At 48.9% G+C, this 111021-nt stretch overlaps 4 protein-coding genes across 7 annotated transcripts; 2 read left to right on the top strand and 2 right to left on the bottom strand.

Annotated features, from left to right (window-relative positions):
- The first annotated feature begins 8368 nt into the window (after nt 1–8368).
- On the top strand, nt 8369–18184 carry EEF2 (eukaryotic translation elongation factor 2). The gene is made up of 15 exons (XM_080674185.1): nt 8369–8513; nt 9454–9668; nt 10472–10653; nt 10738–10949; nt 11481–11659; nt 11821–11926; nt 12563–12676; nt 12910–13048; nt 13211–13406; nt 14086–14344; nt 15015–15122; nt 15840–16193; nt 16534–16716; nt 16797–16929; nt 17477–18184. Exons 1-15 carry the CDS (start codon nt 8511–8513, stop codon nt 17668–17670), a joined length of 2577 nt encoding a protein of 858 aa, XP_080530311.1. The 5' UTR covers nt 8369–8510; the 3' UTR covers nt 17671–18184.
- Nucleotides 18185–23279: 5095 nt separating this feature from the next.
- On the top strand, nt 23280–38615 carry DAPK3 (death associated protein kinase 3). 3 transcript variants are annotated; one of them, XM_080674874.1, is made up of 9 exons: nt 23280–23447; nt 24379–24536; nt 29437–29797; nt 30103–30232; nt 30852–30900; nt 34053–34079; nt 34695–34847; nt 35616–35661; nt 36120–38615. In XM_080674874.1, the coding sequence occupies exons 2-9, from the start codon at nt 24475–24477 to the stop codon at nt 36654–36656; spliced, it is 1365 nt and encodes a 454-aa protein (XP_080531000.1). In that variant the 5' UTR covers nt 23280–23447; nt 24379–24474; the 3' UTR covers nt 36657–38615. The 3 variants fall into 3 exon arrangements, with proteins under 3 accessions (XP_080531000.1, XP_080530998.1, XP_080530999.1); XM_080674872.1 differs by having other exon boundaries at nt 23366–23478; XM_080674873.1 differs by having other exon boundaries at nt 23376–23470.
- Nucleotides 38616–53933: 15318 nt separating this feature from the next.
- On the bottom strand, nt 53934–59774 carry NMRK2 (nicotinamide riboside kinase 2). 2 transcript variants are annotated; one of them, XM_080674876.1, is made up of 7 exons: nt 59046–59774; nt 56801–56891; nt 56163–56211; nt 55920–56076; nt 55424–55495; nt 54969–55075; nt 53934–54689 (listed from the first exon to the last, which is right to left on the bottom strand). In XM_080674876.1, the coding sequence occupies exons 1-7, from the start codon at nt 59165–59167 to the stop codon at nt 54604–54606; spliced, it is 684 nt and encodes a 227-aa protein (XP_080531002.1). In that variant the 5' UTR covers nt 59168–59774; the 3' UTR covers nt 53934–54603. The 2 variants fall into 2 exon arrangements, with proteins under 2 accessions (XP_080531002.1, XP_080531003.1); XM_080674877.1 differs by lacking the exon at nt 59046–59774 and adding an exon at nt 58711–58831 and having other exon boundaries at nt 54360–54689.
- A 2052-nt stretch (nt 59775–61826) lies between these two features.
- On the bottom strand, nt 61827–95403 carry ATCAY (ATCAY kinesin light chain interacting caytaxin). The gene is made up of 13 exons (XM_080674875.1): nt 94687–95403; nt 92149–92258; nt 78546–78604; nt 77963–78184; nt 76560–76745; nt 76150–76252; nt 75007–75138; nt 74325–74411; nt 70464–70562; nt 69666–69701; nt 67425–67496; nt 65963–65995; nt 61827–64279 (listed from the first exon to the last, which is right to left on the bottom strand). The coding sequence occupies exons 2-13, from the start codon at nt 92223–92225 to the stop codon at nt 64270–64272; spliced, it is 1116 nt and encodes a 371-aa protein (XP_080531001.1). The 5' UTR covers nt 92226–92258; nt 94687–95403; the 3' UTR covers nt 61827–64269.
- Between the last annotated feature and the right edge of the window lie 15618 nt (nt 95404–111021).

The following is a 111021-nucleotide window of genomic DNA, read 5'->3' as shown; positions in this document are numbered from 1 at the left end:
ACTGGACCAGCACAGTCCCCTCTGCCCTTGCCCCCAACAGACTATCTATAAATGGCCAATAGAGGGCGTCCATGAGCACATGAGTCAGGTCCCACCCCTTCTCTAACCAGAGCCAGGGCTCCCACCTCCCTGGGGCAAAAGCCCAAGTCCTTCCAGAGGCCCACAAGTGCTCATTTACTCTCCACTACCCCAACTCTTGCAGCCACAGGGGCTTCCTACCTGTTCCTCTAATACTCCAGGACGGACACTGAGGGCAGGATCATTCTGAGTGGCGGGGGTGAGGTGGCGGGCACCATGGACTATTGTACAGCATCCTTGGTCTCCACAAACTCCATGCCAGGAGTACCCCCATTGTGGCAACCACAGATTTCCCCAGATATCACCTCGTGTCTCCTGGTGCTAGAATCATTCCCAGGTGTAATTCACTGATATAGGGCAAGGTTTACAGCAGGGTGTACCAGGGTTTTTTTTAATCTACTCATAAGTTCCCCTATGCACAGGGGAAAGTATTGTTCAATGTTTTTGTTTAAAAAGTAAAATTCAGCCCTAGCTGGTTTGGCTCAACAGATAGAGTGTCTGGGGACCAAAGGGTCCTGGGTTTGATTCTGGCCAAGGGCAGGTACCTTGGTTGCAGGCTCCTCCCGGGCCGGGGTCCTCCTGGGCGCTTGTGCAGGAGGCAACAAATTGATGTGTTTCTCTCACATGGATGCTTCTCTCTGTCTTTCCCTCTCTCTTCTACTCTCCCTAAAATAATCAATGAAAAAATATCCTTGGGTGAGGATTAACAATAAATAAATAAATAAATAAAGTAAAATTCAAAAATAAATGAATAAAAAGTAAAATTCAACTGAGTAAATTTGAAGATTTAATTGGCTCTATTAAGTGATTCATTAATAAGGTAGCATCCCATTTAGCAAGTAAAAGAGTGCTCCAAGGGTGATGTACAAAATAGATTCTATAGCAAGAAGGGTGGAGCAAGGGATATTGACAAAAGAAAAGGGGGGATTGTTTTGGGACTGGGACATCTTTTCTTTGGGGAAGAGAAGGGGAAGCATTTTTATCATGCAGATATTGCCTTTACTTTCTATGGGGGATGGAGAGGGCCAGACTACAGGAAATTCCACACTGGTTGATTAAGATTACATTTCTGGGAGAATCTGAAACTCTATTAGATCAGGTTTGGCATCATGGGCTTTTAATTATTTACTAGTGCCCCGGTGCATGAATTCGTGCACATTGAAAGGAAATTAATTAGAAGGTGGCTGGAGGGTAGGACTTGGTGAGAAGGGCTGGACATGCCCTGGAGCCAACCTCCCATGGTCCCTCCTGGCCAGCCGCACCTGGGGCAGCACAGCAGCTCGAAGAACGTCCCCCGGTGGGGAGTGAATGGGGTCCCTCCAGCAGGTGGGGTCCCTTGGCCTGGTCTGCGGGGATCGGGCCAAAACCGGCTCTCTAATATTCCTAGGGGGGTCCTGGATTGCGAGAGGGTGGTTATTGGGTTACGCACCCTGGAATTGGGCTCCTTCCTCTCTGGTTCCGGGGTGCATCACCCAAGAACCACCACTGCCAAGTCACTGCAGCTTGGCAGCTCCTGCATTGAGGTCTGCCCCCATGGTGGTCAGTGCGCATCATAGCTATGGTTGGATGGTCAGACAGTCGCTTTAGCCCAGGGGTGGGCAAACTTTTTGACTCGAGGGCCACAATGGGTTCTTAAACTGGACTGGAGGGCCGGAACAAAAGCATGGATGGAGTGTTTGTGTGAACTAATATAAATTCAAAGTAAAGGAGCGGAGGGGAGAGGAAGAGAACCGGATAGAACAGCCGGATCCGGCCCGCGTGCCGTAGTTTGCCCACGGCTGCTTTAGCCTTTTATATATATAGATTTTTTACTGTAAGAGATAATTTATTGGGTACATTACAGAGGTAGAAAAAGTAATTCCTAGAAGAAATGGGCTTAGGAAACAAGTTATAGAGGTAAAGGAAGGGCCCATGGATCTTGGGAGTGAGGAAATTGATAGTAACATGCCTGGGGGCTTGTAGGAGGTAGAGTGGAAGGGAAGGGAAAGGCACAGGGCGTCATGGGTTTTTAGTGTGAGTGACACCATTTTGGGCCTGTGATTTTCTCTTGAATATTTTACATGCAGAATCTGAGGTTCAGAAAGGTTATGTAATTTGCCCATTGTCACACAGCTAGTGAGGGCAGAACTAGAATTTAAATTCAGGATGTCTGGCTTGGCTCAACCAAATCAGAAATACATCTGGAAAATAGTAATGAGGCAGAGCTGCTCCCTGATTAAACCAAACCTTTTTTATTGTTTTCAGAGAGGAAGGGAGAGGGAGAGAGAGAGAGAGAGAGAGAGATATTAGAGCCGAAACCGGTTTGGCTTAGTGGATAGAGCGTCGGCCTGCGGACTGAAGGGTCCTGGGTTCGATTCTGGTCAAGGGCATGTACCTTGGTTGTGGACACATCCCCAGTGGGAGGTGTGCAGGAGGCAGCTGATCGATGTTTCTCTCTCATCGATGTTTCTAGCTCTCTATCCCTCTCCCTTCCTCTCTGTAAAATATCAATAAAATGTATTTTTTTTTTAAAAAGAAATATTAGAAACATCAATGATGAGAGAGAATCACTGATTGGTTGCCTCCTCACACCCCCCGCTGGGGATCGAGCCTGCAACCCTGCCATGTGCTCTTGACCGGAATCGAATCCAGGACCTTTCAGTCCACAGGCCAACACTTTATCCACTGAGCCAAACCAGTGGATTTTATTGTGGCAAAATATATGTAATGTACAATTTACCTTTTATTTTACTTTATTTTATTTTTTAATTTAAATTTTTTATTGTTTAAAGTATTACCTATGTCTCCTTTTTCCCCCATTGACCTCTCTCCAGCCGTTCCCACCTCCGAGCACATGCACAGACAGTAGGAGGGTGAGGGCATGTATAATTTACCATTTTAATTGTACAGTTTTAGTTTATTAAGCACATACACATTTTTGTGCAACCATCTGCAGAAGTTTCTCATCTTACCAAACTAAAACTTGTCCCCATTAAAGACTAACTTGCCCATTTCTCTTCCCCCAGTCCCTGGCACCCACCATTCTACTTTCTGTCTCTGAATTTGACTCCCCTAGGGACCTCTTATAGGTGGGATCACACAGTATTTGTCCTTCTGTTGTTACTGGAGAAAAGCGTGGATGGTCTTTTTCTGTTGCTGGTGGGAGTGGGGCTCTAGGGGTACCACTAGAATAAGCATTTCCGGAGGCCCCCAAGAGAGCATATGTGGTGGAAAGCTTTATTTGCATGGAATTACATCCTTGGGTTTCCAAAGTCCCATTTCCCTTAATCCAGTCCTGGAAGATGTGCAGCTGGGGATTCAGTAGAGCTAAATGCAAAGCCAGTATCCAAAGTTTCTGTTCCATGGTGGAGCTAGGTCCAGTTTAGTATCAGGCTAGGTGCAGTCCATTAGTCCATTGTGTGTGGGCCATGTGGGGAAATGCAGGCAAGCAGGAGCATGAGAGTCCCACAGCCAGGAGTGCAAGTGGCGAGAACAAACCAAGAGAGTAAACTCCTTTGTTTAGGACAGCGGTCGGCAAACTGCGGCTCATGAGCCACATGCGGCTCTTTGGCCCCTTGAGTGTGGCTCTTCCACAAAATACCACGTGCGGGCCCGCACATACAGTGTGATTGAAACTTCGTGGCCCATGCGCAGAAGTTGGTTTCCAGCTCTCAAAAGAAATTTCAATCGTTGTACTGTTGATATTTGGCTCTGTTGACTAATGAGTTTGCCGACCACTGGTTTAGGAGATTAATTATCTTTTTTTTATTTTATATTTTATTGATTTTTTACAGAGAGGAAGAAAGAGTGATAGATAGTCAGAAACATCGATGAGAGAGAAACATCGATCAGCTGCCTCCTGCACACCTCCCACTGGGGATGTGCCCGCAACCAAGCCACATGCCCTTGACCGGAATCGAACCTGGGACCCTTCAGTCCGCAGGCTGACGCTCTATCCACTGAGCCAAACCGGTTTTGGCTAATTATCTTTTTATGTTTTATTTTTATGTTTATTTTTATTGATTTCAGAGAGGACGGGAGAGGGAGAGAGAGAAACATCAGTGATGGGAGAGGATCATTGATCGGCTGCCTCCTGCATGCCCCCCACTGGGGATGGATCCTGCAACCTGGACATGTGCCCTTGACTGGAATTGAACCCAAGACCCTTCTGTCCGCAGGCCGGCACTCTATCCACTGAGTCAAACTGGCTAGGGCAGTGGTCGGCAAACTGCGGCTCGCGAGCCAAATGTGGCTCTTTGGCCCCTTGAGTGTGGCTCTTCCACAAAATACTACAGCCTGGGCGAGTCTATTTTGAAGAAGTGGCGTTAGAAGTTTAAGTTTAAAAAATTTGGCTCTCAAAAGAAATTTCAGTCGTTGCACTGTTGATATTTGGCTCTGTTGACTAATGAGTTTGCCGACCACTGGTAGGGCAAAGATTAAATATCTTAAATCTGCCCATGCTTGCAGTGGCCATGCCTACTCTGGTCAATGACCTGTTCTCAGGTGTGACTGACAGGAAAGTACCTTTCCTATTTTATCCAGGCTTTCCTGGGCATGCATCTAAACTGTAACTTCCTAGCAAAGCTGCACAAATGGCATGCCTATACTATTTGGTTTTCCCTTTGCTCTTTCCGTTATTCATAACTAGGTTAAATTACAACACTATCACTGTGACTGACTTATTTCATTGAGCATCATGTCAAAGTTTATCCATGTTGTATTTCGGAATTTCTCCTTTTCAAGGTTGAATATTCCATTATGTGTACCAGTATATACCTCTAAACCATGCCTTTTTGAGTCACTGGTTTCTAGCTCTTACTAGCTGGGTGGCCTTGAGCAGATAACTAAACTTCTCTGAGCCCCAGTTTGCTCCTGCATAAATAACCCCTCCAAAGCCCCACTGTGTGGGTGGGAAGGATTAAGCGAATTAACTGATTTAAAGGGTGGGGGCAGCATCCAAGGGGTTGCAGTAACTGCCTCCGGTCAGCAGGGGCCACTATGGCCACTTCTGCGCCCTCCCTGCACCGGCAGGAAGCACATGCGTAGTGAAGTCTCCCTGCAGAGGTCACTTCTTTCGCGTGGTTATTCTTCCCTCGGCGCTTCCCCCCTCCTTCCACCCCGCCCCCCCCACCGCGTCCCCTCCTTGTATTTATTACTGCAGACCCTGAAGGAGGCTATGGTTGCTTTTGCTCACTCCTGAAGCCCCGTGCCTCCTCAGGCTTTTGCTAAATGTGGGTCTGAGGATGGCGGTGGGGAGAGAGGTCCCCAGCCAACATTAGGCCCCTTCTTTCAGCTGTGGGCCTGAACACCTCTCCATGAAGGTTAACAGTGTTTGGGTGGGGGCGGGGAGAGACTTACATTTACCTATTCCCCCGATTCTGCAACTTATATTAATTAAATTTTCTCAATAAGCTATCTATTCATTCAAGAGCAAATTCCACGTCCTCTTAATGGAAACTTTTTCTTCTCTGAAATGCCCCAATTTGCAAGGAAGTGCTGCGAAATGCCTAATATGGAGCCTAGCACACACAGTAGGTGCTCAGTGCATTTAAAGATATAAAAAATTTTTTTAAGATTAAACATAAATTTATTGAGAATGGGAAACTGGACACCTACTGCTGAAAACTGGTCAAATGGCACATGCACTTGCCTTGTAAAATTAACATAAAACCTGTCAGGAACACATGTGTAGGTGTTTAAAGACCCCAGCTTGAGCAGATGGAATTGACATTTGCTGCCTGCCATTCCCTCTGCAGCTTTGAGCCTCAAAAAATAGATATTTATTGAGCAGCTCCTGCCTGCCTCAGTTTCACCCTGGGTTAAATGCAGGATGGTGATAGCAATCTTTGCTTAAACGAAATCAGGGTTGGGACATCACTTTACCAAGCAAAATGTGCAATGCATTTGCAGAGCGTGGGGGAGTAGGAGTGCATAGGTTTTTTTTTTTATAGAGTCCAGACTCGCTTTTACATCTCTTTTTGCTGACGCATGTCTTCCCTTTTTCCCAGCTCTGGAAAACCACTGCAGTCCCTCTCCTTTTGACACAGTGCATTTAAAGGAAGATTCACTGAAAGAGGTTTACTTGCGCTAATGAAAATATCATTCATTGATGTTAAAAATACTGAGTGCCTACTGTGTACCAGGCATTGAGCTGGGCTCTTTACAAAGAATAAAGATAACAAAATTGAATGCCAATTTGTTCCTTGGAGCCAATGATCTAAAATACAACCATTCCTTAGAGTTAGATTAGGACAAATGCAAAAAGTTTTCTTGCACCTCCCCCTGGAAAGGAAGTGAAATGGAGAGTGAGGTTGCCCAGGAAAGGAAGCGCTTAGCCCTGGTCCTGAGACTTTGTAAAACAGTCCCTGAATTAAATGTCTTGTTTTAAAATTTTCTTTATTGATTTTTCAGAGAGAGAGGAAGGGGGAGAGAAAAACATTGATTTATTGTTCCACTTACTTATGTATTCATTGGTCACTTTTTGCATATGCCTTGACCAGAGATCAAACACAAAACTTTCGAGTATCAGGACTGTACTCCAACCAACTGAACTACCTGGCCAGGACCTTAAATGTCTTTTTTTTTTTTTTTTTTTTACTTGTTTGTTTTAAATATATTTTATTAATTTTTTACAAAGAAGGGAGAGGGATAGAGAGTTGGAAACATCGATGAGAGAGAAACATCGATCAGCTGCCTCCTGCACACCTCCTACTAGGGATGTGCCCACAACCAAGGTACATGCCCTTGACTGGAATCGAACCCGGGACCTTTCAGTCCGCAGGCTGACGCTCTATCCACTGAGCCAAACCGGTTAGGGCATTTTTTTAAAATATATTTTTATTGATTTCAGAGAGGAAGGAAGAGGGAGAGAGAGATAGAAACATCAATGATGAGAGAGAATCATTGATTGGCTGCCTCCTGCAAGCCCCACACGGGATTGAGCCTGCAACCAGGCATGTGCCCTTGGCCGGAATCCAGCCCAGGACCCTTTAGTCCATAGGCCGATGCTCTACTCACTGAGCAAAACCGGCTACGCTAGGGCATTAAATGTCTTAATAGCAATGCTAGCTAATTAAAATAGCAGATATGTATTGAGAACTGAGTCAGGCATGGTGTTAATCCCTTTATGTGTATTTAGTTAATCCCTTTATGTGTATTTATTCTCCCCAAACTGGGAGCACTGCTTCCTGTTTGTACCCCCGTTGTGCAGATGAGGAACTGAGGCACAGAGAAATTCAAGTAACTAGTGTAAGAACACATACTAGTAAAGTGGTGTTTTTTTCACTGGTATATCTATATATAGTATAGATATATATGCACCAATAGCAATGCCTGGTACATGGTGGACACTCAATCTGTCTTTGTGGAAATGAGTGATGAGCACCTGATTAAAAAAAAACACAACACTTTTATTTGAAATAATTATAGACAGGTAGTTTCAAAAGTAGTACAGAGAGATTCTAAGTACCCTTTCCCCAGCCTCTCCCAGTGGTATCATTTTACATAATATCAAAAGCAAAAAATTGACTTTGGTACAATCTATTGTAATGTGCTTTCTTTTTTCTTTTTTCTGTTTTTTTTTGCCCTACCCCTAGCGGCCGACCCTGCGTCCCCTCCACCCTGGTGGTGACCATGCGACCTGTCCTTCTGTAATGTGCTTTCTTTTTTAAAATATATTTTATTGATATTTTACAGAGAGGAAGGGAGAGGGATAGAGAGTTAGAAACATCAATGAGAGAGAAACATCGATCAGCTGCCTCCTGCACACCTCCCACTGGGGATGTGCCCTTGACCGAAATCGAACCTGGGACCTTTCAGTCGCAGGCTGACTGACGCTCTCCACTGAGCCAAACCGGTTTTGGCTGTAATGTGCTTTCTTAATTTTAAATTTTTATTGATTGATTTTAGAGAGAGAGAGAGAAACATTGATTTGTTGTTGCACTTATTTATGCATTCGTTGGTTGCTTCTTGTATGTGTGCTGACCAGAGATGGAACCTGCAACCTTGGTGATCCCCCTCCATGCTCTAACCAACTGAGATACCCAGCCAGGACTGTACTGTGCTTTTTAATATGTTTGGCATTTTGCAACCTATGATTAATATTCTCAGCTAAAACGGCACTTTTTACTTTATGAACCCGAGTATGGCATCTCAGAGGTGTGCCTCCAGCTAAGGGGCCGACCCCAGGGAAATCCAGATGCAGAACGCAGATGCATTATTCCATAACAGCTCCATCCGCACCTAAAGGGTTACCTGAGAGCACGTCCACACGCCTGCGCATGACGTCTCTTCGCCCCGCCCCCGCAGCGCAGTCAGATGATCAGCCCAACCGGCGTTGGCCTATAAAAGGTCGAGTGTTGACGTCAGCGTTCTCTTCCGCCCGCGTCGCCGCATCTTCGGCGCGATTCCCTTCTCTCGGATCTACCTGGGAGAATCCACCGCCATCCGCCACCATGGTAAGCAATACCGTCTGGCTGGGGGCCTAGAACCGTGGCGGGGCCTCTGCGGGGTCGGCGCTGCCGGGTCTGGAGTGCTGGGTTGGACAGGAAGGAGACATGGCGGTGGCTGGGCTGGCGGGCCTGGGGTTGGGAAAGCGGCGGCCGCCATGTCTGCGCCGTGCTGCTCGCTTCCGAGGGCGCCGCCGTCTCACGGGACTCCGGGCCCGGCTAGAGCCGGGGCGGAGGCGGGGTTGGGTGTTGATGTGGCAGATGCTGTAATGGCGGGCGCCGCCAAGGCAGCGGGGAGAGGGGGAGCCGCCTTATGTAACCCACCGATCGGGAGTTTAAGTTCGACTTTCTGTCGGGAACAGGGAAACGGCAAAACCAAGAAAGCCAACCCCCAAAAGCCTTTTTCTAATGTTGGCTGGCTCCTTAACTGTGTTTGTATCGCCCAATTGTGAAGCCGACTACGGAGCCACGAGGTGGAGGCTTGCAGTGCGCAAGCTTCTCACCAGATGGAGGGTGGCATATTTAGGAATCTTAAGGGGTGGATGGCCCTGTCTTAACCCAGGCGGAAGGGTGACCTTGGGTTTTAAAGAACATGTTTAGTTGGGTAAAGCATGAGAAATCCCAGTGGCAATAGGGGGGAGGGTTTGGGGGGAGCTTTATACCGTCCATGTTTATTTAATTGCACACAACGTCACCCCATCTACAGGAAATTGGTTGTCATTAGTCCCAGCCCCAGATTCTGGGTTGTCACTTCTAAGTGACAACTAGAAATCTGGGTTTTCAGAAATGGGACAAGTGGCATTTTTAAAGGGTATCAGCAGAGACGTGGGAGTTTGTTGTCCCAGGATCAGCCCACTCCTGGCCATGGTGCTGGCAGTATATCGATTGTAGTCTTGGTGCCAAGCCTGGTTCCTGGACCCGCCTGAGCCTCCCCTTTCCCCTGGCCTAGGTGAACTTCACAGTAGATCAGATCCGGGCCATCATGGACAAGAAGGCCAATATACGGAACATGTCCGTGATCGCTCACGTGGACCATGGCAAGTCCACGCTGACGGACTCCCTGGTGTGTAAGGCCGGTATCATCGCCTCTGCCCGGGCTGGGGAGACCCGCTTCACTGACACCCGGAAGGATGAGCAGGAGCGTTGCATCACCATCAAGTCGACGTGAGCAAGCGCGCTGGTGTTCTTTGGACTGGGGAGGGGAGGTACTCAACTGGAGCCTGGTGTGGAGACAGACCTCAGACACAATCACTTTCCTGAGAGGCTTCTGGGAAGGAGTCTGGATTTTTGAATTATGAGAGACAATGAGGTTCAACATAGTGAGATAGTGCAGCTAGGGAGAGACAGTGATGGGAGTGGTATTGGGACTTACAGAGGAAGAGGGGCTTAACCCAGTGATTCCCCATTCCAGGGGGGAAGGACCTTTTGGTGTCTGGGAGTGCCCCCTCCAATGTCAGATTCCTGATCCCAGATGTCAGTGGGGTGAGAACCCAAAGCAAAGTGACTGAAATTGCTGTTTTCAGTTGGGAGTTTGCGAGCTTCTCTTTATCTGCTCTGAGACCATTTCAGCTGGGGCTGAAGGGCACAGGGATGGGTGAAAGGTGGTCTTCCCCAGTCATGTAGTTGCTATTTTGGAATCAGGTGTGTTGAGCTTGGGAGGACCCATGCTGGGGACTGGACAGGTGGGCTCTTCCCTTTGTAGCTGATATTAGGGAGGTGGGCAAAGGCTCTTTCGTGGGAAATATGAAGTCTGTCTCTAGGGAAGAGTAATGCAGTGGAGAAAGTGGTGCAGTGTCCACTCAGGGCTGTGGGTCTGGCTTACTACCACATACTGTCTTGCTTAGGGGTTATTTGTCCTGACTGCCCTTGAGCAGGAACCCCAGGCTGACCTCTGCGGGAGGACGTGAAGAGCTATAGAATGGGACAGGTGTGCCTTTTGTTCATCCAACCTGTCCCAATCTCCTTAGGGCCATCTCCCTCTTCTACGAGCTCTCAGAGAATGACTTGAACTTCATCAAGCAGAGCAAGGATGGTTCTGGTTTCCTTATCAATCTCATTGACTCTCCTGGGCACGTGGACTTTTCCTCAGAGGTGACAGCTGCCCTCCGTGTCACCGATGGTGCCTTGGTGGTCGTGGACTGTGTGTCTGGTAAGCAGCAGGTTTCCTCATCCCTGGCTGGGAACCTGGGGGTGTCCCCTCTCTGGCTGACGAAAAATCTCTGTCCACCCGCAGGCGTGTGTGTGCAGACAGAGACAGTGCTGAGGCAGGCCATTGCAGAGCGCATCAAGCCTGTGCTGATGATGAACAAGATGGACCGGGCTCTGCTTGAGCTGCAGCTGGAGCCTGAGGAGCTCTATCAGACTTTCCAGCGCATTGTGGAGAACGTCAATGTCATCATCTCCACCTATGGGGAGGGCGAGAGCGGCCCCATGGGCAACATCATGGTAAGTGTCCTGCCAGCTGAAGTCGGGATCCCTCGACAAGCTCCCGCCTACCCCATTGCATTCCTCCCATCCTTCCCATTGGGTGGGCTGTGTTCTCCCACAGACTGGAAAGGGCTATGACCTCCCTCTCCCTCTGTGGGGACTGTCCTGGGGGAACCACAAGTCTGGTCCCTTGGGTCTTGGAGGATCTGAAAGTTGGTTTTTCTAGGAATGTTGGGGTGACAAAGAAGGGGGCTGGAATGCTTTTAGTATCGACTTCATCTAACACTTGAATTTTTGGGGAGGCTTTGGGGTAGGGGGTACCCTGCCTGCTGAAGCAGGCTCGGGGCAGTCCCCTCTGTATTAATGCTAACCCTTGCTGGTGGAGGAGATGAAGGCAAAGTTGGGCATCCTGTACATGATGACTAAAATTTCTTCACTTTGACCTGATGGCAATTGATGAAATCTGATGTCTGAAGCCCATGGCACCCGGGGACTTGGTAGCTGGGGTTTCTGTTTGTCTCCATTCACAGCTTTCTCTTGTTCTCTTAGATTGACCCTGTCCTGGGGACTGTTGGCTTCGGGTCTGGTCTCCATGGTTGGGCCTTCACTCTGAAGCAGTTTGCAGAGATGTATGTGGCCAAATTTGCCGCCAAGGGTGAGGGCCAGCTGGGGCCTGCTGAGCGGGCCAAGAAAGTAGAGGACATGATGAAGAAGCTGTGGGGTGACCGGTGAGTGCTGCAGGGAGGAGCAGGGCATTCTGCAACAAATCTGCGAGGTGGGCAGGGACTTGTAGGTGATGATGTGGTTTAGGAACACCTCATGTCTGTGGGGTCATTTTGTCTAACCTTGATTTAGGCCCCCTAGCCTAATTGGGTTGGGCCTTCACCAGGTACTTTGATCCAGCCAATGGTAAATTCAGCAAGTCCGCCACAAGCCCTGAAGGCAAGAAGCTGCCACGGACATTCTGCCAGCTTATCCTGGACCCCATCTTCAAGGTGAGCTGCTGCATGTGCTTGATGGATGTGCATTCCCTAGGCTGCTCTTGGGTCTAGAGCAGCTGTGGGCAAACTACGGTCTGCGGGCCGGATCCGGCTCTTCTATCCGGTTCTCTTGCTCTCCCCTACGCTCCTTTACTTTGAATTTAATATTAGTTCACACAAACACTCCATCCATGCTTTTGTTCCGGCCCTCCAGTCCAGTTTAAGAACCCATTGTGGCCCTCGAGTCAAAAAGTTTGCCCACCCCTGGTCTAGAGGCTCCTGGCAGGGTCAGGTTCAAGATGGCTACTGGGATATTGGTGAGACAGCACCACAGTAAGGGTGAAATCCCCAGGGCCATCAGCATCTCTGGCTGGGGTTGGTTAGTTGAGCTGAGACAGGAAGGTCTGGGTATTGCTCTGCCAGCCACTGGGATTTAAGTGCTTGCTAGTTAAAATGTTTTCATGGTCTGTAAGTCAAACTTTTTTCTATCTATTGGGAGATGTCCCCAAGACTTGCCCTGTCTGGGTCAAGTCCTTTGTGGTAAGGTGAGGATTTTTGTAACCTTGCCTCTCTTTGCTCTGTGCATGGCCTTAGGCTTCTCAGTAGGAAGCAGCTGCAGGCTTCCTAATATGTTCCCAAACCCCCAATTAGGTATTTGATGCTATCATGAATTTCAAGAAAGAGGAGACAGCAAAATTGATTGAAAAACTGGACATCAAGTTGGACAGTGAAGATAAGGACAAAGAAGGCAAACCACTTCTGAAGGTGAGCATGAGGGGTTGTCTAAGAGTCTCCATCAGGGCTCCCTGCCAGTGGTGGGCTCTGGCTTTGCTGTTGGAAGCATTCCCAGCTGCAGCATGGCTACCAGCAGGGGTGGACAGAAGACCTCAGGTGTTTGCATGGCTCTTCTAGAGGGAACCATGCATTTGAGTAACCTTGGTGAGCACGTGATGCTGAAGGTTTTCCTCAGAATTGCCTCTCCTGACCCTTCTGTATAGGCTGTGATGCGCCGCTGGTTGCCCGCTGGCGATGCCCTGCTGCAGATGATCACCATCCATCTGCCCTCCCCCGTGACAGCTCAGAAGTACCGCTGTGAGCTCCTGTATGAGGGCCCCCCCGACGATGAGGCAGCCATGGGTATGTGGGGTTCACCTGAAGGCTGGGGGGCCCCCAGAGCAGCCCATGGTTAGAAGGCTGCTCATTGCCAAGCTTAAGGGTCTCAGGATTCTGGAAGGCTGAACCCTAAGGGAATCATGCTTTCTTTGGTGTTTTTTTTTTTTGTTTTTTTTTTTTTCCCAGGCATTAAAAGCTGTGACCCCAAAGGACCCCTTATGATGTACATTTCCAAAATGGTGCCGACCTCTGACAAAGGCCGGTTCTATGCCTTTGGTCGAGTCTTCTCAGGGCTGGTGTCCACCGGCCTGAAGGTCAGGATCATGGGTCCTAACTACACACCAGGGAAGAAGGAGGACCTGTACCTGAAGCCGATCCAGAGGTGAAGTGCTAGGCTAGTCATTTGTGACCCAAGGCTGGTCCCAGCCCTCCCTCCCTGCTCCAAGCTGCAGGAGGAGTAGGAGTTCAGAGGGGTTTTACATGAAGTGCCCAGCAGGATGTAGTGCTGAGCCCTGTGGTCACCTTTTGTCCTCAACCTGGAGAGGCTTGTGTGGATGAGGTACAACAGGAAGCAGGGGGCTCGCTCCCCCTAATAATCGGGGTAGAATCCCTTCCCTGAGTTAGAGGCAGATGTTCCTGATATCCCAGCAGTGGCAACACAGTTTATTGTCACCTACCCAGAGAGCAGGTGCTGACTTCAGAAATGCCAGTCTTCCGTCAGCCCTACCCCTAAACCTACTCCAGGCATTGGTGGTGGGAAGTTAGAACTTGGATCCCCTCCTCACGGGTTGCCCACACCACACTGCCTTTTCTCATCCCTGCGTCAGGTGTATGGAGCCCTGCATGGGGGGTGTAGGAATGGCAGGTAGTGCTCTGTCTTGGTACACAGGAGCCAGCACTTTGCTGAGACAGTCACGTGGGTTAGAGTGGAGAGCCAAGGCACCACCACTCGATGTAGGAGGGATGACCACAGGCTCCAGAAGGAAGGGCTTTGTCTTCCAGCCATTCTGGGACCTGGCACCACAGTGGTGGTGCATTGATACCTTTTGTCTCTCCCCCAGAACAATCTTGATGATGGGCCGTTATGTGGAGCCCATTGAGGACGTGCCTTGCGGGAACATTGTGGGCTTGGTGGGTGTGGACCAGTTCCTTGTGAAAACAGGCACCATCACCACCTTTGAGCACGCTCACAACATGCGGGTGATGAAGTTCAGCGTGAGCCCCGTCGTCAGGGTTGCTGTGGAGGCCAAAAACCCGGCTGACCTGCCCAAGCTGGTGGAAGGCTTAAAGCGGCTGGCCAAGTCAGACCCTATGGTGCAGGTGGGCAGGTACCCTGGCAGGAGGCACCACCACCACCTGCAGGGTCAATTTGTTGGTGTCTGAGCTGAAAAGATTGGGTGGTTTCTCATATAAGGAGGGACTTCCAATTGGAACTGTTTGGAAATTCAGGTGTGTGTTAAACGCACAACTTCCCCAAAAGAGCTGTTGCCCTTTTTAAAAAAAAGTTTTTATTTTTGTTGATTTCAGAAAGGGAGAGTGGGAAACATCAATGATGAGAGAGAATCATTGATTGGCTGCCTCCTATACACCCACACTGGGGCTTGAACGCGCAACTTGGGCATGTGCCCAGGCTGGGAATCGAACCGTGACCTCTCTGTTCATAGGTCGATACTCAACCACTGAGCCATGCTGGTAGGGCACTGCTGCTCTTTTTAATGTCAGTTTACTGTCCAGGAACCCAGGCCTTGGATCTCTATAGACTGGCCATAGATGATGGGTCTTTTTTTAGGCTAACACAGAACCAGCAAATAAAGGCTCACATGACCCCTTGCTTCCCCGCCCCCGCCCCCTCCCATGGGCCTGAAAATGTCTCTAAAAACCTCCAACTAGAAGGGATGCTTTGAGCCTGCCATTCTCCACCCCCAATTCCTTGGGTTTTCCAAGTAGTTCCTTGGGTTTGATTCTTGGATTAACATATGGCTTCCTTCAGTGCATCATTGAGGAGTCGGGGGAGCACATCATAGCTGGGGCTGGTGAGCTGCACCTGGAGATCTGCCTGAAAGACCTGGAGGAGGACCATGCCTGCATTCCCATCAAGGTGAAGCATGCTGTCTCTAGTAGGGGTAGGGATGGATGGCATGTAGGGATGGCAGAGACTTTGTCCAGGCTGGGCTCTGATGATTCCCTCCTTTCCACCCACGCCTAGGAGATATGGTGACTTCCCCATGTAAAACCAGCTGTTCATACATATCCTCAACAGCTTTGAGGTTAGAGTGTGGGGAGTCTGCTTTCCAAAATGTCCAAATACAAGCTTCTAAAGAGCATAGACATTTAGTAGCCAACCTTAGGCCCAGTTGCTGGCCCTGTTTTTCATTCTCTACTTTTTCAAATAACTGAGTTCGGATATGTGTTCATTAAGTCCCTTAAACTGCATTCCGCTCATAGAAATACAAATATCTCCCCCCCACACCCCAGTTAACTGCTTTTTCATCTTGTCTTACATGTGTCAAAATAGGATCAGGCTAATGCCTACATTTTGCATATTGTTTCTTTTCAAGTAATAACTGCATAGAATTTCACTAGATAAATTATTCTTTAGCCAGTCCTGTTGGCAGTGGGTAGCCCCCTGCGAGAGAAGAGCTGCATACTATGTATTTATGCAGACGTGAGATGGGCATGGCTCTGTGCTACTAAATTTAACTAGTCATTCTGATTTTTGTGCCCATTGCCAGTCTGTTTCCTGAGTCTCATTAGGAGACCCCTCTCCTTGGCGGTCACTTCTCCTGCAGGCCTGACTTCTGTGCTCCTTTTGCAGAAATCCGATCCTGTTGTCTCCTATCGTGAGACAGTTAGCGAGGAGTCAAATGTGCTCTGTCTGTCCAAGTCTCCCAATAAGCACAATCGACTGTACATGAAGGCGCGGCCCTTTCCTGATGGCTTGGCTGAGGACATTGACAAGGGTGAAGTGTCTGCCCGCCAGGAGCTCAAGCAGCGGGCCCGATACCTGGCTGAGAAGTATGAGTGGGATGTGGCTGAGGCACGCAAGATCTGGTGCTTTGGGCCTGATGGCACTGGGCCCAATATCCTTACTGACATCACCAAGGGTGTGCAGTATCTCAACGAGATCAAGGACAGTGTAGTGGCTGGCTTCCAGTGGGCCACAAAAGAGGTGAGGGGCCACTTGGTCATCCAGCTGGAAAATCATTAGCATCAGAGTCCATCAGTGGGACTTTGGCACAGGCCCAGTCTCACCTGTGCAGACTTTCGGTGGGGATGGGATCCTTGGGGTTACCTGTTTTCATTTCTGTTAGTGAAGTGGGACCAGTGGTCCTACCTCCTGAAAGGGTACGCTAGGGAGGAGGGTGAGCAAGGCAAGAGATGTAAAGATATAAGGTCTCTGATTGCAGACCTGGAGGCTGGCAAGGGCAGAGCTGTGTGACTTGGCCTTACCCTCTCAGGCTGCAGTAGAGGCAGGAGCTTGATGGTGATTTTGGCCACTTTCTCTGTAGGGGGCACTGTGTGAGGAGAACATGCGCGGTGTACGCTTTGATGTCCATGATGTAACACTGCATGCTGATGCTATCCACCGAGGGGGTGGCCAGATCATCCCTACAGCCCGGCGCTGCCTCTACGCCAGCGTGCTAACTGCCCAGCCCCGACTCATGGAGCCCATCTACCTTGTGGAAATCCAGGTAGGGAGTCCTGAGTGTCCTGCTGCTACTGGTCCCCATCCTACCTAGCAACTGCTAAATAGCCTTTTATTGCCTGACAGTGTCCAGAGCAAGTGGTTGGTGGTATCTACGGAGTCCTGAACAGGAAGCGGGGCCATGTCTTTGAGGAGACCCAGGTGGCTGGCACCCCCATGTTTGTTGTGAAGGCCTACCTGCCTGTCAATGAGTCCTTTGGTAAGTGCTTGCTGGGGTGGCTCTCAAATGCCTGCAGTCCACTGTCTTCCAGCCAGACTGATTTAGGATAGACTCATTTCTTGCTTCTTACGTAAGGCCCAGAGTGAGCCAGCCTAATGGGAACCATGGATATAATCTGCAAACTGCTCCCCACTCCCCTGTCCATTTGGGACGTAAAAGCAGCATGGTTATGTAGGAGTAGAAGGTGGCCCACTTGTGGAACTCTGAATTGAATTGGGGGTGGGGAGAGTGGTCACTCAGGTGTGTAAATTGTGAGATCTTAAGATAGATTCTGGTAGAGAAGTAGCTCAGGCTCACCCTCAGGATGAACAGCTGGAGATTGAGGTGGGTCAGCATTACTTTGCTTGTTCAGCAGTGGTCTCTGAGCAAGCCTGGGGTAAGGAGCAGTGTTAAGGGTTTTAATGTCTGACTCTATCCGAGTTGTCTAGTTTCTGATCTCTCTGGTGTAAGTATTCCTACCTCCAGGGGTTGGCCAGGGTACCAAGTCTGGACTGCCCAGCGAGCTCTGTACCTGCTTCTCCCACAGGCTTCACCGCCGATCTGAGATCCAACACAGGTGGCCAGGCTTTTCCGCAGTGTGTGTTTGACCACTGGCAGATCCTGCCTGGAGACCCCTTTGACAACACCAGCCGCCCCAGCCAGGTGGTGGCCGAGACACGTAAGCGCAAAGGCCTAAAGGAAGGCATCCCAGCTCTGGACAACTTCCTGGACAAATTGTAGGTTGCCCTTCCTGCAGCCACCCAGGTGCCACCCCCCTCACCGGCTCATGACCAACCACAACAAGCCCTCATTCTCCACAACATCTTGAGACTGTCCAGACACAGTGCCGCTCGCCTGGCTGGTTCTGGGGCCACTCTGTGCCATCGCTCAACATGAACACTTGATGCCGTTTCTTTCTATATTTATTTCAAGATTTCAGAGGCAACAGAAATGCCCTGGCTACAGGGACTTATTTGGCTGGTGGGGGAGGTGGAATGGGACACCCAACACTTCTTTCCATTTCTGAGGAAAACTCAAAAATGTCCAAAAAAAAAAAAGAATTAAAACGCATTAAGAGGTTTATTTGGGTAAATGGTCCACAGTGGATTTTCCCCCAGAAAGGGGGAAAGAACAAACAGGTAGACATTTCTGTTTGGACAGACGCTAGAAGGCAGGAAATTTTGTGCAATGTCACCATGAGCACCTCAAAGCTGTATTAGTGCCATTGGAATAATAAATTTGATTATGGTGGTGATTGCCTCTGTCTGTTGACTTCCTTCTCAGTTCATTCAGGCTGGAATGGACTTACTTATGCCAGTATGTGTGGCCGTGGGTTATACTGTCATACAAAAAGTTAAATGTAAGTAACATTGAAGTGTCAGTTCAAATGTAAGACAACCAGGGCCATCTAATGGAATTTGCTGTGATGGTGAACCAGTCTTAACTATGCAAAGGGGCAGCTACTATCTCCACGTGGCTAGACAGCTGTGGAAATGGGGTCAGTGTAGCCAAGGAACTGATATATATATATATATATTTTAAAGATTTCTTAAAATTGATTTTTAGATAGCAAGGTGGGGAGAGAAACATCGGTCAGCTGTGCCCCTCCTTGCCACATCCCATGACCAATCTGGCAACCTGGTGCAAGGCAGGAAATCCAACCACCTGAGCTACACTAGCCAGGGCAAGGAAATATTAAAGTTTAACATTACATTTTCATGGTCTGGTGGTGTTGGGGCTGCCATAATGCTTAGTGCAGGTATGGACAACTAAATTGTCCCTGCTCGTGGAGTCCATGGTCCAATGGGGGAAAGCCACAAATAACCACACTTACCACACAAGTTCTCTTGTCCAGCTAGACTCTGGACCCTTGGCATCAAGAAGTCCCACCAGATCATTCGTGTTGCTGAGAATTTTTTGATAATTTTTTGCCATTATCTCAATCATTGCTTCACTATAAAATATACTTGAGTAATTTCATACCTACAAAGATGTTAGATAACCTCTTACATAACTATTGTACATTTGTCAAACCGAAAACATTGGACTAATGTCCTTTTCTGTTTCAGGATCCAATCCAGGATACCACATTGTATTTCACTTTGCACATTTTTTTTGAAGCTTTTTATTAATCTTCACCCGAGGATATTTTCCCATTGATCTTTTAGAGGGACTGGAATAGAGAAGTAAAGATGGAAACATCAATGTGAGAGAAACACATTGATTAGTTGCCTCTTGCACACCCCCAACCAGGGCCGGGGCTGGGGAGGAGCCTGCAACCAAGGTATGTGACCCTAACCAGAATTGAACCCGGGACCCTTTGGTCTGCAGGCCAATGCTCTATCCACTGAGCCAAGCCAGCTAGGGCCATTTTGCAAATTTTTAGTACCTAGTAGGTTTGCCAGGGATATGACTACAAATTGAGAAGTTGGAACTGCATTGGTTTAACTTAAAAAAATTAAAAAAATATATATAGATTAATTTCAGAGAGGAAGGGAGAGGGAGAGCTAGAAACATCAATGATAAGAGAATCATTGATTGGTTGCCACACACCCTCCACTGGGGATTGAGCCCGCAATCCAGGCATGTGCCCTTGGCCGGAATCTAACCTGGGACCCTTCAGTCCACAGGCTGATTCTCTATCCAATGAGCCAAACCAGCTAGGGCTAACTTTAAAAATTTTTAACCAATTCTAAATTAACTGATGGCAGTGCCACTTATAAATGCCTTGCTAATAGAGCCCCATCATATTGATGTGTTTTTATAGCTGTTAAATTCACAGTGATTCCCTTTATAGGGGCCGATGCCTGATTACTTCATTATATCTGTAATGACACCTGAGTATTGATCTGTTACAAGTGTTTATGTGTGTGTGTGTATTGCTCTATATTTTCATTTTATTAGCTGATTTTAATAGTGTTATTTTTTGTGGTTACGTTAGGCCAGCAGTTCCCAACCTTTTTTGACGTCAAGACCCCTGTATACTCAAACATTGAGGACTCCAAAGAGCTTTTGTTAAATGGGTATATTTACTGATATTTACCATATTTAGAAATTAAAACTGAGAAACTTTAATAATTGATTTAAAAATGATAAACCCATTACGTTAACCTATTTTTTTTGGGGGGAAACCTATTTTCCAAGCAAAATATAGTAACATTTTTTGCAAGTCTTTGCAATCTATGGCTTAATAGAAGACAGCTGGAGTCCCATCTGCTTCTGCATTAAATCTGTTTCAATACATTGTTTTGGTTGAATTTTAAGGAGATACCTAGCCTCAGTCATCACATACGTGAAAAAGAGAGGAGCATCTTAATCAGGGGTCCTCAAACTATGGCCCGCGGACCACACGCGGCCCGCCGAGGACATTTATCCGGCCTGCCGGGTGCCGCTGCCTGTCCTGCTTAGCAGCCGACTCATCCCGGGCCCGCAGTGCGCATAGGAATTTGTTCATAGTTTTTTTTTAAAACTATAGTCTGGCCCTCCAACGGTCTGAGGGACAGTGAACTGGCCCCCTGTTTAAAAAGTTTGAGAGCCCTAACGGGTTTGGCTCAGTGGATAGAGCATCGGCCTGCGGGCTCAAGGGTCCCAGGTTCGATTCTGGTCAAGGGGGCATGTACATTGGTTGCAGACACATCCCCAGTAGGGGGTGTGCAGGAGGCAGCTGATAGATGTTTCTCTCTCATCGATGTTTCTAGCTCTCTATCCCTCTCCGCTCTGTAAAAAATAAATAAAATATATTAAAAAAAAAAAAAAAGTTTGAGGACCCCTGATCTTAATACTTGTTTTCAGATAATTGTGGGTATTCTTTGATGCAACACCAAAACTCAACAAGTAGTAGTTTCTTTTTTTTTTTTTTTTTTACAAGTAGTAGTTTCTTAAAGATTAATTACAATGTGATATCTGAAATCATATTAATGGGCTTTTCATACTGTTACATTAAAATCCATTGGTCTCTCTTACACTTTGGGTCTTTTCCCCATGCATGATTTTGTAACATCAAGTGTTGACTATTTGAAAACACTGGTCAACCAAGTTTGGAGCTTTGAGGTGTTGACACATTTCATAAAACACTTGAAAAATCATATTTATTGCCGAAACCGGTTTGGCTCAGTGGATAGAGCGTCGGCCTGCGGACTGAAGGGCCCCGGGTTCGATTCTGGTCAAGGGCATGTACCTTGGCTGCGGGCACATCCCCAGTGGGGGGTGTGCAGGAGGCAGCTGATCGGTGTTTCTCTCTCATCGATGTTTCTAGCTTTCTATCCCTCTCCCTTCCTCTCTGTAAAAATATCAATAAAATATATTTTTAAAAAAATCATATTTATTAATTTCATCAGGAAAGTGTTAAAGTGAAACTCAAGCAGATACTGAAAATTTTCATTTTTTTGCTTGAAACCTCAAATTTTGTCATTGGCAACTAATACTGTCAATTGTTATCTTTGAAGTGACAGGCTTGATCATTTTTTTGAGAAAATGCCTGCCGAACACAAGTCTTAATTACTAGTTTGTCAGTTTTCTTCAAGTAAAAATGATGTTCCAACTCATTAAGTGTGGGTTATGCATCAGTAGCTTCCCAAAGAATACAGTGTAGAAGTGGAGAAAAAAAATGTAACTTTAAGAGAAACCTGACATCTAGTGCCAGGTGACCAAGCTTAACATCAACAGTGATAAGTCATGTTGATAGTATGGACCCTGAATATGATGTGATGAGAATGGCACTTTACATCTGGTCTTAAAACCGATCACTCCACTCTACTGAGAAAAACATCAGATTGTAATTGAGGAAAAGGCTACAAAATACCTGACAAATCCTCAAAACTCAGTAATCAAAAACGGAAGTGAGTCCTAGCTGTTCTGGCTCAAGGGTTAGAATGTCTGCCCACCCACCAAAGGGTCTCAGGTTTGATTCCCAGTCAAGAGCATATACCTGGGTTGCAGGTTCCATCCCGGCCTCAGTCAAGGGGGAGTTCAGGAGGTAACCAATTGATATGTCTCATATTGATTTCTCTCCCCCCGCCCCTTTACCTCCTTCCCTCCCACTCTTAAAAAAAAAATCCATGGAAAGATTATCCTTGGGTGAGGATTAACAAATATCAGGGAAGTGAGAAAACTCATAGCCAAGAGCCTAAGGAGACGTGCCAACTAAATCATGTGGGATCATGGGACAGAAAAAGGACAGGGAAAACCAGGAATCTGAACTAAGTGTGGACTTTGCTTAATAAAAATGTATCAAGATTGGTTCATTAGTTGTAAGAAAAGTATTATATGCATGGAAGATGTAATAGGGGGAAACGGTATGGGAGAAGGTGCGGCTTTTGCTGTGTGCTGAAGTGTGCATAGGAGTTAGACAAGAATGGAGGAAGGCAATCTCCGGGCAGAAGCAGCAGCTCATGCCAATATCTAGGGTAGGAATGAGATGTTTGAGGTCAGAAGGAAGGCAAATGGGGTTGGGGAGAATGGCAAGAGGTTAGGGCAGTCAGCAAGGGCCAAAAGATAAAGGGGCTTGTGTTTGATGGCATCTGAGGTGGATCAGCACTGATTGTGGGTTAAGGTCTATCTGGGAATGAATTTCATCTATGCCATTTACTACTGCCTTTTGGTTGGGTTACCTAACTTCTCGGTGTCAGTTTCCCTGACTGTAGAAAGGAAGAAATTTTAATATATTTTAACTCAGTTTGCTGATTGGTACATACTAAGGCTCAGTAAATGCTAGCTTTATATTTTAAAAATATATTTTTATTGATTTCAGAGAGGAATGAAGAGGGAGAGAGAGATAGAAACATCAATGATGAGAGAGAATCATTGATTGGCTGCCTCCTGCACGACCCCCACTGGGGATCGAGCCGGCAACCCGGGCATGTGCCCTTGACCAGAATCTAACTTGGGACCCTTCAGTCCGCAGGTCGTGGCTCTATCCACGAAGCCAAACCAGCTAGGGCGCTAGCCTTTTTTTATCATGTATCTTGAGACAGACAGGAGTCACAGAAGGATCCTCAAGCATAAGTGGCAACATTTGACTGACCTCCTCATATGCATTTTTATTTATGCATTTGGAATGTGGGTAACATTTTACTGCCACTCAGGGACTAAAGCAGCCCCGGAGTCCACCCCAGGAGCTGTCATTGTCGGAACTAGGCCTTGGATTCCCGTATCTTGTGGCCCAGGAAAGGCAGGAAGCGGGATGCAGGACTTCAGCATCCCGCCTCCCAGCTTCAGAACCCCCGTCAAAGGAGAGCATAAGTTTGACCGGCGTTCATTACGGCCAATCAGCTGCATGAAGGTAAGCCTGTAGGCCAATGGCGAGGCGGCATCCGGGTGTGGCTAGCCGGACGCCTGAGGGCCTCGGCCTGGAAGGCAGCAGAAGGCGGGGCGTCACTAGTGGCGGGCGCGCTGACCAATGGGCGGTGGATTCCTCTTCCCAGGGCCGGGCACTGGCAGACGCGGTGACGTCGGCGCGGGTCAGCGCGTTACGAGGATCAGCGCGGCGAAGGGAACGGCGGGGCTCCGAGCTTTGGGAGGTGAAGAGCGGATTCTATTCGAGGTCTGCGGGTATGGAGAACAGTTGGGGAGGTCTGGATGAGGCGTTTGGAGAGCGGTAAAGGGTCTGGGTCCAGGCCTGCGAGGGGCGTGGCGGCCTCGGGGTAGCTTGAGCAGAGACATTACGGGTTGGGACCCTTGGAGCTATCTATGAAGGGGGCTATCAGGGTCTACCTAGGAGCTTACGCGTAGGTTGGGGGCGAAGGACAATGGAGAAGACAGATTGATCCTTTGCGGGTCCCGTTTGGGGTGAAGGAGACAGGGGTGGAGGCCTTTAATACCAGGAGGGGTGCCTTTGAGGAGAGGGAGGAGGTTAGTCTTGCTAGGACGGTGAAAGTCAGGGGTAGGCAAGAATGGGTAGGAGGCTTGCAAGAGTTTGGAAGCCATTGCCCATTTCCTGGAATTCAAGACTTGGGGAGCACACCGCTGAGGAGGGTCTTAAGAGACTAGCTGAGGTGTGGGGGAAGTGGGTAAGGACGAAGAGGAGTTGAGATTGCTGATAGGCAGGAAGGATTTGAGCGTGTTGAGGCTAGAACTAGGAAGTTGGGCAGGGAGTGAGGGAGTTCACGGTTTGGGGCTGTGACGTATGTGGGGGAACTTTTAGGAATGTGTGGGGGCTCTGGGAGAAGCCTAGGAATGTGAGGCAGAGAAAGGCTAGGGCAGTGTGTAAGGAGGTATATGGCTGATGCGAGTGATGGGAGCAAGGTGGCACAGGGGGGCTGACTGACTCCGCGACCTTTTGGGTTGTTTGGTGTCAAAATGAGATGACACATGCAAGTGCCCTTCCTAGAAACGGTGGAACTTCAGCTTGGAGTGATGTGAAACCTATGGTTGGTGAGCAGGTTGCTCTGTTTGCCAGGAATTATGGCTAGCATCTCACTCTTTCTTCCCTTATTACCCTGTCTCCTCCAGGGTCACTTGGTAGGGGACTTCCCGAGTTCCTGTCCTCAGGCTGCAGTGACTGGGCTTTCACTGGAGCGGAAGGTGCTGGAAGGCAGACCGGCTACCATGTCCACATTCAGGCAGGAAGATGTGGAAGACCATTATGAGATGGGGGAGGAGCTGGGCAGGTGAGCAGGCCCCTCTGAGAAGGCTCCGGGGTAGGAGAAAGGCACTCCGGGGTTTTCTGGATAGTATGTCCCCTTACGTCCTGTATCCTACCCTCCAATAAGTGAGTCAAGTTCATGTGCTGGTGGAATGAGTTTGGGCTTTGGAATCAGACATCCTGGCTGAGAGTCCTTGCTCTGACATCCTTTGTGCGTTTCCTTTGGGAAGAAACATAATTGAGTACATATAGCACCGAACACAATGCCTGGCATATGTAGCTATTAGCAGGTATAGTTGGTAGAGGTCTGCCCCTCTCTTTAATCCTCTCTTATGGGGAGTACTTGAGTCTCTCAGCTCTTGGCGTTTCCAGGGAAGGCCTCCTGCCTGGGCCCAATCTCCTGCCAATTGTGTAGCATTCTTATGGGAGAGAGAGGAGGTTTCCCTTGCCAGCCAGGCAGCTGATTTCCTGCCTGGCTGGGCCTTGGAGCCTCCCTTGGGAGCTTGCTCCCCCACTTGCCCCAGACCAGCCAGGCACCATCCCTCCCCCAACCCCCCCCATCACCAGCCTGAAACCTTATTTGGTGAGTTTGCTGCTGGCCAAGGCCCCATGATGTCACCAGAAGGGAATGTAAATAACTGAGCCCTGCATCAGGCCTTTGCAGGCTCCTTTGGGATTCTGAAGTCTCTCCTTTAGGAATTTCCTCTGTTTTGAGTGGTAGCGAATGAAGTCTCTCCCTCCCCCTGCCTCCCAATCTCAAACTTTATTGTTGAAAATGTGTGAGGATCTCCTGCTGAGGGTAGTTTGGCAAAAATCAGCAAAATGTCATATGTATATTCCCTTTAACTCACCGATTCCACTGAATTAATTCAGTGGGAATATATACATACATGGCCCAATGACCTGGAAACAGGAATAGTTGCTATAAAAATTTTATATGAGCAAAAGATGGGAAGCCTCTTTAGTGGTCATCACGGCCCCTTCATCGGTGGGTGGAATATTGTGCAGCCATTAAAAGAGCCAGGCAGCCCTGGTTAGTGTGGCTCAGTTGGTTGGAGCATCATCCCGTACACCAAAAGGTCCCGCAGTCAGTTCCCAGTCAGGGCACATACCTAGGTTTCAGGTTCATTCCTTGGCCTCGGTTGGGTTGTGTGTAGGAGGCAAATGATTGATTTTTCTTTCTCACATTGATGTCTCCCCAATTTATTGAAATTTAATCAAAAATTTTAAAGCTGTGTCAATTTTATTTTATTTTTTAAAAATACATTTTATTGATTTTTTACAGAGAGGAAGGGAGAGGGATAGAGAGATGGAAACATCGATGAGAGAGAAGCATCGATAGCTGCCTCCTGCACGCCCCCTACTGGGGATGTGCCCGCAACCAAGGTACATGCCCTTGATCGGAATCGAACCTGGGACCCTTCAGTCCGCAGGCTGACGCTCTATCCACTGAGCCAAACCGGCTAGGGCAAGCTGTGTCAATTTTAATAATTTTATGCCCTAGCCTGTTTGGCTCAGTAGATAGAGTGTTGGCCTGTGGACTGAAGGGTCCCGGTTCGATTCCAGCCAAGGGCACATGCCCAGGTTGTGGGCTCGATCCCCAGTAGTGGTGTGCAGGAGGCAGCCGATCAATGATTCTCTCTCATCATTGATGTTTTTGTTTTTTTTACTTTTTTTTTTTATTGTTTAAAATATTACGTTCATCATTGATGTTTTTATCTCTCTTCCTTTCCCTTCCTCTCTGAAATCAATAAAGAAATACATAAAAAATTTATTTTAATAATTTTAATGACATACTTTATTTAACCTGGTTGATCATTTTGCTTGTAATCGCTATAAAATCATTAGTGAAAACTTTTATCACTTTAAAAAATATATATTTTTATTGATTTCAGAGAGGAAGGGAGAGGGAGAGAGATAGAAACATCAGTGATGAGAGAGAGTCATTGATTGGCTGCCTCCTGCATACCCCCCACATTGCATGTGCCCTGACCGGGAATTGAACCATGACCTCCTGGTTCATAGGTTGACACTCAACCACTAAGCCATACCAGCTGGGCTCACTTTTTTTTTTATATGAAGCCTTTGAAATCTAGTGTGTATTGTATGCTCACAGCACATTTCAATTTGTACGGGCCTGACAGCTGCGGTGTGGCCAGTGGCTGCTACCTTGGACAGCACCACTGTATGTAATGGTCCAGAACATTCTCAGCGATAAATGAAGTGAAGGATTAATGACACATATCACTGCATACCACGTTGCAACTTGTATAAATTGTAGATGTCCTTTGGACATCTGAGTTCTTTTTTTAAAAAAAAATTGATTTCAGAGAGGAAGGGAGAGGGAGAGAGCGATAGAAACATCAATAATGAGAGAGAATCATTGATTGGCAGCCTCTTTCATGCCCCCCACTAGGGAACAAGCCCACAACCTGGAATCGTGCCCTGACCAGGAATCGAACCCTGACCTCCTGGTTCATAGGTAGATGCTCAACCACTGAGCCACGCCAGCTGGGCTCCATTGATTTTTAGAGAGAGTAGGAAGGAGGGAGGGAGGGAGAGAGAGAAACATCAATGTGAGTGAGACACATTGACTGTTTGCCTCCTGCACACGCCCTAACAATGTAACTACTGAGCAGCAGTAAGAACACAGAAAGATTGTGACAGACCACAATTGTGTATGTGGCCCATACAGCTTAATATATTTACTGTTTGGCCTTTTTCAGTCAACTTCTGAGTTAAAGCAAGTTAATGTAACTAAATTCCTAGGTAGCAAAATAGTTTGGACATTGACCCTCGCTGGTTTGGCTTAGTGGATAGAGCATCAGTCTGAGCAGGAGGCAGCTGAGCAATGATTCTCATCATTGATGTTCTTTTTTTTTAAATAATATATTATGATCCCAATTTTACTTTTTTTAAAAATATATTTTATTGATTTTTTACAGAGAGGAAGGGAGAGGGATAGAGAGTTAGAAACATTGATGAGAGAGAAACATCGATCAGCTGCCTCCTGCACACCTCCCACTGGGGGTGTGCCTGCAACCAAGGTACGTGTCCTTGACCAGAATCGAACATGGGACCTTTCAGTCCGCTGGCTGATGCTCTATCCACTGAGCCAAACCGGTTTCGGCATCATTGATGTTCTATCTCTCCCTCTCCCTTCCTCTCTGAAATCAATAAAAATATATTTTAAAACAATAGCTTGGACATTGGATAGTTCTCTGGAGTGCAGTACATAGAATTTATCTCTCTTTTAAATAACAGCTATCTTGCCCTAGCCAATTTGGTTCAGTGGATAAAGCATTAGTGTGGATTGAAGGGTCCCAGGTTCGATTCCCGTCAAGGGTATGTACCTCAGTTGCAGGCTCGATCCCCGGCACTGGTCGGGGTGTGTGTGGAGGCAACCAATCGATGTGTCTCTCTCACATTGATGTTCTCTCTCTTCCCCTCTCTCTAAAAATCAATGGAAAAATATACTCTTCAGATATAATTAACATAGCATACAGTTTACTCATTTAAAATGCATAATTTCATGATCTTCAGTATATTCACAGTGTTCTGCAACCATCACGACTATTTTTAGAATATTTAATCTCCCCATTAGCAGTCACCTCATCCCCTTTCCCCAGCCCCTGACAACCACTATCTCAGATCTGTCTCTGTGAATTTGCCTGTTCACATTTCGCATAAATAGAATCATACACTGTGTGGCCTTTTGTGTCTGGCTTCTCTCACTGAGCTTCATGATTTCAAGGTCCATCTACATTGTAGCGAGTGTCAGTGCTTCACTCCTTTTCATGGTCACATAGGTAATGTTCCCTTGTGTGGATGGACAGAAACATGTGTTGTTTCATCTTTTGGCTGTTGGGAATCATGCTGCTATGAACATTTGTGTGCAGGTTTTTGTGTGGACACATGTTTTCATTTCTCTTAGATACATACCTGGGAGTGGAATTGCTAAGTCAGATGGTAATTGTATGTTAACCATTTGAGGAACCACCAGACGTTTCCACAGCAGCTGCCCCATTTTGCATTCCCACCAGCTGTGTGTGACCGTTCTAATTTCTCCGCATTCTCACTCTTCTCTTGTTTTGAAAGTTGTGTGCATTTTTTACTCTGGCCAGGTAGCTCAGTTGGTTAGTGTCATCCCAATACTCCAAGGTTGCAAATTGGATCCCCAGTCAGGGCACATATAAGAATCAATCAAAGAATGTATAAACAAGTAGAACAGCAAATCAGTCTCTCCCTTCCCCTCTCTCTATAAAATCAAATAAGAAACAAGAAAATGTGTGCATTTCTTTCAATCTGCCTGTTAAATAGAAGCTCTCTTGAAGGCATTGGCTCTTTCTTTTTTCTTAGGTTTTTAAAATAATGAAATATACTATAAAAAGTTGAATCAGTATGGAATTGTATCAAATAAATAAGAAACCCTCTTTGCTGCCTTTATTTCCTCCATCCCAGTCCTCAGAGATGGCTATTGTTAACAGCTTGGTGTGTGTCTTTCAGACCTTATTTTCTACATATACATACATAAATATATCTGTATGTATGGATACAATATATACCAATTTTAAACAAAAAGATCTCATTCTATGTGTCATTTTGCAGGTGGCTTTTTTCATTGAGCTTAAAGAGTTGCTTTCATTCTTTTTCATGATGGTGTAAAATTCCACTGGATTTATTTCCATGATGGATTTCAGTTCTCTCTTGGTAAACATTGAGCTGTTTTTATTTTTTTTCACTGTTGCAAAAAATGCCAGGTAGCCATTGTGTCTTGTGCACTTGGCACTCACATAGCAGCATACCTACTGGGTACATCTTGGATGCAGTGGGGACTTGCATCTACATGGTGCCCCAGGAGATGGTGGCAGGCCTAGGTCCCTCTTGATGCTCTGATCACCTCCCTTCTCCTTCTGTCCCTGCAGCGGCCAGTTTGCCATTGTGCGGAAATGCCGGCAGAAGGGCACTGGGAAGGAGTATGCAGCCAAATTCATCAAGAAACGCCGCCTGTCATCCAGCCGGCGGGGGGTCAGCCGGGAGGAGATTGAGCGGGAGGTGAACATCCTGCGGGAGATTCGGCACCCCAACATCATCACGCTACATGACATCTTTGAGAATAAGACCGATGTGGTGCTCATCCTGGAGCTGGTTTCTGGTGGGGAGCTCTTTGATTTCTTGGCCGAGAAGGAGTCGCTGACAGAGGACGAGGCCACTCAGTTCCTTAAGCAGATCCTGGATGGTGTCCACTACCTACACTCCAAGCGCATCGCCCACTTTGACCTCAAGGTAAGCCCCACTGGGAAGCTCTGGACCAGCCTGGCTGGCCGGTGCAGGTGAGGATGGGGGCTCAAGAGAGGGTTCTACTTTCATGGGCACAGAATGTACACCTCCTGGACCTGTGATGCTCTGGAAGTTGAGGAGAGGGACCTGCTCAGGCCTGGACCCTCAGGGTGGCATCAGCCTGCCCAAACCCTACGGGCTGGGAGTTGGGGGGTGCCTAGGGAAATTCCAGGTGCTGTTCCCAGAGATGCCAGGCCAGCAGAAGCAGCAGATCCTCCTCCCACTGCCCTGCTCTCCCTTCCCCAACCCAGCCCGAAAACATCATGCTCCTAGACAAGAACGTGCCCAACCCACGAATCAAGCTTATTGACTTTGGCATCGCTCACAAGATTGAAGCCGGGAACGAGTTCAAAAACATCTTTGGCACCCCAGAATTTGTTGGTAAGGCCCTGCCTGGTGCAAGAGGGGCTGGGGCTTGGGTAGGTGTATTCAAGGATTTCCAGCAGTATAGGGTGAGTTGGGCCTGGTCCCTGGATGTCTGACTCACTGCCCTCAGGTGCCCTGGCATTGGGCAAGGGGAAGCTCAAGACCTCAGTGTTTAGAGCATTGACCCACGCACCAAAGGGTTGCAGGTTCGATTCCTGATCAAGGGCACATTCCTGGGTTGTAGGTTCAATCCCCTGGCCCAGGTGAGGGCACTTGAGGGAGGCAACCAATCCATGTTTCTCTCTCTCTCTCTCTCTCTCTCTCTCTCTCTCTCTCTTTCTCTTTCCTTCCTCCTCCTGCCTCCCTCCTTCCTTTCCACTCTCTCTAAAAATCAATGGAAAAATATATCCTCGGGTGAGGATTAACAATAACAAAAAGACCTTGGGTTGGTGCTGTCACTGTCCCAACCTTCCTGCTTCAGAGCTGGCCTTGCCTGTGTATTTGTGGGTGTTTTCCTGAGTGACCACTTCAGGGGTCGGGGGGAACTGTACCACTTCTCTTGGCTATGTGCCCAGTGTGGCCTTAGATGCAACCAGTTCTTGACCCTGTGCCTTCTGTTTCCCTGTCCCTGCAGCTCCTGAGATTGTCAACTATGAACCCCTAGGTCTGGAGGCGGACATGTGGTAAGTCAGGGGTAGCTTTGGGGACCCAGAGCTGCCCAGTGCTGAGTCCATCATACACACCTGGGACCGCTCCTTGTGGAATCTCCCCCTGCTCATCCCCAGGAGCTACAGGCTGGGGCATTGCCCATCCCATGGTCTTGGTGCTGTGGGGCATAGGCAGGATGGACCATTGCCTTAGAATAGGGTTCAGCAAAATGCAGCCCAATGGCCAGAACAGGCCTAGGAGCTCGGGTGGTGGTCTCAGTTTTTTTTAAAGGGGCATTAAAAACAGCAGAGCCCTAGCTGGTTTGGCTCAGGGATAGAGTGTTGGCCTGCAGACTGAAGGGTCCTGGGTTCGATTCCGATAAGGGTACGTACCTCAGTTACAGGCTCCTCCCTGGCCGGGCCCTGGTCAGGGCTTGTACAGGAGTCAACCAATCAATGTGTTTCTTTCACATCGATATTTCTCTGTCTTTCCCGCTCTCTTCCACTCTTCCTAAAAATCAATGGAAAATGTCCTCCTCCTCGGGTGAGGATAAAAAAAAAGCTGACAAATATGCGACAGACCATTAGTGGCCCATAAATATTCACAATGCCCTGAAATGCTCACTCTCTGAGCCTCTATAAAAACAGTTTGGGAAAGGGTTGGAGACGCATTACAGGAATGGTGGTGGCAACTGTGTTCTGTATCCACAGTGAGTAAGTGGTGGAAAACAATTAAACATGGGGACTGGCCGGGGCGTTACAACCTTCTTGGTTTCTGTGGCAAAGGTAGCGTAACTTAAAACATGTAGGCTGCTGCTTATGCTGCTTGGCACTACTGCTGGAACCTCATCCCCTAAAGCCCCGACGTCTGCCTGACTTGGTGAGTCAAACCAGTCCTCTTCATGAAAGAATATGCTCATGACCCCTTTCTCTTAACTAGGAGAGTTTTCCTCTAAGATGAGAAGGGACTAATTCTTGGGCTCCTGACCTGCTGTTAAGCACTGCACATGCTCTGTCTGAGCCCACTGTGGGGTGCGGGGTGCAGCGGGGGCGGAGGAGGAGGAGGACCCGGACCTGGACCTTTTGCGCTGTGCAGCTCTGACTACGCAGGCATAGCCAAGGGCAAATGCGTTCTGTTAACTGTAATTAGCTTCCTTAGTTTGTATTTTTCTTGTTTTGTCCAGTGATGGACATTATGTGTTAAGTTTCACTAGTGAAAGAGACAGTGTCCAATGTTTTGGTTGTATTATCCTGTGGTGGATATTATTGTCATCTGAACATCATCATGGGCAATTGACAAATTTTGATTGTCAGTAGTTATTTCACAAAAGAGCAAAATAACTTGGAATTTCTGATTGGAGTGCAGCAAGGCAAAAGCAATAAAAACAAACCAGAACACTATCTAAGGACTCATTTGTGTGACTACTTTGTAAAGCATCCTGGGGCTATAATGAAAGTAACAGTAAGTCAGTTCTTTTAAGATGTTCTTGAGATTATATTTAATTTTTTTAAAACTAATAGGCTTTATTTTTTAGAACAGTTTTTAAAAAATATATATTTTTATTGATTTCATAGAGGTAGAGAGAAATAGAAACATCAGTGATGAGAGAGAAGCATTGATCGGCTGCCTCCTGTACAACCGCACTGGGGATTGAGACTGCAACCTGGGCATATGCCCTGACCGGGAATCAAACCGTGACCTCCTGGTTCACAGGTTGATGCTCAACCACTGAGCACACCAGCTGGGATAGAACAGATTTCGATTTACAGAAAAATTAAGCAATAGTACAGAATTCCCAAATAATCACCCCAAATCCCCATTACACACAGTTTCTCCTGTTATTAACGTGCATCAGTATGATTTATTTGTCGCACAATTAATGGATACATTTTTAATGGACACAATATTGATACATTATTATTAACTAAAGTCTATGTTTACTCATATTTCCTAATTTTTAACCCAGTGTTTTTGTGTCCCAGGATCCCATTTAGGATACCATATGACATTAAGTTGTCATGTGTCTTTAGTTTTATCTTGGTTGTGACAATTTCTCAGGCTTTCCTTGTTTTTAGTGACTGTTACAGGTTGAATTATATTCCTCCAAAATTTGTATGTTGAAATTCTAACTTTGGGGATATTGTCTCTAAAGAAATAAAATGAGGTCATTAGGGTAGGCCCTAACCATTATGACTGGTGTCCTTATAAGAAAAGAAGATTGGGACACAGAAGGAAGAGCATGTAAAGATGTTACAGAATAGTAAGAAGCTAGGAAAATTCCAGGACAGGCGGAATAGGGAGACTAAGACAGATAAATAGCAGTTTGCAGCCACCTAGTAAATCCTATCTTCCTTAAAACAAGGACACTTAAGACTAAATGAAAAGTTTGGTGGGGGAAAAAAAAAAAAGTAAATGGTTTGTACTTCTCCTCCCCAACCAGAGGGTAAATAGCTTAAATCATCCTATTCAGGAAGACAGATAACAGAAATCCAATTAGTGCCATTTTCCAACCACAACCAAAGGGTAGACAAATTAAGGGAATAAATCTCATTTTGGTACATATGCAGAAAGCTGATGAATAGTCTATTGATTCTCCCCTAACACCTCCCCTAAATGCCCAGCCTTTTAAAAACCCCTGAAAATGAAGGTCCCAGCATGTTCTCCCTCCGGGAGCATATCTATGCCATTCCCTTCTCCTCCTTTCCCCACAGGCACGTATCCCCTAATCTCTAAGGGACCCCATGAGATTTACAACCAGGGGGGAAATGGTCCTTGTTTCACTGTCCTAAGTGTGTGTTTGCTGTGGTCAATACATTATTGCTTGCTTTTCTATAAAAAACCAACAACACAAAAAATAGTTTGCCGATCCTGCTGGCCCTATACTGGGTCCCAGATCTGCAGGGACTGTGGGGCCATGGTGCTGTTTGCCCTGCCCTCTCTCTGGCCCCTTTGAGCCTTGACAGGAGGGTGTGGCCAAAGCTGTTTAAATAGCCAGTCCTGAGACCCCAGGACAGGAGAAGGGGAGTGGGGCTGACAGACCTGTGGGCTGACAGACCTGCTGCCCAGCTGGCCCAAGAGCCTTGGGCTTATAGCGTCCCCATGTGGGCTCCCTTTAGAAACTCTGGGAGTCAGGGTGCTGCACCCCACAGCTAAGCTGACCTTTCTCTTCTCATGTGTCCTCTTCTAGGAGCATTGGCGTCATCACCTATATCCTGTGAGTACCCACCTGACATTTCCTGCTGTCCCCTCCCCCCATCATTATGTTTTAGGAAATTCCAAGGATTATGGGAGCCATGTATCCAAGGACCAGGCTGAAGACCAAATATATGTTTTCTACCATAAGTCAGTGTCAATTGCCCAGAGCCCCACAGGGGTGGTGGTGTGGCCCACTCAGTGCAGAGTATTAGGAAGGCAGGTGACACATGTGTCATCACCAGTGATGCCTACCTTGGCCGTGTGCTAGGTGGCATCAGCCAAGATTCTCTTGGAAAGTGACTGTTTTTTTCCACTGGAATCACTAAATGTTCGGGGCAGATTCTTTGAGATTGTGCATCTACATAGATACTTTGAGCTTCCACAAGGATTTTCACTCACAGGTTTTAGCGTCTATCTAGCTGGGTGTTGACTTCTTACTGCCTTCTGGTTGGCAGCTGGGGGTTGGGGGCTGGTTGGGAGGTCCAGGGGAATGCATGTGTGGGATGGGAGGGCTCAAGGTTCACCTTCCTCTGTTGGCCCCTTCGTGAGCACTTCAGAGTTTGGTGGTAGCCCGGGCAGCAGCCTGGTGATGGAACAAACACATGGGACAATGAGCCCCGTGTTTGTCTTCCAGTTTGAGTGGCGCATCCCCATTCCTGGGTGAGACCAAGCAGGAGACCCTGACCAATATCTCAGCCGTGAACTACGACTTCGATGAAGAGTACTTTAGCAACACCAGCGAGCTGGCCAAGGACTTCATTCGCCGGCTGCTTGTCAAGGACCCCAAGTAAGCACAAACCGGGCAGAGGGGTCAGGGAGCAGCCCTGTAGGGAAGGCCAAACGAGTCTCCCTAGCACAGGTGGTGTGGCCAAGAAGACATCTCTCCAAGTCACCACGTCTTTGTAACTGGCTTCTGCTTTGGGCTGGAGATAGCAATGGATGGCTTAGATTGGCCCACACTGTGTCTTAAGAAGCTTTAATTCATTGCCAACTTCAAATGAGGGTTTCACATGAAATTCCAGGTTGCTGCTTTTTTTTTTTAGGAAAACCACCTCAAAGTCCTGGAAGCACAGAGCCTCAATTCATAGGGAGGTGCTCTCTGTGGCTGCAGCCCTCCCTGTGTATTCTGCCCATTCTTGTTGCCTTCCCTGCCCCTCCTGTGGGTACCTGTGTTGTGAGTTGTTTGTTGTTTGATCCCAGCATTAGGTCTCGACCCTGTTAATCCTTCAGGGAATACTGAGAACCCAGAGCCTATGCCCCCAAAGGTGCCTTGACAGGCTCCTTGTGGTTGGCTTCGCAGAGTGGGTGCTCTGGATTGTGTGTATAATTTCAAGGTCATTTCAGGGACTTGCTGCCAGGCTGGAAGGGTGAATTTAGGGTTTGGGGGTCCTCAGGGACAGGTGTCTGAGCCAGCCCTTGACGGGCTGCTGAGAGCAGAACTGAGGCAGGGAGAGCCTGGAAAACCCCTTCCCTGCTCACTGTTCCATGGGGGGAGGATGGTGCAGATGGCACACATATGACTAACCAGGGCTGGGGGTGGGGGGTGCTTTTCTAGGAGGAGAATGACTATCTCCCAGAGCCTGGAGCATTCCTGGATCAAGGTGAGGTGGGGGCTGCTCCCACTGAGGGATGGTAGTTGTGACAAGCCCTCAGCATCCAGGGAGGGTCCCCCGAGTGGTGGGCCTGGGCAGTGGGAGATGAGGTGCTCCCTGAAATGGTGTCAGAGCCATCTCACTGAGGCATCCGCTGGCATCCTTGGTCCCTCTATGCACGCAACAGGGCTCCCTCCCACAGAAACTTTCAGAAGAGGTCACCTCTAGGCCAAAGTTGGCAGCCTTCTGTAAAGGGCCAATCACTATATTTTTTGCTCTGTGGTCCCTGGCATCAGTATTCAGCTCTGCCTTCGTATCAGGAAAGCACCATGACCATATGCATGCAAATAAGCATGTCTGTGTGCCAACAAAACGTTATTTACAAAAGCAAGCAGAAGGCTGGATGTGGCCCTCGGTGGTCAACCACCTGCCCCCTGTTCCAGGCTGTGTTCTCTCTCCCCCTGCAGGCGATCAGGCGGCGGAATGTACGGAGGGAAGACAGTGGCCGGAAACCGGAGCGACGGCGCCTGAAGACAGCCCGCCTCAAGGAGTACACTATCAAGTCACATTCGAGCATGCCCCCCAACAATACCTACATCAACTTCGAGCGCTTCTCCAAGGTACTGGAGGAGGTGGCGGCGGCCGAGGAGGGCCTGCGTGGGCTGGAACACAGCCGGCGGCTCTTCCATGAGGACATCGAGGCACTGACAGCCATCTATGAAGAGAAGGAGGCCTGGTACAGGGAGGAGAACGAGAGCATTGGCCAGGACCTGCGACGGCTGCGGCAAGAGCTACACAAGACCGAGGCCCTCCAACGGCAGGCCCAGGAGGAGGCCAAGGGTGCCCTGCTAGGGGCCAGCGGGCTCAAGCGCCGCTTCAGCCGCCTTGAGAACCGCTACGAGGCTCTGGCCAAGCAGGTGGCCTCCGAGATGCGGTTTGTGCAGGATCTTGTACGCGCCATGGAGCAGGAGAAGCAACAGGAGGTGGAATGTGGCCTCCGCTAGGGCCACATGTGGGGGTTGGGCCCAGAGGGTTCTGGTGGTGGGTGTCCCCTTCACAGCCCTGGAGCCAGGCCCCTCTATCATTATCTGGCTCTAGAGAGTTCCCGGGCTGGGGCTGAGATGGGAAGAGGCTGGATTGGGTGGGATGTGCTTCATGGGGCCCAGAATTCACTGCTGAGAGGAGGGGCTTGGCCGGCTCTGCCCCAGGAAGACTATGCTGTTCTGGGCCTCCTCTGCACAGCCTGTCTCCCTCAGGCTTAGCTTCTCCAATACCCCCCCCCCCATCTCTCTCTCTCTTTATCTCTCATTCTCACAACAATGGTGACTGGGGGTGAGGTGGTGGTGGCGCTTCTGGGGTACTGTCATCTCTGGAACTCTGAACTCTCTGCAAGGGGTTGGTACCTCCAAGATGGACTGGCCATGATGGACACAGATGCTTCATGCCTGGCCCAGTGGCAGGGTGGCAGGCTTCATGTCCCGGGTTAGGGGGCTGCAGGGCAGTCAGAGGACATGGAGCAGGGCCTGGTCGTCATCTTCAGGCCCTCCCTGCCCATCCAAGCACACCCAGCCTCAGGGCGGGTTTCTGAGGGCTCCTGCATGCCCCAGGGTTTGGAATTGGAGGGGCCTCTGCTGGATATGGGCCTCTCCTGCGAGCTGAAAGGAAATAAAGCCCGGATTCTGACATTCAGCCATAGTCTGTACTTGGGCCAGGTTGGGCAGCCAGCTTTGGGTCACTTGGTGCCTGGGTTGTGAGCTCGATCCCCCTCTAGAGATGGGAGGTGGCTCCTCAGGGTCAGTGGTGGAGGGGGCCTCTGAGCACTGTTCTCCCCAGTCCCTTGCTGGGGCACTCTGGACCCTGAACTGGGCACCATGGCCAGAGCTGAGGGGATGACCCAGCCCTTGAGGAGGTGTCAGTCTGGAGGTAGTATGGGGAGTAGGGGGGCATTGTGGCTAAGCATGTTGCCTAGATGCAGTAAAGGAAACATTTGCAAGAGCTGGGTCTGTTTCTTTCTTGAGGCCCAGGAAGTCCCTGGGTGAGACAGGTCTTGGGGTCAAGCAGCTGGGGACAGGAGTAAAGAGCTGTCATCCACTCTGTAGCCCTCCTCAGTGTGGAGCCATCTCCTCTTTTCACTCCCTCATAATGCCAGGTGCAAGTTTCTCATGACACATAGTTCCTGAAGTGCCAGCGCCACCAGTGGAGTCCCTCCCCTGCCTCAGTTCCTGGCCCTGCCCTACCAGTCCCTGCCTCGTTCCTTTCTCCAGTGCTGCCTTTTAAACTGTTAGGGCTCCAGGCCAGCATCCCTTGGTAGGGACCACATGGCGAAGTCACAAAAGGCTCATGGGCCCACCATCCCTTTCCCCAGAGATCCCTAGGACTCCTTAGCACCCTTTCTCCCCCCCCCCCCCCGACTCTGTGCTGTTCTGTGTGGGGAGAAGCCCATTTGACTGCCTCTGCCTCTGCTGGTTTCCAAGTGCATCTGGCTAGGAACCCTCAGGAGCACTGCCCTGGACTAGTGGGGTTGAAGAGGGGTTGCAGTGGGCAGTGCTGTTGTGTGCCACTAGGTGCTGCCCTTGAGCAGGATCTTGTATCTCCTATGAAAGTTCTCTAAGGTCCAGGCTTGAACAAAATATGGGTCCCTAGCTGGTGGCCACTCTGAGCTCAGAGATCTCTGCTGCAGGTTGGGTTAAGTGAGGGACACCTGTGTAGACCCTTCACCCCCAGCCTGGCCAAGTGCAGGGAAGAACCAGGCAGGTGGGGCTTGTATTCCTGCTGAGGCTGCTGACCAAGGCTTCTGCTACCAGGACATTTGCCAGGGCTGAGGCAGGGTCTTGAGACCTGGCTGTAGGGTCCGGTGGAGGGGGTGGGACCCCCTCCATGAGCTCCATTGCATTGCATATAACACCTCTGCAAACGTGTCTGCTGTGAGCCGAAAGGAAATAAAGCTCCAATTCTGACATTCAGCCATTGTCTGTGCTTGGGCCAAGTTGGGCAGCCAGCTTGGGTCACCTGGTGCCCGGATTGTGGGCTCGATCCTCAGTGGGGAGTGTGCAGGAGGCAGCTGATCAATGATTCTCATCATTGATGTTTCTATCTCCATCTCAGAAATCAGTAAAAATATATATATTTAAAAAAAGCCACTAGATAGAAACTGAAATTCACTTGGACTCACACCTACCCTTTCAGTATGCAAGGTCCACCATGCTGCAGGGCTAAATCTGCAGTATCTTTCAGGGGGTGACAAGCAAGTGTCCTTGCTCTGGAGATGATTTCTGCCCCACTCTCCTGACCTGGGTTATCTTAAGTGGCTCAGCTCAGTGCAGCCTCAGTTTACTCAAGTCTGTCAGTTGAGGGCATGGGGAGCCACCTTGGGGCCATAAAGCACCTCACCGGAGTGTGTAGCCCACACAAGCACTTATCAAATAGCGCTACCCATTGCAAAGCCTTCTGGGCTGGTATGCTGTTACTCATCATGACTGCAGCAGGCAGACTCTGAGATGTACCCCAAAGACCCCTGGTTCTTGCCAGTCACTCCCCAGGAGTGGGCTGGCCTAGTGGCAGGTTCTAACCAACAGGATTCGGCAGAGGTGGTAGAGGTCAGCTGCACATATGGAAAATATAGCTCTGGATAAAGACCTGTTTATTAAGCACATTAGTGAGGGTGTAGTAACCACAGATCCATCGCAGGCATCGCTGTGTTTGAGAATACTTCAGAGGAGCTTTTGGAGCTCTTTGAGAACATCTGGAATCTCTTCCCTAACGCTACCTGCATAGTGAAGTTCAGTTTCCCTGCTCAGCTTCCAGCACAATTTTCCAAGGCAGATCCAGCGCCGGTTTAAAGACACTATTGTAAATCGAGGGCACACCGAGGCAGCCTGCTGACTGCTGGGTCAGCTCCCCACTAGTGCCCAGTCTCACAGTAGTAGCCATATCTTGATTTCTTTCTTCAGCTACAGTGACAAATGGGTATGAGTCATGGAGCAGCCCAAGACTTGTGGCGATCACCCTACCAGGTTCTATGCCCGGGACTCTGCTCAGGTTCCAGATCCAGGCAGGCTTCCTGGGCCACCCCATCAACCACACAGCACGACACCTTGTTGCCTTTCACTCTTGAGCCCTTTGCTATTTCTGTGCAGAAGACTAATGCTGAGTATTTTGTCAACTTCCATATGCGACACTGATGCATATAGGTGCCTCACCAAAGCCAGGCTTTCTCTTCCTCCAAGACTTTTCCCCTTACCTCATGGATTCTAAGGCAAAAGCTCCTGACTACCAGCTCTGTGGGTTCGAGACTGGTATGTCTCAGAGAGCTGGAGACAGGAGTGAAGGTGGCTCAGCTTCATGGAATTATTTTTATCATATACGAAAAATACTACTGGTTGATTTAAAGTCCTCTTGCCTTATCCCTGTGGGACTGTCCAGCACTAATTTAGTTCATTTACTTTTTAAAAAAATATATTTTTATTGATTTCAGAGAGGAAGGGATTTCAGAGAGGAAGGGATTTCAGAGAGGAAGGCCTCTGAGCACTCTTCTCCCCAGTCCCTTGATGGGGCACTCTGGACCCTGAACTGGGCACTATGGCCAGAGCTGAGGAGATGACCCAGCCCTTGAGGAGGTGTCAATGAGAGCGCTAGAAACATCAATGATGAGAGAGAATCATTGATCGGCTGCCTCTTGAATGCCCCCTCCTGGGGATCGAGCCTGCAACCCAAGCATGTGCCCTTGACTGGAATCAAACCCGGAACCCTCCAGTTTGCAGGCCAACGCTCTATCCACTGAGCCAAACCAGATAGGGCATAGCTCATTTACTTTTTGTTTTATTTTGCATTTTATTGCTATGAAGATGAGAGCATTACACCATTACCGGCTTTATATCACTTCTTTGGCATTATGATATGCATTCTGAAGCAGGTAAATCTTGTTTGCTCATAAGAACTGTGTACATCCTTTCTACTTAGCCAACAGGCAGGGCTATCTTTGTGAGGAAACAAAATAAAGCCTTGGTATTTTCTTATTAAAAAAAAAAAATGTGGATCCCTACCCATCTGAGCTTTCAGATGAAATCCAGCTTTGGTCAACATCTGGATTGCAGCCCCTAGAGACCTTGCAGAAGGCCCAGGTAAGCCATGCCCCGGTTCCTGGTCCATAAAACTGAGATACCACACATTTTAAGCCACTGTTTGCGGTGGTTTGTTCTGCAGCAGTAGCTGACTATATATATATATATATATATATATATATATATATATATATATATATATATGTATATATAACCCTAATATGCAAATAGACCGAACGGCAGAACGACCGAACAACTGAACAACTGGTTGCTATGATGTGCACTGACCACCAGGGGGCACATGCAGAACATGGCGGGTGTCAGCCGTGGTGGGATGGTGGAGCAGGTGAGCGGGGGCGCCAGACCAAGGCGGGGTGCCGGTCACTGTCATTGGGGTAAACCTCTAGTGGTTACTGATAATTCTTTGCTCCTGCACCCCACGGTCCTGCCCGGTGCTGGCCCTGCTTGCACCACTGCTGGCTCCGGAGCCGCTGCTTGCACCTGCTGCCAGCGCCCAGTGCCTGTCCCGATCGCTGTCAGCAGGTGCGAGCAGCGGCTGCCAGCCCTGATTGCCCCTGAGGGGCTTATCCATCTCCCCCTGCACCTGAGGGGTGATCAGGGCAGCAGCTGCTGCTCATACCCGCTGATGGTGCCGGCTCCACTTGCACCCGCTACTGGCGCTGGCCCCAATCACGCTGTCAGCATGTGGGAGCGGAGGTGGCAGGAGTCGGGCTGCTGGCAGACAGGGGACTGGGGGCTGCAGTGGGAGGGGCTGGGCAGGGGCGAAGAGGATTGGCCAAGACCTGCCCCTGTGCCCACCGCAGCCTTGTGGCCCACAGTTTCTTTCAAGGTGGACGAATTTGTGCACTGGGCCCCTAATACACTGATAAAAGCACACCGAACCACTTGCCAATTTACTGAACTATTCAACTTCTGCTCGTTTTCCCTCTTTTAGCACCTGGTCTGTTTTCTGTGCCTTTGTTCCCTTTTCTTTCTGGGATTGTGATTGGGGGTACATGTTAGCACTGGGCCATCATCTTTCTTCTGCTCTGGGAGAGTGAACCACTCAGCAAATCCGTGGAGTGAGGGCTCCCTGTTGTCTGGTTTTGCCCTTATTACCTGCTCCTTTTTTAAAAAATATATTTTAGCCAAAACCGGTTTGGCTCAGTGGATAGAGCGTCAGCCTGCGGACTGAAGGGTCCCAGGTTCAATTCCGGTCAAGGGCATGTAACTTGGTTGCGGGCACATCCCCAGTGGGAGGTGTGCAGGAGGCAACTGATCGATGTTTCTCTCTCATTGATGTTTCTGACTATCCCTCTTCCTTCCTCTCTGTAAAAAATCAATAAAATATATTTTTAAAAAAAATATATTTTATTGATTTTTTTACAGAAAGGAATGGAGAGGGATAGAGAGTTAGAAACATTGATGAGAGAGAAACATCGATTAGCTGCCTCCTGTACACTCCCTCCCAACTGGGGATGTGCCTGCAACCAAGGTATATGCCCTTGACCGGAATCGAACCTGGGACCCTTGAGTCTGCAGGCCAACGCTCTATTCACTAAGCCAAACCAGTTAGGGCTCCTGCTCCTTTTTTTTAAAATATGGAACGCTTCACGAATTTGCGTGTCACCCTTGCACAGGGGCCATGCTAATCTTCTCTGTATTGTTCCAATTTTAGTATACTGGTATGTGCTGCCGAAGCGAGCACATTGCCTGCTTCTTAAGATGGTTTGGAGGCAGGAACTGTGGGATCCTTGAATTCCATTCCTCCAGCTGTCAGGAGTCTACCCCTATGTTGGCTTAGGATTTGGCTGCAGTGTGTGTATGAAGCTCTTCGGAAGGTGTTGATCTCAAAGCAAAGATCATGCCGAGCAGGGTGAGGGAGGGAGGCCCGACTCCCACAGCTGGACCTCCCCCTACATTGCAGCGTGATCTCTGGCAGCATGTTAGCCTGCCCTGGCCTCCATGTTCCTAGATGCAAAATGGTAGTAATTCCTCCTTTCCCTGTCTGAGACGCCATGAGGATTAAGTGGGAATTTGTAGAGGGATTTTATAACCGTCAAGTGCTGCATACATGTTGATGGTACAGCCAATCCAATCAGAGTCTCAGTGCTGGACCAAGCTCAGAGAACACCAAAGCTGGCATTCCTGAGGAGTTCAAGTCCTCAAAACGGCCATCAGCACAGAGAAAGACATGGGGTGGTAGGGGCAGGCACATTGATCACATTCACTGATGCGAATGATTCCTCAGGCTTGCAGGGATGTGAAACCCGATACTTGGAGATCAGCAGCCACTGTGCCCTGTCCCTTGATCAGGAGGGTGTTGGGCAAGCAGACCTCCTCCTCAGAAGGTGCAGTGGGGAGGCCAGGGGAGCCCTAATTTTAGGCCTTACACCACAGCTTGTGTTTTTTCACCCACTACCTACGAGATGAGTCAGACAGTCCTGGGTTCAAACACAGCCTGATTGGGCTCCTGCTCTTGCCGTAGACGCCATCTCTTTGTGTGCCAGTCTTACCTTCTCCCAGGGACTGCTTCTATTTGCCTCCTAGGGTGAAGGGGAGAGTGGAAGGAAAGGGTGCATAGGGTCCAGCACAGACTGGGTGCCCCAAGCATGAGTCTTGTTAGATTTAGGGGGGGTAGGCTGTAGGACTTACCACACCACACTGGGTTCATCAGAGTGCTGCCCCTCTCTCGTAGGTCAGAGGGCAGTCCTGTGCCATCTTCCCCAGGCCCAGTGGCCACCAGCAGGTGCCAGCCAGGCTCGCAGCTGTCATGCTTCTGACCATATTTGAGCAAGAATCTGTGGTCGCTATTAATAACTACAGAGGCAGGATGGGGAGGTGGCTCCTATAAAGCCAGGTCTGCCAGCCCCAGCGGCTCCTTCAGCCCTTGAGACCTTTACCCCCTCCCTGTTGTGAGAGAAAAAGAAAAGTAAGTACTAAAACCATCTCCCCATCCCTCTGCCCGACCCCACTCGGTGGCCTGAAAAGTGAGACACAGAACAGTGGTGAAACTACATACCCCATGCAAAGGATGTCTGAAACACAGCCTTGGTGGCACTTAACTGTCCCAGGCGGTTTGGGGGCCCATCCCAGTGGGGAAGAGGGCAGCGAGGAGGATGAAGAGGAGGCGGGGGGGCTGGGCCTTCTCCTCACCTATTCTCTGTGTCCCAGAGGGGACAGAGCCAGGAACCCCTGCCCTGGGACAGGTGACTCCAGAATGCATGTGTCTTGCGGGGATGTGGCCACAGTGCTGACACCCCTTGGGGAGTGACGGCAGGGACTGAGGTTGGGGCTCCCTCACTCCCCGGTCCCCAGACATCCTGGTGTCTCCCCACACCTTGGGATTTTATATTTGGAAGGTCCCTTTACAGGCCCATGCAGAATGAACTCTGTCTGCATCTACCAAACCCCCCAAGAAGCTTCTGCTCTGTGAGCTGCCCCACCCCTGCCACCTCCTTCCCTCCCAGAGACTCAGTTGTTTGGTGACCTTGAATGCCAGAGAAACTTCAAGGGAACAGGGAGGCAGTAGGTCATTCTTGGGTACCCCCCGGAATGTGCTAGGTGGATTTGGGGAGCTCCTGGTGATGGTGGAGGGCATTTGGTGGTTGAGGCCGTCAGTCACCCCTGTCTGTCCTCATCGTCCACTCCTCTCCCAGGCACTGGCAGACCCTCCCACAGTTGGCCCCAGGGACACCCCCTCAGGGCCCTGGCAGCTAGAAGGATGGGCAGTAAAGATGGCTTTCGGAGGTGACTGCTCTGGCTCTGTTGGGACATATGTGGGGGGCAGGGTGCCAGCAGAGTAACTGCTGATTAAGAGGGCTGGCTGAGTGATACTTGATGTGAGTGGCAAATGCTGGGGGTGGGGGTGGGGTCCTGAAATAGAGTGAGAGCAAGGCGGTTGGGGATATGGGCACCGCAGCCTGGCCCTCCACCTCCTGGGGCCCCTGCCTCCAGCAGTGCCATGGATTTCAGTGTTTTCCCCTCACAGCTGTTAGGACATTTGGGGCAGGGCCCAGGACAGAGTGCTGGTGGGGTGAGCGTCCTGGGGCTGGAGGTTGCCAGTTGGGGCACTTTGAATGGAAGGTCTCCTGTCCGTATGTCTGTCTGTGGTGGCTGGGGTGGGGCTTTGTAACTGAGGGAGCCGCAGAGGGGCCAGTTTCCAGTGAAGAGCCCAGTAGGTTCCTGTCTGCCCAGCAACCCTGAGGCAGAGGCACCTTTCCATGTGGTGAGGTCGCAGGCACCCCAGGGCTCTGCAGGACCAAGGAAGGGGGGCTGCTGGCAAGTTCCTCAGGGAAAGAGAAGTCTTGGCCCAGAAGGGTGTCAGCCACGGGATGACAGGCACGTGGGTTTGTGTGTCAGGGTCTGTCCCTGTCCTGGGATCTCAGCCCCTTTCCGGGGCCTTCTCTGCAGAGTGAGTCACACTACCCGGGCACCTCCAGGTGACGGGGGTTTGAGCCAGTTCCCTGCCCCGGTCTCCCCTCTGCTCTTGGACATTGAGGCTGGGTCATTCTCTGTGGGGGGCTGTCCTGGGCACTGTGGGGTATGAGGTAGCATCCCTGACCCTCCCCCTGGTGATGCCAGGAGCACCCCCAGTCATGACAAACACAGATGTCCCCACACTGTGTTCAGTGTCCCCTGGGAGCAGGGTCATGAGTTGAGAAGCGCTGTGCTGAGGTTGTTCTTGGCCTTAAAGGTCTCGGGTGCTGAGTGCTGGGCATTCCTGGGCTGGTTTTAGGTGATAAGTGCACAGACATTGTAACTTGAGTAGTTAGGTGCTTCCCTCTAATGCTTATCAGGAAACAGGTTTCCCCATCAACACCAGTGCTGCCATAACATTTCCTCTGCAAAGGAATTTAGTTAAAAATCAACACAAGCAAGCCTTGTAAGGAAAAACGAATGAATGCAAGAGTAGTCATTTGGGCATCTCTGGCCCTGCTTCCTTGTCTCATGAGGGCAGGAGGAGGAGTGGCTTCAGAAGGGACTTCTGAAGGACCCACAGTGGACTCAGCCTGGGTTCCCAGGCACACCAACCTGGCCTGGAACCCTGTCTTCGCCTTTGTGTGTGGCCTTGGACGAGGTCCGCCTCAGTTTTGTCATCTGCAAACCGTAATAAATTGTACCTGTGGCACAGAGTGGTGGAGAGAACTCCAGGCCCTCTTGATCACCTGACGGGTGTCCAGCAGGTGCCAATGCCCCACTCCCATCCCATGCTCACAGGGCCGGCCTAGGCGGAAGGCATCGCAGTGATGAGCATATTAAGCGCGGAGGTGAGGAAACTGAGTCATGGAGGTGGCACATTACATCACTCCAGGCAGTGGCTGAGGCAGCTGGATTGTGGAGCCGCCCACTCCTGCTCTGGGCTGCCTACTCTTGGAGTTTCCCATCCTGAGGCCTGGGGAGACCTGACTGAGGTTATACCCTAGGGCAGTGGTCGGCAAACTGCGGCTCGCGAGCCACATGTGGTTCTTTGGCCCCTTGTGTGTGGCTCTTCCACAAAATACCACGGCCTGGGCGAGTCTATTTTGAAGAAGTGGCATTAGAAGAAGTTTAAGTTTAAAAAAGTTGGCTCTCAAAAGAAATTTCAATCGTTGTACTGTTGATATTTGGCTCTGTTGACTAATGAGTTTGCTGACCACTGCCCTAGGGGGTACTTGATGGAAATAAGATGGGGAGCATTGGGTTTGTCTCAAGTTCTATCCCGGGAGGGCAGGTGCTACGGGAAAGGTCCAGGTTAGTGATATCATCACTGTGCCCGGAGCCGCCAGCATTGGAGCTGGGTTCTCTGGGTCCCTCAGGTGGTTCTGGGAGAAAGGAGAGAACTCTTTTGGGGATATGGGTGTGAGGAAATGGAAGGCCAGATGGGGTGAGGGTGAGTGGCTTAGCCATGGGATCAGCATCGGACAGACTTGAGTGTAAATCTCAACTTTGCTGAGTGAGTGACCTCGGGCAGGTTGATTTCCCTCTCTGAGTCCTAGAGAGACAGGTCATAGGAAGTCTGACCTCTCGGGGCTGGCTCTGAGCAGGGTGACCAACTGTCCCAGTTTGCCTGGGACTGGAATTTCCGAGGACAGGGAACTTTCAGTGCTAAACCTGAGACAGTTCTGGGCAAACTAGGATGAGGGCGTTACCATGGTCTCATTCTTTTTAATTGTGGTAAAATACAAATAACATTTACCATCTTAACCATTTCTACATGTCCAGTCCAGGACTGTTCAGCACATTCACAGTGTTGTGCAACCATCCCCACCATCCATCTCCATAATTTTCTCCTCTTCCCCAACTGACACTCTGTCCCATTAAACACTAACTCCCCTTTCCCCAGCCCCTGCTTTCTATCTCTACGGATCTGACTCCTCTAGGGACCTCCTACAGGGACTCATACAGTACTTGTCCTTTTGTGTATTAATAGTGTATTCAAAGTCCATCCACATTGTAGCAGGTCAGAATTTCCTTCTTCTTTTTTTCTTTTTTGTAAGAGAACATTTATTTGGCAAATCATAGAGGTAGAAGTAATTCCCAGAAGAAATGAGCTTAGAAAACAAGTTATGGAGGTAAAGGGAAGGCCCTTGGAGCTCGGGAGTGAGGAAGCTAATGGTAACGTTCCTGGGGTGGGGAGAGGGAAGGGTAGGGGGAAGGAAAAGGGAAAGCATGGGTGTGCTCCCAGGAGGGAGAGCACACTGGGTCCGCTGTCCTAGGCGTGTTAAGGGTGGAAATTTTAGGGGAGGTCCCAGGGGAAGATCTTAATATTCAGCAGTTTTCTAGGTGTGTCCTTTCAGGGTTGTGGTCTCAACTGGTGCTGTGGCCAGCACCAGGGCAGGAGGTCACGATTCAATGCAGCTGGTCCTGATGTCAGCTGTGACTGGTTGTTTTTTTTAAAAACTATTTTAAAAAAAATATATTTTATTGATTTTTTACAGAGAGGAAGGGAGAGAGAGTTAGAAACATCGATGAGAGAGAAACATCGATCAGCTGCCTCCTGCACACCTCCTACTGGGGATGTGCCCGCAACCAAGGTACATGCCCCTGACCGGAATCAAACCCGGGACCCTTCAGTCCGCAGGCCGACGCTCTATCCACTGAGCCAAACCGGTTTCGGCTGGTTGTTTTTTTTTAAATTTATTTTTATTTATTAAAAATATTTTTATTTATTTTAGAGAGGAAGGGAGAGGGAGAGAGAGAGATAGAAACATCAATGATAAGAGAGAATCATTGATCAGCTGCTCCCTGCACACCCAACACTAGGGATAGAGCCCACAACCCTGGTGTGCCCTGACTGGGAATTGAACCGTGACCTCCTGGTTCATAGGTCAATGCTCAACCACTGAGCCTCGACAGCTGGGCTGTATTAGCTTACTTTTTATCTTTAAACTGGAGGCCCGATGCTCGAAATTCATGCAAGAGTAGGCCCTTTGGCTCCAGCTGCCTCACTCCCTACAGCCCCGCCCCCTGCCCACTGGTCTTTCTGGAAGGTCATTCTGCCCCATCAGGTCTAATTAGCATATTAGCTCTTTATTATATAGGATGCATTTCATTAAATTTATTATTCAGGAGAGGGTATACTGGACCTTCTTTTTGAGGGGTTTTAAAGACTGGGCGTTTAGGGGAGGATCTCAATAAAATTCATTAGCTTTATGCTGATATAACAAAATGAGGTTTGTTCTCTTAACTTCATTTGTCCTTGGGTGTGGTTAGCAAATTACACTAATTGGATTTCTGCGATCTGTCTCCGTGAGTAGGGTGATTTAAGCCAGCGGTCTCCAACCAATGGTCGGCGGACCACTGGTGGTCCGTGAGGTCCGAAAGGTTGGTGACTGCTGATTTAAGCTATTTACCCACTGGCTGGGGAGGAGAAGTGCAAATCATTTACTTTTAAGTGTCCCTGGTTTAGGGAAGATAGGATTTGCTAGATGGCTGGGGACTGCTTGGCATCTAGATTTTCTAGATGGCAGCAAACTGCCGTTTAACTATCTGTTTCCCTATTTCGCGCTTGTCCTGGTGTGTCATTTATATAACTTCTTTTTAACATTTTTATTACAAACCTCTAACTTTCACAGAATATTCTTCCTTTTTAAGGTTGAATAAGATTTTATTATCTGGATGATCCACATTGTGTTTATCCATTCATCTGTAGATGGATATTTGGGTGTTTCCACCTCTTGGCTATTGTGAATAGTGCTGTTATGGACGAGGGTGTGCAAATATCTGTTTGAGACCTTTAATTCTTCTAATTCCACCCAGAAGTGGAATTGTTGGGTCGCATGGTAATCCTATATTTCATTTTTTGAGAAATCTCCAAATTCTTTTCCATAGCAGTTACCCCCGTTTTTTATCCCCATCAGCAGTGAATGAGGGTTCCAAATTTCAACAGATCCTCCCCGATACTTGTCTTCTGATTTTTGAGTTGGTCACCCTATTGCTACTGTTCTCTTAATGACCGAGGTGTCTGGGTGGCCAGGCAGGGCTCTGGCTGCCCCAGAACCACCTCTCCCTTGTCCCTGTCTCGTCCCACACTATTTTGGGCCCAGTGACAGGCAGATCTGCTCCGTGCCTGTGCAAGGGGCAAGCCTTGGCAGGCCCACCAGGTGCTTCCTCCAGGTCCAGCTCCAGCTCCCACCTGTTCTCCAGGACACAGTGACCTCGGTCACGGCCTATCCCTGAGGCTGTCATTCTCCATGGCTCTCCACTCCAGACCTTGCATGCACCACCCCAGTCAGCAGACATTTTCTGCAAAGGGGCAGAAAGTAATTATTTTTGGCCTTGCCGACTAGAGGATCTCTGTCACAGCTACTCAGCTCTGCCTTCGTACTTTGAAAGCAGCCATATGGGTGTGGCTTTGTGCCAATAAAACTTTATTTATAGACACTGCTATTTGAATTTCATATTGTTTGCATGTGTCATCCTATATAATAAAGAGCTAATATGCTAATTAGACCAAACAGCAGAACCACAGGTCCAGACAACCTTCTGGACAAAGCCGGGGCTGCGAGGGCCGGCTGGGGCTGCGAGGGGCTGCAAAGGGCTGCGAGGGCCGAGCCCCTTGCGTGAATTTTGTGCATCGGGCCTCTAGTGAAATATAACCACCCCCATCATTTAAAAATGTAAAGTCATTCTTATTTCAAGGGTTGTACAAAAACATGCAGTAGGCTGGATTTGGCCCATGGGCCATAGTTTGTCAATCCATATACTACATATCCAATAAACATTTAAAATATTTTTTAAAATTAATTTCAGAGAGGAAGGAAGGATAGATAAAAACATTAATGGTGCCAAAACCGGTTTGGCTCAGTGGATGGAGCGTCGGCCTGCGGACTGAAAGGTCCCGGGTTCGATTCCGGTCAAGGGCATGTAACTTGGTTGCGGGCACATCCCCAGTGGGAGGTGTGCGGGAGGCAGCTGGTCGATGTTTCTCTCTCATCGATGTTTCTGACTATCTATCACTCTTCCTTCCTTGGCTCAGTGGATAGAGCGTCGGCTTGCGGACTGAAGGGTCCCGGGTTCGATTCCGGTCAAGGGCATGTACCTTGGTTGTGGGCACATCCCCAGTGGGAGGTGTGCAGGAGGCAGCTGATCGATGTTTCTCTCTCATGTTTCTAGCTCTCTATCCTTCTCCCTTCTTCTCTGTAAAATATCAATAAAATATATTTAAACAAAACAAAGCAAAACAAAAACATTAATGGTGAGAGAGGATCATGGATCAACTGCCTCCTGCATGCCCTCTACTGGGGATCAAGCCATGTGCTCTGACTGGGAATCGAATGGGTGACCTCCTGGTTCATAGGTAGATGCTCAACCACTGAGCCAGGCCAGCCAGGCTCCAATAAACATTTGTTGAATGAAGTAACATTTAGTGTCCCATTAAAACATATACCCAATTGATTAGCATGACAATGATGTGCTGTTAATGAGCAAATGGGCATTGATGTATTTTTTATCAAAGTCACACATGTTGAAAATGCTGCTGAATTAAGTAAAAGTCACATTGGATTTTTTATAGTAAGTCCTAAAGGACTTTTAGACAGCTTTATTGAGATAGAATTAACACACCATACAACTTACCTGATTAATGTGTACACTTTTTTTTTTTACATCTTCACATGGCTGTGCAACCATCAACTTTAGGATACAATGAATCTTACAATATTTTATCCTCCCCCCAAATAAGTCCCATCCTCATTACCAGTCGGTCCCCCTTCCCCACTCCTCCAGCCCCTGGCAACCATGAACCCACGTTCTGTTGTGGATCTGCAGGGCTGGTTCGTTCTTAGGCCTCCTTGGCTTGCCGATGGGCATCTTCTCTCTGTGTCCTCACTGTGCACATGTGCCCCGGTGTTCCTCTGTGTGTCCAAATTTCTTCTTTTTTAAAATACATTTTTATTTTTTATTTTTAAAAATATATTTTTATTGATTTCAGAGAGGGAGAGGCAGAGAGAGATAGAAACATTGATAAGAGAGAGACATCTATCGGCTATCTCCTGCACACCCCCATGGAAATCAAGCCCTCAACCTGGGCTTGTGCCCTGACTGGGAATTGAACCGAGGACCCCTTGGCTCATGGGTTGATGCTCAACCTATTTATTTATTTATATTTTTATTGATTTCAGAGAGGAAGGAAGAGGGAGAGAGAGATAGAAACAACAATGATGAGAGAGAATCATTGACTGGTTGCCTCCTGCACACCCCCCACTGGGGATTGAGCCCCAAACCCGGGCATGTGCCCTTGATCAGAATTGAACCCAAGACTCTTCAGTCTGCAGGCTGACGCTCTGTCCACTGAGCCAAACCAGCTAGGGCTCAGGACCCCATTTTAACTTAATCACCCTTTAATCACTTCCAGATACAGTCACATTCTTATTTTTTTTAAAATAATTCTTTATTGTTGAAAGTATTACATATGTCCCCTTTTTCCTCCATTAACTCCCTCCAGCCTTCCCCTGCTCCCTTCCCCAAGCCCTCACCGCCCCATTGTCTGTGGCCATGAGCCATGCATATATGCATACAAGGTACTTTGTTGATTACTTCTCACCCACCCACCCACCCTCCCCTGCCTTCCCTCTGAGATTCCACACTCTATTCCATGCTTCTGTGTCTCTGGATCCACTCCATTCATCAGTTTATTTTGTTACTTAGGTTTCACATATGAGCAAGATTATGTGATACTTGTCTTTCTCTGACTGACTTATTTCACTTAGCTTGATACTCTTCAGGTCCCTCCATGCTGTCTCCAAGGGTAAGAGATTCTTTTTACTGCTGCATAGTATTCAATGGTGTATAAATGTGCCACAGCTTTTTTAAAAAATATATTTTGTATTGATTTCAGAGAGGAAGGGAGAGGGAGAGAGAGATAGAAACATGATGAGGGAGAATCATTGATTGGCTGCCTTTTGCATGCCCCCGACCGGGGACTGAGCCCACAACCCAGGCATGTGCCCTTGACCAGAATGGAACCCAGGACCCTTTAGTCCACAGGCAGATGCTCTGTCCACTGAGCCAAACCAGCTAGGGCTGCCACAGCTTTTTTATCCACTCATCTACTGATGGGCACTTAGGAATGTTTCCAGATCTTAGCTATTGTAAATTGTGCTGCTACGGACATAGGGGTGCATACATTCTTTCTGATTGGTGTTTTAGTTTTCTTAGGATATATTCCTAGAAGTGGGATCAATGGGTCAAATGACAGTTCCATATTTAATTTTTTGAGGAAACTCCATACTGTTTTCCATAATGATTGCAACAGTCTGCATTCCCACCAGCAATGCACTAGGGTTCCCTTTTCTCTACATTCTCACCAGCACTTGTCATTGATTGATTTGTTGATGGTAGCCATTCTGACAGGTGTGGGGTGATACCTCATGGTCGTTTTAATTTGCATCTCTCTGATGATCAGTGACTTTGAGCATTTTTTCATATGTCTCTTGGCCATTAGTATGTTCACTTTGGAGAAGTATCTATTTAGGTCCTTTATTTATTTATTTTTATTTTTTAAATATATTTTTATTGATTTCAGAGAGGGACGGAGAGGGAGAGACAAATAGAAACATCAATGATGAGAGAGAATCATTGATCGGCTGACCTCTGCATGCCCCCTACTGGGTATCGAGCCCACAACCTATTCATGTGCCCTTAACTGGAATAAAACCCGGGACCCTTCAGTCTGCCAGCTGATGCTCTATCCACTAAGCCAAACCAGCTAGGGCTCTTTGCCCACCTTTTAAAAATATATTTTTATTGATTTCAGAGAGGAAAGGAGAGGGAGAGAGATAAACATCGATGAGAGAGAACCATTGATCGGCTGCCTCCTGCACGCCCCTTCTTTGCCCATTTTTAAATTGGATTGTTTGTTTTCCTTTTGTTAAGTTTTATGAGTTCTTTATATATTTTGAATATTAACCCTTTACCAGATGTATAATTGCCAAATATGTTCTTCCATACAGTGGGCTCCCTTTTTGTTTGTTGATGGTTTCCTTTGCTGTGCAGAAGCTTTTTCTTTTCTTTTCTTTTTTTTAATATATTTTATTGATATTTTACAGAGAGGAAGGGAGAGGGATAGAGAGCTAGAAACATCGATGAGAGAGAAACATCGATCAGCTGCCTCCTGCACACCTCCCACTGGGGATGTGCCCGCAACCAAGGTACATGCCCTTGATCGGAATCGAACCCGGGACCTTTCAGTCCGCAGGCCGACGCTCTATCCACTGAGCCAAACCGGTTTCGGCAGCTTTTTATTTTGATGTAGTCCCATTTGTTTATTTTCCCCTTAGTTTGCTTTGCCTTAGGAGATGTATCTGTAAACATATTGCTGGGTGAGATGTCTGAGATTTTGCTGCCTATGGTTTCTTCTAGGATTTTTATGGTTTCACGACTTACATTTAAGTCTTTTATCCATTTTGAGTTTATCCTTGTGTATGGTATAAGTTGGTGGTCAAGTTTCATTTTTTTGCATGTATCTGTCCAATTTTCCCAGCACCATTTATTGAAGGACTGTCTTGACTCCATTGTATGCTCTTGCCTCCTTTGTCAAATATTAATTGAGGATAATGGCTTGGGTAGATTTTTGGGTTCTCTGTTTTGTTCCATTGATCTGTTTGCTTGTTCTTGTGCCACTACCAGGCTGTTTTGATTATGGTGGCTTTATTAGTATAACTTGAAATCTGGCATTGTGATTCCTCCAATTTTGTTTTTCTTTCTCAAGATTGCTGCAGCTATTTGGGGTCTTTTTTTAAAAAAGTATATTTTTATTGATTTCAAAGAGGAAGGGGAGAGCGACAGAAATATCAATGATGAGAGAATCATTGATCGGCTGCTTCCTGAATGCCCCCTACTGGGGATTGAGCTCGCAACCACCAGAATCAAACCTGAGACCCTTCAGTCTACAGGCCAATGCTCTATCCACTTAGCCAAACTGGCTAGGGCCAATTTTTTTTTTTTTTTTTTTAAAGAAAGCTGATAGGAAATTTCCCCTCTGGGGAAACTGAAGCTGCAAGTAACCCCAAGCAGCCCCTGGGGTCATGTTGATATGGGTCCAACAGGTGGAGACTAACTGCCCAGAGTTCTCAGTGCCCCTGCTCCACCCCAGAGGCCACCAATGAAGCAAGGAGAAGGGACAGGAGGGTTCTTTTTGGTACCTCAGATACAACAGGCTGAACTCCAACAGTTAAAAAAATAGGATCAGGTTTAATACTTAAGCTGCTGTGAGGTTACAGAGGCATCTCAGGGCGGGATCCCAGGGCCCTGAGATGCTGGCCTGTGAGTGGGGCCTCCACTCTCATATGTACAGACATCCACAAAGGAAAATGGTCGTGCTGGGACGCCGCCAGCCTGGCCGTACTGTGGCCGGAATTGTATGTGTGTCTCTCCAGTCCGGGGTCGGGCCCCTCCTCCCCCAGCCACACTAGGAGTGGTTCAGGAGTGAGTTCTGAATTTCCTCCAGGACCTGGTGGAAGAGCTCCTCACGGGACTTCATGCCATCCAGGTACACTGAAATCAGAAAGGCCATGGTCAGGGCCGAAACTGCTGGGCCACCAGGGCTGCTGCCAGGAGGAGGCGGCCAGCGCACAGGGAGCCGGGCAGACTGGGCCAGGAGGAAGCTGACCTGCAGTCAGGCTGCTGGACTAGAATGGCTTCCGGGGTCCAAAGCAAGAGGGACTGGCAGTAAGACTTGAGGAGGGCCTTCTAGGTTTCCCAAATGGTCCCCATGGGGAGGGGCTGGGCTCAGGGTCTCCCCAGGGCCAGGCCTCATCCTACTCAGGGCCTTACCTACTTCCACGCCATTGGCTTCCATCTCTTGCTTATACTTCTGGTACATGGGCCACACGTGGCCATCAAAGAGGCCAGGGGGATCGGGGACCTTGTAGCTTCGAGTACTGGGGAGAGAGATTGGCAAGAATGAGTGATGCCCATGTTGCCCAAGGTGGTACCGTGAGCAGAGCCTGGGGGATGTGAACTTGTTCAGGCATAGTACTGAGTCAGGGGCCATGGCTGGGGTCTGGGTGCGCCAGCTTCTGCCATTTTCACCCGCTGAGCCTGGGAGATGCCTAGGGCAGTGCAGAGGTGGGCCCTGCCTCCAGGTCCCTGGCTGGGGCTTCTGGAACAGAGCATGGGCCGCTAAGTGCCTGCTGGCTGCCCAAGTGGTTTCAGGGTGGCCTGTGTCCAGTGGGCATCGGTGGTTTCCTGGTCCCACCGGGGAATCCAGACAGGGCCTCCCGGCTCACCTCCTCCTCCACTTGCACTCTTCGTAGGGGACGGTCAGGAAGTACCGCCGGCTGTATAAGTCCACCAGCGGCCTGGCAGGGGTGGAGGACACGGTCAGCGCTATGGGCCTTGCTTCATGGGGGTCAGAGGTACACATCCCCACAGCCTCAGCCTCCAGGGACTTTCCCGGGTAATGAGGGCTGGAGTGGGGGTGGGGTCTGGGCTGTTAGTGTAGGGGTCAGGGAGGGGACCAGCATTGGCCAGTCTCCTGCTAGGCCCAGGAACATCCCCACAGCAGCCCCCAATTTGGATGGGCCAAGAGAGCTGCTATGTCTTGGCCAGAGTCACACAGTGAGGCCAGGGGTCCAGCCCAACCCCCTGCTCTGCCTGAGAGGGCTGAGTTCAAGAGGAAGGACTCAGTTTCCCCAAGAAGTGGGGGTTTTGCCCCAGACCTCTGAGCTGAGCCCAACCCCTGGGAGGGCGCAGAGTGTCTGGGGGGAACCTGCCACCACTCACTTGTAGCTGTACAGCAGGAAGCCTTCCAGAATGAGGATGTGGGTGTCCGAGGCGTCCGGCTGGACGCTGACCCCGTGGGCGCGAGCGAACTTCCGGGGGTTGCTCATCCAGGCCTGCACGGTGCTCAGCATGGCCTCCATGTCCAGGGACTCCAGAACTGGGGGCAGGGAGAGCGGCGTTGGCAGAGTTGGGGAAAGGGGGGACAGTGCAGGCAAGGGGCGCGGGGCCGCCAGCCATCCTTACCATCCCACTGCTTGAAGCCGTCCTCCCCAACTGCGATTTGGTCTTGGGGCTGAAACAGAGGAGCCCGAACCCCGGGCTCAGTGCCCGCCTTCCCGCCTCACCACCACCCTGGGCTGACAGGATCTTGGTGGGCCCCTCGGCTCCTAGAGAGCCCACAGTGAGGGGCCCAGGGCCTGGCGGGGCTGTCTGCCCTGACCCTCTGCAGTTGATGCTTACAGGCTCTGAGGTGCCGGGTGGGGTTCAGGCTGGCACTGGGACACTCCCCTCCCCCACCTCATGACTCTTGGGACCAGGAGGGAGGAGACTTTATATCCATCACCACATTACCTCTCACCCTCCAGAAAGCATGGAGGGTGGGCTCAGCTCATTTTGCAGATGGGAAAGTGGAGGTGCAGAGGGAGAAAGGGCCTGGAAGGCCACAGTGGCACTGGTCTGGTGGCACACCCCCTTTGGGAACTGCAGTGTCTCCATCAGTCTAATGCCAGTCTAACGTGCCAGGTGTATAGTAGCTGCTCAGTAAGTGAGAACACCCATCCCTTGCTCTCCTGACTGGGGAGGGTCTGTGCCCAGCCCACAGTGGGCAGCAGAGGACAGGGTAGCCTGGGTGACTCCTCCTGACCCCAGGTGAGGGCAGCTACCTTGAAAAAGTCATCCTGGTGGATCACACAGCAGTTGGGCAGCACCTTGAGCAGGTTGTTGGTCAGGGTGGTCTTGCCGCCATTGGTCATGCTGTGGAAACATCATAAGGGTGAGGCTGCCTGGTGGGGTCTGAGCCGCTTCTCCCCGCCACCCCCCCACACCCGCCAAATCAAACTCAAATATAAACACAGAACTGTGAAATCTTAGAGCTAAGAGGATATTGTTATTTGCCTAACAGGGGTGGGCAAACTACGGCCCGCGGGCCGGATCCGGCTGTTCTATCCGGTTCTCTTGCTCTCCCCTCCGCTCCTTTACTTTGAATTTATATTAGTTCACACAAACACTCCATCCATACTTTTGTTCCGGCCCTCCGGTCCAGTTTAAGAACCCATTGTGGCCCTCGAGTCAAAAAGTTTGCCCACCCCTGAATCACAGGAGGCCTTCTAAGCAGTGAAAAGGAGCAGAAAGCTTGAAAACAAATAGCTAACAGTCTTGGTTGGCACAGGACCATCCTGAGCACAGAACTCATTTCAGCATCTTTGCAAGCCCAGGAGATGGAGCCAGATGAGGAAACTGAGATCCAAGCATGATTTAGCCTTAGTAGGGCTTTTTTTTTTTTTTTTTTTTTTTTTTTTTTTTTTTAAAGGGTCAAAATGTAAAACAAGTGCAAACTGGTGGAGAAAAAAATATTTGCAATAGAAAAACCAGTAGTTCACTGCAAAACTAAAAGAGGCACTCAACCTTATGAACAGGAAAAGAAAAAAAAGCAATTGTAAAAGCAGGGTGACCAACTTGTCCTGCTTTGCCAAGGATGTCTCTGTTTTTAGCACCGAAAGTCCCAAATCCTGGGGACCCTTCAGTGCCAGGAAAACCAGGACGGGGGAGAGGGGGTCACCCTGTGGCAGAGGGAGCAAGACTCTGGACTCCTGGAGCTGACAAAGGACATAGAAGGGTAACTGAAAGACCTTTCTGAAAATCAGTGTCCCTTTGACCTTATGTCTTTAGGAATCAGAGGCAGAGAGCCAGCTGTGGAACAGGGGAAAGCTGCAGCCGATTACAAGGGCTGACAGGAACGGGGACCCTGGGATAGTAAGGGAGAGCAGTTTAGAACATCCCTGACATTAGTTTGGGTCCTTACTAAAGGACACACCTAGCACTCATGGTGGCTACAGAATTTGCAGGGCCTGGAACAAAATGAAATGTAGGGGCCCTCCTTCAAATGTATTAGGAATTTAAACTGGGCGATAGCAGAGCAAGTGGGGGAGGGCCCTGTCTGGGTAGCTCAACTGGTTAGAGTATAGTTGGATACACCAAGGTTATGGGTTCAATCACGCCCCCCCCCCCCCCAACGCACACCCCATCAGGACACATATAACAACCAACCAACTAATGCATAAATAAGTGGAAAAACAAATTTCTCTCTCTCTCTCTCTCTCTCTCTCCTTTCTCTCTCTAAAATTTAATTTAAAAAAAGTCTAAACCAAGTGAGGGAATGGGGCCAGGGCAACTCCCCGGGTAGGACTTTCTGTTTCTAAGCCTCTGCTTAGGCGAAATGCTTCCCTAGCATCATCTTAAAAGGTTTGATTATTGGTAATAAAATGGAGATTTATTTTTAATTTTATTTTTCATATATATTTTTATTCATTTCAGAGAGGAAGGGAGAGGGAGAGAGAGCTAGAAACATCAATGATGAGAGAGAATCATTGATCGGCTGCCTTCTGCATGCCCCACACTGGGGATTGAGCCCGAAACCCGGGCATGTGCCCTGACCCGGAATTGAACTGTGACAACCACTGAGCCCACACCAGCGGGGCAAAATGGAGACTTTAAACACCCCTGGGAAGCGAGGCCCCTGACTGCCAGATGCTGACAGAAATCACACTGGAATGCCATTCTGGGGCTGCCCCACCTGCCCATGTGTCTGCCTCCAGGTAGGGTGTCTCCTCCACCTTCCCGCCACGATGGTCCCAGCCTGTTAGAAGGGTCTGTCTGGGCTTCATAAAGTCTTCTCTCCCCACTGGTTTTTGTTTTTACACTGAGTATAGTGGGGAAAAGTAATTTCCGTTTGGAAATTTAAAATTGGGGCTCGCGCCCAGCCACCAAGCGCACAGGCCCACTCACTCAGACCTTGGGCGGCAGGCCCTGGGACCCCAGGCAGCCCTCCATTCATCCCGCGGCCTCCCCGTGCGCTCCTCCGCGCCTCTGCCCCCGCGAGGCCGCCCGTCGGGCGCCCAGGCCACTCACCCTCCGATGCCCACGATGCACTTCATTTCCACGCGGAGGGGCGGCGGGGATCGCGCTCGGCCTGCTGAATCCCGGGCACTCCGCTGGGTCCAACGCTGCACTGCGCTGCGTCCCGGCTTCATTGAGAAAAACCTGGCACCTTTATAGGCCCGGGCAGCCCAGAGGCCGCCACGAGGGAGGCCACACGCGGCCAGTTGGCAGCATGGCCCACGGGGTGGGAGCAAGCACCCCGCCCCCCTCCCCGCACCTGTTCCCACTGGATGGAAATAGCTCCACGTTGCCTTTTGCCTAAATTAGTCATGGGCCAGCTGGGCGGGAGGCGGGTGCGGGTGGATGTCACCCCGGCTGCCTCTTCCCTCCTCCTGCTCTCTTTACTCTCCTCTTCCCCCCTCCTAGCCAGACCGCCCACCCCTTGTGGCAGATAAGGCGCCACACATCTTCCCTTCCTAAAAATACCCTGCCCAGTGTGTCCTCTGGCCTGACCCTGACATTAAGACTGGTCTGGTGGCACTGAGGAAAGGGACCCCCCCCACTCCCTCACCAGCTACAGCAGCAGTGCCAGCACCGCACCCAAAACCCCCCTGCGGTGGGAACTTCCCTTTCCAAGGAGGCTGTGCCAAGATGGGCTTAAGGTCCAGAATGGCGAGTGCCAAGATAGCGGTGCTCTGGTGACCTGGGCCCCGTCAGAAACTCTCAGCGTGATACCCGCGGTTCATCCAGTGATCATGTGAGGCCTGGAGGAGTCACTGGGTTTGGCCTCATGCCTCTCAGCAGCCTGGGGATGGGGTGGGTGGAGCATGACCTTGCTGCCCGGCGCTCTGTACCCCTGGAAGCTGAGGGACACCCTTGCCCAGTGGTCGGCAAACTCATTAGTCAACAGAGCCAAATATCAACAGTACAACGATTGAAATTTCTTTTGAGAGCCAAATTTTTTAAACTTCTTCTAACACCACTTCTTCAAAATAGACTCGCCCAGGCCGTGGTATTTTGTGGAAGAGCCACACTCAAGGGGCCAAAGAGCCGCATGTGGCTCGCGAGCCGCAGTTTGCCGACCACGGCCCTTGCCCAAGTTCAAACAGCTGCTTACTGATGGCGCTGGGATGCCCATCTGGACTGAAGGTTCTACCCACCCTGTGAAGACCCCAGCCGCCCAACTGTCCTGCGTGACCTTGGGTGAGCCATGTCATCTCTCTGTGCTCAGTGTCCCCCAGTAACATGAGGACTACACGAGTGGGGCACAGGCTGTTATTATTATTTTATTATTATTGTGATTTATATTAAATAGATATTTGGTCTTAGTCCCAGCACACAGTTCCTGAGACCCTTGTAATTTGCTAAGTGAGAAGAGGGAGTATCTTTTGTTATAATATTTGGACTTTGGTTTTTGATTCCTGAAATAGCTCCAGAATGAATGATAAAGATGAAAGAGGCGTCTTTTGCTATTTGTAACAAGTCCTTTCAACCACCCCTGAGTTTATGCTGAGGCTGTGACCTTGGGAAGGCCCTGGAACCGCAGGATGGGGGCTGATGGCCAGGGGAACCAGCGTGTGGTAGAGGATGGAGTTTTCAGGGGAGAGGGGCTGGGGATTGAGTCAATCACCAAAGGCCAGCAATTTAATCAACCACACCTGTGTGACGAAGCTGCCACAAAAACCCTAAATGAAGAGGTTCGGGGCGCTTCCAGGTGGGTGAGCACATCCACATGCTGGAAGGTAGTGCCTGGAGAGGCAGCCCCTTCTCCAAATCTTGCTCTAGGCATCTCTTCCATCTGGCTGTTCCTGAGCTCTCATCCTTATAAAAACTGCTCATCTAGCTGAAACCGGTTTGGCTCAGTGGATAGAGCGTCTGCCTGTGGACAGAAGGGTCCCAGGTTCAATTCCGGTCAAGGGCATGTACCTTGGTTGCAGACACATCCCCAGTAGGGGGTGTGCAGGAGGCGGCTGATTGATGTTTCTCTCTCATCGATGTTTCTAATTCTCTATCCCTCTCCCTTCCTCTCTGTAAAAAAATCAATAAAATATATTTTAAAAAAACATAAAAAACAAAAAACTGCTCATCTAGCAAGTCAACTGCTTTCCTGAGTTCTGCTATAGCAAACTGTCAAACCCGAAGTGGGGGGATGTATGGGAACCCAGATTTGTAGCCAAGTGGGGCAGAAGTGTGGGTAACCTGGGCACCCGCTACTTTTGACTGGCTTCTAATGGGACAATTGTGGGGTCTGCACTAATTCTGGGCAGTGTTAGAATTAAGTTAAATTATAGGAAAGGCACAAGAACGAATTCCAGATCTGGCCAGGGAGCCGGGGGGCATCCCTGTCTGCCAAGAAATGGAGAATTGCTTGGTGTGGGAAAAAGCCCCCACATCTCATGTCAGAGGGTTGGTGTTGAGTGTAGAGAGGAAATAGTTTTCCCATTCAGTAGTAGTAATAATAATGATAATAATGCTATCATAATAGAATGCATAATTATACATGCATATATAATCATTAATATATTATTATTAATATTATTATTACTATTAACCACTGACTGGGTTTGATTCCAGAAAGGATTAGGGGCAGGAAATGAACTTGAATCACAGAGAGGCAGAGTCAGAAGGGGCATTGGGAATAACTCATCAGGCCCCCCCTCTACAGATGACAGATGGAAGCCACGCAGGACAGATGATGGCTCAAGGTCCTCCAAGGTCACCCAAGGCATGGAGCTGTTGAAATTTCCTCCTTTGAAACTCACCTAAGACCGGCAAGGGCCACGGCCCTTGGAAATAGGCAAAACTAGAAACTTCTGTTCTCAGTCATAGTTTATTTCACATAAAAATCCCCCAAAGTTTATGGAAATGATGTTCTCACATCACAACAGTAATCATAATGAATTTTTTTTTTTGTCTTTAAAAACCGCAAAACTTGCCATGAGAAGGATGGGCGTGTGAACTTTGACTTTGGGGCAGGACTTAGGGTGCCCCCATGTGTCACAAGAGGAGAGTCCATTCATTGTTCCTTTATGACAAGGGATCCAGGTCCTTTGCAATTGGGCCCAAACTGCCCCACAGATACAAATCTTTCCCAAAGCCAATTTCAGAGGGTGGGGGTAGCAGCCTGGCTGGACATGGTGGCCCTGTTTGCACGGAACTGTGCTGCAGAACGTCTCACACCTGTGACAGGTGGCTGGCCGGGAGAGGGCCTCCTCAGGGGTCTCTCTTGGTTCTGGAAGGACTGCTGTGGCTGAGTTGGGGTCCTTGGTTCTGCTTGCCCAATGGTTGTCTGTGGTGCTGGTGGTCCGGAGGGGCGGTGGTAGACCACGGCGAACCTGTTGGAATTGTGTGTGGCCAGAATCTTTAGCCTGCAGGGTCCTTGAGGGCTGAATGGGGTCAGCACCTTTGTCCGTCTGTAGCCTCTGCAGGCATTTACTAATCCTGGGGTTGGGTAGAATGAATTGCTTCCTATCCCTGGCTTCTTTTTTTTTTCCTCCCCTTGCAGCAAGGCACCGGCCTTCCAGGAGTTACTGCATTCACTGGGGTGGGAGTTTGGGCCTTTCAGGACCATGTTGGTCTCAGATGAGCAAGGCTGGCCACCTGAACCTGGAGCTTAGGGCCTGGGATAGAGGGGCCTTTCGCAGGGCAGCCTAGAGAGGCCCATCCACCAACCTCTGCTGCCTCAGGCTCCAGGCGATGCACCTGGGCCCAGAACAAGGTCCCTGTTCTTTGACATTCAGGAAAGAGAGCAGAACTACAAATTAAAAAACCCCACCGGACACCCACATGTCCTGGCCTCTTGAGCGCAATGCTGGGTCCCAGAACATGCAGGCCCAAAGCAGCTCAGAAACCTGGCATTTTTCAAGGCAGGAGCTGCTGGCGTTGGGACAATTCCTTGATGTGGCAAAGCGCTGGGCATCCCTTTTCTTAGTACTAAATGCCACTACCTCCCTCTTGTTGTTGGGATAGCTCTAAACGCTGCCCCCTGCCATGCCAGGTCGAGAAGTATCAGACATTTCTAGTGAGGCCAAGAACCTCATACTCGGAAATTGGGATGGTTCAACTGAACCTCGATGACAACCAGCTAAGAAGCCAGCTTCAGAGCCAGAAAGAGGGGCCCGGGGTGTGTGTCTGCTCAACTTTTGCTCAGATTCATAGAACTAGAGACTCTTAGGATTGGAGGGGGCACAGAGGACCATTTTCTGCAAGCATAGTCCAGCTTTTTCTTAAATACCTCCAGGGATGGGGAACTCACTACCGCTAGAGGCCACCTGACTGGTGTTTGGACCATAATAGAGAAGTCTGTCTCCTTTGAATGCAGGTGGCTGTAGCATCCAGTCCACTGGAACTTATATCCCCAGGCGACCTTCGAAACAAACACACACCAATACCCTGTTTCTTCCTTTTTCTTGGTCTGTTTCCAGGATGAGCCTGTTTCAGAGTCGGCTTCTCGGCCTCTGCTCTTGGTGGGAATCCAAGGGGCACACCCCAACTCTGTGTTGGGGGATTGGAGAAGTGGGGACAGCGCATTCCCTTTGAGGGATTGATCGATTGCCCTGTGGCATGGCATCTGCATTAAAGGGGCTTGAGAAAGTTCTAGATTGAGAGGGTGTGTGATTTTGTGACTGTAGGACAAGGATGACCAGTGGCAGCTTCACTTGTGCTGTGGGCCCCAATGCTCCCACGTTGATGTCATAAGAGAAAAAGAGGGCCAGTCAAATAAAAAGCCACGAGGTTGAAGGTGCTCAGGGCACAGCTCTGTTGGGGGGCTGAGCTTTCTGGCCAGATGCCCAGGATTGCGGGAGCCATTCTGGGAGGAAAGGCACAAGAACAAATTCCAGATCTGACCAGGGAGCCGGGGGGCATCTATGGCTCCAACCTGGGCCAGTGTCAAGCAAGAGAAGGGTCTTAAACCAGGACTTTGTGGAGTGGGCTGGGACCCTGTGGCCAGAAGACACATGGGCCATGCCCTGTGCTTCTCTCTCTTCTTGGCTGTGAGCTCATGAGTCTGGAAAGGTGGAGGGCTGAGAACCGGATTCTTTTCCAGAATGCATTTCTACTGCATCATTAAAAAAAATGTTTTCAAGCAGCTAAAAAGGATGCTGGGTTTCAGAGATGGGTGGACGAGACAGGCACCCTCTGAGGACTGGGATTCAGGATGAGGTGGGATGAGATCCAGAGCCAGAGGGCATCGGACAGAGGTTTCTTGGCATCTGGTATTTTCTTTTGTGTTCTTCTCTGTTCTCTCATCACCTCAGGACATGCTGGAGAGGGAAAAACACAGGCCACATTATTATTATTTTTATTTTATTTGAATTTTTATAAGAGTTTATTTGAGTCAAATTGATGACATATGCTGGGAAGCACACTCTCAAATGCTCCCTATTATTATTTTTATTTATTTATTTTTTAAAATATATTTATTGATTTTTTTACAGAGAGGAAGGGAGAGGGATAGAGAGTTAGAAACATCGATGAGAGAGAAACATCGATCAGCTGCCTCCTGCACACCTCCTACTTGGGATGTGCCTGCAACCAAGGTACATGCCCCCGACCGGAATCGAACCTGGGACCTTTCAGTCCGCAGGCCAACGCTCTATCCATTGAGCCAAACCGGTTAGGGCCCTATTATTATTTTTAAAGAAAGTGGAAAATACTGTCCCATGTACTTGGAATCCAAAAGAATGATCTAATCTGGCTTTGGCGCACCCTCAGCAGCAAGAGTGGCACCTGTCTTTCAAGGCCTACCATCTGCTACCCACCTTCCAAGTATGATTCTGAAGGGGACCTCTCTCTTGGTGCCCGGCAGAACAGACCTCAGAGCTGGTGCCTCCAATCAGACTGGAGGGAAACTTCAACCCATCTACCCCCCAACCCTGTCCCACATCCATCCATTCATCCATTTATCAATCCATCCATCCATCCATTTATCTACCCACTCATCTGTCCATCCACATACCCATCTATCCAACCACCCATCTGTCTGTCCATTCATCTATCTGTCACTCTGTATAATTCCTTCTTTTATGTCTTTAATCATTTCTACCTGAGGATACCCAGGAGGGGGTCTAATTCTGTTTATTATTGGATCTGCTGACATTCTCATGGTGGACGATTTCCTTGTGTATTTTATATCTGTGGCTGTGAACTCATCTCCAGAAGGCATGGAATGAGATGGTCTTTTCAAAAATGCATTGAGAACTTGCATTCACTTAGTATCCCCTCAGCAGTACTGGTCTAAGATTGTTTTTGGTGTTTATTTCTTAGCTTGGGGCTTCTTGTGTCACCTGGGTAGTATTAGGGCAAGTGTCCAGGCCATGTTACAGATGTAGGAGAATGTGTGGTCACGGATTAACCCCTCACATTCCAAGGAAAAGTGTGGCTCTTGCCTGGCTCCTGGGAGGCTACCTCTGAGTCCTGGGAAGGTCCTGCCTGTTGGAGTGACTTTGTTTACCTGGGGCCTTGGCTCATGTCAGGTAGTCTATGCTAACAATGGGATTTAGGGTGGGAGGTGTTAGTTTGACCTCTGGAGGGGCTGGAGAGGATGGGCAGTCAGCTGTGCATGTGACTGAGCCCAGTAAAAACCCTGAACACCAGGGCTCAAGTGAGTGTCCCAGGTTGGTAACACTTCCTGTGTATTGCCCACATTTTTACTGGGAGAATTAAGGGCTGTCCTATTGCTGATTTTCACCTGACTCCATCCTTTCACTGTAATAAGCTGTCACCATGAGCATAGCAGCTTTGCTGAGTTCTGAGTCGTTCTTGCAAACCACTGAACTCGAGGGTGGTCTTCAGGACCCCGACACCCGAGAAGACTTTCCTGGCATCCAGAACCAAGCAGGGACACTGAGACAGGCTGTGGGCAGACGGTGCGCCCTTTGGCTGGGGTGGGCTTCACTCAGAACATTTCAAAAAAAGGCTCCAAGATCGCCCTGCTTCCTACCCACCTTGTTTCCTGATCTTCTGCGACCGGAGCAGACCTATGGAAGAGGGAAGGAGTCTTAGCATTATTTGCCTATTTTGGGGAGCCTGGGCTTTGTCTGTGAGCCCCATGAGGGCTGACCCAGCTTCAGCTTTATCTGGTACAAAGCAAGTGTCAGTATGTGTCTGCTGCGTGACAAATGAGCCAGGATGGGCAGTCACGAGGAGATGGGCCGAGGCCTTCACTAATACAAAGCAAAGCCACTAATGTTGCTCGGGACCCATCAGGTCTGGAGACGCCAAACACAGCCACAGGGACTGGCACAAAGGTCACCTACTGGGACCTTCCTCTGAGAGCAAAACTCGGTCTCTTGGTGGCATCAGTTGCCTGTGGTCCCTGTGCTTGGCTTGTGCTGAATACAGGGAAGAGGAGGGAATGGTCCCAAGATAGACCCATTGCCCTTGGGGAGCTCAAGGGCAAGAGAAGGAGGGTTTCACAAGGGTCACATGCAGGAGGCAGACCTGACAGACAGGAAACTTGGGAAGGACTTTCAGAGGCGAGGGAGGGGCCAGGGCCAAGCCATTTGTCTACATACCCCAGGGCGAGGCGCTAAAGGACTTTCAGTCGATATTTGGTGGATTTTAAAATAAGAACGGGGGAGGGAGGGAATTGGAGTAACTGCTTAAGGGTCTCCCCCTGGGCTAATGGGAGGTTCTGGAACTAGGAGAGGTACTGAATGCACTAAATGGTGTACTTTATTTTATTTTTATTTTTTAAAAATATATTTTTATTGATTTCAGAGAGGAAGAGAGAGAGAGAGGGAGATAGAAACATCAATAATGAGAGAGAACCACTGATCAGCTGCCTCCTGCATGCCCCCTACTGGGGATCGAGCCCACAACCCTGGACATGTGCCCTGACTGGGAATCAAACCGTGACCTCCCGGTTCATAGGTCGACACTCAACCACTGAGCTACACAGGCCAAGCTAAATGGTATACTTTAAAATGGTTCATTGGATGCTATGTGAGTCTCACCTCAATTGAAAATAAACGAGTGAGGAGAACCCAGGAGAAGGGAAGGGCCTGGAGGCACACTGTCCATAGACCTTACACCGACAAGTAACAGGTTCTGTTTCCACGTTGTCCAGCACAGGAGCCCTGAGCCCTGACACGTGGCCAGTGAGACTGAGGAGCGAACTTCTAAATGTTATTTACTGTTAATTCCTTTAAATTTAAATAGTGGCCTCTGCAAGTGGCCCCAGATGGGACAGCTCAGGGTGGAGGGAAAAGTGACCCCAACATAGAGCATCTACGGTGGGGTAAGCATCATGCTGGCTGGTTCATACCCATGTTTGTGTTTCTTCATCCTGGTAACATGGGGATCACGAAAACACGATAACATCGTGATCACTTTTATCGGACGTTCTGGTGGGCCCCGCGGGCCCGGTGGGTATCAGCTCTCATCTGGGGTCACGGGCCTATTTACCTGTTCTCCGCAGGCGCCGCCTCTGGCTTCTCTTCCGACCTGGGCAGGACCAGCTCCGGCTGCAGCCTTGCACTGGGGACACAGAGAGGTGACTAGGGATGACGAGGTGGTGTGGATGAAGGGGGATCTCGGCTCCCACTGGCCTCTCTGACCTGGGCCCACTGTGGCCTGAGAGCAGTGAGGTTTTTGCTGCCCCTAGGAAATTCGGGGCCCAGGAGAGTGGTGAGAAGTGGTCACCCAGGGGTTAATGAAGATGAGGCAGCTGTGAGGAAAGGGGGACAGGGGAGGGGGAAATACCCTGAACCATTCCTTCTGAGCATTTATCTCAGCGTATCCCCCAGAGGCATCTATGCATGTGCTCCATGGATGCTGGCTCCCCTGTGCTACGATGCCAGAAGGTGGGTGTCCTGTTTGTGTTAGTCTCTATTCCTGTTCATGGCTAAAGCTTGGCAGGTAGGAGGAGTACAACTGAGAGAGAGAGAGAGGGGAGGGGGAAGGGAGAGAGGGAGAGAGGAAGGGAGAGGGAGGGCGGGAGGGAGGAGGAAAGAAAAAGAAAAAGGAAAGAGATATTACCACTTCATGCCCATTAAGATGCTTACTCTCATAAAAACAGAAAGTAACAAGTCATGACAAGGATGTGAACTGGAACTCTGTGCACTGCTGGTGGGAAGGTAAATGGTGCAGCCAGTGTGGGAAACAGTATGACTCCCCTGTGTGAGGTCCCCAGAGGAGTCAGATCCATGGAGACAAAGTCGATAATGGGGGCCGGGGCTGGGGGAGAAGTTAGTGTTTAATGGGGACAGAGTATCAGTTTGGAAGATAAAGTTTGGGAGATGGATGGTGGTTATGTTTGCACAACAATGTGAATGTACTTAGTGCCCCTGAGCGGCACTCTTAAAAATGGTTAAAATGGTGAATTTTACATTATGTGAGTTTTACTACAAGTACAAAATTAAAAAAAAAAAATGACAGGATGAATGAAGAAAGGGAAGGAGGAAGGAAGGAAGACGGAAGGAAGGAGAGAAGAGCTAGGAGAGGAGTGAGGAAAAATCCCCGAATGGCAAGGGATGGTGAGCCCCACCCGCCCTCCAGCCTCACCTCCTCTATGCTGCCCTCTGCCATTATTAAATGACGCTGTGTGAAGCCAGCATACTTTTGCTCATGATGTGTCTCATCTGCCAACATCACTCTGCCCTGTCTCCAGGACCTGCTTTCCTCACTGGGTGAGGTGTCCCCCTTTTTTGCCATTTAAAGAACTTCTGGACCAGGAATCACTCTTAGTCGCCTCTGTGTCCCTGGATTCTAGCACAGAGCCAGGCAATGATACATGCTTTCCACCTGTTGAAAGCCCCAACTCTCTCACAGATTTGCTGTGTGGCCATGAGCAGGTACCTTGCCTCTCTGAGCCTCACATACCCGGGCTATAAGATGCTGTTAGTATCCTGGGCCTGCCTGGCTTTTGAGGGGCAAGGGTGTGAAAGTATCCAGGTGATGGGCTAAGTAAGGGCTCTATAATTGGGTGGGACCAGAATAGTCTTGAAGGTCTGTGACATACTGGATCTTATTAATGAAAAGTGAGCCAATAAGATATTAAATGGGCATGTCTGGGTCTGTTGTGGTGAGTGTGGGGCTTGTGTTTCCTCTGTAAAGGGAGACCTAAATATATATCATCATGACTAGAGGCCCGATACACGAAGATTTGTGCAAGAATGGACCTTCCTTCCCCTGGCTGCCAGCATTGCCTTCACTCTGGCTGGAGCCGCCTTCCCGCCTTCCCACACTGCCCAGAGGCCCGGAGAGGCTGGGGGCGGGGTGGTATGCTTGTGTCGTCGTCGTTGTGCCTACATATGCAAATTAACCCAACATCTTTGTTGGGTAATTTGCATACTCACTCCTGATTGGCTGGTGGGTGCCACGAAGGTACAGTCAATTAGCATGTTACTCTTTTATTAGTGTAGATTACCATGAGCCCACCACTTTTGCAAGTGGTCTACACTGCTCCTGATTTTTCACGTAACCCCCAAGGTCACTGTGAACTTTTTATTTGCCTAATGTCATTTTGTGACTCAGTAGGGAAATCTGGATTTGAACTCGGGTCTGACTCCAAATTCTTGTGAGAAGTGCAGGGCCTCTAGTGTGACCTTGGTCCCTGCAGAGCCAAAGCCTTTGACTGCTCCCCACATGCAGGCCCAGCTCAGCGCCAGCCCCTACCCAGCCCGGACAGGGCCACTCTGCACAGACCTTTCTCTCCTGGCCTTGAGCCTTTCCTCTTCATACCTGGAAGAGAGGAGGAGCAGCCTGTCAGACACAGCCCTCCTTCCCTGTCCACACACTGCCCAGGGAGTTCTGCACATAAACCAGGCTTCAGAGCCGAAAGTACAGCCGCAGCTGACAACCTGCTGCCTTTCCATGTTTCCTGCAGCTGCTTTGCAAGCCCCCCAGGGCAGGGAGTATCTGTATTGTTGATGTATTCCAGCATCTGGTGTCAATGCGACTCAGCAGACATTTGGCCTGACCCAGTAATTGAACAACAATCATTGAACACACTCCCTCAAAGCAAGTGTCAGCATAGCAGCTTTGCTGAGTTCTGAGTCGTTCTCGCAAACCACTGTTGGATAAAGTAACACACTCACTGACGTGCGTTGGTCTACACATCCCTCCATTAGGGCAAAGTATTTCTGTAAAGGGCCAGAGAGTAACTATTTTCAGCTTTGCTGGCCAGTCTTGGTTGCACCAACTCAATTCAGTTGTAGCTTGAAAACAGCCCTAGGCCATCTGTTAATAAATGGGTGTGGCTGTGTGCCAATAAAACTTTATTTATAAAAACAAGCTGTGGGCTGTGGCTTGCTGGCCCTGCCCCACACTAGGTCCCCAGGCCCACTGTACTTCCTAATTTCACACGTGTTTGTTTCACTGATTCCCTCTGTCCTGCTGCTCTCCCGCTCACGCCTGGTTCTTGGGCAGCTGAGTGGGAACCTGAGGAGCCTGGGGGCGTTGAGGATGCAGGTGGGGGCACTCACAGGGCATGGGGACACTTACTGTAGCACGCAGTCTGGGATCTGCACATGTTCCATGGGGATGAGTTGCTCCAGCTCTTCCAAGCTGTGCACATACTGGATCTTGTTGATGAATTTGACGCTGCCAGGTGGAGAAGATGTGGTTACCCAGAGCCAGAAGGAGCGATGGCAGACAGGGTGGCACGCATAACCCAATTCGAGGATGCCCTAAGCACCTACGCTCAAATCTCCCTCCCCACCCAATGCCAGTCTCCACTCTCTACCCTAGTGGGGTGGACAGAGCAAGGCCTGGGGTTTCCCTGGCAAGAGGAGGAGGGTCCTGACCCTGATCCCCACTAAGCTGAGGCACTTGTTTAAAGGAAGCAAAGAGGCAAGAGGCTCTAATAGACTAAGTATTCTCTCCATCCACCCTAAGAATTGCTCCTCTGCGTTCATTTTCCCAAGAATGCTTTCCTGGCACTCTCGTTCCTGCTGGGGACAACACTAGATGTCATCTGGGCACAGAAAGGCACACGTGGGACTGCTGAGTCACCCTCCATCCTTTCGGGATGAATGGCTTCATCCTGTCCAAACCCGGACTCAGGCTGTCTGGACCAGGCTGTGCTTTGTCACCAGCACGCTGCTTTGAACTCACGGTTATTAAAAAATATTTTTTCAACTTAAATCTAGTTTTGGCGATATGTAAAATACACCTTTTTCAAGGGAAAGGAAAAAATTTTAACAATGTGAGATGTAAGGCCAAGAGAATACAACAGTACAATAAAGAAGAAAACAGCCCCAGCTGGTTTGGTTCAGTGGATAGAGCGTCAGCCTGCGGACTGAAGGGTCCCAGGTTTGATTCCGGTCAAGGGCACATGCCCAGGTTTCGGGTTGTGGCTTGATCCCCAGTGGGGGGCGTGCAGGAGGCAGCCAATCAATGATTCTCTCTCATCATTGATGTTTCTATCTCTCTCTCCCTCTTCCTTCCTCTCTGAAATCAATAAAAATATGTTTAAAAAAAAGATTTATATATATTTTTAGAGATTAGACAAAAATTCAGCTCAAGGTTTCTGGCATTCAGTGGTGAGTTATGCAGCTCACAGTGCCCATAAGGGGAAAATAAAGCAGTTTCTTCGCAGAGGCCAATGGTAACTGATTGGGAAAGACAGAGTTTTCCCATGGGGAGTCACAAAGCAGCTTTATGTACTGAAATGAACAATGCCAACTGCTTTTGTGCAGTTCAAATGCATTTCTTTATTAAAAAAATTATTCTCACAGCACAAGGCCTCCCTCCAGTTGGTGTGACAGAAGGGTAAAGGGTGAATAGGTAGAGAGTGAATCTCAGACCCGGGCAGGAATTGTGTCCCCACCTGTCTCCCTGGGGTTATCTGCTCTGTGCCTGAATATGCCCGGGTTCCACAGGCTCAGGGCGGACTGATTGGATTTGTGAGGAAGGATTTCTTTGTGGTGCTCAGAGCCAACACCTGCTGCTCTGAGTGCTGGTCTATAAATACAGGCAAAACTTACATCATGAGGGTGTGGTCCCACCCACCATGCCCATCACTGGAAACAGATACCCGAATCTCTGCTGTCTGCCTGTGAGCTGAGCTTTCTGTCTCATGTTGGGGCGGGGGAGGGGGGTGAGCGCTGTCACGGGGGAGAATTCCAGTTCAGTGGCAGCACATCCCCAGCCTTCGATTAGCATGGAACACGCAGCTGTTTTGGAGATACAATCACAGAACCTCAGGGTTGGATTGCAGGTCAGAATTGGTCTCCATTTTCCTCAGCTTTTCTGTTATAGATTTTTAAAATTGACTTTTAGAGAGAGGAAGGAAGAGGGAGAGAGAAACATTGATGTGAGAGTATAGATTGGCTGCCTCCTGCATGCCTTTCTGGGGATCCAGTCCGAAACCCGGGCCCTGACCAGGAATCAAGCCTGCAACCTTTTAGTGCCCCAGATCATGTCCAACCAACTGGGCCACACTGGCCAGGGCCACTTTCCTCAGCTCTTTTTTTTAAATATTTTATTGATTTTTTACAGAGAGGAAGGAAGAGTGATAGATAGTCAGAAACATCGATGAGAGAGAAACATCGATCAGCTGCCTCTTGCACACCTCCTATTGGGGATGTGCCCGCAACCAAGTTACATGCCCTTGACCGGAATCGAACCTGGGACCTTTCAGTCCGCAGGCCGACGCTCTATCCACTGAGCCAAACCGGTTTTGGCTTTCCTCAGCTCTTAAAAGGAGAAGTTCATTTCCCTCCCCTCTCCCCTCTTTTTTCTTTGAAAACTCAAAACAAGATCCTCAAAATTTGCCATGGGAATAGTAACCAAGAGTGAATGAATGATCTGCCTTGGATGATGGGACATTGAGGCCAGAATGCAGTTCCGATTTGCCCAGTGGGTTCATCATTAGCACAAATGATCCATAGTTAGTGTATTATTCACCTGCTTTCACTCAGTCCTTGAGCACAGAGCACCTGAAGTTGCCTCCTTGCAAATCCTTTAAGGCAAAGTATGGGCCTGACTCTTTCTTTCTTTCTTTTTTTTAAAATTTCAGAGAGGAAGGGAGAGGGAGAGAGAGAGATAGAAACATCCATGATGAGAGGGAATCATGGATCAGCGGCTGCCTCCTGCACGCCCCACACTGGGGACTGAGCCCACAACCTGGGCATGTGCCCTGACTAGGAATTGAACCATGACCACCTGGTTCCTAGGTCCATGCTCAACCACTGAGCCACGCTGGCCGGACTGGGCCCGACTCTTAAATGCATCACAGATTCTTAGTTGGGAATGTGGAAATGAAGAAGGATCTTCACTCAATTCAATGTTTGGCATGATATTAAGTGAAATGTACATTCAGTTTGTATGTGATTGACTAGGGCATGTAACACGCCAAATTTGGTTTTCCTTGCTCTGTTTTTCCAGGTGCTTCTATATTGTGCAGCTGAGGGCGAGCCCAGCAGGCCTGGAGGACCCAAACCCTGCACATTGCAAAGAAAGAACTGGCTCTTGGTACTCGTGGGAGATCAGCTATAAGCTCAGAATTGCTCTGCCTGGTAAGTATCTTAGGTTACCTGGGGCCTCAAATCCTGCCGTGTAGTCTGTGCTAATGGTGTGGTTTATGCTGGGGGCCTTGAGCCATGTAATGTCAATTTGATCTCTGGAGTCGCTGAAGACCGAGTGAGTTCGGCCACCTGGTGCTCCGTTCCCATGTGGCTCAGCCCCGGAAAAACCCTGGACACCGAGGCGAGCTTCCTAATTGTCACATGTGCTTGCTGGGAGAATAAGGGCTTTTGGCACAACTGGGAGGGGCTAACCTGAAGCTCATTTCCGGTTTCTCCTAGACTCCCATATGCACCCGTTTCCTTTGCCAATTTTAATCTTCATCCTTTCGCGGTAATAAACCGGAACCATGGGTATAACACCTTTTCTGAGTCCTGTGAGTCCTTTTGGTCAATCATCGATCCCAAGCGGGGATTCACGTGTTGGTTCTTTGAATTATTGGCCAGGAGAAGGTCAGACCCTCTTGGCACCCTAATAGCTCCCCCACAAATTCTGGAGTGAATGGAGCTGGGCTCCCTTCTGGGGGAGTGTGGGTGGCTAGTGACCTTGCTGTGTGACTCTGGGTGAGTGCCTTGACCTTTCTGAGCCTCAGTTTCCTCATCCATGAAATGTACATGATTACATCAGCGTCTCAGGGTTAAATGATAAAAGGTATCCAACATTCAACATGGGAGAGCTGATTATTATTTTTCTCGTGTTTGTTGCTTAATAGCAATACCTGTGATTGAAAAGTGTGTAAATTAATAATACGCATTTAGCATAGAGAAGCTGGGAAATGCAGATTAAAAATAAAAGACACAACCCACGCTGGTATCTGGACGCAGGTAACAATCTCACCTGATGAAAGGGCGGGAGATGGCCAGCACAGTGCGAATGAACCAGGACGGGTGGACGATGATTAAGGACTTCAGGTTTTTCCGTAATCTGCGTGGGAAGGCAGAAGAAGCAAGATGGGCTCCTGGGGCAAGCCCTGGGGAGGGAGGGGCTGCCTCCTCCATACTCCCTGGAGGCGCCACCACTTTGCAGGGAGAAGGCAGAGTCTCGGTATAGCTAAGCCCCTTGGTGGGGTTTGCAAGTGGCAGAGCTGTCCCTCTCCTAAATTAGAGTCTGAGCAATTTTAATTTGCCATGTTGAATTGCATCCCCCTCCCCCGCTCCCAAATTCATAACCCCTAGGTGAGAATGGGACACTATTTGGAAAACAGGGTCTTTGCAGATGGAATGATTTCAGGTGAGGTCAGACCAGAGCAGGGTGGGCCTCTAATACATGATTAGTGGTGTCCTTGTAAAAAGAGGAAATTTAAGACACAGACACACACTCGGGGAGATGCCATGTGGAGATGAAGGTAGAGATTGGGGTGAGGCATCTACAAAGCAAGGGGCACCAAGGATTGCCAGCGACCACTAGAAGCTGGGGGAGCATGGAGCAGATGCTCCCTCAGGGCCCCCGATTCTCCCTCTTGAACCAGCCCTGCTCCGGTCCCCTTGCAGCAGAGGCGAGCCCCACCCTTCCCCTTCACCTTCTGTCGATCATCTGGTAACACTTCTTCAGCCAGCTGATGCCGGGCATCCTCCGCCGGGGGGTGGCACCATTCAGGTACACAATCATGTAATCCTCTGCCACCAGGAGTTCCAGACTGCTGATGACGTACCTGGTCATGGGGCACAGAGGACAGACAACCCAGTGAGAGCGATCCTGAGTTAGAAATGCCCAGGTCCTGTGGCACGTGCTCCCTTTGCTACCCCCTGCCCCAGCTGTGCCAGCCACACCTGTTCAGGAATTGTTGGCTGTCCCAGCACACTCCAGGTGGGGTGGATGTGATGAACACTAGCCCACCCCAAATTTGTGTCAGTGAGTATAATGAGCAGAGTAGTTACTATTGAATTGAGCACTTACTATGTGCCATGCTTTATATGCATGACTTCACTTACTATCTCCACTAATTCTGGGGATGGGTCTCAATAGCCCCAGATATAGCTGAGGAACAGGCACCCACAGTGGGTAGTTCACGGCACCAGATGTTAAGGACCTGGGGTCCCTCCTGGCTCTATCTCTCTCTGAGGGATTTCAGAAAAATCCTTTCCTCTCTCTCAGCCTCTCCTTTCCCATCTGTAATTGGGGGACCAGGGCTCCCTGGTCTCTCAGGCCACTTCCCATTCTGACCTTCCACAGGTCCCTCCTCATCCTCTGGCCCACCTGGCACCCAAGTCCTGCTGTGTAAGAAGGAAATCTTCCTAATAACGATAGTGAGTAATCATGACTTACTGAGCTCTGCCTGTCATCTGCCCAGTGCTTTACATGTATTATCTGTCTCCGTCATAATGAAACGGTACCTGTGTGTCCTTGGGCAAGTGACTTACTGTCTGTGCCTCAGACTCTGCCTCTGTCGAGTGGGAGGCGCCTACCCCGCAGGGTTATGGTGAGGATGAAATGCGTTATCACGTATGCAGCACGTGGCCTTGTGGCTGCCGCATAGTGAGTACTCAATACATGACAGTGACGATGACGATCATGATTGCACCCAGGAGGCCCAGTGGGTGAGCAGGGAACTCAGATCCAGGTCTGCTGGATCCCTCCCAACGTGGCTCTCACAGCCTGGTCCAGCCCACTGCCGGGACCCTCAGGCACGCTGGTGGCTGGGGTGCAGCCGGCGGCCACTTACAGGAAGAGGTGCTCCATGAGGTAGTGGTAGTCGGGAGAGCTGCTGTCTGGGAGGAAGCAGGCAGCAAAGACGATGATGGCACTGAGACCTTCGCCATAGTACCCTGGGGGGAGGCAGCCAGTGAGTGGCCCAGGCAGAGATGGGCAGAGCCCTCGCTGAGCTCCAAGCTCTGAGCCGCCCCATGCCCCTGACCTGTCTCTGCCTTTGGTAGGGAACGCCAGCCATCCTCCTAGGCACCCCCCTGTGCACCCGGCACCCAGGTCTCATCCTCATGCAAGTTTCACCCCCACCCACCCAGAGACGAGAGCTCAGCTTCCCCGTGGCTCCTGAAGAGACCGGGGTTCAGAGAGGGCCACTGACTCCAGTTGCCCAGCTGGAGTCAGGAGGGGGCCCCAGGGGTGTGGCCTCACCTCCGTGGGTCACCACCCTCATGTAGGGCCGGATCATGTGCAGGTCAATTCGATGCTCTTGTTCTCCGATGATCACTGTCCGCCACAGGCGCCCGTTGGCAGCACTGCCCTCCTCCGCCGTGCCGTCCCCAAACAGATCGGCGCTGGCCCCGGGCATGTTCTTGGCAGCGGCCACGGGGGTGTCATCTGGAAGGGACGCCTGAGTTTGATGTCTCGTCCCAGCCTCTCCTGCTCCCTCTGCTGCCCATGGCCGCAGAGCCCCCACCTCTCTCCCCAGGTCACAGGCAAAACACATATGCTCTACTTCACTCACCAACAGTGTTAGCCTGAGGCTGTGGGGAAAAATGAGGGACCTGGTAATCAGAAAGTCACACCCAAATAACTTTTTTCAAGCCGCGCGGCATACAGGAAGGTGCCCAGGGTGGGTGTCAGGCAGCCAACCTGGGGAGAGCTCATGTCTGTGAACGCCTTGCTGTGTGACCTTGCACGCCTTCTTCCCCTCTCTGGGCATCGTTCCTGCTCAGCCCACTCTTAAAACATCCACCTCTTTCCCACTTTCGCCCTGCAGGCTTCCTGCCTCAGGAAGTGACTCAGCCATATTCCCAGCTGCTCAGGCCCCCATCATGCCCAGGCATCACCATTGGCTCCTTCCTCCCTTTATATTCCACACCCTCCCAGCAGGCTCGGCTCTCATTCCGTCCCCATGGCCGCCACGTCGCAGTCTTTCTGACCTGACCTGTGCTTTTGTCTTGAAATGTCAGATCAGCTAACACCTCCCCAGCGAGACCTGCTCTGACCACCCTTCCAGAGGAGTCCCCCACACCCAGTTACCCCAGCTCAGGGGGTCTCACCCTGAGCACTTACAGACATTGCCAAGTGTTCTTTGCGGGGGGGGGGGGGGGCGCAGAATCACCCCTCAGGTGAGACCCCTGCCCTAGGCCTTCACCTCCCCTGAGTTGCTCACAGCACTGACGGCCAGCTGCTATGACCTCACGCTCCTTTCTTTCATTACCCAGCGTCTGTCTCTGACCAGCGTGCGTGCAGGCGGGCACCCTCTCTTCCTGCCGTATTCCCTCCACACCCCACGTCGCAGTTGAGAGCTGCTCCTGAGCAAATGCCCCGCAAACACGCATGAGGTCAGTTGGAGGCACTTTCTTTTGGTCTCTGTCAGCTTTGAGAACAATGTCCCCCTGAAAACCCAGGTTTACAAGGAAAACATGCATGGCATTGCAGGGGCAGGTGGATTTGGGGGTGTCCCGTGAGCCCTGAGTTGGGGTACCTGCCTACCTGAGCCTGTAGTGATGGAGGAATTGCTCTACTGAGCTGGCCCCGGAAGCCAGTAGGGCTGCTGAGTGCGATGTGGGGCCAGGTAGGTGCCATGAGCAAACCTCGAGCTCACTCACCTTCCCACTCCAGCTCATTGCCATTCCCCAGGAACTCCAGCGAGTCCGTCTCATCGGGGGTCTCGATGTCATCCACGTTGATGTCCAGGTCATCGGGGGTGTCCAAGAAGTCATCTGACAGCAGGGAGCCCTCGCTCTGGTCCAGGGAGATGTTGATCTCCGGGGCGACCAGTGTCTTTCGCTTGCGGTGGGCTCCGTTGAAGTTCAGCGTGTTGGGAGGGGCTGTGGGGAAACAGGAAAACAGAAACAAAACAAAACAGGGGCTTTTTCTTTCTTTTTCCTCCTCTCCACTTCCTGACCTGGTGGGAGCTGCACCCTGTTGTGTGGTAGGCTCACTACCCGTATTTAGTAAATGAGACACTGGAAGCACAGAGCGGGTGGGTAACCAGCTCAAGGACACTCAGCAACACCACTGTGCCGACTTCATGACGGTGCCCACGTGTGTCTTGCCCACCACAGCTGCTTTCCTGGCAGGCCTCGGAGCAGAACAACCCCTTTCCTGACATGCCACTTAGGAGTCACAGCCTCGGACATTTCTACAGTCTTGGGCAGAGCACCCCTTTCTGCATGTGTGGAAACTCACAGGATGTGTCTTCTGCTGGGCTGCCAAGCGCGTCCATCCCCGTCTCTTCCCGGAGTGGCCTGTGAACCCAGCCAGGGGGGGCATCCATCACCAGGCACCGAAAATCCGCAACCGGAGCATGGAGTTCAGACAACAACAACAACAACAGCACCTTTTTAGCTCTGGGAATTGTTGGCACAAAACGCATCTGTGCATCAGCACAGAGAATCAGAGAGCCCCAGGGCCGGAGGGCTCCCTGCAGAGAACATAATGTATAGTGTCTTTCCACTAGGGAAAGCCAAAGCCGAGAGGGAGGGTCTCGTCCGTCCGGGGTCACACAGTTTTACACTCTCTGGGATATAAGCAACATTCTTCATGGGGTGACTGCAGAGTTTAGATGCAGCAAGAAGTTATCCAATGGACATAGCAGTCCACCGAAAGGGCTCTCCACGGCCAACGCTGGGACAATTATTTGGATTGTAAGCCAAAATGTAAAATAAAATGTCCATGAGACCATATGGGTCTAAAGAAATGACTGAATAAACAACTATAGGGGAGAAGAGACAACTTAGCTACACAGAAAAATTCCAAATAATGTATGTAGATACTCTGCCCTCAGGAGATGGAGACTAACTCCCTGCTCTTTCATGTGGGCTGGACAGAGTGACTTCTTTCCAAAGAGGACAGCATGAGCAGGGGAGAGTCACCCTGCAGTGGAGACACCTGACCAACACCCTCAGGCAAGGGCTCAGGTCAACGTCAACAGTGATTAAGTCTTTTTTTTAATATATATTTTTATTGATTTCGAGAGGAAGAGTAAGGGAGAGAGAGGTAGAAACATCAATGATGAGAGTCATTGATTGGCTGCCTCCTGCACACCCCCTACTGGGGATCGAGCCCACAACCCAGGCATGCGCCCTTGACTGGAATCGAACAAGGGACCCTTCAGTCCGTAGGCCAACGCTCTATCCACTGAGCCAAACAGGCTAGGGCAGCAGTGATAAGTCTTGCTGACACATGACCCTGGATATGATGGGATGAGAAGGGCCCTTCACTGTGGGGTCTTCCTCTCAGAACCCATCACCCTGGTCTAATCATGAGAAAAACACCAGACAAACTCCCAATTTAGGGATATTCTACAAAATCCCTGACCTGTCCTCCTCAAAACTGTCAAAGTCACCCAACACCAGGAAAGTCTGAGAAAATGTCACAGCCCAGAGGGGCCTATGGAGATGTGAGGACTAAATGTTACATGGGATCCTGGGTGGGCTTCTGGGCAGAGAAAGGATATTAGGAGAAAAGGACTACGGATCTGAATAAACTGTGGACTTAAGTCATGAATCATGTATCAACGTTGGTCCACTCATTGTAACCAAAGTACCAGCCTGATTTAAAATGTTAATCATAGTCCTAACTGGTTTGGCTCAGTGGATAGAGCGTCGGCCTGCGGACTGAAGGGTCCCAGGTTCGATTCCGGTCAAGGGCATGTACCTTGGTTGCGGGCACATCCCCAGTGGGGGGTGTGAAGGAGGCAGCTGATCGATATTTCTCTCTCATTGATGTTTCTAACTCTCTATCCCCCCCCTTCCTCTCTGTAAAAAATCAATAAAATATATTTAAAAAAATTTTTAAATGTTAATCATAGGAGAAACTGGGTGTGGGGTATATGGAAACTTTCTGTACTATTTGTGCAACTTTTCTGTAAATAGAAAACTTCTAAAAAGTATTTGTTTATTTATTTTTCAAGCACAGTCACATTTAATATTGTTTTGTGTTAGTTTCAGGTGCACGGCATAGTGGTTAGACAGTGGTTCACAGAGTGTTCTTCTGCTATTTCTAGTACCCACCTGGCACCGGACATAGTTATTGTAATTTTACTGACTGGTCTTCCTATGCTGCACTTTGCATCCCTATGACTGTTTTGTAAGTACCAGTATGTACTTCTCAATACCTTCCCCCTTTTCACCCAGCCCCCCACCCACCCCCCTCTGGCATCCATCCGTCTGTTCTCTGTATCTATGAGTCTGTTTCTGTTCTATTTATTCCTTTATATTGTTCATTAGATTCCACATACAAGTGAAATCCCATGGTATTTGTCTTTTTCTGACGTACTTCTTTCACTTGGCGTCATGTCCTCTAGGTCCATCCATGCTGTCGCAAATGGTAAGATTTCATTCTTTTTTATGGCCAAGTAATGTCCCATTATATATATATATACATATATATATATATATATATATATATATATATATATATATATATACACCACTACTTTTTTATCTACTTGTCTGTTAATGGCCCCTTAAGTTGCTTCCATACCTTGGCTACTGTAAATAATATAGGAGTGCATATATTCTTTCAAATTCATGTTTTGGGTTTCTTCAGATACATACCCAGAAGTGGAATCGCTGGGCCATCTACTTGTAATTTATTGAGGGCCCTCCATTCTGTTTCCCATAGTGGCTGTACAAGGTGGCTTCCCAGCAACAGTGCACAAGGGTTCCCTTTTCTCCACGTCCTTGCCAAGACTTATTGCTTGTTGTTTTTTTGTTTTGTTTTGTTTTGTTTTTAAATATATTTTATTGATATTTTACAGAGAGGAAGGGAGAAGAGGTATAGAGAGCTAGAAACATCGATGAGAGAGAAACATCGATCAGCTGCCTCCTACACACCTCCCACTGAGGATGTGCCCGCAACCAAGGTACATGCCCTTGACCAGAATCGAACCCGGGACCCTTCAGTCCACAGGCCGATGCTCTATCCACTGAGCCAAACCGGTTTCGGCTATTGCTTGTTGTTTTATTGATGATAGCCATTCTGACAGGTGTGAGGTGATATTTCCTTGTGATTTTAATTTGTATTTCGCTGCTTAGTGATGTTGAGCATCTTTTCATTTGTCTATTGGCCATCTGTATGTCCTTTTTGGAGTCGTGTCAATTCAGGTCCTTTACCTATTTTTTAATGAGGTTGGTTGTTTTTTTGGTGTTGCGTTGTATGAGGTTTTTTTTTTTTAAAAAAAAAATTAATTAAAAAAAATAAATTAACCCCTTATCAGATGTATCCTTGGTGAATATGTTCTCCCATTCAGTGGATTGTCTTTTTGTTTTGTTGATGATTTCTTTTGCAAAGCTTTTTAGTTTGAAGTAGTCCCATTTGTTTATTTTTTCTTTTGTTTCCCTAGCTTGAGGAGGTAGATCAGAAAAAGTATTACTAAGAGAAATGCCCGAAAATAAAAATAAAATATATTTTTTAAAAAGATAGAAATGTCAAAGATTTTACTGCCTATATTTTCTTCTAGGATTTTTATGGTTTTGAGTTTTACATATAGTCGTTAGTCCATTTTGAGCTTATTCTTGTACTAGTATATGGTATAAGAAAGTAGGCTAGTTTCATTTCTTTGCCTCCATCTGTCCAATGAACTGAACACCATTTTATTGAATAGACTGCCTTAACTTCATTGTATGTTCTTGCCTCCTTTGTCAAATATTAATTAAGCACGTATGAGTGGGTTTATTTCTGGGCTCTCTATTCATGTTCCTACATGTCTGTTTTCATGCCAGTACCATGCTGTGTTGATTACTATGCCTTGCAGTATAGTTTGATATCAGGTAGTGTGATTCCTCAAATGTTGTTCTGTCTCAAGATTGCTGTGGCTATTCGGGGTCTTTTGTGATTTCATACAAATTTTTTGATTATTTGTTCTAGTTCTGTGAAATATATTATTGGTATTTTGATAGGATTTGAGTTGAATCTATAGATTGCTATGGGTAGTGTGGACATTTTAACAATGCCCACGAGCATGGCATGTGCTTCCATTTATTTGTATCTTCTTTAATTTATTTGTTCAGCACCTTATAATTTTCCAAAAACAGGTCTTTTACGTCCTTGGTTAATTTCATTCCTAGGCATTTTTGTATGCAATTGTAAATGTGATTGTTTTCTTAATTTGCCTTTCTGATGGTTCATTGGTGGTATATAAAAGTGCAACAGATTTCTGGATATTTATTTTGTATTCTGTTACTTTACTGAATTTATCTATCAGTGCTAGTAGTTTTTTGGTGGGATCTTTAGGATTCATTATATACAGAAAAAGCAATTTTAAAGAATGCTGCCACCTATGCATTTGTGCCCCTTTAAGGCTTGGTGGAGCACAAATGTGCGGAATAAGACCTGTCTCTCTGGGAATGACCAGACTGTTTTTTGGAGCAACAGCTCTGACTGTCTGAGCTTCACCCACAAGCTCCAGGTCCTGTGCTCCCCGGGGACCTGTTCAATTCCAGGCCAGAGGATTTGCAGAGTGCATGGGGCTGTCCGTGACTCCAGCTGTGGGGCGTGCGGACTCTGGGAAGCACTACAGCCTTCATTCATTTCTGCCACTTCAACTGAAAGGGGGCTGTTTAGATTGGGAAGGACGGTAGAATGCTCTTTCCTTTCCTTTTCAAAAACCCTTTATCCCTCGCCTCCATTCCTTGTTGGGGAGGATCTGGTACCCTTTGCAGGGTGGGACCTACCCATGCTTCTTCCTTTTCCTCCCTCCCACCTTTCCCCATTCACCACGCATTGAATGTTCTTTGAGTAACCACTCCCTTCCAGGTGCTTTGATGGGTTTTGGAGGTAAAGGATGAATCAGATGTTGCCTTGCTCTCCTGGAGGTCAAAAATAGAGCTGAGGCCCTAAGAAAACGAAGACATCCGTCCACACAAAAACCCACACTCGAATGTTCACAGTAGCATGATTCACAATAGCTAAAAAGTGGGAACAACCTATATAGCTATCAGTCAATGAATGAATAAACAAAGTGTGACCCAGCCATACAATGGAATATTATGCAGCCATGAAAAGGAAGGAAGCACTGACTCATGCTACAACATGAATGAACCTCGAAAACTTTATGCTACGTTAGAGACGACAGGCACAAAGGCCACCTAGTATGTGATTCGTTTATGTGAAATGTTCAGAACAGGCACACCTAGAGACAGAAAGTGGGTTAGTGGTTGCCAGGGGCCGGGGGAAGGTGTGTGTGTGGGGCGACTGTTAAGGGGGACAGGGCTCCTTCTTGGGGTGATAGAAATGTTTTGGAACTAGACAGAAGTGATGATTGCACAATATGTGAGTGCACCAAATGCCACTAATTCGTGCATTTAAAAAGGTTAATTTTATGTTATGTGAATTTCACCTCAACTTTTTAAAAAATATTTTTAATTGATTTCAGGGAGGAAGGGAGATATAGAAACATCAGTGATGAGAGAGAATCATTGATCGGCTGCCTCCTGCATGCCCCACACTGGGCATGTGCCCTGACCGGGAATCGAACCGTAACTTTTTGGTTCATAGGTCGATGCTCAACCGCCGAGCCCTGCCAGCCGGGCTCAACTGTTTGTTTGTGTGTTTTTTTTGTGTGTGTGTGTTTTTAAATAAAGGCAAGCTTTTAATAAAGTCAGAAGAAGGTTTTAAAGAGGCATTTAATGTATGCACTGCTCTGTTCCTCTTGCTCTCAACATGGGGGAGGGGCAGGGCTGCTGACTCATGACTAGGTCCAGGGTCCTGGAGTACAGGAAGCACACTGCCATGTGCAAGGTGGCCCCAAATTGCAGACTGATGGCAGAGGCACCAACCCCAGTTCCATCCAGCCCACACAGAATTTAAAAACTTTAAATTTGCTGTTAAATCAGAGATCTGACACAAAAATTCTAGCTTTGTCTTTTCTTGAATCAGATCTGCCCTTACATGTCCGTCTCTCCTGTTCAGCTGGGTGTTAGAATTTTCTTCCAGCTCCTTCTCTCATTTACGCTGCCTGCCCGGCACCCTGCAATGTCTGAGGCCGCAATTCCTGTTCTGGAATCAGCTAGAATCATAACTTACCCCACGGACAGGGCATTCGCTCTGTGCCAGGTTGGAATGTGCAGGGCATGATCTCCTTTGCTCCTCACAGCAGCCATATGATGCAGGCAGAAGCCAATTTCACAGAAGAGGAAACTGAGTCTGGGCTAGAGGACCCCCTTGGGATTGAAATGAAGCTGGCAGAGCTAATTCCAGTCATTGCCCTTTACTGCCCCCTTGTGCCCAGTCAGCACATGCGCATCAACCCGAGGGAGGACAATAGGGAAGCAGCCCTCTGGCCTGGGGAGCATCTCCCCTCCGCTGAGCAGGGAGCCCTGTTTGGCCACCCACTCCTCCTGACAGGAAACTGCACTGTTGTGCAGCCAGCACCGTCTTCAGTTCTCATCAGGATGTGATTCAGCCTCCCAACCCTGGACGGTGCATGAAGATCCTACTTGGCCACCGATCTAGCCCAAATGTCAAGGTGAGGAAAGCGTCCAACTGCTCAGCGACTCGGACTAGGAAACCAAGGAGCTGAGTAAAACGGTGGGCATGTCTGAGAGGGCTGGAAGCAGACATCCGCTCTGCAGCTCTCCAGCGCTCTGCGGCTAAGTTTTCCTTGTCAGTAAAATGAGAATAAGGCGAGTACCTACCGCTCCCTAATTTCACAAATCTCTTAGGTGCTTGGGCTCTGGGAAATGTACAGGGCTCAGATGGTAACACACAGTTTGGGGGCGGGGGGATTGTGAGGAGCTTTCTGCCAACGTGGCCAAGCTCTAGCACCCAGTTATCTGATCAAATGCTAGTCTAGGTGTTGCTGGGAAGGTATGAGGTAGATGTAGTTCAAATCTATAATCCGTGGACATTAAGTAAGAGACTATCCTCAACAATGCAACTGAAAGGCCTGAGGTTTTCCTGAGGAAGAAGGAATTCTTGCATGGCTCAGTGGTTGAGCATCAACCTATGAACCCAGGAGGTCACAGTTCGATTCCTGGTCAGGGCACATGCCTGGGTTTCAGGCTTGATCCCCAGTAGAGGGCATGCAGGAGGCAGCCGACCAATGATTCTCTCTCATCATTGATGTTTCTAGCTCTCTCTCCCTCTCCCTTCCTTTCTGAAATCAATTTAAAAAATATGTTAAAAAAAAAAATAAAAAGAACTGCAGCATCGAATCCAGCCTGAGTTTCCAGCCTGCCCTATGGATTTTAGACTTGACAACCGTACAATTGAGCAAGACAATTCCTTGGAATAAATCATATATATACTATCCACAATCATATATACAAAATAATATATTAAAACATATCTATATTATGAATAAAATATACATACTTATATGTATAATTGTACATGCATAATATAAATAAACACAATAATAGTATATATTAATTAATAATATATACAACAATAAATACAACCATACAAATATGTATTATATATGTAATGAAAACCAACTGGTTCTGTGATTTTTTCTTAAGAACATTGATTGATACAAAAGGGAAGGAAGATGATAATCAAGTAAATAAACAGATGAATAAAGCAGATAGTTCCAACAAGGAAAATAAGCAAGATGAAGGAGGAGGGGGGAGGGTGCAAACAGGGGTGGCCAGGGAAGGCTTCTTTGCACAGGTGACTTTTTTGTTGTTGCTAATCCTCACCCGAGGATATTTTTCCATTGATTTTTAGAGAGAGTGGAAGAGAGGGAGAAAGACAGAGAGAAATATCGATGTGAGAGAAACACATCAGTGGGTTGCCTCCTGCACAAGCCCCCATCAGGGCCGGGCTGGGGAGGAGCCTGCAACCGAGGTATGTGCCCTTGACCAGAATTGAACCCAGGACCCTTCAGTCCGCAGGCTGGTGCTCTGTCCACTGAGCCAAACTGGGTAGGGCGAGCAGGTGACTTTTGAGTGGAGACTGAAGGCGAGAGGCTGGCATCATGGGAAGACTGAAGAAAGGGCATTCTGATGGAAGGCACAGCAGGTGCGAGTACCCTGAGGCCGAATAAGCTTGGTGAATTGTAGGAACAGATCAGAAAGCAGACCAGGGTGTCAGGAGCAGAGAGAGCAGTGGGGAAGGGAGAGTGGATGGAGGATGTGGGTGGGGAGAAAGGCAGGCCCCAAGGGAGGTGCTGTCCTGGGAGTGGAAGGAGGTCATGAGGCTGAGGTGCCTGGCACAGCCCATAGAATGCAATGGATATTCAATAAATGTTCCAGCTTATGCTGGAGAACTGGAGAAGCTGACTCAACAGGACTCTGGACTCCTTGGAGGAAAGGCCACGGCTTCTGACAAAGGCAGAGCAAATACACACCCTGCCGGGCCACAGAGCTGTGGCTTTCAGGGCAGGTGAGATTTTGTTATTTCCCCAAGTCCCAAGAAAACCTCAAATTACGCAGAGCAAAAGCCTTGCCATGAACCCGAGGTGGATGCAGGTGGCTCTCAGTAGAGCTTGCTCTCAGCGATGGGCGGCCCATGGAAAAAGTTGGGCGCCCCTGCATATGCAAGGCACACGGTGTGGCTTCATCCTTCTGTAGGGGGCTAATGGTGTCCTCCCAGGAAGGTAACTCAGTTACTAACCCCCAGTGCCTGAGAATGTGACCTGTTTGGAAATAGGGTCTTTGCAGATGGAATTAAGTTGAGGTCATACTGGACGATGGGGGCCCTGAATCCAATGAGGGATGTACTTATAAGGAGAAGAAAACGTGGATACAGGCACTCAGAGAAGGCCAGGTGAAGATGGAGGCAGAGGTTAAAGTGACGTGTCCACAAGCCAAGGAATGCCAAGGATTGCCAGCAGGCACAGAAGCTGAAAGAGGCAGGAAGGATCCTCCCTTAGAGCCTGAGGGCCTCAGAGGGAGCATGGTCCCGCCGACATCCTGATTTTGGATGTCTAGCCTCCACCCTGGGAAAGAATCAGTTTCTGTGTCTTAAGCCACCCAGTTGGCGGTACTTTGCAATGGCAGCTCTGGGAAACTCATGCACCCTTTCAGGGTGAAATAAAATCCCTCACCTGGAGGATTCCCAGTCGGGCACATGCCCGGGTTGCAGGATTGATCCCCAGGGTGGAGGCAGAAGGCAGCCGATCAATGATTCTCTCTCATTGATGTTTCTATCTCTCTCTCCCATCTCCTTCCTCTCCGAAATCAGTAAAAATGTATTTTTAGAAAATCCCTCACGTGGGCATCCCTCAGAAGGTGGCGTCTGTGAACCCTCCAACCTCATCCCAGTTGGGCTCTCATCCTGCATTCCTTACCGGGCTGAGGTCTCCCTTGCCCCAGTGCCATGGCACATCCTGTTCCCTCAGCGCTGCTTCCTGCTTTTAGCTATTCCGTTAAGATCAGGACTACAGCAGAATAAAAATTTATAAACAAGCAGAACCCACGGCCACTTGGCTGATGCACCAGTCAGACATCTGCACCTGCACCTGCCTCTCCTGAGCTATGAGACCCTGGTCAAGCCCTTCTCTACCCTGGTTCTCAGTTTCTCCACTCAGTCTTCCTTCAGTCCCCATCCTGCTCCTGCGGCCTCAAGGTCTTTACGTGTGTTGCTCTCTCTGCTTGGAATGCTCAGCCTCTACCTGCTCAGACCCCACCCAGGAACTCTCCAAGGGCCAAGAACCCACCTGCAATTTCTCAGTGGGTTATAAGGGTAAAGGGGACAGCCTGTCTCTGCCCCAGACCTGTGAGTACCCTATGAGGGTGGATGTCTTTTTTTAAAAAAATATATTTTATTGATTTCAGAGGGGAAGGGAGAGGGAGAGAGAGATAGCGACATCAATGATGAGAGGGAATCATTGATGGGCTGCCTTCTGCATGCCTCATACTGGGAATCGAGCCTGCAACCCGGGCATGTGCCCTGATGGGGAATCAAACTGTGACCTCCTGGTTCGACGCTCAACCACTGAGCCTCGCCGGCCGGGCTGAGGGTGGCTGTCTTGTTCTCCACATTTCATACAGGGCCGGGCGTACAGTCGGTGCAGATCATTAGACTGAATTAAAGGAGAAAACTAGGCAGTGAGGTAGATAATCCCCAGGCTGCCCTCACCTCAGACTCCATAAGGATCTGCAGGAGGGCAGGAAGTGAAGGAAGAGACTGCAAGACAATGGCAGCAGGAGGGGGCTGTGGGCACAGGGCAAGTGCTCCAACAGCCACCAGAAGCATGAAGACGCCCCGGGGAAGGGCTCACTGAGCTGCAAGGAGTAGAATTGTGGGTTGTCTGGCATCAGACAGAGGTGCTTATGTTGAAATGCAGCTGGACGCAGCATCAAGGAGCTGCACTCATTTCTTCCAGAATGAGGAAGACAGAAGCCGTGGCCAAGGCACACTCACCACCCAAGGCTGCACAGCGAGGCCACTATCTTGCAAACACTGAACTACTGAAGGGAGAGAGGGACCCTCTGCAGCTGGGGGAAACTTACTTGAAACTCATATTTGCAACTGCAATCAGCCCCATTTTTGTCTCCACAACACTTTGGAGAGGGGCTATCTTTTAAAATATTGGGAGGGGGGTCGAAAAAGGTACTAGAGTGAACAAGATACAAACAAATAGGAAAAGCCCGACTGGCATGGCTCAGTGGTTGAGCATTGACCTATGAACAAGGAGGTCATGGTTCGATTTCTGGTCAGGGCACATGCCCAGGTTTCAGGCTTGATCCCCAGTGGAGGTGTGCAGGAGGCAGCCAATCGTTGATTCTCTCTCATCATTATGTTTCTATCTCTCTCTCTTCCTCTCTGAAATCAATCAAATATATATTTTTAAAAAACGTAATAGGAACAATACTGAGAGTGACAATGATTCTGGGCAGCCTTCATCATTTAGACAGCCCATCTTAGCCATCCAGCCCCACACACCTCATTGAGTTCTCACAACTTCCTGAGCCAGGGATGATTGCTCCCATTTTACAGATAGGAAAACTGAGGCACAAAGATGCTTGAAGAGTTGCCCAAGGTGGCCGAGCAAGCCTGTTGGGGTTTGAATCAGAAGGTTCTCGAAGTCCAGACCCGGGAGTGCTTTGGTCTCAGCAGAGGCCAGAGATGCTAAGACTGATCAAAGACGCATTGGAACCTGGACATTTGGTGCTGGAAGGAACCCACTGCAATCACCCCATCTGATTCCACTTTTTATGGGAAACAGACCCCTCCCCCACAACAGGAGCAGGTGACTGCTCTCAAAGCCACTTCTTGACCATTTGGGAGCCTTTTTATTTTATTTTTAAAAATATATTTTTATTGATTTCAGAGAGGAAGGGAGAGGGAGAGAGAGATAGAAACATCAGTGATGAGAGAGCATCATTGATCGGCTGCCTCCTGCACTCCCCCTACTGGGGAATCGAACATGCAACCCCGGCATGTGGCCTGACCAGGAATACAAACCTGTGACCTCCTGGTTCATAGGTCGACGCTCAACCACTGAGCAACACTGGCCGGGCTAGAGTCTTTCTAACTACAGCAGGACTTCCTTGCTAGAAAATGATCCTTAATTTGCCCAAACTGCCAAATCCGGAGACCCCTTTCCCAGGCATTAGCACTCCCTATCTTATAGAGTGGAAGAGAAAGACTTATGGGAGGGAATGTGGAGAGGAAAGAACATCCTAAAGGTGAAAGGGCAGGAGGTTGGCCCTAATGCAGTGGGCATCTCTTACCCAAAATACTTCTCTTCCTGAAGACAAATTGCTACAGACGACGGTACTGAGCGGACAAGAGATCCTCAGCTCTTCTGAGAACTGGCACATCTCACTATAAAGAACCACACACACCTGTGCAAAATATAGACTGAAAATGACTAGCTTCGGGAGAGGCCTAAATTCAAATTCAACTGGGGCTCACACCCTCCACATCGCAGCTTCCACCTGGATACAGTCGATAGGGAGTTCAGGACCTCTCCCACAGGCCCGTTTAACTTTTGAACGAGACCAGTTGTAAAAAGTGTATCTCGGACCATTTGAGTCCACATATTTTATGTTGGACTCAAACCTGCGTCCCTTTCATGCCTGTTGTTCATCAGCCTAGTTTCTGCCCTCAGTGCCCTTGCCACCAGATTTCTGGAGCCGGAGAGCCTCTTTAAAGTCTCTTTTCCAGGGTGAACATGTTCAGTCTCTTTGACTATTCCTTCCCAGATGGTTATGTAACTAACTCTTGGTCATCATCTCCTGGGGGTGAAGTCCTTGCATTAAAGGGGGAGGGAGATGAGTGGTTGTATCCAACCGATGAAATAGGGAGCCTGTGCTGAAGAAGATTTGTGTTACACAAGCAACGCCTCACTGGAGGAAAAATCAGAAAGAGAGAGGGAGAGAGAGAGAGAGAGGTGGTGGGGGAGGCCTGGTGGTTCTTGCATGTCAGCAGTGGATGCTGCTCAGGGCTTTCTTCCTACTTGTTTTTATTCCTTCCGGTGACTGTCATTCATTCATCCTATCTATTGAGCACCAACTGTATGCCAGGCTCTGTCCTCATGCTGGCATACAGCAGTGGTCAAACCAAAGGCCCCTGCTCTCGTGGAGTTCCCTTTGGGGGGAAATGGACTTTAAAAAAGAGAAATATATAAAATGTTTAGTGTAGTAGATAGTATAGGTCTCCTTACAGCTGCTATAACAAATTACCACAAACTTAGTGGCTTATCCCAACACAAATGTATTCTCTTATGATTCTAGAGCAGGGGTGGGCAAACTTTTTGACTCGAGGGCCACAATGGGTTCTTAAACTGGACCGGAGGGCCGGAACAAAAGCATGGATGGAGTGTTTGTGTGAACTAATATAAATTCAAAGTAAAGGAGCGGAGGGGAGAGCAAGAGAACCGGATAGAACAGCTGGATCTGGCCCGCGGGCTGTAGTTTGCCCAAGGCTGGTCTAGAGGCCAGAAGTATGAAATCAGTTTCACTGGGCTAAAGGCAAGGTGTGAGCAGGGCTAGTTTTTTCTGGAGGCTCCAGGGGAGAGTCTATTTCCAGTTTCCAGAGGTGCTTGCATCCCTTGGTTCATGGCCCCTTTCTCCCATGACTCCCATCTGTTACTTCCATCATCATAGCTCCTACTTCTGTAGTCAAGTCTTCTTCTGTCTCCCTCTTATAAGGACCACCTGGATAACCCAGGATCATCTCCTCATTTTAAGATCCTTAACTTAATCACACTTGCAAAGTACCTTTTGCCATTAAGGGAACATTCTCAGGTTTCAGTGATTAGGATGTGGGTGCCCTTCTTCAGAAAGTTGGGAGAGGGTGATAAAGGGGCCAGGAGGTCCTCTCTGAGCAGGTGGCCTGTGGGCAGAGACCTGAAGGAGATGAGGGAGACATGGGTGTTTGGGAAAGAGTGTTCCAGGCAGAGGGAACAGCCAGTGCAAAGTCTGAAAGTCAGAGGCAGCCAGATACGGGTAAGGAACTGGAAGGAAGCTACTGGGGCTGGAGGGGCATAAAGGGGACAGATAGTGATGGGAGTAAGCTCAAAGAAGCAGGCAGAAGCTGGACCCCGGATTCTCTGCGGGATGGACATGTGCCCCAGGGGTTTAAGCAGGGGTATGACACAGTCCCTCTGACTGCCGCAGGTAAAAATACACTATCACCCGATTCATGGGAACCCAGGTAAGACTATTATAATAGTCCATGAAATGGGTTTGCAAGAATGTTTATAATTCTCAAAATAGTGTGGAAATGGGAGCTTTTCAGGGGTAGCGGGTGGGGTGGAAATCAATCTTAAATAATGTAGCAAATATTCATTATGGGCCTGGCCTGGTCAACTGGAAGTTCTCCTGCACCCCACCGTGGAGAAGTGCTGGGCCCAGTCCCTCCACGGCTGACACAGAGACCTGGGGAGCTGTACCTGGGAAGATCTTCATCCTGCCATTCATCCTTCACATCCACGTTTTCCATCCGGAGTGTGGCTTCTGTTGTCCCCATGGGATCAAGTGTGGCTTGAAGCAGGGATGAATTCTGAAGGAGAGCCATGGATGGAGGTTTTACTGGACAATCATTATAATAACAACCCCTCACCCATGTTCAGCATTTCAGATCCATCTGCAAAGAGCTCTTGCACCCATCGTTTTTATTGAACCATTGCTCAGCCCCATGAGGCTTCCCGTTTCACAGGTGATAAAACAGAAGCATGGAGATCTAAGAACACCCATGTGGGTCTGGAGTTTGAACCCAGGCGAGAGACTGGGGCTCCAGCTACAAGCTCCCCTCCGTCAAAAGCTCTGAAATCCACCTTCCCCAGGGCTCATCACCCTTTCATTAACTTAGTCTTCAACTGGGAAGCCATAGAGCAATTAAACTCATTTATACTAAAGTGTTAATGACTGGTATACTTAAGCTTCCTTGCTGGGATTGACACTTTCAAACAGGACTTGGTCAACCCCAACCCATCTCTCCAACCCATCTCTATCTGCTCCAGGCCACCTACCCTGTCCCTTTATCTCCCCCCTCAAAGAAGAAAATCCTGACAACTTGCTGACCTGAGGGCTAACGAAGGCAGTGTGGAAAGTGACTGGGGTTGGGAGTCAGGATCATAATGATTACCAACCACAAAATGCCAGTTTTGTTTTTCTTGTTCTAGGAGCTGGCTGAGGGCAGAGGCGGGGTGGATACAGCACTCTAGATGATGGCTTAAGTGCTGGGCTGTCTGGGAGCAGAGCCAGCTGCTGAGTGAGATTGAATTTGGGTATAACCTGGGGTATAGCAGGTTCTCAGGCCATTCACCTCTCCAGGCTTCAGAGTTTCCCTGTTTGTAAATGAAAGAGTTGTGCTAGAAATAATCTCTATGATACCTTTTGGGCATAACAATCCAGGATCGTAGGACTCAAATGACACCACAGGTTCTGTGCTTTTAAACCTGTGGTTCTCCACTGGGGGCAATTCTGATCCCCCCCCCCCCACTCCGACCACCACCACCAGCAGGGAACACGTGGCAATGTTTGGAGGCATTTTTGGTTGTCACAACTGGAGGTTGCTCCTGGGACTGAAAGGGTGGAGGCCAGGGATGATTCTCAACACCCTACAGTGTCCAGGATATTATAATCTGGCTCCCAGTGCCTATAGATCTGAGATTGAGAAACCCTGTTTTCATCTGCAGATTTGTGAAAGGATTTCAGGCATGGCTTTGGCTGTCATTATAGAGGACCTACTGTGTGCTTGCATCCCATTCTCCCATCCTCCAAACAGCCCCAGTGTTGTTATCCTCACTCGCGAGTGTCTAAGGTCCCTCATCTCCAGCTAGCCCCTCACCTTCCCTGTTGCCCAGCCGCCCCTCTGTAGCCTGGTGCATGGCTAACAGCTCAGGTGTGACATCCAAAGCCCTGCCTGCACTGGACCATGGTCCCCAGAAAGGGTGAGGGTCTGCATTTGGGATCTTGGCTCAGAGAGGGAGGACCCAGAAGGAGCCGGAGACAGGTGAGGGCCAGGCAGGGAGGGAGAGGATAGCTGCAATTTGAACCTTCTCCCCACTTCCGTGAGAGTTTCTCACTCCCTTTTCACTGTCCTCAATGTCGTCATTCATTCATGGACAAGGGACAGTGAGACGCAGTTCACCAAAAAATAAATAAGAATCTTCCTGACGGTATGGGCAACCACGACCACCCAGAACCCTATGGCAAGTGAACTACAGCACAATGGAACTTCATTTCCTGTCGGAAGGGAGTGGTCTTTTGCGCCAGTTTTCCTTATCCTGAGTTGGGTGTGACCTCAGCCCCCAGGAAGGATCCCCCAACCCCACCCCCCCACCACACATACCTACAGCCCAGACCTTGGAGCTACACATGTTGCCCCAAAATCCTCTACATGTGGGTGTGGGTAGGCCCCCATAGGCCCTGTCCACTCCCACTCTCCCATCCTGACTTCACATTTAAGAATGGCAATGAGGCAAAGGCTGGGAGAGCTGGGAAGTGTTCCTTTGAGCTGTTGTGCTGAATTATTAGCACATCACATTCAAGTTCAGGGAGAGGAGGAATCTGCCTTCAACCACCTCCCTTCCTCCCACCCCACAGGCAAGCCTTTATGTACACATTCTCAAATCCTTTTGCCAGATCGCTCCCAGTGTTATAAATAGGAAAGGCACAGAGGTGGGATGTGGACATTTTGGTCTGGTAGGAAGCGTCCAGGAGAGGGGCTGCGGGTTTTATCCGCCTGATCTCCAAACACGTCCTGAAAATTGTGCGAGTCTCTGCTTCCAGGTGAGCGACAGGCATGGAAGGGGAACAGTAGGTGTGAATGCCGGCGCACGGAGAAATGGATGGGTTCCCACCCAAAGAGTCAGGACCGTGGTTCTCTGTTCCCACCAGCCCCATCAGCCGGAAGAGGGGTTGCAGCAGCAGTTGCCTGGGGCACCACTCCCGGGCAGGGTGGGGGGAAAGCAAGGGGGGCTCACCTCCGCGGTGAGTGCTGGTTACCTCCGAGGCCTCTCCCGGTTACGCGCAGACAAAGGCGAGCCCTGCGCGGCTGCAGCCCGGCATCCCTGGTCTTCCCAGCCGGTCCCCGGCTTTCAGAGCATCCGAGGAAGATGCGCGCAGGGGCGGACTCTGCATCCAAGCAAGGTCACCCCGAGCGACGTGGCCGGCGCAGAGGGCGCTTTTGTCCAGGGGTGCGAGCGGTTTGCAGCTAGCTGTCGGCTCCCCCCCGCTCGGAGGCAGCTGCGTCCCCTGTCATCGTCGCAGCCTGTGACTCTAAGGTATTTTCTCTCTCCAGCTCGCAGCTGTTAGAGGCTCGGCTTCCTTAAGATGGTTAATTATGCTGCTTTTGTGTGCGGGGTGGGTCGGTGGGGGCAGGGCTGACCAAAAAGCACAGCCCCCTGCCGGAATCCGCGGCTCTCCATTGGCTGGGAGGGAACCTTTCCAAGAGCCTCACCCGCTGCAGAAGCGGAAATGATTTTCCTGATGGCGCATCACAGATTTAAAAACAAAACAAGGGACAAACACACAAATAAACAAATGGCGGTGATGGTCTCATCCCTTCGATTAAGACGAAAGGAGGGGGAAACGATGTCCTCAGGACCCATTTGGCGGCGCCTCAGCCGGCCACTCCCTATCGATTGAGCCAAGGACCGCGCGGGATGTGCTGGAGAGACGAAATCGCATCGGGCACGCTCGCTGGGCCGCGCGAGGAAAGGCGCTCCTCGCAGTGGTGCACTGCGGTGACCTTGACCTGGAGGACTTCAGGAGGCAGCGGCATGGTGTGGAGCTCACAGTGCATCCTCTGAAATCAGACCAGATGTGGGTTTGAGCCCTGGATCGGCTTCAGTTTCCTCATCTGTGACATGGAAAATGGCCCTGGCGTTTCAGCATGTAATGAGATAGTGCACGGAGAGTGGTTAACTTGGTGCAGGAGCATGAGAAAGGCTGTATACATATTTCTTGCTTACTGTCTTTTTAAAATAATTTTTAAAAATTGATTTGAGAGAGAGAGGAGAAGGAGGGGAACGAGGGGGGGGGAGAGAGAGAGAGAGAGAGAGAGAGAGAGAGAGAGAGAGAGAGAGAGAGGTGAGAAAAAAACATCGATCCGCTGCCTCCTGCACGTATCCTGACTGGGGATGGAAGCTGAAACCTGGGCATATGCCCTGACTGGGAATCCAACCGGTGACGTTTTGGTGCACAAGACTACACTCAACCAACTGGGCCACACAGGCCAGGCTCTTGCTTACTGTTTATTTTTAGACCTGTAGCAGGTTGAATAGAGCCTCTTCCCCCCCTCCCCCCCCCCACAAAAAAAGATATGTCCATGTCCTAACCCCTGAATGTGACCTTATTTGAAAAAATAGTCTTTGCAGCTGGAATTAAGTTAAGGATCATCCTGGATTTAGGATGAGCCTTAAATCCCATGACAAGTGTCTGTGAGAGAGGAGAAGGGAAGGGGACGTGTGAGAGGGGAACACCATGTGACAACGGAGGCAGAGGTCAGGGTGATGCATCTAAAAGCCAGGGAACACCAACAATTGCCAGAAGCTGGGCGAGAGGCCTGGAATAGATTCTCCCTCACAGCCTCCAGAAGGAGCCAGCCCTGCCACACCTGGACTTCGGACTTCTGTTCTCCAAACTGTGAGAAAAGAAATGTCTATAGCTTTGAGCCATCTAGTTTGTAGTACTTTGTTATGGCAGCTAATATATGACGCCAAGTAGGACCTGGTAGGAACTTATGCTTATTCTTCTCTCCAGCCCCTTAATCACCACAGTGTTATTTGCCGGTTCTGTGAACACATCAAGTTTATTTCCACCACAGAGCCCTTGCACATGCTGTTCCCTCTGCCAGGAATGCTCTTCCCCCAAATGTTCACATTATTCAGGTGTTACCTCAGAAGTAATCTCCTCAGAGAAGCCTTACCTTATCACCCCCTACATCTTACTCCATTGCCCTACATCCCATTGTCCAGTCTGATTTTTTTTAAGTATATATACTTAGATTGTGGTACATAACATAAAATTTGTCATTTTAACCATTTGCAAGTAAGTACACAGTTCAGCAGCATTAAATACATTCACATTGTTGTGCAACTATCCCCACTATCTAGTTCCAGAACTTTTTCATCACCCTAAATGGAAATCCCATCCCCATTAAGCCCTCCGTCAATCCCCCCTGCCCAGCCCCTGACACTCACGAATCCACTTGCTGTCATTGTGGGTTTGCCTGTTCTGAACATTTCTTACAAATGGAATCACACACTATGTGGCCTTTTGTGTTTGATGCTCCTCCCACTGAGCATCATATTTTCAAGTTTCATCCACATGTACCGAGTGTCAGAGCTTCACTCCTTTTCATGGCTGAGTAATATTCCAGTGTGTGGATGGACCGTATTGTGTTATCCATTCGCCAATGGTTGGACACTTGGGTTGTTTCCACTTTTTTGGTTATTGTGAATAGTACTGCTGTCAACATCGGTGTATATGGATTCATTGAGAAACCTGATGATTTTTTTCCCCACAGCACTTCCCACTACTTGAAATGATTTACTTGTTTCTTGGTTTATTGTGTGACTTCCCTAATCCTATATAATAAAAAAGGAATATGCAAATTGACCATGATGGCTGCACCCACAGCTGAGGCCAAGTTCCCATAAGGAGCCTTAATGAGCAATCAGCAGGGACCTGAGGCTATGCCCTCCCCCGCCCCCATGGGGCTTGACAGGGGACTTCAGGCCGTGTCCCCCACCTGGTGGGGCTTGACAAGGGACCTCAGGTGTGCTTCCTGTCCTGGTGCTGGGCTAGTGGACCTCAGGCTGCTCTCCCCACCCCAGCACCAGGCCGAGGGACCTCAGGCCACACTCCCCACCAGGTGGGGCTTGACAGGGGACTTCAGGCCGCGCCCCCCACCCCAGCACTGGGCCAGGGGACCTGAGGCTGTGCCCCCTTGCCTGGCTGGGCTTGACAGGGGACCTCAGGCTGTGCCCCCCACCCAGTGGGGCTTGATGGGGGACCTCAAGGTGCACCTCCTGTGCTGGGTCAGGGGAACTCGGGCTGTGCCCCCACCCAGTGGGGCTTGGCGGGGGCGCAGCCTGAGTTCCCCTGGTCTGGGCCGGGGGACCTGAGGCTGCGTCCCCCTGCCTGGCAGGGCTTGACGGCATACTTCAGGCCATTCCCCCTACCCAGCGGGGCTTGACAGGGGATCTCAGGCCATGTCCCCCACCTGGTGGGGCTTGATGGAGGACCTCAAGGCATGCCCCCAGCCCCATCTGGGCTGGGGGACCTCAGGCCATGCCTCCCATCCTGGCGCCAAGCCAGGGGACCTGAGGCTATGCCCCCTGCCCAGCAGGGCTTGACAAGGGTGGGACTGGCCAGGTCGGTATCTAGCCCAATGGGCGGGGTGGCCCGGCCCGGTCTGGGTCTCATGTGATTTTGAGGTGCATGTGGGTGGGCGGGGACTTGACTCTGGGTCTGGTGGTGAGCCCCAGACTCTGACAGGAGGAAGGTTTTCATATACATTTTACTAATTTTCTTTCATCTCTGACACTTCTATTATAGAGAAGGGCAAATAGCAATATTAAATTATTTCCTCTAAATAATCCCCTTTTAATGTGCACAAATTTCATGCACCGGGTCACTAGTTAGACTATAAATTTCAAGGAAAATTAGACTTAGTGGGTCTTGTTCACTGCAATATTCTCTGTAGAGGGCAGTTGCACCTGACACAAAGGAGATGTTTGGGAAACGTAGGTAGAATACATGAATGCTTGTTCCTGTCATGGATACCACACAACACAATTGTGTGGCTGCTTCCCTCACAGCATCAGGGTATGTACCCCTCCAAGCCAAAGGCATAAAAGCAACTGCCCCACAGCAGAGGGGGATTGGAGCCCAGAGCCTCCAGCACAAGATCTGGACTTTGCACCTCCTGGTTGGAGGAAGTGGAGCTCTGGGAAAAGATTCTTGTGTTATCTGAGTGGGAAATTCAGACCAGTCCTGTGCTGAGCACCCGGGTCCAAAACACAAATAAGACTTTACTTTCATAGGACTCCCACTATGAGAAACCGATGGGCAAAGGGCTAGGTTAGAGACATCTCTGAAGCAGAGTGGCTTGTGGGGAGGGCTGTGCATGGGAAGATATCCTAGGGCAGTGAAGATGTGAGGTAGACCCTGAGGACTGAGTAGGAGTTAGAAGGATGGAAAAGGGAGAGAAAGGCATTCTGGACAGAGGGCTCTTTGAGAAGCCCAGCCCCGCCCCTATGAGAGGGCGCTGGGAGCTGTCCGTGGTGCTGCAGCAGCCACCCGGGAGCCCAACGTGAGACCTAAGTTGGTGTTTGGTGTATTTTAAATTGCGTTAAAATATGTATAACAGAAAATCTACCATTCGGATTATTTTAAGTGTAAGGTTAAGTGGCATTAATTACATTTCACAGTGTGCAACTATCACCACCATCCATCTCCCGAACTTTTTCATCTTCTCAAACTGAAACTCTTTCCCTGGTAAACACTAACCCCTCATCCCATTCCCCAGTCCCCCATAAGGTAAGCTTCTTGAGATCGTAGATGTTGGAGTTTGTTATTACTGAATTTCTAATTCCTAGGCCAGTGTTTATAACTGGGAAGCGATTCTGCTCTCCCCCACACTCAGGACATTTGGTGATGTCTTATGACATTTTTGGTTATCATAACTTGAGGGATGCCAGTGATACTGTCATTGAGTGGGTAGAGACCAGAGATGCTGCTCTACACCCTACAATAGACAGTCCTCCACAGTAGGGAATTATCTGGACCCAGTATCAATGGCACTGAGGTGAGAAACCTGCCCTAGAAGAATTCCTGAAACATAGTTGGTGCTCAGTGAAGTTTGTTAAAGCATTGAAATTGTTAAACCTCCTCACGTCTCATTTTCCTGGTTTGCAAAGGGGCTTAATACAAGTACATTTGATCTTCATTACTTGTTGTTTTCTTATTTGTGAATTTGCCTACTCGCTGAAATTTATTTGTAACATTTGTAACCCCTAAATCAATATTCATGGCGCTTTCAGAGTCATTTGCAGGCAGCCCAAAGTGGTAAAAAATTTGAGTGCAGGTTCTCACCTGCTCTGTCTTCTTATTCCAGTCCAGACTGTAAACGATACCAGGGGGTCTTAATCCAGCATCTAGAAGGGGGGTTCAGGAATCTGGAAAAGAGGCTGCTGTATATTAATCAAGAGTCCAGAGACGAAACATAATTTTGGAAGGCATTTTGGGGAGCCAGAGAAGACTTAGCTAAAGAAACCAAATCCTCCTGTCTCTCTGGACCCCTTGCTTTTTATTAACACAAATTGTCCTAAAGCAAGGTAGATATACATATCAAAGGCCAAGGTTTAGTATACAGAATCCATTGTCAGATTGGGGGAACTGCCTATGGCTGTTCAGGTGTTTGGCCAGTAGGAGGCAATAACATGTAAATGGAAATACCCTCAGCTGTCTGGCAGCAAGCAATCATTTATGCATCCTTTTCAGGTTTGGGGAAATGCCCTCAGCCATCCCAGATGATTCAGCCCTGCTGACATGCTGGAATTAGCTTCTGGCAAAACAACTTCCCTTTTTGGGGTTTATTTAATGCTGTGATTTGCATTTTTGTGATTATTGTTGGTGATTTCACTGTTTATAATGGCCCCCACTCATGTCTCTGAAGAGCTGTCTAGTGTTTCTAAGCACAAGTAGGCTGGGATGTGCCTTATGGAGAAGATATGAGTATTATATAAGCTTCATTCTGGCATGAGTTATAGTGCCATGGGCTGTGAGTTCAATGTTAAGGAATCACAATGTATATTAAGATCTCCTTAAATAAAACATGCACATAAAACAAGGTGATGTATTGATCAGTTGCTAAAAATGTTGTGACCAGAGGCTCACAGGAACCCAATTCTGTATTTCCCTTACAAGCAGTGGTTCAGTGTTTGCTATTCAGTGTTTGTACTGACTTTATAGAACAGAGCTACTGCCGATAATAAGAACTGACTGTATCTACTTTTGAGGGCTAGTGTGAGGACTAGTTATGATGGTGCAGGGAAAGCATTTAGCACAATGCTTGTAGTCAATAACAGGAAAAGAGGTGTTGTGCAATCCAGGGAAAACAAAACAGCTCTGCTTTTGTATAAAGCATGCAGCCTTCATCTAGTTAGAGCTGCAGAGAATTGGAGGGAGGCCATGAACTAGTATAATTACCATGCTGGACTTTAGCCAGCACATGGAGGGAGAACTGTGCTTGGCAGATTGTTCCTCGAGGCCACACATGGTCATACAGACACAAATGGAAGAATGCCATCCACTAAATTACCCAAAGGGCTTTCCTTGGTACCCTGGGCTTGCCATGGTTTCTGTCCAAGAATTAACTGGCCCCCTGCTTGCTTAAATTAAGGGGCAAAAGAATACCACCCCACCACAGTCAGTAAATGTACTTTTTTGGCCTTTCATCAAGTTAATTTTTAAAAATTGGAAATAATTTTAGAATCCCACGTGGTTGTAAGAAATAACAGAGAGAGATCCCGTGTACCCTTTCCCCTCCAAGTTACCCAATGGTAACATCTTACAAAATTATATTACTATTTCACTATTGCTTTTGATAGTCAAGATTCAAAATTTTTCTATCACCCCAGAATCTCTCATGTTGCCATTTTATAGCCACTTCCACTCCCCATCTCCTGTCCCCATGTCCTCAACAACCCCTGGAAATCACAAATATGTTCTCCATTTTTTATAATTTTGACCTTTCAAGAATTTTATGTAAATAAAACCATAAGAGTATGTAAGTAGCCTTTCGGCATTGGCTTTTTCCACTCAGCATAATTATCTAGAACTTCATCCAAGTGGTTGTATGTATTAAGAGTTTATTCTTTGCCCTAGCCAGCTTGGCTCAGTGGATAGAGCGTCAGCCTGAGGATTGAAGGGTCCCAGGTTCGATTCCGGCCAGGGGCACATACCTGGGTTGCGGGCTCGATCCCCCATAGGGGGCATGCAGGAGGCAGCCGATCAATGATTGTCTCTCATCATTGATGTTTCTCTCTCTCTCTCCTTCTCCCTTCCTCTCTGAAATCAATAAAGAAAATATTTAAAAAAAAAGAGTTTATTCCTTGCCCGGGCCAGGTAGCTCAGTTGGTTAGATCATCGCTCCCAATATGCTAATGTTGCCGGTTCAATCCCTGGTCAGGATAAGAATCAACCAATGAATGCCTCAAATCAATCAATCAATCAATCAATCAGTCAATCAATAATAGAGAGTTTATTCTTTTTTGTTGCCAAGTATTCCATTGATATGAAATGTCTAGAACAGGAAAATCCATAGAGACAGAAAGCATATTAGTGATTGCCAGGAGCTGGGGGAGTGACTGTTAATGGCTGCAGGGTTTCTTCTTGGGGTAATAAAAATGTTCTGGAGTTAGTGATCATGGTTGCACAACTCTGTGAAGGTACTGAAAACGATTGACTTGCATACCTTAAATGGGTGAATTGTATGGTGTGTGAATTATATCTCAATAAAGTTGTTATTAACCAAGAAAATTAATAATTAATAATTTGGTTATGATCTGCTTCCCTGATTCAAAGTTCTTGAGGACTGGTACCATGTCAGTCTTGCTCACTGCTGCATTCCCCAAGATGACCTGGCCTGTGTCAACTGATAATCATTGGCGTTAATTCAATAGCAATAGGAATCCAAAATTGGGGTGCATTGAAGAAGGAAACTTTATTCAGTGCAAAACAGCTCAATTGTGATACAGCACAGCTGTGAAAATAGCATAATTGTGAGATAGAGCTGGGGCCATGCCACTCTCTGGCTAGACAGCTCTGCTCTGCTCCTTGCTAGCCTGCTTGGAAAAATTGGTGTTTCAGCTCAGTGAGGGGTCTCTGATGGAAAGGAAAAGTTAGCTCTCTGAGCCAATGGGAAGTGGCTTATATGGACAGAGGTCCCCACTTGTGGTCCCTGATGCAAATGAAGACTCCAAATCCTACCAGTTTGATTGGTCCAAAAGGCACTGTCCTGATTGGTCAGAATAGAGCCACTGTGGTTGATCAGAGCTGCACGGCTCTGATTGGGTGGGGAAAGAAAGACTCAAGCCTATTGGTTGAAATAGGATTCTAGGAACTCCTGTATAAGGGCTGGTTCAGATGACAGAAACAATGCAGGCAGGTGGTTCAGTGCAGGCCTCTCCCTGAAGCACAGTTTGCGTGAGAGGCCTTGTGTAAAAATGGCTGCTAGGCTTGCTCTATCTGTCATCTATCTATCTATCACCTATTTTTGGTAATTTGAGCCCTGTAAGCCACCAGGAGCCCTTCTTGATATCTTCTTTTTCAGAGTCCACACCTGTAATAGGTGGGTCAAGAAATATCTCTCAAAATTTATTTCACTTAGAGTAGGTTTCTCCACATTAGTACTAGTGACATTTGGTCAATAACAGGAAAAAAGGATGTTCTGTAATCTCCCTCCTAGGGGGCCGCTCTGGAAACTGTGGGCTATTAAACAGTACCTCACCCCCTCCATTCCTCAGTCATGAAAACCACAAATGTCCCCAATACTACCTAATGTCCCCTGGGCAAATCACTTTGGTAGAAAACTACTAATTTAGAGGTACTAAATTTTAAGTGTTGAGTGGGGCAGTGCTTGGGATGAGAGGCCAAGAAGGAGGCCCATGAAGCAGAGAACCCCCAAAGCTGAGTTGTTAAAGGGAAGGCGGGGCTCCGAGATGGGGCAGGGCTTGAAGCTAGGGGCGGGGCTTGAGCCCAGACTCCCCACATTTGGGTGGTCAAATGGAAGGCGGGGCTCTGAGTAAGGACCCTGGTCGGGGCATAGAGCTGGACTCAAGCAAAGACTCCAGATGTGGAGCAAGAAGCAGGGTCTCTCAGTATGGGGCGGGGCCTGGGAGTGGGGTGGGGTCCGAGCCAGAGTCCTCGGAGGCGGAGCCGTCGGAGGGAAGGCAGGGCTCCGAGTAAGAGGCGGGGCTTACAGAGGGGCGGGGCTAGAGGCGGAGTCTATCCCCCCAGACGAGGAGTAGGAAGGGAGCAGGCGCGAGCCGCGCGCGGGGATCGGGGCCTGGGGCTCTTCGCGGGGCCCGAGTAACTGGCGGCCCGGGTTACGTCACGCCCGAAGGCCCCGCCCCTCGTTGCCGGGAGGGCGGAGAGGAGCTTTTACTGCTCAGCCCAGGGCGCCAATTAGCATTTCAGGTAAAGGCCTCCCCGCAGCCTGGGCCCGCGGAAACCGCGCCACGAGTACCCGCGGGTCCGTGTCTTGGTCGGAATAGGGCGGGACGCGGGTGGGGGGCCTGCTCCGCTGAGAAGGCGGCGGAGGCAGGAGGCTGCGGCACTCAATTGTGTCTGCCAAGGGGATGAACAATGAACTGTGCTGGGAGGTCCGAGGCCGGGCAGGGGGCGGAGCAGACACCTTGGTCGGGGGTGAGAGGGGAGTGGCGGTGGGGACCTGACCCCTGCTTGGGAAGAAAGACCTACTTGGGAGGGTACCTGGCCAGGCAGGAGTATGTGGGATGCTGACTCCTGAAGGTCAGGGGCTTGAGAGAACACGGAGACCTGGGAGGCTACCAGAGGGAGAGGCAGAGGCGTGGGGAGGGGGTAGCCGACTGGACATAGGGGAGGACCTGAAATCCAATAGGAGAGTGGCACCTGTGGCTTCCGGGGAGGGGTAGCAGTTTGGAGGGGTACAGCTAGGACAGGAAGGGTGGAGGGTCTTGGGACCTTGAAACTGAATGGAGTAGGTGCGAGGATATTTAAGATCTGGAAAAGGGCGGGGACCCAGGCGTTTGGGAGGGGAGGGAGAGAAAGGAGCCTGGAGAAGAGCTGGGGCAGGGTGGCAGGCAGGCCTAGGAAGCAGCCAGGGGAGGGAGGGTTCTGTGGGTAGAGACAGGTGGGTATCTTATGTCACAAATGTACAAACACTCCCCCCAACACCCACATTATTCTTGGAGCATCGTTGCCGTTTCACTCCTTCACCAATCAAGACCAAGTCCCAGGCAGAGGTGCAGGGCTGGCATCCCTAGGAGGCAGTGCTTCCTCCCATCCTTTTCATTAATCACCCTTTTGTCAGTTTCCAACTGGTAGCCTGGCAGAACCTCTTGGGCCAGTTTCTCACAGATCCTGAGGAGCCAACCACCGGGGCCAGCCACCCTGTAGGCAACGGGGAGATCAGTGTCTCTTCACTAGGGGCCTTTGCTGCAGGTGTTGTTCATGCTCTATTTCAGCACATTGCAAACAGATGAGGTTAGGGAAATGTGTGTTAGTGGATAGAGCGTTGTCTGTGGACTGAAGGGTCTTGGGCTCGATTCTGGTCAAGGGCACATGCGGGGGTTGTGGGCTTGATCCCCAGTGTGGGGCTTGCAGAAGGCAGCCGATCAATGATTCTCTCTCATCATTGATGTTTCTATCTCTCTCCCCCTCTCCCTTCCTCTCTGAAATCAATAAAAATATTTTTTTAAAAACCATTTGGCTTAATTATATTTGAAGGAAAACCTTTCAGATGAACAATGTTATCTTAGATGCTATTACAAATACATTTGGTACATTTCAAATATCTGAAGTGTGGATTTTGAATTTTCATATTTTTTTCTGTTTCAGAACCAAAAGTCAGCTCATCCACTTTGGAGCATAAGTAAATTCCTAATAGAGATTTTTTCCCCTCCTAAACATGTTCTGTTTCTGAATTTTTAGTAGTTTTGCCATATTTTGTCTTTTGTCTGGATTTACCAATGTGTATATTTAGAATTATCAGAACAAATACATCAAATTTATTTATTTAAAAAATATTTTTATTGATTTCAGAGAGCAAGGGAGAAGGAGAAAGAGATAGAAACATCAATGATGAGAGAGAATCATCAATCAGCTGCCTCCTGCACGCCCCCCCTCAGAGATTGAGCCTGTAACCCAGGCATGTGCCCTGACTGGGTATTGAACCATGACCTGGTTCATAGGTCGATGCTCAACCACTGAGCTACACCAGCTGGGCACAAAAACATTAAATTTAAAAGCATTTTCAAATAGTTTTTTTTAAATTATTTTTTTTCACATGAGTGTAGTTGGTGTTCTTTTGTGTGGTTATAGAGGTAAGGGGGCAAAGACTGTTGATCTGGATAAATAACAGAGTAATCCTGGAAAAATATGGAAAACATGTAGAAAGAGCATTTGTAAACCTGTATTCATTCTTTTTTATCTTGTACTAGAGGCCCAGCACATGAAATTTGTGCATGGGTACGGTCCCTAGGTGATCAGGGCCATCATCCCCAGCTGCCAGCAGCTGGCCCCAATCCCTGCTGCCACCCACCCCTGGTTCCCTGTTTGCCATCAGGCGATTGGAGCCTGACGGCGGGGCGGGGGGCGGGGGTGCTGAGAAGTCGGCTGTTCCTGCCCACTTGCCAGCTCCGCCCCCCACCATGGGTCGCCTCTGTGTGTGGGGTGACTGGTGGGGCGGGGGCCTTGGCCTGGCGGCACCCCCATCCCCCACCACCCACCCCTGGTTCCCCATTCGCCATCAGGCAATGGGAGCCTGCCCGCCGGGGAAAGGGACTGAGAGGTGGTCAGTGTGCCTCATAGTGACTGGTCGAGTGGTCGTTCTGGTCGTTCCGCTGTTAGGGTCAATTTGCATATTACCCTTTTATTATATAGGACTAGAGGCCCAGTGCACCAATTTGTGCACTGATGGGGTCCCTCGGGGTGGCCTGCGGGGATTGGGCCCCAGCTCGCACCCCCACTCCCAGCCCCAGCTCAAGCCTCCAGTCTCGCAGCCCCGCAGCCCTGCCTCCCTGCCTGGCACCCTACCTTGGTCTGGCGCCGCCCACTCACCTGCTCCACCATCCTGCTGTGGTCCTGCTCTCATCGGGGCCCATCGGGGCCAGCAGTGCCTCCACTGCTGCCTGCTGCCAGTGCCGCGTTGCTGATGCCCGCATGTTCCACGCTGCCCCTTGGTGGTCAGCGCACATGTCATAGCAAGTGGTTGAACTCCCAGTCTTCTGGTTGAACGACTGCCTGAGGAGAAATTTGCATATTAGGCTTTTATTATATAGGAAGGACTGGTAAATTGAAAGTTTGTGAAACTTCAAATTAGGGATTACAGGTGGCCCTATAAGGGCCAGTTCTGTACATAAATGAATTGAGTCTAAGATGATAGAGAGTGTATGGGGGCATAGGAGAACCAAGACAGACCTTGCAACACACACACACCCCACCTGTTGTTGACATGGGGGTTCGAACCTAGTTTGGGGAGTCTTCCCATTTCCCCAGAGAACACCAGTCCCCTTTCTATGTGAGATCCTCCCAAGTTTTAAATACCAGCACTGAATTTAGACGATGTGGGTCTAATGACACCTGCCTCCACTTTATGATCTCTGCTTTATGTTTTTAAAAGTTTAATCATGGCCTGGCCAGTGTGGCTAGTGGTTGAGCATCGACCTATGAAGTAGGAGTTCACGGTTTGATATACAGTCAGGGCACATGCCCGGGTTGCAGGTTCAATCCCCAGTGTAGGGCGTGCAGGAGGCAGCTGATCAATTATTCTCTCTCATCATTGATGTTTCTGTCTTTCTGTCTTCTCTCCTCTTCCTCTTTTAAGTCAATCAAACTATATATATATATATATATATATATATATATATATATATATATATATATATTAAAAAATGTAATCATGAAAGGATACTGCAGAAGATATAGATACATTTGATAATTAAAAGATATACTACTTATCCCAGCTAGTTGGAGGAGCTCTCCATTTTGACTGGTTTTAGTCGATTAAGATGATTCTGGGTTTTTTTGTTTTTTTTTAAATATATTTTATTGATTTTTTACAGAGAGGAAGGGAGAAGGATAGAGAGTCAGAAACATCGATGAGAGAGAAACATCGATCAGCTGCCTTCTGCACACTCCCCACTGGGTATGTGCCTGCAACCAAGGTACATGCCCTTGGCCGGAATCGAACCCGGGACCCTTAAGTCCGCAGGCCGACGCTCTATCCACTGAGCCAAACCGGTTAGGGCGATTCTGGGGTTTTTTATTGTGTTAATATCAGCTTTTGTTTTCATCACTTAAGACAGCTTAATCATCAAAGCTGAGTAATGCTGCATAGTTCAGAACCAAATTAGGAAACTGACAAATCGGAGAGGGTTTTTTGGTGGGTTGTTTTGTGTGTTTTTGGGGGTTTTGTTGCATCTCTTTTTCTATGTTTATAAGGCCTTAAATTTGAAGTGTGCTGTTTATTCATAGAGTATTTAGAATCTTGGAAGGAAAAGGTTTTGGTATCATCCATTGTCTAATTGGTTGGTAATTGTTTTCTTGTTCTGTTTCATACCAGGGTATCTGCCAGAAATTCTCTGCTTATTCTTTTTATACTTGTGTTCTATGTTAATTTTATTTATTTAAAAATTTTTTTTTATTGATTTCAGAGAGGAAGGGAGAGGGAAAGAGAGAGAGAGAGAAACATCAATGATGAGAGAGACTCATTGATCAGCTGCCTCCCGCATGCCCCCTACTGGGGATTGAGCCTGCATCCCGGGCATGTGCCCTTGACCAAAATTGAAACTGGGACCCTTCAATCTGCAGTCTGACACTCTATCCACTGAGGGACTTCTTTTTTGGGGAAGATATTTTGCTCTGGCAAGTTTTTCCCCCTAAAGGTGAGTTGCATTTGTGCTATGTTGCTGTCCATTTGCCTTTTTAAATTAATGTATCCCCCCCCCAAATTAATTAATGTATCCCAAGTGCCTCATTTGACACTGTTGACTAAAAATTGAGAATTGCTTTGATTTGATTCTGTAGTGTTTTGTATTTCACAAAGTCAGTTCCATTCACTGAGGTTTACTCTTTGATGAGGTTTGCTCTCCAGGAGCAGAATGAGCTATAACATCTAAGACCCTTGTAATGATTGTTTTTATTTTTATTTTTATTATTATTTTTTAATATATTTTATTGATATTTCACAGAGAGGAAGGGAGAGGGATAGAGAGCTAGAAACATCGATGAGAGAGAAACATCGATCAGCTGCCTCCTGCACACCTCCCACTGAGGATGTGCCCGCAACCAAGGTACACGCCCTTGACCGGAATTGAACCCGGGACCTTTCAGTCCGCAGGCCGACACTCTATCCACTGAGCCAAACCGGTTTCGGCCTGTAATGATTGTTTTTAAAAAGCCAGTGGCACCCTAACCAGTTTGGCTCAGTGGATACAGCGTAGGCCTGCGGACTGAAGGGTCCCGGGTTCAATTCTGGTCAAGGGCATGTGCCTTGGTTGCGGGCACATCCCCAGTAGAGAGTGTGCAGGAGGCAGCTGATCAATGTTTCTCTCTCATCGATGTTTCTAACTCTCTATCCCTCTCCCTTCCTCTCTGTAAAAAAATCAATAATATATATATATATATATATATATATATATATATATATACACACACACACACACACACACACACACACACACACACTGAGTGGCCAGATTATTATGATCTCTGAACGCTTAATAATCTGGCCACTCAATGTATGTATATATATATTAGAGGCCTGGTGCATGAATTCGTGCATGGGTGGGGTCCAGCCAGCCTGGCCAGAGGGAGGGGACATGGGCGGTTGGCCGGCCTGCCTGCTGGTCGAACTCCTGGTCGAGGGGACAATTTGCATATTAGCCTTTTATTAAATAGGATATACCCTGAGTGACCAGATTATTATGGGTTCAGAGATCGTAATAATCTGGCCACTCAGTGTATATATAAAAAGCCAGTGGCTTCTTTTTACCTTTGAATGTCATTGGTTGAATCCATGGTTGGTGGTTCCATGTCTGTTATACTTGCTCATGAGAATCTCAGATTGGCTGTGTAGTCCTCCTCTGTTGACACGAGAGAGGCACATGTTAGACCAGTGTAGACATGTCTGTGGAAGTGTTTTGGTTTTTTGCCCCTTAAAGCAGCAGGGGAGGGCCGGAACCACAGATGACCCCTTGCCATTCCTGAAACGCTAGCCATTCATCACTTGACTGAGGTTCACAGCAGCAAGAAGGCATGCCATATTGTTCCTGGTTGGAAATTCTTTCACTGCTTCTGGGAGGGCATATTCACAATGCTTTCTCTTTAATTTAACCAGTATAATGTCATCAAGACAGTTATTAAGCACGTGATGAGCAGGGCTAACCACGTAGCCACCCTCTGTGTGGGGACCATATTTCTGTTCAGAAAGATGGAAGAGAATTCCAGAAGTTTCCCTGCCAAACAGAATCTGGCTCACCTTCAGGCTCAGGAAAGTCACCAGTCTCTGGAACTCCTGCCTTGGGAATATCAAGCAGCCCAGTGGCTGTCTTGAGGAGCCAAGTGGCTCTGATTTGGAGCCGGAGACTCCTGACTACATTTAAAGAAGGTTGCTTATGGGCCTGGAGGGGAACAAAATCCTGTCACCCTCCCAAGAGCCCAAGGATTTAGTTCACCGAACCCTTTCCAGTATGTCAGAGTGTTTTCTGGGCTCTCTGGATCTGAAATGGGCATTTCACATGGAGAATACACATGGGCTTTCATGGTTAAAAATAAAATTCTGCTGTTAAAAAAATCAGAATTGTTATGGGTATGAATGTATAATATATAAGTGTTTTGAATATAAAACCCTTGTGAACCAGCATGTAAAATGAAATGATTGCTGGGTGAGTAGGTGTGTGCATACTCATAAGTAATTACATGTGATTTTACTGCCAATAAAATAGATTTGAAAATATCCTCCCTGATGAATGTCTTTAGTGACCATATTTAGCAGTGGGTGTCATACTTCACAATGCACCATCCTCGCTATGAATGTTATTGCCTCTGTGAAGTAGTCACAGATGCTCCATGAAAATTGAGCTAAGGCCGGGATGCTGGAGCAGAGCTTTTCTCTCAGCACTGCAGAATAGCTGATATTCGGTGTGGAGATTTTTTTTTTTTTATGTATTTCTTTATTGATTTCAGAGAGTGAGGGAGAAGGAGAGAGAGAAACATCAATGATGAGAGAGAATCATTGATTGGCTGCGTCCTGCACGCCTCCCACTGGAGATCGAGCCCACAACCCAGGCATGTGCCCTTGGCCAGAATCGAACCCGGGACCCTTCAGTCTGTAGGCTGGCGCTCTATCCACTGAGCCAAGCCGGCTAGGGCTCGGTGTGGAGATTTTTAACTGCTTGGCACTCAGATTTGATCTCAGTCTGACTTAGTTTACACATCACCTGGGGGAGTGTTAGGAGAAGTAGGTGAAGAGCTCATTGCTTAAGGGGAGGCTTGAGCAAGAGTAAATCTCTGACTTGATTTCCCCTCCTTGACTACCACTCCCA

Source organism: Plecotus auritus (genome assembly GCF_963455305.1).
Source record: "Plecotus auritus genome assembly, chromosome: 6".
NCBI lineage: Eukaryota > Metazoa > Chordata > Mammalia > Chiroptera > Vespertilionidae > Plecotus > Plecotus auritus.
This window is presented reverse-complemented; position numbering and strand designations above follow the sequence as displayed.

Excerpts from the sequence above, each read along its gene's own strand:
- EEF2 (XM_080674185.1), top strand. Across the intron at positions 15,123-15,839 it reads ATGCCTGCATTCCCATCAAG|AAATCCGATCCTGTTGTCTC; the intron begins GTGAAGCATGCT and ends CTCCTTTTGCAG. Across the intron at positions 16,194-16,533 it reads TCCAGTGGGCCACAAAAGAG|GGGGCACTGTGTGAGGAGAA; the intron begins GTGAGGGGCCAC and ends CTTTCTCTGTAG.
- DAPK3 (XM_080674874.1), top strand. The coding sequence starts at position 24,475 with ATGTCCACATTCAGGCAGGAAGATGTGGAAGACCATTATGAGATGGGG. Across the intron at positions 24,537-29,436 it reads ATGGGGGAGGAGCTGGGCAG|CGGCCAGTTTGCCATTGTGC; the intron begins GTGAGCAGGCCC and ends CTGTCCCTGCAG. Across the intron at positions 30,901-34,052 it reads GGTCTGGAGGCGGACATGTG|GAGCATTGGCGTCATCACCT; the intron begins GTAAGTCAGGGG and ends GTCCTCTTCTAG.
- NMRK2 (XM_080674876.1), bottom strand. The coding sequence starts at position 59,167 with ATGAAGCCGGGACGCAGCGCAGTGCAGCGTTGGACCCAGCGGAGTGCC. Across the intron at positions 55,496-55,919 it reads TTCCTGCTGTACAGCTACAA|GCCGCTGGTGGACTTATACA; the intron begins GTGAGTGGTGGC and ends CACCCCTGCCAG. Across the intron at positions 54,690-54,968 it reads AGCCAATGGCGTGGAAGTAG|TGTACCTGGATGGCATGAAG; the intron begins GTAAGGCCCTGA and ends TTCTGATTTCAG.
- ATCAY (XM_080674875.1), bottom strand. The coding sequence starts at position 92,225 with ATGGGGACAACAGAAGCCACACTCCGGATGGAAAACGTGGATGTGAAG. Across the intron at positions 78,605-92,148 it reads CAGGATGAAGATCTTCCCAG|GCCACTCCGGGAAGAGACGG; the intron begins GTACAGCTCCCC and ends CTGGGTTCACAG. Across the intron at positions 65,996-67,424 it reads GCGGCGCCTGCGGAGAACAG|GTCTGCTCCGGTCGCAGAAG; the intron begins GTAAATAGGCCC and ends CCTCTTCCATAG.